The sequence below is a fragment of the Neofelis nebulosa genome, chromosome 1, assembly GCF_028018385.1.
Source record: "Neofelis nebulosa isolate mNeoNeb1 chromosome 1, mNeoNeb1.pri, whole genome shotgun sequence".
Taxonomy (NCBI): Eukaryota; Metazoa; Chordata; class Mammalia; order Carnivora; family Felidae; genus Neofelis; species Neofelis nebulosa.
The window spans coordinates 243,777,517-243,918,743 of record NC_080782.1 but is presented as its reverse complement, the minus strand read 5'-3'; the positions used below and the strand labels follow the sequence as shown (position 1 = coordinate 243,918,743).

The 141,227-nt window shown below is 47.9% G+C and overlaps 4 protein-coding genes, 2 long non-coding RNA genes and 2 pseudogenes across 18 annotated transcripts in view; 5 read left to right on the top strand and 3 right to left on the bottom strand.

Annotated features, from left to right (window-relative positions):
* The window catches only part of IMP4 (IMP U3 small nucleolar ribonucleoprotein 4), a 4,712-nt gene extending 2,507 nt beyond the window's left edge, over positions 1-2,205 (top strand). The window contains exons 3-9 of the mRNA XM_058690756.1: positions 193-276; positions 981-1,090; positions 1,169-1,301; positions 1,400-1,554; positions 1,637-1,731; positions 1,852-1,925; positions 2,016-2,205. Of these exons, the coding sequence (XP_058546739.1) occupies positions 193-276; positions 981-1,090; positions 1,169-1,301; positions 1,400-1,554; positions 1,637-1,731; positions 1,852-1,925; positions 2,016-2,128 (764 nt within the window). The 3' untranslated portion in view covers positions 2,129-2,205. The remainder of the gene's footprint in view (positions 1-192; positions 277-980; positions 1,091-1,168; positions 1,302-1,399; positions 1,555-1,636; positions 1,732-1,851; positions 1,926-2,015) is intronic.
* Positions 2,206-9,367: 7,162 nt separating this feature from the next.
* Positions 9,368-24,114, top strand: PTPN18 (protein tyrosine phosphatase non-receptor type 18). The gene is given in 14 exon segments (XM_058699702.1): positions 9,368-9,759; positions 11,437-11,600; positions 12,100-12,176; positions 12,256-12,343; positions 12,448-12,494; positions 19,556-19,624; positions 20,211-20,280; positions 20,497-20,632; positions 21,537-21,570; positions 21,651-21,761; positions 21,846-22,004; positions 22,628-23,201; positions 23,634-23,708; positions 23,917-24,114. Coding segments are annotated over 14 exon segments (2,064 nt in total). The 3' UTR covers positions 23,985-24,114.
* Positions 24,115-24,180: 66 nt separating this feature from the next.
* Positions 24,181-32,452, top strand: LOC131494868 (eukaryotic translation initiation factor 3 subunit F-like; annotated as a pseudogene).
* Positions 32,453-44,238: 11,786 nt separating this feature from the next.
* Positions 44,239-45,266, bottom strand: LOC131489006 (pleckstrin homology domain-containing family B member 2-like; annotated as a pseudogene).
* Positions 45,267-59,926: 14,660 nt separating this feature from the next.
* LOC131488957 (neurogenic locus notch homolog protein 3-like) lies at positions 59,927-76,947 on the top strand. 2 transcript variants are annotated; one of them, XM_058690754.1, is made up of 12 exons: positions 59,927-60,697; positions 61,256-61,343; positions 62,126-62,234; positions 65,874-65,939; positions 66,871-66,972; positions 69,724-69,916; positions 70,288-70,424; positions 70,773-70,997; positions 71,336-71,477; positions 73,888-74,011; positions 74,379-74,513; positions 75,272-76,947. In XM_058690754.1, exons 1-12 carry the CDS (start codon positions 60,534-60,536, stop codon positions 75,608-75,610), a joined length of 1,824 nt encoding a protein of 607 aa, XP_058546737.1. In that variant the 5' UTR covers positions 59,927-60,533; the 3' UTR covers positions 75,611-76,947. The 2 variants fall into 2 exon arrangements, with proteins under 2 accessions (XP_058546737.1, XP_058546738.1); XM_058690755.1 differs by lacking the exon at positions 75,272-76,947 and having other exon boundaries at positions 59,929-60,697; positions 74,379-75,219.
* Positions 76,948-77,242: 295 nt separating this feature from the next.
* LOC131488856 (multiple epidermal growth factor-like domains protein 6) lies at positions 77,243-139,151 on the top strand. 12 transcript variants are annotated; one of them, XM_058690713.1, is made up of 50 exons: positions 77,243-77,544; positions 77,647-77,793; positions 79,586-79,712; positions 80,418-80,557; positions 82,081-82,284; positions 82,895-83,044; positions 83,253-83,432; positions 84,143-84,259; positions 84,791-84,940; positions 85,133-85,348; positions 86,360-86,464; positions 87,024-87,165; positions 87,481-87,695; positions 87,949-88,167; positions 89,584-89,690; positions 90,857-91,010; positions 91,177-91,276; positions 91,724-91,890; positions 92,105-92,278; positions 95,780-96,004; positions 96,953-97,102; positions 97,686-97,789; positions 98,600-98,811; positions 99,554-99,774; positions 100,793-100,939; positions 101,577-101,741; positions 104,929-105,037; positions 106,598-106,734; positions 107,258-107,383; positions 107,487-107,657; positions 107,757-107,981; positions 108,235-108,361; positions 109,226-109,392; positions 110,056-110,268; positions 112,587-112,732; positions 113,246-113,373; positions 114,103-114,247; positions 115,387-115,519; positions 115,835-115,996; positions 118,173-118,299; positions 118,607-118,818; positions 119,361-119,523; positions 119,988-120,070; positions 122,824-122,984; positions 123,103-123,268; positions 125,637-125,752; positions 126,554-126,672; positions 130,057-130,186; positions 137,139-137,276; positions 138,641-139,151. In XM_058690713.1, the coding sequence occupies exons 1-50, from the start codon at positions 77,385-77,387 to the stop codon at positions 138,887-138,889; spliced, it is 7,851 nt and encodes a 2,616-aa protein (XP_058546696.1). In that variant the 5' UTR covers positions 77,243-77,384; the 3' UTR covers positions 138,890-139,151. The 12 variants fall into 12 exon arrangements, 11 of the variants coding, with proteins under 11 accessions (XP_058546696.1, XP_058546688.1, XP_058546703.1 ...); XM_058690705.1 differs by having other exon boundaries at positions 109,193-109,392; XM_058690720.1 differs by lacking the exon at positions 82,895-83,044 and having other exon boundaries at positions 109,193-109,392.
* LOC131488983 (uncharacterized) lies at positions 94,898-96,221 on the bottom strand. Its single transcript, XR_009250363.1, has 2 exons — positions 96,141-96,221; positions 94,898-95,105 (listed from the first exon to the last, which is right to left on the bottom strand). It is a non-coding gene; the product is annotated as an uncharacterized LOC131488983 (long non-coding RNA).
* On the bottom strand, positions 114,690-115,929 carry LOC131488994 (uncharacterized). The gene is made up of 2 exons (XR_009250369.1): positions 115,841-115,929; positions 114,690-115,734 (listed from the first exon to the last, which is right to left on the bottom strand). It is a non-coding gene; the product is annotated as an uncharacterized LOC131488994 (long non-coding RNA).
* Positions 139,152-141,227: the final 2,076 nt, after the last annotated feature.

Sequence of the window (141,227 nt, the reverse complement as noted above, 5' to 3'; positions counted from 1 at the left end):
GTTGGCATGTAAGACAAATTGTTTTGTCTTTCCCTTCCTCCTGCCAAAAAATCATGAATCTTCTTTCTGCACAGAAGGGAGTAAAAAAGGTACTTTTTCATCAAGTCTGTACAGTTTTTGTAAGCCACAGTGTTGTTCAAATAAAGGATCCATGCTTGTGTCTTACTCAGCCCCTCTGTCTTCCCCCTGCAGAGAACCGCCTGATTCCTACGGAGTTACGCAGGGAGGCTCTGGCCTTACAGGGATCCCTGGAGTTTGATGATGCCGGTGGTGAAGGTAAACTTTCCTGACACTGGGCCAGCTTTTCTCCCTGCACTTGAGCCTGCTGGCTTCCATGTCATTCCTCAGACACCTTGAAGGAAAGGCTCTGCAGCTCCTGCTCCCAAAACTCTCCCAAGTGCCCTCATGGCTCTGCACAGATGGCACCTCAGAACAGCTCTTCTTTACTGCTCCCAATTCCATTTATGTAACACATACAATATTATCCCACTTTCTGTTTTGTCTGTTGTTTCCCTTACTAGAATAAGAACTCTGCCAGGGCAAGACAGTGTCCATTTTGTTCACTGCCATGTCCCCGGCTCCTGGTACTTCCTTGGCATCCACATGTTTCATTCGTTGCGTTACTCAACAGATATTAAAGGTATCAAAGACATAAATTTTTGTTACGAAGGAAAGGAGTCTGTTACCTTTGGCCTAACAATCTGGACTTGTGCTAGTATGGTAGCAACTAACCCTGTGTGATAAATATAATTAAAATGAACTAAAATTAAATCATATTTAAAAACTTAGTGCCTCAGTCACACTTGTGTTTGTGATCAGTGTGGCTAGGGAGCCACCTTCCTGCCCAGTGCAGGTGTGGAGCATTTTCATTGTCGAAGGTGTTACCAGACAGTGTTGCTCTAGACAGATTCACGCTTCCTCAAGTTAGCATTTTACTTCCCAAGGCGATGTACTGTTCTTGCCCCTCATGCTCCTGACAGGTGTGACCAACCACATGGATGATGAATATCGATGGGCAGGGGTTGAGGATCCTAAGGTCATGATCACTACCTCTCGAGATCCCAGTTCTCGCCTGAAGATGTTTGCAAAGGTACCAGTAGTGGGGAGCAAGTGGGAGATGCTAAGGCACTAGTGGTCCCAGTCCTAATTCTAGTGTGTTCGTGTGCAGGAGCTGAAGTTGGTGTTCCCGGGTGCCCAGCGCATGAACCGTGGCCGGCATGAGGTGGGGGCACTGGTGCGAGCCTGCAAAGCCAACGGGGTCACTGACCTGCTGGTTGTCCATGAGCATCGAGGCACACCTGGTAAGTCTGGTGGGCAGGCACCAAGGTGTCTGCTGGGGTTGCTGGGGTGACCGTCTGAGAGCAGAGTGGGTCTCTGACGGCCTGCCTGGCCCCGCCAGTGGGGTTCATTGTCAGCCACCTGCCCTTCGGCCCCACTGCTTACTTCACACTGTGCAATGTGGTCATGCGGCATGACATCCCTGACCTGGGAACCGTGTCAGAGGCCAAGCCTCACCTCATCATGCATGGCTTCTCCTCCCGCCTAGGCAAGCGGGTGAGTCTGGGTCCAAAGGGTGAGGGCTGGGGGCAGGGAGTTCCAGGCTGGGCATTTGCCGCTCTCCTTCCCTCTGACCCAGGTCTCTGACATACTCCGTTACCTGTTCCCTGTGCCCAAAGATGACAGCCACCGGGTCATCACCTTTGCGAACCAAGATGATTATATCTCCTTCCGGTGGGTCCATGGGCTGGCCTTAGAATGGTGTCCTGATTTTTGTGTCCCTCTGCTGTTTATTGTCGACCCACATCTGCCTCCTGTCTCCCCTCATCCCTGCCCTGCCTCCCCTCGCCCCAGGCACCACGTATATAGGAAGACCAACCACCGCAGTGTGGAGCTGACTGAGGTTGGGCCTCGCTTTGAACTGAAGTGTGAGTTTGGGGCTTTACTCTACTTCTGGTCAGGGATGGGGAGGAAGTCTGGCAGTATAGATGACAATGTTCCAATCTCCATCCCCCCAGTGTATATGATTCGCCTGGGCACGCTGGAGCAGGAGGCCACCGCAGATGTGGAGTGGCGCTGGCACCCGTATACCAACACCGCACGCAAGAGGGTCTTTCTGAGTGCTGAGTGAGCCCACTCACTGAAAAGGACATAGACCTGGATCCAGGAGGAAGGGAGGGGTCAGAATAAAGTCTGTGTGCCACACTACCACATTTGTCTCTGTGTGGTCAGGACAAGCCCACTGTCAGGCTGAATGTGAGGGACAGTGTTCCTGGGGTCCCCTCGGGGGGAACCTGACAGCTCGGGGACATTTTGAGGCCTGGTATTGATACTGTGTGTAGGACGAGGCAGGCCCATCCTGCTGGCTTGTACCTTAGCCATAGGGAAGGTTTGGGAGATTTGATGCTGCTGTGACTGGAAAGTCAGAGGCCCTCTGAGAACTCATCTCAGGCTGGGGATGGACAGTGGTACGGGTTTTACACAGAATGTTCGTGAAGACAGCATGCACCCAAGCAACAACCTTCGGAGAGAAATCCATCAAACCACAATGGGGCGGCCTGAGAACAAGTCAGGCAGGGGCATGGAGAGTGGAGAGCTACAGGGTAGCGTGAAGCAGCAGGGGCCATCTGGATGATCTGTGTAAAGACCCTGAGCTGGACGTACTCATGAGGGTCCCAGGAGCAGGAGTGGCCTAGTGGGGGGGGGGGGGCTTGAGGGGGGCTGGTGATAGGACCTCACGTGATGTCTGTGGCTTTTGGCTCCACTCGTGAATCCAGAGGCTTCTGGAGCCTCTCTCACCTTGCCATCGCCTCGGTTCATGAAGAATATGCCACTAAAATTTTTGTGTAAGTTACAGAAATTCCAAAATATATACAAAGCAGAGTAGTATAATATTTTATGTTAGTTTCCAGGGGCTACTGTCACAAATTGTCATAAACTGGGTGGCTTAAAACAACAAATTCATTTAAATTCTGGAGACCAGAAGTCAGATTAAGGTGTTGGTTGTATTCTCAACCCCTCCTCCATTACTTGCCTTTTCCAGCTTCTGGTGGCTGCCAACAATCCTTAGTGTTCTTTGGCATGTGATTGCAGCATTGTGGTTTCTGCCTTTGTCTTCACATGATCTCTACTGTCTGTGTCCTTTGTGTCTTTTATAAGGACACTTGTCATTGGATGTATAGCCCATCAGAAAATCAAGGGTTTTTTTTAACATTTATTTTTGAGAAAGAGAAAGAACGTGAGTTGGGGAAGGACAGAGAGAGGGAGACACATCCGGAGCAGCTCCAGGCTCAGCTGTCAGCACAGAGCCCGACATGGGGCTCAAACCCACAAGCCATGAGCTCATGACCTGAAGTCCGATGCTTAACGGACTGAGCCACCCAGGTGCTCCTTATTTTTTAATAGCATAGAAGTCTCACTTAGAACAGCTGCCTTTGTGCTGAGGGCCAATTTTCAGCCAGGGACAGGCAGAAAATAAGATGCGAAGTATTTAGTATTCCCTTCATTGTGAGTTTGTGCTAAAATTAGCCTTCAAGTGTAATTTTTTCAAGTTCCTAAGAAAATCCACACAGGCTCACTGGTAGTGGAGGGCTTTAGACCATTGGGTGTGTGTTTTGCTTATCAGCTGCATTCAGCCATTGGGATGAGTGGTATAAATGTTAGCTTTTGTAATGTTAAGTATCCAAGTTAATGGAGGATACTCAGTAAGCAGGGAGGCATCCTCCTCCGGCCTGCCATGTCTGCAAGAGGTACAGGGAGATACAGAAAACAGGAAGGGCAGGATCCCCACACCTACTGAAGGTGAGGCATGAGGACACGCAGTCGTTTGAATGGCACCCCCTCCCTCTCCCCTCCCCCCCCTCCCCCGTATGGCCACAGCCTAATTCTTAGCGCCTGTGAATATGACCTTATTTGGGGAAAAAAAAGGTCTTTGCAGATGGGGGGATAATCCAAGTTAATGTTAAGTCCTGTTTTCCCTGGAAAAACATACTGTGCTGGTGGAAGAACCTGTGAGTAAAGTCTTTTCAGATGGCAGTTTGGTAGGTTTCTTAGCATTTAAAATGTGGTTCTACTTCTTGAGTCACCATGCTAGGGTCAAAAATGGTCCCTGTGATGCTGCTGAGGACAGTTTAGGCCTGAATGTTAGGCCTGGACAGCTTTACCTGGATGTTTGACCGGGGGAGCTTGTAAAGTTTGTCAATAAAATAACAGTAGTTAAAATAAAGCAAGAGACAAGTTAGGGGAAACGTCCACTGTAGCACTTGTGTATTGCACAGATAATATCTGAGGACTCAGGGATCCTTCAATTTGAGGCATGGTACAGCAATTAAAGGGATATTTGTGCATCTTTTGTTTGACTTTTCTAGAAAATCAGTTAATAAATTATACAGTTTTGAAATGTGAAGGACAAGAGAGGAGGCAGAAGTGGGTGTGGGCTTTTGGTGCCTACCATTTGGAGCATCTCTCCTGGCCAGGGAGCAGTGGCCCAGGGAGAGCAGAGGGCTGTTGGGCTCAGGAAACGCCGTTTCATGTCTGCAACTGATCTTCATGTTCTAGTATTCTTCTCAATATTCAGAAATAATAACGTGGCAAATCCAAGTCAAGGGCATGAGAGATCCGTGCTCTGTTTTTGTAACTTTTATATATAAACGTGACATTTCAAAAGTAGAAGTTTTAAAGGAATTACTGCTAATCTTATTGAATGACAATATTGGAGTTCCTTTAGAAAATGTTTCGTTAGTTTTTACAGACATGGTGAAGTATTTGGAGGTGAAATATCAGCTCGATAACTTGCTTGAAAATGCTTCAGGAGAGGGGGGAAAAGTAGCTAAACAAAATACTAATTGTCATATTTAGCAGAGGGTTTGTTACATTCTTTCTACTTTGTTGTATGTTTCAAATTTTTCACAGTAAAGCCTTAATAATTAAAAATGCCTTCTGTTGCTATTTAAAGCATATTTTTAAGTTATTGAAAATCTTCAAGCAAAAAAATTGGGGTGTGAAAATAAAAGGTAACTTCAGATACAATGAGGTTAATAGGCCAGCAGGGGGTGTTCTCACCCCCAACCATTCCTTGTTAACTGCAGACCCAACTGGAAGAAAAACCTTTTAAGTCCCTTGCTACTTTAGCTGCTGGTTTGCTATTCCCCACCATCCTCTTGCAGGACAAAGGTTTTCTACTACCCTGCCAACAGCCCAGCCAATGAGAGACAGTCACAACTCAGCCAATGAAAAGCCACTATACTTTGAACTCCCAGTTTATTCGCATGGACTTTTTGTTTAGAACACCCCTCCCAACTTCCCATTTTCCTCTGTAAAAGAGCATTCCATTCCTCTCCTTTGTTCTCTGGACTTTCCTATGGTTTTGCCCGATCGTGCTTGTCTTGGATTACAGTTCCCTACTATTCCCAGATAAACCCATTTTTGTTGGTAAATAACTGGCAGTTTTAAATTTTTTTTTTTTTAATGTTTTTTATTTATTTTTGGGACAGACAGAGACAGAGCTTGAACGGGGGAGGGGCAGAGAGAGAGGGAGACACAGAATTGGAAACAGGCTCCAGGATCCGAGCCATCAGCCCATAGCCTGACGCGGGGCTCGAACTCACGGACCGCGAGATCGTGACCTGGCTGAAGTCGGACGCTTAACCGACTGCGCCACCCAGGCGCCCCAAGGATGTCATTTTTAAAGATGAGGAAGAGGGCTTCCCCCCTCCCTCTCTAAAGCAGAACAGCAGGGCAGTTCCGAGGACAAAAACAAGCCCTCCACAGAGAGATCATGTGGGTTGGCAGCAGGACTGAAAAGGATAAGGTGGCTTTCTCCCTGAGCTGTGTTTCCTCAGCTCTGAGCTGCTGCTCTTTGCCCCATAAAGGGACCAGGAGAGATCCTCAATTCAGAACAATGAAATCCAAAACCGCTGAGGAAAGTTCAAGGAGACTAACAAAAGCCCTTCCAAAGGTACTTAGCTACAGTCACTGGTGGGCACAAGCTGCCCCTCCCATTGGAGACAGTGTCATTTTTCCTGTTTGCTAAATGCCACACTGTGGCTAGACCAACAGGTCAGCCCACCCAGCCTGCAGGTTTTTTGTTTTTTGTTTTTTTAACGTTTATTTATTTTTGAGACAGAGAGAGACAAAGCATGAACGGGGGAGGGTCAGAGAGAGGGAGACACAGAATCTGAAACAGGCTCCAGGCTCTGAGCTGTCAGCACAGAGCCCGACGCGGGGCTCGAACTCATGGACTGCGAGATCATGACCTGAGCCAAAGTTGGCTGCTTAACTGACTGAGCCACCCAGGCGCCCCTGCAGGTTTTTAACAGGAGCAGTGGGAGAATTTTTTCAACGTTTTCTGCCCTTTTTTTGCCTATCAAAAGGGAGCCAGAGAAGAACTGTAAAGTAGTATTATCAATAGTCTCAGTGCATCTGCCACCAAACTGCCAGGGTTAAGGCGATATCCACTATGTTTCTCCATTGTGAAGTTACCATTGTCCCCTTTGCAACATCAGCTCAGCCTGGGTTCCTCACAGCATTAGGAAGACTTCTGCAGGCACCCTCCAGCAACCAGTCCACTTAGCTCTGTTGACTGGCCAGTCAGTGAGCACTCTGAGCTGGCAAACAGGCAGACCCGCATGTGGCATGTGGGCGTCGCAACACTCGGGACCTTCAGAGGCACTGCCATCTGCTCCCACTGCATGGGACTGTGACCAGTAGCATGAACAAAAGGGCCACTAGCAGCAGTAAATCCCACTGTAAGAACAGCATGTGCAATTCTCTGGGGGAAGAGAGAGGTGAGGCAGGGCTAGCAGAGGAGCTCTCGGGTCCTCCCACCCTCCACACCCAGCCTGAGCTGAGCAGCTGGCAAGCCAGGAGCATTTGGATGTTTGGAGAGACAGGAAGAGACAGTCGGGAGGCCAGGCAAGTTCAACAGTGACAGGGGGGCATGGAGTGGGGGTGAAAGTGCAGCCAAAAAGACCGACAGCCAACCCAGCTGGAAGCACGTCAGGTGGGCCACAGTCTCAGCCACTTCTATTCAGAAGCCATAAGATTTCAAGCCACATAGAAAGATCCCCAAACGGACAAACATACAGACCCTTGGATAGACAGACTTCTAGATAGACAAAATCCCAGGTAGACAAACAGACTCCAGAGGGACAGACAGCCAGACAAATGGACATATTCTTGAACAAACGGGAAGACACCCAGCCAGACATCCAGAAAGACCTGTGGTCAGACACATGGACACCCCCAGCTCCAGCCATTTGGAAGATGACCACAGCCAACCGAAAGAAAATATCCCTCAAGGACAGACACCTTCCCCACAAACGGACGAACAGACACTACCCCGGCAGAGAGATACCCACCTACCCAATCAACTAGCCAGCCAAACCTCAGCTTTACCTTCTACAGTCTTAAGTTCTGCCGGTAAAGACAGACTCCAGCCTATGAAAAAGCCAGGCCCTCAGCAGGATAAAAGATACATCCCCACCAAGCCAGCTGGATGGACAGACAACTGTCAAGTCAGGTAGACAGACAGATACACCCCCGCACACACGCTGGACAAACAGACCCTCAGTCACTAGTCAGACGGAAGATCTCCAGCTAGCCAGACCCCAGCTTCTGGGTCAGCCTCCCTGCCTCCCAGTCACCATCATAGATGATATGGATGGCCCAATGACCCCTCAGTGTTGTACCTACTCCTCAGGTACCACCAGTTTCCAGTGACCTTTGACCTCCAATGATATCCACTAACACCACGGTCCACAAAAGACCCTTCATGATCCCACAGTGACTCTTCCTCGTTTACTCTGGTATACACTAGTGCCTAATAACTACCATTAGCATCCATGAGTACTCGGGGATTCAAGAGTGTCCATGAGCCCTCCATTGAACATCCATATATTCTCAAAGTTCCTGATACTTCTGTGTCCCACTTCCCTGAGTCTCTAAAAACCAATAACTGTCCAGGAAATCTCAGTGATTTCGTTGGCATTCACTGTTGTGCCCTGAGTAGGAGCCCTCAGTGACCTTCCCTCTTTTGACCTCTCAGTTACTTAAACTACCACTCCCAATCCCAACAGCCCCTCAGCTACTTTCACTGTGTCTCACTGACCTCCAACGACTGCTAGTAACATCCACTGACAATGCCCCATGAACACCCAAGGAACTCTCAACTGACTTCCAATTAATTCACTATCAATGCCCATCCTCAGTGATCACTACTGACCATCTTTGAAGTCTTAGAGATGAAACTGATAAATACTGAGTCCACAGTAATCCCTCAATAAATGAAACATCCCCACTGATCATCCACTTTGACTTCTGTCACTTAAACCTGGGTTAGCAAACCACAGCCTGAGGCTACACACACACACACACACACACAAGAATGTTTTGTGACATATGAAAACTACATGAAATTAAAAGTTCAGTGTCCGCAAATAGTTTTATTGACACATAGACACACTCATTCCTTTACATGTTGCCTATGGCTTTCACACTGCCATGGTGGAGTTGGTAGCTAGAACAAGACCAGAGCCAGCAAAACCAAAGACCAAAAAGACTTTTAAAAAAGTATGCCCATCCCTAACATAAACAACACTCTAATAATCCCCTAATGAATTAAATCCACAACTTGAACCAATGACCCTGTTAACCCCTCAATGACTTAAAGACCTCACCCTATCCGTTACCCTTTGAGAGCTTGATGACCTCAAACTGGACTCCTGAGATACCCCCTCGAGTGACACCCCCAGAAATTCCTCCCATGACCTTGGTGAAGGGTGGGCTAACCCATCTACCCAGGTGGGACCCCTAGGCCCCTCTCTGCTTTCTCCAGCCTCCCCTTGGTGACCCGGGGAACTGGGTCACCAAGTTGTCCTTTGGCCTTTTCCTGCCTATTTTCTGAAGGTGAGGCAAAACGGAGAAGCTCTTTGAAAGCGTTGAGAACATCTCCCCTCCCTCCCCCCCCGCAACCCACTTCTATGTGGTCAGTTCTGTTTCCCGGCAGGTTTATGCGGGTTGAGAGCCTTGAATTAAGACTGGTTGTTTGCTTCCCCAGCTCCTCTTAGCCTGACCCAGAAAACGGAACCTCAGGAAATACGGAGATACAGAAGCATCCACTTCCATTAGGTCTTTCTCACAGCACGGGTGCACAGGTGTCACCCATCCCCCCCACCCCCACCCCAGCAACCTCCTGCGACCTCGGGCCCCGCCAGAGCGCACGGGCGAAGAACACCCCCAACCCAGGGTCCTCGAGGCATGAGTGGCAGCTCGATCTCGGCGACCGTGTCCACTCACAACTGCAGCACCACTCCGGCTCGGAGCCCAGTCTATGTCTCAGGGAGACCCGACGGGGGAGGCCAGGCGAGAACGAATGGCCATCTACCGAACGCGGGCACTCGGAAGGTTGGCCCCGGGCTTCCAAGCAAGAGGAAGCGTCCGCGGGATTGTGCGGTGTCACCCGACGTGCCCCGCGCGCAGACCAAGCGAGGCGCGGGCGCCGGACTCAGTCCCGCCGCACAGCCGCAGGCGACCCGCCGCGCTGGCTGCTACGGGTCCCGGGGCCTGCGGGCGCTACCAGGGCGAGCTCCCGGCGCCTTGGCCGAGGGGCGCGCCCTGCTGGCTGTCGCGCGATTCCATTGGGTCGCAAGGTCGGAGGCGGGGCCTCCGCCGCCAGCCGCGCCTCCAGCATGCTGGATACTGGCTACTGGCTCGGAGCTCAGTCCTCCGACACGACGTAGCTAGCCCGCGGCGTCTGAGCCGCAGGTGGGACGTGGCGCGGAGCAAAGCGTCCGGGAGCAGCTGGAGGCGGGCTGCCGGGAGGGGGTGGCCCTTGCCGGCGAGTTCAGCGTGAGCGGGCGAGAGCGGACCGCCAGACGGTGCGCTTCGGCTCCTAGTCCTGGACTGTCTGGAGGTCTGCCCTCCTTCCGTCTCTCCCTCTGTCGGCGTCCGGGGCTGTCTCCCGGGCCTCGAGGTAAGTTGTTCTCTCCCCAGCACGGCTCTGTCACTCTCTCCCCTGTCTCTGTCTTCGCCCTCCGCCTGCAGGGCCCCAGAAAGCGAATCCACTAACTGCCTGGCTGGACCGCGCCCATCCCAGCCCTGGCTCTCCTGACCGCGTCTCGCTCCGGAACCGCGCACAGCCGTGGCTTCCGTGACCTCGTCCCGCTCCAGAACCGCGTACGGCCCTGGCTCTCATGACCAGGTCCCGCTCCGGAACCGCGCACACCCCTTCCTCCCGTGACGGCGTCCGACTCTGGAACCGCGCACACCCCTGGCTCTCATGACCTCGTCCGGCTCCGGAACCGCGCACACCGCTGGCTCCCGAGACCTCGTCCCACTCCGGAACCGCGCACACCCCTGCCTCCCACGACCGCATCCCGCTCCGGAACCGCCCACACTCCTGGCTCTCGTCACAGCGTCCCGCTTCTGAACCGCGCACGCCCCTGGCTCTCGTGACAGCGTCCCGCTCCGGAACCGCGCACACTCCGGGCTCCCGTGACCTCGTCCCACTGCCGGGCTGGGCAGCAGCAGAAGACGGCGCAGCAAGGGCAGGCAGGCGCAGGCTCAAGCTGGAAGCTGATCACCAGGGCCTCTCTGGGAAGGAAACGGCTGGGGGAAGAGCGCAGAGGCCCCGCTGAGGCGGGTGTGGTCGCTGCGCTCTGATAGACGCTGTGGCCTCGGGTGCTTCACGTGGCCCCTCTGGCGTTGGTTTCTCCTCGGGTGAAATGCGGCCCTTGCCGACTAAAGGGGCGTGAGGAACTGGTGTAGGTTAAAAGAGCGCCTAGCACATCTTGAGCGCTCACTTTGTAGGCGTCTTTGTCACTAGTTATAAACACTCTCAACGTTACAGGGGGGAGGTGCAAGCCGTGCGTAGGGAACGGTAATGCAGCATCGTAGGCATTTGGTAGGTGTTACTTATCATCTTCTGATTATGAGTAGCTGAGGAGGATAGTAATACAGTCGCCACTAATAACAATCTAACAGTAACAAGGTATCTGTAATATTTTGTTACATAAGTAATGTTATACGTTATAATTCGTATACAGTGTATATTGTTATATGTATCATATATCATGCTTGTTAAATACATGCTACGTTACAGTTATTGTTTGCAATACAATACAATTGGATGTATAGGGTAGATGCAGAGAGGTCTGAATGCCGCCCTCACTGTGCCGCTTCCTGGGGTGGGGGGGGGGGGAGGGGACTTTTGCCAAGTCACTCAACCATGTGGTGGTGCCTCAGCTTTCTTACCTACGCGGTGGGTACCTACGTATCCACTTGGGGAAGACCTGGCGATGACTCAATGCCGTTGGCACAGAGAAGGCGCGTGGCCACTACCATTAGCCCTGCACCATGCTTTCCGGAAAAGTCTGCATTCGCCTCTCACAGGCCACATGCTTTGTGTCCCTACAAGCCACTCTGTGCCCTAGGACTTTGATCTGGTTCCTCTTTTCCTTCTCCCTCCCCTGGTCTGCTTGGTGTGCCTCCCAACCAGGACATCCAGGCCTGCTTAGCCACATGGAAGACTGAGCCTGTGCACTCCACCCAGGCTGGCAGTCGGCCAGGGAATGTGAGGAAAAACCACCACAAAGATGTGCTTCCATGTAAGTCGGGGGCTTTCAGGAGTAGATGGGGCTCTGCACCCACCCCTCACCGCAGCACAGTCCAGTCCACCCCAGTTTGCTCCCAGAGCACTCCCTCCCAGGTCCTTGCTAATCCTTGCAGTGGCTGCCTTTCTTTCTTTTGTTCTTTTAAGTTTATTTTTATTTATTTTGAGAGAGACAGTGTGAGCAGGGGAGAGGCAGAGAGAGAGAGAGAGAGGGAGAGAGAGAAAATCCCAAGCAGGCTCCATGCTGCCACCTGTGGGAGCCCCACTCCAGCCTCCACTGGAATTCACCAACTCTGAGACCATGACCTGAGCTGAAACCAAGAGCGGGAGGCATAATGAACTGAATCACCCAGGCACTCCCGTGGCTGCCTTTCTCCTGAGCAGCTCATGAGTGTACCTAGGTGGACCCCTGCTACGTGTGCAACATCCCTGCTGGCTTTCGTCCAGGAGGCTGTCAGGGGCTTGGTGCCTTTTCTCATCTCTCCCACTGGCAGATGATCAGGCACCAGTGGTCCTGTCCCTGCTCCAGGAGGAGGGACACGGCCACTACATCAATGGCAACTTCATCCAAGTCAGGCTGGGAGTCAGGGACAGGGTGGACATGGTGGGGGTGACAACAGGATCTGGGTGGTGAGCTTAGCCTTTATCAGGGAGCAGACGGAAGCCGGGCCTATATTACCACACAGGGACCCCTGCCTCACCCCTTGCTAGACTTCTGGCGCCTGGTCTGGGAGTTTGGGTTCAAGGTTAGCTTTGGGGGGGCGGGGGGAGCTAACATTCTGAGTCCTCCCTTGGCCTTGTTTTTCCTGTCCCCAAATCATTCCTCTCTCCCCTTATCTTTCGTGTCTCCGTGATCCTAAAGGCATGTCGAGAAATGGAGAATGGGCAGGTAGGTGTTCTCAGCTCTCTAGGATGCATTTCCTTGTGCAGGGAGAAGGTGAGAGAAATCTTGCTAGCACCTCCCTAATGCTAGTACTGAAAGGCCCAGTTCTTGGAGTGACTCCACTATTGCTCTTTAATTTTTTTGTTGCTGTCTTTCGTCTTATTCATGGTGCTTATCCCTGCAGTGTTCACAACCCCTCTACTGCTGGGCTTCCCACCCCAAATCTGCACCATAGACCATCAGGTCCTATACTCTGGCTTCCCTGGTACAGCTCTGATGTCTTTTTGCCTCTCCTTCCTTCACTCTGCTCTAGCCAGTTTGGCCTTTGCTGTTCCTCAGATGTGTCAGGGATGGCTCTGCCTCAGAGCCTGTGCCTTGGCTGTTCCCTCTGCCTGGAACATTCAAGGCTACTTCCTCCATGAGACCTTCCTGGATCTTACATCATTTAAAACTCCCAGAACTCCCACTCTCCTTCCCTGTCCTATTTTCCTTTTTGCCTCACAGTTCTTCCCACTTCTAGCATACAAGGTAATCTACACAATGTTTATTCTCCATCTTCCTGATAAGAAGGAAAGTCCAGGAGGGCAGGGATCTTTATTTTGCCTGTTAGCATAAATTAGTTCCTCAGTAAACATATATCAGCATCGAAGGCACATGATTCTGCATTCTGGCCTGCATGGACAGGGTTGTGGGGTGGGTAAGTACTGCCGCGGGCGAATGGCTGATCATGGAGTATGCACAATCTGTAGTGACGTCCATTTTTCATTCCTGACTTTGGTAATTTGTGGTCGGTGTCTGCCACTCCTTAAGTCAGTCTGGCTAGAGTGAAGATGAGCAAACTTTAGCTGTTGTAGTAGGTCTGTCTTGCAGCCTTTTTCTTTTTTTTCTTGTAAATAAAATGTGTTAGAATATAGCCACACTCATATGTTTATATATCATGTGTACCTGCTTTCATACTACAATGGCAGATTTCAGTAGTTTCGAGATGGGTAGATTGAATGGCTCACAAAGTGTAAAGTAGTTATGTATTATCTGGGCCTTTATAGGAAATGTTAGCCATCTCTGGGCCAGAGGTTTATCAGCTGTATTAATTTTTTTTCAAAGAAGCAGCTTTGGGTTTTACTCATTTTCTTTATTTTTTTCATTTCCTATTTCATTAATATCTTCTCGTCTTCATTTTTCCTTCCTAAAGGTTATTTAGGTTTAACTTGCTCTTATTTTCCTAATTTCTTAAATTTACATCATTGATTTGAAATTTTTCTTTTTTTTATGTATAAGCATTTAGTGTTATTCACTTTTCTTTAAGCTTTAGCTACATCTCCCAAACGTGATAAGTTGTGTCTTCTCCAATTAGTTCAAAATATTTTCTAATTTCCCTTGTGATTTCTTCTTTGACTCGTGGTATTTTACCACAGTTGTTCTTAGTTTCCAAATATTTGAGGATTTTCCCATATATCTTCCTGTTATTTTTAGTTAATTCCACTGTGGTCAAGGAACAGCTTTATATGATTTCAATCTTTCTAAATGTACTGAAACTTGTTTTATGGCTATGAATATGGTCTATATTGGTAAATACTCTGGCACTCAGAAAGAAGGTGTGTTCTGCTTTTGTTGGGCGGAATGATCTATAAATATCAAGTCAGTCAAATTTACTGTGTCTTTGTTGAAAGACATTTTAATATTTGTGTATCTTTATTGTATTTTATAAATCTTAACTGATTACTTTTCTCTAAATGTTCTATCAATCGCTGAGAGAGGAGCGACGTCTCCAGCTGTTCTATAATTGACAATTAGTATAATGTTATTTAAGTCTTATGTTTTGTATGGCCTTTTCGGAGGGGGTCTACTTGCCTTATTATTTGCTGAAATAATATTGAAATTTTCTAATTTTAAAATTATCTGGTTTGTCTTTTCAGTTCTGTCAGTTTCTGCTTCAGTTATTTTAAAAATCTGTAATTGAGTACATATACAGTTAGGATTATGTCTTCCTGATGAATCAATCCCTTTTCCAATATGTAAGGTCTCTTTTTATCTCTGGTAATATTCCTTTTTCTGAAGTGTACTTTGATATTAATACAGCCATTTAAGTTACTCAGGTGTGCATATCTTTTTCCATTCTTTTACTTTTTAAAAAAATCTATGTTCATCCTCATTTTTATTTTTTTGAGTTTATTTATTTATTTTGAGAGAGAGAGAGAGAGAGTGTGTGCGCGCGCGCGTGCATGGGGGAGGGGCAGAAAGAGAGAGAAAGAGAATCCCAAGCAGGCCCTGAGTTCTCAGCGCAGAGCCCCACTGTGGACTTGATCTCACTAAACGTGAGATCATGACCTGAGCCAATATCAAGAGTCAGATGCTTAATAGACTGAGCCACCCAGGCACCCCCATCATTATTTTTAAAGTGTCATGTAGGTGGCATATTGTAGGCACTTACTTTAGTATTCAGTCTGACAATTTCTGCCTTTAATTGGAATATTTAGTTGTTAATATAATTATCAGTAATGTTGAATTTAAACCTACCATCTTTCTGTTTTCTATTTGTTCCATCTGTTCTTTGTCCCTTCATTCTTCTTCTCTGTCTTCTTTCAGACTGAGAATTTTTATGAATTCATTTCATAGTCATTATTGACTTATTAGCTATACCTCTTTGTATTATGTACTCAGTGGTGGCTTTGGAGTTTACAAGTTAGGTCTAATTTATCACAGCAAATAATATTATACCATTTCATTTAAAATATAGAACTTTAGCATATTTCAATTTTCCCGTTCCATGCTGCACGTTATTGTTGCCGTAGGTTTTAATTCTCAATACGAAATGCTCTACCATACACTGCTATTATTTTTGCTTTAGATTATCTTTCACTTAATTTTTTAATTTTTTATTTTAACTCCAGTGTAGTTAGCATACAGTGTTAGTTACAGTGTACAACATAGTGATGCAAAAATTCTATACGTTACTCAGTGGTCATCAAGATAAGCATACTCTTAATCCCTTTTACCCATTTTACCCATTCCCCCTTCCCCACCTCCCCTCTGGTAATCATCAGTTTGTTCTCTATATTTGAGTCTGTTTTATGGTTTCTTTTTTTTCTTTGTTCATTTGTTTTGTTTCTTAAGTTCCACGTGTGACTGAAATCATGTGGTATTTGTCTTTCTCTGACTGACTTACTTCGCTTAGCACTGTACCCTCTAGATCCATCCATGTTGTTGCAAATAGCAAAATTTCATTCTTTTCTGTGGCTGAATATCTTCCTTATCTATTCATCTATTGATGGACACTTGGGCTGCTTCCATAACTTGGCTATTGTAAATAATGCTGTAATAAACACAGGGGTGCATATATCATTTTGAATTAATGTTTTCATATTCTTTCATATTCTCAAATACCAAGTACTGCGATTACTGGATCATAGGGTATCATGTCATCTGCTAATAGTGAAAGTTCGACTTCTTTCTTACCAACTTGGGTGCCTTTTATTTCCTTTTCTTTCTGATTGCTGTGGCAAAATTAAAACCTTCTGTACAGCAAAGGAAACAACAACAAAACTAAAGGGCAACCTACACTGAATGGGAGAAGATATTTGCAAATGGCATATCCAATAAAGAGTTAGTATCCAAAATATATAGAGAACTGATGCAAGTCAACAGCCAAAAAACAAATAATCCAATTAAAAAATTGACAGAAGGCATAAACAGACATTTCTTTTTCTTTTCTTTAAATTTTAATTTAAATTCTAGTTAGTTAACATATAGTGTAATATTGGTTTCAGGAGTTAATTTAGTGATTCGTCACTTACATATAACACACAGTGCTCATCATAACAAGTACCCTCCTTAATACCCATCACCCGTTTAGCCCATCTCCCCACCCACCTCCCTCCATCAATCCTGAGTTTGTTCTCTATAGTTAAGAATCTCTTATGGTTTTCTTCCCTCTCTCTTTTCCCCCCTTCCCCTATGTTCATCTGTTTTGTTTCTTAAATTCCACACATGAGTGAAATCATATGATATTTGTCTTTGTCTGACTTATTTCACTTAGCATAATACACTGTAGCTCCATCCATATCATTGCAAATGACAAGATTTCATTCTTTTTGATGGCCAAATAATATTCCATTTTATGCATATACCCCATCTTCTTTATCCATTCATCAGTCGATGGACATTTGGGCTCTCTCCATAGTTTGGTTACTGTTGACAATGCTGCTATAAATATCGGGGTGCATGTACCCCCTTGAATATGTATTTTTGTATCCTTTGGGTAAATACCTACTGGTGTAATTGCTGGGTCATAGGGTAGTTCTATTTTTAACTTTTTGAGGAACCTCCATCCTGTTCTCCAGAGTGGCTGCACCAGTTTGTGTCCCTACCAACAGTACAAGAGGGTTCCTCTTTCTCCACATCCTCACCAACATCTGTTGTTTCCCATGCTGTTAGCTTTAGCCATTCTGACAGGTGTGAGGTGGCATCTCATCGTGGTTTTGATTTGTATTTCCCTGATGATGAGTGATGTTGAGCATCTTTTCATGTGTCTGTTAGCCATCTGGATGTCTTCTTTGGAAAAATGTCTATTCATTCCTTCTGCCCATTTTTTAGCTGGATTATTTGTTTTTTGGGTGCTGAGTTTGATAAGTTCTTTGTAGATTTTGGATACTAACCCTTTATCAGATATGTCATTTGCAAATAACTTCTCCCGTTCCGTAGGCTGCCTTTTAGTTTTGTTGAGTGTTTCCTTTGCTGTGCAGAAGCTTTTTATCTTGATGAAACACTAATACTCCGTTTTTGCTTTAGTTTCCCTTACTTCCAGTGATTTGTCTGGTAAGAAGTTGCTCCCACTGAGGTCAAAGAAATTGCTGCCTGTATTCTCCTCTATGGTTTTGATGGTTTCATGTCTCACATTTAGGTCTTTCGTCCACTTTGAATTTATTTTTGTGGATCCAGTTTCATTCTTCTGCATGTTGCCGTCCCATTTTCCCAACACCATTTGTTGAAGAGACTGTCATTTTTCCATTGGATATTCTTTCCTGCTTTGTTGAAGATTAGTTGACCATATAGTTATGGGCCCATTTTTGGGTTTTCTATTCTGTTCCATTGATCTCTGTGTCTGTTTTGTGCCAGTACCATACTGCCTTGATTACTATAGTTTTGTAATTTAGCTTGAAGTCCAGAATCATGGTGCCTCCAGCTTTGCATTTCTGTTTCAGTATTGTTTTGGCTATTTGGGATCTTGTGTGGCTCCATACAAATTTTAGGATTGTTTGTTCTAGCTCTGTGAAAAAATGCTGTTGGTATTTTGATAGGGATTGCGTTAAATATGTAGATTTCCTTGGGTATAGACATTTTAACAATGTTTGTTGTTCCAATCTGTGAGCATGGAGTGTTTTTCCAGTTTTTTGTGTCCTCTTTCATTTCTTTCATAAGCCTTGTATAGTTTTCAGAGTACAGATCTTTTACCTCTTTGGTTAGGCTTATTTCTAGGTATCTTATGGGTCTTGGCACAATTATAAATGGAATCAATTCTTTGATTTCTTTTTCTGCTGCTTCATTATTGGTGTATAGAAATGCAATAGTTTTCTGTACATTGATTTTATATCCTGTGATTTTGCTGAAATAAGTTCTGGCAATATTTTTGGTGGAGGCTTTCAGGCTTTCTACATGGAGTATCATGTCATCTGCAAATAGTGAAGGTTTGACTTCTTCCTTGCCAGTTTGGCTGACTTTTGTTTCTTTTTGTTAGCTGATGTTCCTTTTATCCCCAGTCATTTTTTTTTTCTTTTTTCCACTTTAAATAGTTTCTATTGCTATGTCGTCATGGTCTTTTTTTAACCGTTTCTTCTATGTCTAATCTACTATTAGACAGTGAATTTTTTTATTTTATGTATTTTATTTTTCCTCTCTAGAAGTTCCATTTAGGTCTTCTTTATACCTTTTGTTTCACTTTCATCATGTTCACGTTTGCCTTTTCATCTTCAAGTATAATTAAAATGTTTTTAAAAACTGTTTAAAGGTCTATTCTTTCCTCATCCCTACCGGATCTTGTCTTCACTGACTTTTCTCCTGGTTAAGGATTTTGTCGTTTGTTAGTGTGTCTAGTAAACTTTTATCGGACGCTTGACATTTTTAATTTTACACAGGTCACTGTTGGATTTTATTGTCTTCCTTTAAAGAGTGTTGGACTTTTTCTGGAGGGTAGTTACTTTTTGATGTTTGATCATTTTAAGGTTTGTTTTTAAGCTTTTGTAGGGCAGGTCTAGAGTGGCCTTTATTCTGGAACTAATTTCACTCTACTCCTAAAGTGTGGTCTTTTTTTGGTTCCCTACTGAATGCCCTTATGGTCAGTCAGGTCTCTCCACTCAGGCTGGAAGGAATGTAAATTATTTCTGTCCCATTATGAACATTGCAGGGAATGTTCATCGTATAGGTCCCCAGTTATTCTCCTTTCTTGGGAAGTTATTCTTGCCTAGTTTCATGACATATTTGCTCAGATTATTACTCAGCTAAAAATAGTCAAGGGGACCATATGCAGACTTCTGGAGGTTTGTTTGTTTACTTTTGTTTGCATATCTCTGTTCTTTCCAGGACTCTGCCCTTCAAATTCTAGCTGCCTTCTCCTCCCTTAGCCATAATCTCTGGCTCCTCAACTCGGTGGGATCTCTGGACTCCCCATGTCCTGCAGCCTGGTGACTGCCTCTAGGGAGTAAGCTGGAGTAGTCATAAGATTTAACCCATGTGTTTCCCTTTGTTCAGTGATCACAATCCTGCAATGCCTGTGGTCCAATGTCTGAAAATAGCGGCTCATAAAAAACATATCCAGTTTTTTAGTTGCTTACAGTATGAGAATATTCTGGCCTGTCTTCCTCCTGCATAGTCAGAAGCTCAAGTCACCACTATGTCTGTGTGTGTTTAATCTGACAAGGCTCTGCCAGCTGGCCTGCACTATAGCTGCAGCTGTCTGTGCTTCCAGCAGCAATGCCTGAGGTGTCCTGTGGGAGTGTGGACGTAATGAGCTAGAACTCTAAAGCAAACTGCCCCTCTTCATTCCTTGCCCTTTCTCCCTTACCTTTTTGAAGAAAAAGTGTGAGCGTTACTGGGACCAAGAACAGGAACCACTACAGATTGGACTATTCTGCATCGTGCTGGTAAGCTGGAGCAGAGGTGGGAACAGTGTTTTGTGGAGTCTTGAATGTTAGGGAGGTTTCACAGAAGATTCTCAGGATGGAAGGCTTTTGGGCTGAGCCTGAAAGGATGAACAGTTTTCCCACAGCCCCCTCACACTTATTAGTATGCAAATAGTCAGAACTCAATACATGCATTCATTTTGCATTTTAACTATGAGCATGATCATCTCTGTTATACAAATGTGCCTTGTTAAGTTCTTAAAATCCTTATTTCCCTTAACATTTCAAAAGTCAGGAAAATCTGTCACCTCAAGTCATACATACAGTTGGTACATGAGAAGTGCAATAAAACTCTTGTAGAACAAAAGAAATCTCTTTTTTTCACTATAAATGAGCTTTCTGGGTTGTTTAATCATATTTCTTCTTTCCCTCCTCCATCAAATGTTTCCTTCAGGAAAGCCATGGGGGATGTTTGAGCTGAATGCCTTTTAAAAATAATGTTGTTTGACTTTGATTTTTAATCAGAAATGTTTTGTTTTCTGTAAATGTCTTTTGGCACCTGTAGTCTTTGTTCTCCCTTCTCTTCCCACCTGCCCCACATCCTCAGACAAGGGAGAGATGGCTGAACACAGACATCATACTCAGGGCACTTTAGGTCACCTTTCAGAAGGTACTGAAAAGGGAGGAGGAGGCTCCCATATGGGGAGAGCTGTTTTCTTGTCTCCATTTTCTCATCTGTCAAATGGGCATTAGCAATAGTACTTATCTTCTCAGTTATTATCTGTTGGATTTAAATGAAAGATGTTTAGAATTGAGCCTGACGTGTAGTAGGTACTCATAAATGTTTTTTTTTTTAATTATTTGTCCCTCTTTTCCTGTGTTTCAAGAATGCTGATCTGTGTACCAGCTGCAATATATGTCCTGGCCAGACAGAGGAGTCACTAGCAATCCTGAACATGTGCTCACCATGGCGAAGGAAGCCCATCACCTCCAGGGATACGGCCCCAGGCCCCTCTGTGTCCACTGCAGGTTCAAGAAATGGGTTTTATGGGAGTCTGGTGAGACAGAGGTGATTGGGAGTGGGGGAGGGAGGCAGGGAGGCCAGTGCAGAACTTGGAGCCAGTCTTGCAGTTTGAGTGCCTCTTTTTTTTTTTTTTTAATACAACATTTATTGTCAAATTGGTTTCCATACAATACCCAGTGCTCATCCCAACAGGTGCCCCCCCAATGCCCATCACCCACTTTCCCCTCCCTCCCACCAGCCATCAACCCTCAGTTTATTCTCAGTTTTTAAGAGTCTCTTATGGTTTGGCTCCCTCCCTCTCTAACTCCCCCCCCTTCCCCTCCCCCATGGTCTTCTGTTAAGTTTCTCAGGATCCACATAACAGTGAAAACATATGGTATCTGTCTTTCTCTGTATGACTTATTTCACAGAGAGCATAACACTCTCCAGTTCCATCCATGTTGCTACCAAAGGCCATATTTCATTCTTTCTCATTACCAAGTTGGATCCCATTGTATATATAAACCACAACTTCTTTATCCATTCGTCAGGTGATGGACATTTAAGTTCTTTCCATAATTTGGTTATTGTTGAAAGTGCTGCTATAAACATTGGGGTACAAGTGCCCCTATGCATCAGCACTGAGTGCCTCTTGAGAAACCTGAGGCTACACTGCTCACACCACATCAACTGAAATTTAGCATTTATTGGGCACCGACTGCCTGCTGGGGAGTAAGCACACAGTTGATGCTCAACAAATGTAAACAATTAAAAAGCGTTTTCTTTTAAATTGTAATTGGGGGATTCTGAGAATCAAAATGTGCTGCAGGGGATCCCCAGTTAGGACCCTCACTGAAAACCCCAAATGCCTTATACAAGAGGGGTTGTGGGCAGGTCCTGACCCAGCTTACTCTTATTCTTGCTTGTCAGTGCAGGTTGTGGGTGAACAGGTGTCCCGTGCACTGTGGATTAAACAGGTGCTCTTGACCCAGGTATGAATAGGGCATGTGTGCTTGGGTGCAGTGCAGGCCCCATGGCCACCAGGTCCTGCTCATGTGTCCTCTTTCTCCGCCCCACATGATCCCACCTAACTGCAGCCTCTTTGGCATGGTCTTGGAGATGAGAAAGCAGCGGCCTGTAGCTGTGCAGACAAAGGTGAGAGCCTTAGTCTCCTCAATTCAAGGACACATGCCTCTTCCTCTTGTCTTCCCTTTTTGATGATTCTTCTTCCCCCACGAGGAGGAGTACAGGAATAGGAACCTGGTGGTTCAGAAGTTCTTCTCAGCACTCCAAACCTCCAGCCCCCTTTACCAGAACTTCAGGGAGGTACCAAGGCCTCCTGCCTACTGTCTTCCTGTCCACCATCAAACACCCTCAGAGACTAGGACCAGAGCAGAGGTCTGTGGACACCATCACTCAGCATCTAGCCCCTGGACTCCCTCTGGGAGCAGGGACTGACTATGATAACTACCTTTGTTCTCCTCCTTGTGACCTTATCAGACTCCGCCTCAGCTTACCCCCCAGAGTCCATGGTGACTTGCATCAGGGGTCTGGCAACTTTCCTCCACGCCTCACAGCCTTCCCCTCCTGTCCTTCCCCAGAATTGTACCCCACTCTATGCCGACGCCCTTTCCTTCCGGATCCTTCCCACCACACGCCATTAGCCTGGTGAGGTCCTCAGGCACCCAGCCCTATCTCCTCATTCTTCCCTTTCCAATTTCTCATGCCCAAGGTAACCCTTTCCTCACCCTTTCAACACCGGCCCCTTCCTTGCTGTTCAATTTACCAAACATTCACTGGCTCGCTCTTTGCCTGCACTCTGGGAACCTGCCCCAAGACGACACTTTGATCCCAGAGATCTCATTGCCTCTGCTTCTAAGGCCGTTTCCTTGCTTCCCCGGTCATTAACTTAGCAAATATTTCTTGATGCAGCCCACTTGTCAGGCGTCGTGTCGGGTGCTGGGGGCACAGACCCAACCTTCCTTTGCAGCAGAGATGTCACCCCTCCTCTTTAAGACTAGCTCTTCATCTTGAGGCCGTCCCTCCCTCCCCTTTACAAGCCACTTCCTCATTCCTTTATTCAAACATCTGCACGACAGGACCACCCCGCAATATCAATACGCTGCGCCCTCCACCCGCCAGGCTGGCCCCTTCCCTCCATCCACCTAACTAGCCGGGCCCTCCGGACGCACAGCGAGACGCCCCTCACCCAGAGGCCCCTCCCTCTCGCCTCGGAAACCCGCCCGCTCCCCCTCTCCCGACCCGCCAGCAGCCTCGGGCGGGAAGGAAGCGGGCGGTTTGCGCGCCGCGAGCGCTCCCCACCCCCTCCTTCCTCGAGCTCGGCGTCTTCACTTCCTCCCCGCCCGCCTGCCCGCCCCGCCCGCAGGAGCATCTCGGCGCCCGGGTCCCCGGCTCCCGCTATGGCCGACACGGACACGTACGCGGTGGTGCAGAAGCGCAGGGCGCCCCCGGGGCCCGAGGCGGGGGCGCGGGGGCGCGGCGCGGAGGAGGCGCCGCTCTACAGCCAGGTGCTGCCGCGCGCCCGGCGGCCGCAGGCGCGCGCAGAGGAGGCGCAGGGAGCGCCGCCCGGGCGCGGTGAGTCCGGGCCGCCGGGGTGTGGGCTGGGAGGGCCGGCGCCCGCCTGCTCCTGCGCCGGACGGCGTGTGGCCGGTGTGGAGGGCCCCGCGGCCTCGAGGACCCCCGCCCCTAAGGCCGGCCTGGTCACGGCCAAGGCTGACGTCGGTGCCTCTCCGGCCCCGCCTCTGGGACTGTTGCCCGCCCCGGCTCGGCCGGAAGTGCCCCAGGCCTAGCCGTGGCCCTAAGTCTGGGTCCGTTTCTCTGGCGACACCAGCTCGTCCGGACGGAGGTGGCCTTTGGCCCCGCCCCTACCGCGCCGGCCCCCAGGCCCCCCCCCCCCCCCCAACCCCTGGGAGCTTGGAGGATGAGGCTCTGGGTGGGTGGGTTCCAGAGCTCCATGGGGCTGCCTGAATCGATCCGTGGGGGTGGGGGGTGGTTTTCTGCCCACAGTTCTGGCTGACCAAAGCCCCGCTGGGCCTGACGCCTACGAGGACGTGGTGGATGGAGCTCAGACCGGTGGGCTAGGTAAGTCAAAGCCTGGGTTGCTGGGATACCGCAGCTTGGACTGAAAACCAGGTGTTGGGGGTTTAGCGATAGTGGCATGGGGCTCCCACTCTCCGAGTCCTGTGGATGTGGCTGCAGTAAATCACAAGGGCCTGAAGGCTTGAGGATGACCTTCCACACATGTCCACACCTCAGCTTCTCCACGAAACCCACGGTGCCCTTCTTCCAGGCTTCAACCTGCGCATTGGAAGGCCTAAAGGGCCCCGGGACCCCCCTGCTGAGTGGACCCAGGTGTGAGTGCTGCACCCCTGCCTGCCTGTTGCCCCACATGGGCACCTGGACTGCTGACGGCCATTCTCTGCTGTGCGAAGTGTTGGGAATGGGAATGATGGTCCTGGATCAAAATAAAAGTTTCTCAGGGTGGAAATATGGGGCTTTGCCCCAGTGATTATAGCATTCAGGGCCTGAGGCTGGGGGAGGTAGCTGGGAGATAATGGCTAGTGAGACCACACTGAACAGATTCAATAATAAACATCAGGATGGGCCCAACCCCAGGGTACTAGGCAAGTTCCCCCAGGTATGAAAGAGAAGATGGACAGATGGGCTTCTGGAAACTGCCCCCATCACCACATAATGGACTAGTTCATCTCAGTATCTGAGTCTCCCTCGCTCAGACATTCAGCTGGACACAGAGAAATGGGTGGGCCCTAAAAAGGACTGCTGGCTGCTCCTCCCTGCCCCCCACCATTTGGACAGATCCACGCCAGGCATAATAACCAAGCAGACTGATTTCAGACAGGTAAAAATCCCCAGATGGGTTACACAGTCAGATGGGCCCCCAATCAGGACAAATACATAACCATACACCTAGACAGCCAGATTTCAGAGGACAGTCCACAGCCGGATGGATGGACCTCCAGTCAGATTAATCAACCAACACCTTGACAGATCACGCCCAGCAAGAGAAACCATCAAAAAGACCCCTCTCCCAGATAGGCAGCTAGCCAGATACCAGTCAGATGGACCCCTAGGTGGACAGACTCCCAGACAGACATAAGCAAATCCTTAGCTGAACAGACACACAGACATCCTCTTAGCTAGACAGACCCACCCCCAAGTGGGCAGACTGACAGACCTAGTCAAACAGACTCCCAAGTAGCCAGATGGACTCCTAGCCAGCCAGATAGACCCTTGATTGCACAGACACCCCAACCAGCCAGACAGCCTTCCAACCAGGCAGATAGGTGGACTTCTAGACAAGTGGTTAGTCCCCACCAACTCATCAATTCCACAAAGCCCACAATTTAGCGGACAGATTGATGCACCACCATCTGGGAAGACTTCCAGGTAGATCCCCAAGCAGTCAGCAGGCCAGAAAAGTAGATGGACCCTCAGGTAGATAAGCATCCTAAGCTAGACAGATGGCCCACTGTCCAGACCATCTACCAGCCGGGTGTACGTTGCAAATCAGCAGGTCCTTTGAATAGGCTAGATCCCTGCTAGCCGATAGGGCCCCATTGGATGGATGAACTTCTAATCAGACACATGACAGATGACCCCAGCCAGACAGTGAGACACTATGCCCAGTCAGAGATAAACGGACCCCCAAGCCAAGCTGGACAGATAGAACCCAAACCAGAGGAACAGGTGGACCCCCATCTGGAGAGATAAATGCACCCCCAACAAGTCAGACCCTATTTAGACAGACCCTAGTCAGACAGAAAGACCCCAAACCAGGCTGATTCTGAGCTGCTCACAGAGACCCCTAGCCAGACAGACCCCCAGCCATTGAACTGGATGCCAGATGCACCAGTTTGGCACAAATCTATGGCTAGTGAGACAGACATCTAGCCTCACAGACAGATGGACTGACCCCAGACTGACAGATCAGTCTGTAGCCAGATCGGCTGATAAACCTCCAAGTAGATAGCTGGATAAATGAACTCCAGACAGACTGAATCTCAACTTCACAAGATCCTCAGGAAGACCCCTGGCTAGACACAACCACAGACCCTCGGCCAGAAGGATTGCAGCCAGACAGATCTCCAACTAGGCAGGTAGACACTCTGTGAGCCAGAGAGATCTCCAGCTGGACAGACAAAAATGAGCCACCCAGACAAAACAAACAGTCCTTCATCAAGATAGATTTTAAACCAGACAACCCCAGGTGGACAGAAAGACAAGAGTAAATTTATACTTGATGCTCCTAAACCCTGATCTTGCTCTGTGAACCTCTCTCCATCTTATCTTCCTAACAATGTCTAGTTCATTCAGGTGGATTCCCAGCCACTCTTCCCCAGCACAGTGCCCTTCCAAGGCTATTGGAAAGTATCCTGTGTCTGTGATGAGCATGGGCCACTGAGGCCTTCACCTGCCGCCTGCCACCTGCCCAGCCACACCCACCACCACTCACAGTTACTGTGAGAATTCAGTAAAAGAATATAAAGATTTAGTTCAGGAGCTTATGCTTGATAAATGTTAGACCATAATCATGTCTGGGCCCCTGTATTCAATATTGGTTCTGAGACAAGTCATTTGCCCTTTGAGTGTTGGTAAAAGGAAGTGAAACTTGCCTTGGTGCTTGCTGGCATTGGACTTAATTTGTCAAGTGCTGTAAGGTCTGTGCACAAGATGCAGTGAACCAGCAGAAGCCAGGAATTTGCAGAGAAACCTAGGGATTCCCCAGTTTAATGGGGAACGGGAGGCCAGCATCACCTGGAGTCCAAACTGTCAGGCAGAAATTGGAGCTGACCTTTATGGAAAGAGGCAGGAAGGGAGACCCAAGGCTGCTGGTAAAAGAGGAAAGTTGAGGTGTCATTTAGAGTATAAACTGGCCTCACCAGCCAGTTCATTTGGCTCCAGAGACCAGAAGGGGAAAAACAGCAGTATCTTGGAAGAGAAGCAGCCCATGGCAGAAGGAAGAGGCATATTTCCCTCCTCAGGGGAGGGGAATCCATGCCAATTAGAGTATTGGTCTCTGGGGTCTGTTTTGAGGCCAGTACCCACTCAGCCCAGTTTCCTGCCAGACACTATGACTATGGGGTACAGTAGACATTTGTAGGTAAGATTTTCTTATTGACTAAGTCTAAGGTTGAACTGTTTTTAATTCTTAGCTGCCCATTCAAGACTGAATGAAGGGTTTTCCTGCTTGGATTATCTGAGGAAGGTGATCAGCAACATAGAAAGTCTGTAGGCTTGCAAGGCAGAACATGCAGGAGAGTGTTGGGTGGGGCCATTTCCATATTTTATCTCATTTAATCTGTAAAATAATATTTATAAGTATTGCCACCAAGCCCATTTTGCAGATGCAGAGGAGACTCAGAGAAGATGGCTGTTAGTTTGAGATTCACACCTAGATTTAGGTCTCACTGTTTGGTGGTATAGAAATATATGGCTCTTAGCTACAGAAGCCCTAAATCATTAAATGAATATAAATAGCTAGCACTGAGTGCTTGGTATGAACATGGCCTGAATGATTAATCTCCAGAGCAATTCATGCACACAGGTAAGTTTGTTATCCCCACTTTACAGAAGCCATGAATAACTGCAATGAACACAACATCATTTGATATGTCTTTAAGTTGGCCTGTATCATAGTGATTAATAGCTTGGATTCAGTCACTTACTAGTGCTATGATTTTGAGCAAGTTTTCAGTTTCTCTCTGGTTCAGTGAGTTTCCTACTCTGTAAATGGAGGAAAATGTTACTTTTATCACAGGGCTACCACACGAATGCTTAATCAGAGCAAGAGTGAATCTAGATTTTTTGTAACACACATAGAAAAGGAGATTTCTTATTTTTTCATGTATTATTCCCAAAATAAAACAATTCTAGATAGTCCTAGTCTTGGTTAGGAGTTGTATTTTAAGTCAGTGGGCAGAAAAATGGTTTACTCATCATAGGTTATTGAGATAAGTAGTCGTTTAGGAAAAAAGTTTGAGCCATACATCATACCTTAGAGCAGTACAGATCCTAAATGTATCAGATTTATTTTTTTTTTAAATTTTTTTTTTTTTCAACGTTTTTTATTTATTTTTGGGACAGAGAGAGACAGAGCATGAACGGGGGAGGGGCAGAGAGAGAGGGAGACACAGAATCGGAAACAGGCTCCAGGCTCCGAGCCATCAGCCCAGAGCCTGACGCGGGGCTCGAACTCACGGACCGCGAGATCGTGACCTGGCTGAAGTCGGACGCTTAACCGACTGCGCCACCCAGGCGCCCCAAAATGTATCAGATTTAAATATAAAATATTAGGGACGCTTGGGTGACTCAGCCAGTTAAGTGTCCAACTCTTGATTTCAGCTCACAGTTCATGAGATCAAGCCCCAGATTGATTAGCGCAGAGCCTACTTGGGATTCTCTCTCTTCCTCTCTCTCTGCCCCTCCCCGAATCATGCTTTCTCTCTCTCAAAATAAATAAACATTAAAGTATATATATAATATATTTATATATATACATAAAATATTAAACCATAAGTATTAGAAGAAATTATGGGAAATTTTCCTTATAATCTTGGACTGCAGCAGTCCTTGCTAAGTATGGAAAGACAAATCAGAAGCCCAAAAGAAATGTAAATAAATTTTAATACTTAAAAATATTTCAACCTCACAAAAATTACCGTCAGCACAGTCAGAAAATGAATGACAAATGTGAAAAAAATTTACAACTGAGATCAAACAAAAGGCTAATTTTCTGACATATAAAAAGCTCCTAAGAACTAAGGCCCAAAGCTCAAAACAAACATAAGGTCAATATATGAATTATCTAGTAAGTGATAATTGTTTTATTTATTTTATGGCACATTTCTCTTATAATATACAACTTGGTCCAGGGGACATAAATACTTAGGAAAATATGAGAAAGATAAGTGTTTGTTAAGCCATACCAGCATTCAAATCAATTTCAGATGTTTTAATAACTGCAGACTGTCCAAACATAAACACAAAGTGCATTTGAAAAGTGATTTCAGTGGGATGCCATAGATTTCAAACATACCTACAGCCGTGTAACCTTGCTTTAAGGAAGACTTCTCCAAGAGATCTGTCCTGGGTCGCCTGGGTGGCTCAGTTGGTTAAGTGTCTGACTTTGGATCAGGTCATGATTTCATGGCTCAAGAGTTCAAGCCCTGTGTTGGGCTCTGTGCTGACAGCCTGGATCCTGCTTCAGATTCTGTGTCTTCCTCTCTCTCAGCCCCTCCCCTGCTTCTGCATGTTCTCTCTCTGTCTCTCTCTCTTTCTCAAAAATAAACATTAAGAAGAAAAAAGAGAGCTCTGTCTGTCTTTCTGTTCTGGGATTGACAACTGACAAGGTTAACAGGCTGACTGCCATGACCTCTTCAGCCCCAAGTGCTACTTCAAATACCAGAAATAAGAATTTGCATATTATTTCGCTTAACTTACACTAGAGAACAAGACCCCAGTTTTAAAGATTTCTGTGTTCCCCCATGGGTTTAGCAGAGTTTTGGGTCAGTGAATATTGAAATTAATAAGAAAGGAAGACTGTTGGTAAGAAAGAGTTCTAAAGTATAACTGTGCCTGCATTTGAACAGAGCCTCAATTGGGGTTAGGGCAAATGCTCTTATATTGAATACTTAAACAGAAAGAACTCAAAATGCTTTCCGTGGGGCTTTGGCAAAGACCAAGGCTCTTGCTGTATATTTTCCATTATTCTGAATTGGAATGCATTACAATGTAAGTATTTTCTCCTCTGAGTTCATAAATGCAGTTAGTAACTCCTGCAAAAGGGAGCAGCCACTTTTAAAGATGTCACTGAATGTAATGAAATTTAGTCAGAAGCAAATTAACTGGATGCCTTCCAAAAGTACATAAAAAGATATCAAGACTTTTACCTGCAAAAAGTAACTGGGGGCGGGGGCCTGGGTGGCTCAGTCGGTTGAGCATCTGACTTCGGCTCAGGTCATGATCTCCCGGTCAGTGAGTTGAAGCCCCACCTCAGGCTCTGTGCTGACAGCCTCTAAGTAACTAAGTTTGGAAGCTGGTTGCCAGGGAAACCAACCATATGATTAAAGGGTTGGAACATTCAGCCCCACCCCTGACCTGCTGTGAGGTGAGGTGAGGTGGTACCTGGAGATTATTAAATCCAGTCACCAATGGCCAGTAATTTAATCAGCCATGCCTACGCAATGAACCTTCAAAAACATCCCTGAACTGCCAGTTTGGATAGCTTACAGGCTCGTAGACCAGCATGCATCCACATTCGGGGATGGTGACACGCCCTAAATGCCATAGGGACAGAAAGTCCTACATTTGGGACTATTCTGGACCTCACTGTATGTATCTCTTCATTTGGTTGCTCATTCATATACTTTGTAATAAATCCTTAAACTAGTAAGTAAATTGTTATTCCTGAGTTATGTGAGCTACTCTACCAAATTAATGAAACCTAAGGAGGGGGTTGTGGGAACCTCCAATTTATAGCCAGTCAGCACAGGTAACAATGTAGACTTGAAATTGGCATCTCAAGGGGGCTCTCGAGAAGATGGTGGCATAGGAGGACGCTGGGTTCACCCTGTCCTGCTGATCACTTAGATCCCACCCACCTCTGCCTAAATAACCCAGAAAACCACCAGAAGACTAGCAGAACGGACTCTCTGGAGCCAAGCGTAGAGGCCCACGGAAGAGGGTAGGAAGGGTGGAGAGGCAGTGTGAGCTACACGGACTGGTGGGAGGGAGCTGGGGTGGTGGAGGGGCAGCCCGCCTGGCAAGGCAGAGCCCCTGAGTCTGACTTGCAAAAGCGGAGGGGCCGGACTGCGTGAGTTCTGACAGCCAGCGGGACTTAACATCTGGAATGTTAAAAGTCAACAGCTCTGCTCGGAGAGCGGGAGGGCGAGAGGACACTGGGAGGGAGAGGTGTTGAGCCCTGGAGGAGCTCAGCTCGGTGGGGGAACAAAGGCTCTGGCCAGCGCCATCTCCCTCTCCCATCCCCCAGCCGAAATCGCAAAGGGAACCAGTTCCCCTCACGAACTTGCTTGCACCACGCAAACACCCAACGCTGTGCTTCTGTGGATCCATCCCTCCAACAGGTCGACCTGCCTCCCTCCCAGTGCTGCAGGGCACCTCCCGCTGGGGACCACCAAGGGCAAAGCAAGCTAAGCCTGCCCCTCCCACCTCTGTGCACTTTGCGGATCCACCCTGGCTGATATGCCAGATCCCATCAAAGCAGCACCACAAGCCTGGCAGTGTGCAAGTAGCCCAGACAGGGGCCACACCACTCCACAGTGAATCCTGCCCCTGGGACAGGGGAAGATAAGGTACACACCAGTCTGACTGTGGCCCCAGCGGTGGGCTGGAGACAGACATTGGGTCTGACTGCGGCCCCGCCTGCAAACACAAGTTACTCCAGACAGCACAGGGGAAGAGCCCTGCAGTTCTGCACCATTCCAGGGACTATCCAAAATGACGAAACAGAAGAATTCTCCTCAAAAGAAACTCCAGGAAGTAGCGACAGCTAATGAATTGATCAAAAAACGATTTAAGCAATATAACGGAACAAGAATTTAGAATAATAGTCGTAAAATTAATCGCTGGGCTTCAAAAAAGTATAGAGGACTTTTGGAATTCACTAAGAACATGTATGAATCATATAAGAAAGCCCAAATGAGCTCATCCTAGCCTGGGATGCTTCAGGCCATGACATTACAGAGGACTCTCTGCTGATCCATGAGTACTACACGGGGAAGCCCCCAACCCCATTCACCTCATTGTGGACATGAGCCTTGAGATTGGCCATGTGAGCATCAAGGCCTATTTCAGCACTTTAATGGTGTCCCTGGGAAGACCAAGGGGGTGATGTTTATACCTCTATTAGTGAAATATGCACATTATGACTAAACACATTGAGTTGAGCTGATCATGGAGTCCTGTTTTAGCCCCAACCAGGTGATCAGACTCTCAAGCGACTTTCAGCAAGTATGAGGGACATCGGCTTGCATATAGGATGCCCTGAGCACAGTGTTGCAGTATGCAGAGGATGTGCTGTCTGGAAAGGTATCAGGTGACAATACTGTGGGCCACTTCTTGATGAGTCTGGTTAACTAAAGTGCCCAGGATAATTCCCGATAACTTTGAGACCATGCTCAATAGCAACATCAATGACCTGTTGATGGTGATCTACCTGACCACTCTCACACGGTCACAGATTGTCCTCAGTGAGAAACTTGTAAGCCTTCAAATGGGCCCTAAGCAGTACTCCTGCCAGGCTTGGCCACCCTAGGACCAGAATGGAGTGAAACAGGATGGTTTCCTCGTGGTTTGAGTCAGACTGAGTCAACTACTTGTGACTCTAAATAAACATAGCCTACCTTTGTAGATGAAGAGAGAGAGAGAAAGAGAGAGAGAGAGAGAAACTAGAATATAAAGGATTCAGCCCTAGAACTCTGCCAAATGGCAGGGGAGCAGCTGAAACTCACTCTGGATCAGAGGGACTAAGGAGTTCCATGATTACCATTTTCCCTCCACCATGACAGCATGGACAGGAGTAGGGTTTGGGCATCCTAGCTGGTCTACTGCCTCAGTGGGCCCCAGGCTCCTAGCCCATACCAACCACAGCCATCCTACCAAGGCAGTCCCCAGCATGGCACATACTAGAAAAATCCCTGGCATGGTGCATACTGGAACGCATACTGAAACAGCTCCAGCCATCTTGCCTAGGTAACACAGGTGCAAACCTCAGTATACCTTCAGCACAGAGAGCTTAGGACTGTCCCAGCCATGTCCACATCAGCTTCAGCTGTTCTACCAAGATGCCCTCTGAAGAGGGCAAAGGTTTTATTTATTATTTTTTTTTACGTTTATTTATTTTTGAGACAGAGAGAGACAGAGCATGAACGGCAGAGGGGCAGAGAGAGAGGGAGACACAGAATTGGAAGCGGGCTCCAGGCTCCGAGCCATCAGCCCAGAGCCCGACGCGGGGCTCAAACTCACGGACCGTGAGATCGTGGCCTGAGCTGAAGTCGGACGCTCAACCGACTCAGCCACCCAGGCGCCCCTGGCAAGGGTTTTAAAAAACAAGGATAGGTTAAGGGATCTCTTGGATAATATCACACAAATATTCACATTATAGGGATTCCAGAAAAAAGAAGAGAGAAAGGAGCAAAAAAATATTTGAAGAAATAATACTTGAAAACTTCCTTAGCCCGGAGAAGTAAACAGACATCAAGGTTCAGGAAGCACAGAGAGTTTCAAGTAAGATGAACCCAAGGATTTCCACACCATGACACATAACAATGAAAATGTTAAAGATTAAAGATAAGGAGAGAATTTTAGAAGAAACAAGAGAGAAGCAACTACTTATTTATGAGGGAAACCTTATAAGGCTAAAGCTGATTTTTCAGCTGAAATTTTGCAGGCATTATATATTCAAAGTGCTGAAAGAAAAAAACCTACAACCAAGAAGACTCTACCTTGCAAGGTAGAATTAAGAATCAAAAGAGAGAAGAAGAGTTTCCCAGACAAACAAAAGTTAAGGGAATTACCACTAAACCACCCTTACAAGAAATGTTAAATGGAATTCTCTAAGTGGAAAGAACAGGCCATAATTAGAAGAAAATTATGAAAGGAAATAATTTCATGAGTAAAAGCTAACATACAGAAAAGGTAGTAAAGCAATCACTTATGAAGCTAGTATTAAGGTTACAAGATGAAAGTAGTAAAATCATTTATATCTAAAAAATTAGTTAAGGGGACCCAGAAAATAAAATGATGTAAAATATGATAACATATACATAAGATGTGGAGGAGAGCAAAAAAGACTTCTTTTAGAATGAGTTTGGGGGTGTGTCTGGGTGGCTCATTCGATTGGGTGTTTGACTCTTTATCTCAGTTCAGGTCTTGATCTCAGGTTTGTGAGTTCAAGCCCCTCATAGGGCTCCATGGTGTGAAGCCCATTTTTATTTATTTATTTATTTATTTATTTATTATTTTTTTATTTTATCTTTGAAGCCTACTTAAAAAAAAAAAAGGTAGAATGAGTTTGAACTTAAGTGACCATCAACTTAATATAGACTGCTATATACTAAGGACATTACATATAGACCATATGGTCACCACAAAACAAAATCATATAATAGATAGCAAAAAATAAATAGAAAGAAAGCCAAGCATTACATTTAAAAAGTCATCAATCACAAGGAAAGAGAGCAAGAGAAGAAGGAAAAAACAAATAAGAACTACAAAAACAACCAGAAAACAATTCAATAAATAGCAATAAGTACATACTATCAATAATTAATTTAAATTTACATGGTCTAAATGCTCTAATCAAAAGACATAAGGTAATAGACTAGATTAAAATAAAAACACAAAACCCATCCATATGCTGCCTACAAGAGACTCATTTCAGACATAAAGACAAGTATAGACAGAAAATGAAAGGATGGAAAAAGATATTCCTTGCAAATGGAAGTGAAAAAAAAAAAGAAAGAAAACATTGGTAGCAATATTTGATCAGACAAAATCGACTTTAAAACAAAGACTGTAACAAGAGAAAGGGCACTACATAATGACAAAGAGGTGAAACTAGCAAAAGGATATAACAATTGTAAATACCTATGCAATCAAAATGGGAGCACCCCTAAATAATATAAAGCAAATATTAACAGATATAAAAGGAGAAATTGACAGTTATACAATAATACCAGTGAAATTTAACACCCCACTTAAATCAATGGATAGATCATCCAGACAGAAAATGAATAAGGAAACAGTTCCTCTCAACAAAACATTAGACCAGATGGACCTAATAAGTAATACAGAACATTCCATCCCAAAACAGCAAAATATAATTTTTTCAAGTGCACATGGAACATTTTGCAGAATAGATTACATGTTAGGCCACAAAACAAGTCTCAATAAATTTAAGAAAGTTGAAATTATATTAAGCATTTTTTCCAACCACAATGCTTTTTTGTGTGACTCTATATCCTTGTTTATTATTTTAATTTTTAAATATAATTTATTGTCAAATTAGCTAACATAAGTGTATACAGTGTGCTCTTGGCTTCAGGAGTAGATTCATGTGATACATCACTTACACGCAACACCCAGGACTCATCCCAACCAACCACAATGTTTTGAAACTAGAAATCAATTACAAGATAAACACTGGAAAAAAACACAAACATGTGGAGGCTAAACAACATGCTATGAAACAACCAATGAGTAAACAAAGAAATTAAAGAAGAAATTTTAAAAAATACATGGAGACAAATGAAAATGAAAACATAACAGTCCAAAATCTTTGGGACACAGTGAAAGTAGTGTTAAGAGTGAAATTTATAATGACAAAATCCTACCTGAAGAAACAAGAAAATCTCAAGTAAATAATCTAACCATATACCTAACAAAACTAGAAAAGAAGAACAAAACAAAGCTCAAAGTTAGTAAAGGAAGGAAATAATTAAATAACGAAGACCAGAACAGAAATAAATGGAAAAAAAAAATTTAAAAGAAAAAAAAAAAAAAGGAAAGAAAGGGAAAGAAAAAAAAAAGAATGAAACAAAGAGCTGGCTCTGTGAAAAGATAAACAAAATGATGAACCTTTAGCCGTACTCATAAAGAAAAAAGAAAAGACCCAAATAAATGAAATCAGAAATGAAAGAGGAGAGGGAGAGGAGTTAAGGTGGTGGAGAAGTATGAAGACCCTGGGCTTTTCTTGTCCCTCAAGCAAAGTAGTATTGAGGTCAGATCACCTAGAATACCCAGGAAATCCATCTACAGACTGGCAGAAGGATCTCCACAGTTGGAGGGAGACAGCATGGCAGGTAGAGGTACACGGATGTGAATTGGGAGAGAGAAAAACAGCTGTACTGTGGAGGGGAAAGAACCCATTCCATAGAGAGGCAAAAGGAAGAGAAAGAGACAGGGGTTGAGAGAGTGCAGCGTTGGGTTCACCCAAGAGGAAAACCTCTCCAGACCACGGACTAGGGAGCAAGAGGTACTGAGTGTCACGTTGCAAACAACGTTTGGAGTTCAAATTCTGAGCTTTTGGAAGTGTGAGACTTTGGAGTGAAGCTGTGGCATGCACTCCAGGGGAGAAGGAGGACACTGGCCCCAGAGTGCATAGCACTCCCTTCCTGGAGTACCTTTGGAAGTGGGTATACTGCCTCTCCAAGGCCAAAAGACCCTGCAGGCACCAGCCAAAGGCCTTTCATCAGCAGGGGACAGAGGGGCATGCAGAGGGCAGATAACCTGGTTGCTGCTTTTTGCTGTGCTACACCATAGATTCTGTGCACTGCACAGGCATGGGATCATTTTTCTTGGACAAAGGACATCAGACGCATTGTGAGGAGGCTCTACTCTGGAGGAGGGGGGTGGGCCCAAGTGGTGCCAGGTAAAGATTTCAAGTTTTGAATCCCAGCCCCATGCCGAATATGTGGATCAGGACACACTGACTGCCCTTGCTATTCTGTGAGGGCTTACTGAACAGAATGGGTGTGAGATCCTCTGTCCAAGGAGGAGAGAGTAGGTGGAGCCATTTTCCCCCTTACTACCAACATGATGGGACTTTAGAGAGCAACAGAGCAGCCCTCAGTGGAGGTGGGACCTGCTGACACCAAATCCCGAACCCCTGTGCCTGGCAACTGCATATTTACTGGGGCAGGTCTGACTCTTAGCCAGTGCAGCAGGCTTCTCCAGAAGATCAGCACAGGCAGCACCCTGCGTGCACCAAGTCTACTACCACAGAGTGCTTCAAAGCATCACCTGCAGTTCTGGTGGAAATAGGACAAGGCTTAATTTGTTTTCTTTTCTTCTACTTCTTTTTTTTCCCCTTTGAAACCAGGCTTACAGTTTTTTGTTTGTTCATTTCCTTTTCTCTTTTTTTTCCTTTTTTCTCTTTTTTTTCCCTTTTCTCTTTTTTCTTTCTGTTCTGTTTTCTTTTCTTTTTCTTTCCCTTACTTTTTCTTATGAATCAGGTTTATACTTGTTTTTTTTTTAATTGTCTGTTTAGGTTTTTTTTCATTCCTTTCCTTATTTTTTTTCTTTTTTTTTAGTGGGGAAATCAGGCCTTTTTTTCTAGGCTTATTTTAACAAACAAATTAAAACATACCTAATTAAAGTTCCAAATACTCCCCACTGCAAGCTAGGAGGAGCTCTGCAGAGGACTGACCAGTGGGAAAGAGCAGCCAAAACACAACAGTGAAGTGCACACAACATACACCAGAAACACTTTCCTGAAGTACCAGGCCCTGGGCAGTGTATGGCCCCTTTTAATATAGCAGTACTCTCAGATTCAGGAAACATAACAAGCTTTTAAAACACACAAAAGACAGAAACTTAGCCAAAATGATAAGATAGAAGAATTCTCCCCAAAAGAAAGGTCAAGAAGAAATCACAGCCAAGGATTTGCTCAAGACATATATAAGCAATATATCTGAACAAAAATTTACAAAAGCAGTCATAAGAATACTAGCTGGGCTTGAGAAAGGCATAGAAGACACTAGAGAAACCTTTGCTGTAGAGATAAAAGACCTAAAAACTAGTCAGGCCGAAATAAAAAAAAAAAAGCTATCACTGAAATGCAAAGCTTACTGGATATATAGTCACAACAAGGATTGAAGAAGCAGAGAAGAGAATGGGTGATAGAACATAAAATTATGGAAAATAATGAAGCTGAAAAGAAGGCGGAACAAAAACTATTAGATCATGAAGGTAGAACCCAGCTATTACATAAAGCACAATAATATCTACAGCATAAGAGTCCCAGAGGAAGAGCTGGGAAAAGAAGCAGGTTTATTTGAACCTCCTTAATCTGTGGAAGGAAAAAAAGCATTGAAGTCCAAGAATTACAGGGAAATCCCCTCAAAAGCAACAAAAGCAGGTCAACACCAAAACATATCACAGGAAACCTTACAAAATACAAAGATAAAGGGAATTCTGAAAGCAGCTAGGGACAAAATGTCCTTAACCAACAAGAGTAGACTAGACATATGGTCAGCAGTAGACCTGTCCACTGAAACTTGGCAGGCCAGAAGGGATTGCCAGGAAATATTCAATATTCTGAAAAGGAAAAATATGCAGACAAGAATTCTTTATCCAACAAGGCTGCCATTCAGAATAGAAGGAGAGGTAAAGAGTTTCCCAGACAAACAAAAACTAAGGGAATTTGTGAACACTAAACCAGGCCTGAAAGAAATTTTCAGGGGGACTCTTTGAGTGAAGAAAAGAAAAAAAGACCAAAGCAACAAAGACTATAAAGGGCCAGAGAGCATCACCAGAAACACCAACTCTATAGGTTAACACAATGGCACCAAATTCATATCTTTCACTAATCACTCTGAATGTAAATGGAATAAAAGCTCTAATTAAAAGACATCGGGTATCACAATGGATAAAAAAAAGCAATACCCATCTATATTATACCTAAAAAAGACTCACTTTAGACCTAAAGAGACCTGCAGATATAAAGTGAAGGGATTGAGAACCATCTATCATGCTGATAGACATCAAAAGAAAGCCAGAGTAGCCATACTTACTTTAGAAAATTAGATTTTGAAACAAAGATTGTAACAAGAAGGGCATTACATCATAATTGAGGGGTCTATCCATCAAGAAGATCTGACAATTGTAAATATTTATGCCCCCAACTTGGCACAACTAAATATATAAATCAATTAGTAACAAACATAAAGAACCTCATTCATCATAATACCAGAGTATTAGGGGACTTTTAACACCCACTTACAACAAGGAATGGATCATCTGAGCAGAAAATCAAGGAAACGATGACTTTGAATCACACACCGGAATAGATGGACTTAGTAGATATATTCAAAACATTTCATCCTAAAGCAGCAAAATACACATTCTTCTCAAGAGCACATGGAACATTCTCCTGAATAGATCACATATTGGGTTACAAATCAGCCCTTATCAAATACAAAAAGACCAAGATCATACCATTCATATTTTCAGATCATAACACCATGAAACATGAAGTCCACAAGAAAACATTTGGGAAGTCCACAAATACATGGAGGTTAAAGAACATCCTACTAAATAATGAATTGGTTAACCAGGAAATTAAAGACATTTTTAAAAATACATGGAAGCAAATGAAAATGAAAACACGACAGTCTAAACCCTTTGGGATGCAGCAAAGGCAATCCTAAGACAAATATATTGTATAAATTTTTTTAATGTTTATTTATTTTTCAGAGAGAGAGAGAGAGCCAGAGCATGAGTGGGGTAGGGGCAGAGAGAGAGGGAGACACAAAATCTGAAGCAGACTATCAGCACAGAACCCAGCACAGGGCTCGAATTCATGAACAACGAGATCATGACCTGAGCTGAAGTCAGATGCTTAACAGACTGAGCCACCTGGGCATCCCAAGGGAATATATTGTAATTCAGGCCTATCTCAAGAAGCAAGAAAGATCCCAAATACACAACCTAACCTTACACATAAAGGAGCTAGATAAGGAACAGCAAACAAAGCATAAAGCCAGCAGAAGAAGGGAAATAATAAAGATTAGAGCAGGAAAAAAAATGATATATAAACAAAAAAAAAGTAGAAGATATCAGTTAAACTAAGAGCTGGTTCTTTGAAAGACCCCCCTAGCCAGACTTACCAAAAAGTGAAGAGAAAGGACCCAAAGAGATAAAATCATGAATGAAAGAGGAGAGATCATAATCAACACGACAGATATACAAACAATTATAAGAGAATACTATGAAAAATTATATGCCAACAAACTAGGCAATATGGAAGAAATGGACAAATTCCTAGAAACTCACAATCTACCAAAATTGAAACTGGAAGAAATAGAAAATTTGAACAAACTCCATAACTGGCAAAGAAATTGAATCAGTAGTCAAAAATCGCCCAAGAAACCAGAGTCCTGGGCCAGATGACTTCCCAGGGGAATTCTACCAGACATTTAAAGAAGAGTTAATACCTATTCTCAAACTGTTCCAAAAAACAGAAATAGAAGGAAAACTTCCAAACTCATTCTACAAAGCCAGATTTGCCTTGGTTCCAAAACCAGGCAAAGACCCCACTTTAAAATGAATTACAGGCCAATATCCCTGATGAACATGGGTGCAGAATTTCTCAACAAGATCTCAAGATCTCAAGCAAATCAAATTCAACGGTACATTAAAAGAATTATTTTAATGTACTGTTTGCCTCCCTCTCTGTTTTTATATTATTGTTCCTTCACTTACTCTATGTTCACCTGTTGAATTTCTCAAATTCCACATACGAGTTAAATCATATGATATTTGTCTTTCTCTGACTGACTTATTTCACTTAGCATACCTCCAGTTCCACCCACGTTGTTGCAAATGGCAAGATTTCATTTTTTTCATCACTGAGTAGTATTCCACTGTGTGTGTGTGTGTGTGTGTGTGTGTGTGTGTGTGCATGTGCACATGCGCGCGTGTGTGTATACCACATCTTCTTTATACATTCATCAGACAATTAACATTTCGGGTCTTTCCATAATTTGGCTATTGTTTTTTTTTTTTTTTTTTTTTTTTTTTTTTTTTTTTTTTTCAACATTTTTTATTTTTATTTTTGGGACAGAGAGAGACAGAGCATGAACGGGGGAGGGGCAGAGAGAGAGGGAGACACAGAATCGGAAACAGGCTCCAGGCTCCGAGCCATCGGCCCAGAGCCTGACGCGGGGCTCAAACTCACGGACCGCGAGATCGTGACCTGGCTGAAGTCGGACACTTAACCGACTGCGCCACCCAGGCGCCCCTGGCTATTGTTGACAGCACTGCTATAAACATTGGGGTGCATGTGCCCCTTTGAAACAGAATTTTTGTATCCTTTGGATAAATTCCTAGTAGTGCAATTGATGGGTCATAAGGTAGTTCTATTTTTAATTTTTTAAGGAACTTCCATACTGTTTTCCATAATGGCTGCACCAGTTTGCATTCCTACCAACAGTGCAATAGGGTTCCCCTTTCTCCACATCCTTGTCAATATCTGTTGTTTGCCAAGTGGTTAATTTTAGCCTTTGTGACCAGTGAGAGGTGGTATTTCATTGTGGTTTTGATTTCTATTTCTCTGATGATGAGTGATGTTGAGCATCTTCTCCTATGTCTCTTAGCCATCTGGATGCTTCTTTGTAAAAATGTCTGTTCATGTCTTCTGCCCATTTCTTAACTGGGTTGTTTTTTTGGGGGGTGTTGAATTTTATAAGTTCTTTATAAATTTTGGATACTAACCCTTTATCATATATGTCATTTGCAAAAATCTTCTCCCATTCCATAGGCTGCCTTTTAGTTTTGCTGATTGTTTCTTTCACTGTGTAGAAGCTTTTTATCTTGATGAAGTCCCAATAGTTCATGTTTGCTTTTGTTTCCCTTGCCTTTGGTGACATGCCTAGTAAGAAGTTGCCCCTGCTGAGGTCAAGGAATTTGCTGCCTGTGTTTGACCTATTAGCTTTTTGAACTTCGATGTTTCACTCTTTCCCCAGGGAAGTTTTCAGCTATTATTTCTTTAAATAAATGTTCTGCTCTCTTCTCCCTCTCTTCTCCTTCTGGAATCCCAATTATTCAAATGTTTGCCTTTTTGATTGAGTCTCATTGATCGCACAGGTTTTGTGGGGGAAGGCATTTGCTCATTCTTATCCTTCTTTTAAATTTACTTACTTACTTATAGAAAGAGAGGGAAAGAGAGCATGATCGGGGAGGAGCAGAGAAGGAGGGGGAGAGAGAGAATCCCAATCAGTTCCTGCACCATCAGGGTAGAGCCTGATGAGGGGCTCAATCTTATGAACCATGAGAATATGACCTGAGTCAAAATCAAGAATCAGACACTTAATCGACTGAGTCACCCAGGCACCCCTCATTCTTATTCTTTTCTCTTCTTTTTCTTGATATTGTTATTTCAAAATTTCTCCTTCCAAGTCACTTATTCTATCTTCCATCTGCTCTACTCTACCTCAGAGGCTCTCTACTGCATTCTTCATCTCATTCATTGAATTCTTCAGCCTCAGGATTTCTGTCTGGTTTTTTAATGGTTATTTAATCTCTTTTGTAAAGAGTTCATTTAGTTCTTGTATCTTTTTCCTAATCTCATTGCGCTGTATTTCTTTTTTTTAGGTTAATCATTTAATGTATTAACATTTTCACTTCTAAACATACAATTTGCATATACAGGAAAAAATAGGTTCTGTGGGCACTAGAGAACATGAGAGGAAAGCAATCAGAAAATCAATTCTAGGGGAGGTGGGAAATAGAACTGCATTCCGTGCCTGTGTCTACATAAACTTGGGAAGGAGAAAGAAAAATGAAACAGGATCATAACTGATGTAGAAAATAAACTTGGGCCGTTCATTTCAACTGTAGGAACTCCTTCTTATGATCCAGGTCTTGGGTCCAGGTCTGGCCTGTTTCAGGATGATCATCTGAAACACAGCCACTGGTCTTTCCCTTCTCTTTACAATCTAGGATCCTGAAGTTCACTCCAGTAACTAAAAAAACCAATCAGCTTGGCATGTGTGCAATGTCAGTGGCCAACTTCTTCCAGGCACATTATATTGAAGTACACATGAAAGTGAAACGCTTACTCACACCTGAACAAGTTTCTTCCACCTCAACTAACTTCTTGATTTAGGATTACCTAAATTGAGGTGATTACAAAGCTGGCATCTACAGAAATTGGACCAAGGAAATGAAATCTCTCAGCCCATCTTTATACCTACTATGCATTTCCTATCAGCATCAAGTCACTGGCAACACTGAATTTCCAGGTTCGACTATGTCTGCCCAATAGGGCTAGCCAACAGAGTGCACACACGTGTGCCCAAGACTCAGTTCATACCTCTCCCTTCTGTCAGAGGGGGACTCTGCTTCCCAGGCATTTCAGTGACATAACTAAGTACTCTGTGGCTCCAATAACTCCAAGTTCAAAATTAATACCCTAATGCTACATTAAACACTGTTTAATATTTTGTTAGTAAAGTATACAGCTCTAATAATGACTATCATATAAATAAAGCCATTCTTACTCTACAGGATGTAAAATCATTAAAGCAACATTTTTTTTTTTTTTTTTTTTTTTTGGGACAGAGAGAGACAGAGCATGAACGGGGGAGGGGCAGAGAGAGAGGGAGACACAGAATCGGAAACAGGCCCCAGGCTCCGAGCCATCAGCCCAGAGCCTGACGCGGGGCTCGAACTCACGGACCGCGAGATCGTGACCTGGCTGAAGTCGGACGCTTAACCGACTGCGCCACCCAGGCGCCCCTAAAGCAACATTTTTTATCATCAAAACCAATATTGTCACACAGCACATCTGGCAATTTTCCAACATCTCAAATATCCCAAAGGATGATAGTCAAGTGCACCTCCTTTCAACTAAAAACAGACTCTACAGTGTCAGTAAGTTCAGCAGAACTGCCCAGGAAAACAGACCTGACTGTGGTCACCATCAGGGTCATTTGGCATATGGCTTCATATGGAGATCTCTTTAAGTCTGCTCAGAGATGGAGTCAGTTGACCTATAAAACTGGCCACAGAAAATAAAAACAGAATTTGTGCTAGTAGGGAATGTATTTTGGAATGTTGGGGCAGGAACTATTACTGTGCTAAACTGCCTTGGTAGAAGTACATTGTTTAAAGCCTGCGGGACAGAAGACCGAATTAATTATGGGCTTTACAAATTCGCATAAAGAAATAACAGAAGTGCAGGATTATGGGTTTTCTAGAGTTTCACACATAGCTGGGGCTCAAAATTACATGGTTTAAGCTTCTGTGTCAGGAATAAAAACAAAGCCCGTGTCCTGGTCAAGTTTAGTAATATCTTGACAGAAGGCCATTCATGTCCTTAGGCATCATTTCCCATCTATAACCTGAGTCTCCCCCACAACCATGGTTCCAAGGGCCCCCACTATGCCACCACCAGGGCTCCATGAACCCCAGTGCTTGGGGGAGAGTCACAGTGCCCCAGTCCTGCACAAAGCGGGACACCTGCTCTTCAGAAGGACAGAAGAAAGGAAAAGAGCACCCTCTGCACAGTGCAATCTCTAGAGGCCTGACACAGTAACACTATAACTATGGCTCTCATTCCACTTCCTCACCACTCTTTTAATATCACTTTATCAACAAGTAGGAAAAAAAGCTATAAGTAGGCTGATGTGGCAACAAAAATACTCAAAGCAGACACTAAAAACATAGGGTCATCTCTGAATAAAGCACATCTACCTCCACATACTTGAAACTGTTTTGCCTTCTTCAAGTTTTAAAGGATAAAACTTTGAGGCTCAAGCCAATTCCTAATGTGGGATATTTTCCAAGGATCACTACCAAAAAAACAAAGAATGAAATGAAGAAGCATCATTCTAAGAGGAGGCAGGGCGGGGGGTGCGGGGAGGGGAGCTGACCCTCCCCCATCATCCTGAGCAGTCAGCCTTGCTGGCCCCAGAGGTCCTGGGGATACCACCCCACTGCCTCAGGGAAGTTCCTGGTTGCTTACCAGCCCACAACTCCTGAAGTTACATGCAGCCAGCTCTGATCCGAGATTTCAAAGTTCAATGTTCAACAGAAAGAAGCTGTAGTCCTCCTTGCCATACCACTCACTCATGTGCCACCATATATTAACAGAACACTAAATTATCCCTTAAGCACTATACCTAACTCTGAAAAGAAAATGCCATTCTAAGCAGGTGTAGCCAAAATAAGGTATTCCAAGAGTTCTAGAAAGAAACTCCTGGAACGAGCCAGTGCCCCAGAGAGTCCATGTTTTAGCTAAACACAAGTCAGAAGCCTTCTCTACAGTACGTGTATGGATTAGTTAGAACTATGATGTCATCATTTTCAAAAGAACAATTAAACTATTATTAAAAACATTTATCACCAACAGAAATGCCCTGCAAATTATATTATTGCACACACAGTATCAGAAGCTATGCACATCCAGATCTGAAGGACTCTAGAAGACCCAGACCAGAGAGCCTAAGGCCATGCTAGTGGCAGCTCTGGCCACCATGTCCAGTGCCAGATCACTGTCGCTGTCTCGATACCACTCCCAAATGATGACTTGGTTGGCAGGCTGTTGTCCATAAACTCCTTCATGTGGGTACTGGCAGGATAAAGAACAATAGCTTGAGTTCCTGGAGGCTATGCACCACTGTATGGATCGTAGCCATATGCCTCAGAGGTTAGTGTCCCATAGGCTGTGTGAGGAGGAGGGGAAGAAGTCACGGCTGTCTTATCATACAGGACTTCTGAGCCAACATAAGCTGTGTTTGTCCTGGAATCCTGGAGTGTAAATTTCCAGGCCAAACAATACTCTGTGCTTTCTGCACAAAGCCGCATGGTTTTCCCATCTCAGCAAACAATCTTCAGCGTACAGTCTTTTGGTTTCCCATCTGGAGGCTGAGTATCCTGACACTCATGCCCCATGCAGATGTTGATAAAGTCCACTGGCATGTGGACCTTGTCTTCAACACTTTGCCAAGTTTAGTTATCATAATAGATCAGGTAACCATCTGACCACAGGTCAAACCAATTCTTCTCCCAATGCTTCAAAATAGTACTCTGTCGCAGCAACCATCCGCTCTTTACAAACACCATCTTTCTACCTGCCAACTATCCGGCTGCAGCCGCGGAGCATTGAAGCAGGGCTGGGCCATTGAGCTGTATTTCTAAGTTTTCTTATAGCCTGTTGAGTTTCTTCAATACACTATTTTGAATTCTTTATTAGCTAGATCTTTATTAAAGTGTCTTTGGGCTCGATTGTTAGAGAATTATTGGTATCTTTTGGCAATGGCTTGCTTTCTAGATTTTTAAAGTTCCTTGTATTTCTGCATTGCTGCTTTCACATTTGAAGTATCTTTACTGGTTATATTCACATGGGGTACTGTTCCTTGGTGTTGCTTTTCTGGGGTTTCCTAGGCTTATTATGGATAAACGTGTTCCACTTCTTTTGATCTCTTTTGTGGCCAAATCCTTAAACTTTGTGTTTTTTTTTCTTCTTCCTATAATTCATCAGGCTGGCTGCAGGAAACCTCTCTCTCTTGTTTTCCAAGAGGTGGCACTATAACTCTAGTTTGTGGTTTTTACTTTGCCCACAGGTAGTGGTCCATTTTTCCTAAGAACAATCCAATTACCCAACGTGTTTTCACTGCCACACTCAGGAGTGCATACAGAGAGAGCTGGCCAAACAATGGGGGGAGACGTGGATTTAGCACTCAGGGCATTGGGTGTGCCTGTGGACTTGATGGAGAGATCCTTAAGTGCAGTTTTCCTGTGGAGGACTTCCTGCTGAAGTTCTGAAGCAGACAGCAGGAACCAACTTCCTTTAACACCTTTTGGTATTTAAGATGTTTCCTTCCTTTTCTCCCTCTCCCAATCATAAGGGCCCTACCTCAGAAATCAGGGTACTTCTGAAGATAAAAATGGGTTTTCTCCAGCTGCAACCCCCACAACTGGGATACCCAGGCATTCATTCCCTGCTTTCCACCTCCTCCACAGAAGGACAGCTTAGCCCTGTGCAGTGTCATCCTGGGGAGGAGAGTGGCTCTGGAGTTCTTGCCTCTCCTCGGCATCCGAACTCATCTCTATCTTGCTTGAATCTCCCCCTCAGACAGGCTGTACCTCCACAAATTCTGTCTCACCAGTGAGTATCTGCCCAGGTCAGCACCTTCCAGTTTCTCCACGCCCCACCCCTGCCCCACTTTGGTGAGTGAGGGTGGGGAAGTTTCCCTGACTCCCTTGGATCTGCAACCCTTACTGAGGTCTTCTTTGTTTATTTTTCAATGCATAGGTGGGCAGGAGTCCTCCCAGGTCCTTTGGCATAGATGTTGAGGGTTTTGAGTTCATAATGATTATCTACTTAGTTGCTTAAAAGGGGGAAAGAAAAGAAAAATGACTTACACTGCCATAATGCTGACATCATTCCAGATGTCCCTCTTTCTATAGATGACTTTCATGACCAGGGTTCAAAGCAGCAAGGTCAGAACTTACTCTTACACAGCACTCTGTCTGGGTAAGATTGCTGTGCATTGTCCTTCTTGATTCCAGCCCTATGCCCCTACTCTGCCCTGGAGTTTCAGCACCTCCGCACATGCCTACAGTTGCGCGTATTAGGCAGTGTGCAACTGTAGGACATGTGTTGCCATTGGGTGTATGAGAATGGCACCCCCTAGGTTGGGCACCAAAAACCTGCACTCAAGAGTACACGAACCCTGGAGCTCTACCGTCACCTCACAGGCTTGGTTTGGGAATGCCACACAATGTCAGCTTTCAAGAATGTGAGCATATGTGTGTAACACAAACTCTCAGGAAAATGTTTCCTTTTTATATAGGAAAAAATTCTCCTTAAAAAGTAATTTCAAGTCTTACCTAGTTATTCTGTGGAAAGTGGTATACAAAACCTGAGGAACAATAAAAATTTTTCTTACAATCTTGAACTGTTAACAATGAGTCCTTTTTGCATGGTAAAAAAAGTATGCATTCACCTGCAATGTTGTCTTGGTCATGCAAACCTCCTGGGAGTGCATATAGAACCCCAGAGAAGAGTAAGGTGAAGCTCCTGACAGCTTTAATGAGGAGTCTTAATTACAACTTCCCCAAGACCTTTTTGAAGAGACTTTTAACTTAAAGTTTGTCAGAGATGAAACTCCAGCATCTTTTTCTGTTCTTCCCATTAGACTTCTCAGCTTTCTTCATTCCTTTCATTTCCTTTGGTTGTCATCTACATAAGTGGAAACTGGCTTCTACCCAGTGAATTTCAAGCCAAAAGACACAGATATCTTCACCACCCAGCCCTAACCCCCACATGTGCCCCAGGCTGGAACACAGAGGGAGTGAAATGACTTCTTCATAACAGCCCTTTACAGTCAGAAGGGTTTTCTTCCTCCAAATACAAGATCTTCCCTTATCCATCAGTTATATAGAATCACCATGAAACTAGATGGGTTTTTTGATAAAATTAAAAAAAAAATTTTTAACATTTATTCATTTTTGAGAGCCAGAGAGAGACAGAGCATGAATGGGGAAGGGGCAGAGAGAGGGAGACACAGAATCCAAAGCAGGCTCCAGAGTCTGAGCTGTCTGCATAGAGCCCGGCATGGGACTTGAACTCAAGAGCTGTGAGATCATGATCTGAGCCAAAGTCAGACACCCAACCGACTGAGCCACCCAGGTGCCCCTGATAAAATTTATAGAATCAAGTTTAGAATCAAGTCTTGCTTTGAAAGAGTGCATGCCTTTCCCCCCAAAACAGTATTTAAAGTCAGTTCAAAAATGCAGTACACAATTCTAAAACAACTGAGTTCAAGGGTTACAATGTTGGCATTGCAGAATGAAGGATTTGAAAGGCATTTGTGGTCCTCAACTTGAGCCATGTTTCAGGGTGACCCGTGGAGCTTTAGGAATATATTGATACTTGAGCCCAGATTCTAGAAGATTCTGACTCAAGAGGTCTGGGGATGCCATGCAAATATCTATTTATCCACCTATTGATCTATTGTCTATCTATCTATCATCTATTTGCTTAAGTGATTCTGTTGCATCACCAAGACTGAAAATCACTGGACTAGAACTTTGGAATAATTTATTGACCAGATGTGAATGTATCTGGTGAATCAATGAAACTGGGTGACCATAAGTTTCCTTGGAAAAGAAAGCAAAGTAAATTTGAATACAATGAGTTAAAATAAGCCTTGCAAACAACTAAATCATTTGTTTCTCATTAAGCATCTTCCTCTGCTTCAGGAATCCTTGGCTGAAATGTGGCCAGTGGGTAGTCATTTATCTTTTTCTACTTCCAAGGAAATTGCTTTCTCCCTTTTACAGACACACAAGAAAAGCTCCACAAGCTCCTGGATCAGCTCTCTTATGGTTCACACCTTTATTGACAATGCTGTATTATAATTGTTTATCCCACATACTCCCTCCTGTAATTTTAATCTGTTTCCTCCAGTTCTATCCTCAGTGGAGTCTAAAAGCAGGCATTGAGCATCTTCCTACATACAAGACCCCATGTGTCAACTGAAATGTGCTGAAACTTGCCCAGCCACTGTCAGCCTCTTCCTGCCAGATTCAGTATGCCAGTTTCAGGAAAGTTTTCTTTTGTTCAGGCAGTCCAAAAGAGGCTTTAAAATGTTGGGTTTCAGGAGCCTGGGACTTGAAAAGTAGTGACAATATTTTAGAATACTTTAGCCCTTTAAAGTATCTAAGCACATATACATTAATTCTATTTGATCCTGTCAAGAAACCTGTTGAAGAAGGCTGGTATTACTATTTTAATTTTATTGTTGGGAAATCTAGGACTCAGAGAGGCTAAGCAATTTGCCTGGTGTTACACAGCCGGTGCCCAACAATGCCAAGGTATCAACCCAGGCATTCTAACTCTAAAGTCAGTCTGCTTTCTCCACCCTTTAAAATCTGTTCCAGGCCATGGATTTATGACTCTGAGCTTGTCATCAGCTGTCACAACTCTGGAACTCTGAAGACCTTGGCCATTTATTCACGCCCTTTAGTCTCACACACTGTGGAACCCAAAGGGGATGCCTGTTCTCTGCTTCCAGAACTGAAGCCCTAGATGGAAGGCATGAAGGAAATCAAAAAGAAATTCCCTTGTAATTCTATGGCCAAATAAGCTAATCTCAGGTCTCAACTTCAAGGGACTGCAAGGCTGTATACCGTCTGGCCTGGGTTGCCCCTCTGACGTCAGTCTATTTCTGCTCCTCCTTCCCTCTCTCTATGCTGGGTAAATTTAAATGAAATGTATTTACTTTGGAGAGCTTTATTTATTTATTTATTTATTTTGTCCTTAAGCAGACCTAGGATGGAGGATATGGCCCCAGGAAATCTTCTGTTAAGAATGTTGGGGCATTCTGCTGTCCTAAACCTGAATGTCCTTCCATTGCTCAATGTGCACCATGCTCAGAGCACAGGGCCCTCCAAAAAGGCAGTGAGGTGTAGTGTGTATCAAACCCCATCCTCTACCTGTTCTGGGACAGGCAGCTCCATAGTGAAGAGGACAGCTCCAACCTCTAACAGACATTGCTGATCCTGAGGGAGATATCTCAGTGATGCAAATCCAGAATGAGCCTGGGTGGCTTAGTTGGTTAAGCAACCAACTTCGGCCCAGGTCACAATCTCGCAGCTTGTGAGTTCAAGCCCCGCGTCGGACTCTGTGCTGACAGCTCAGAGCCTGGAGCCTACTTTGGATTCTATGTTTCCCCCTCTCTCTACCCCTCCCCTGCTCACAATCTGTGTCTCTCTATCAATAATAAATAAACGTTAAAAAAAATTTTTTAAAAGAATGCACATAAGACATAAATGACAGTAGCCTGCAAGAGATCCAAGATGATGTCAACAGTTGAAACATCAGCAATCTCTTCTCATCTGTCACCAATGCCTGTTAAGTTCTTGCATGAAGAACTTGGAGGTCAAAGATCGCCTTCATCTTGTCACCAGGTCCCAACATTCATCCCACCTGGCTGATGTCCTGGGGATAGAGCAGTGGAGGGCTGCCACTTCACACCCCACAACTCCTCCTCTGACTCTAGACGGAGTGGGTGGCTGATTGGTGTTCATCTTATAGGAAATAGCCTTGCCAACTGTAACATAAGCTCCTTTCCCAGGCAGGTGGGCTGTGAATCTGGGTCACTGAGGAGTAAGGTTTTTCCATGAGAGGCCTGCTTTTACTAGACAAGTTTTCACATGATAAGTGGCAGTTCTGAGAAGCTCTGGTGGCTCTAGACTCTAGAGCAATTCATAAATTTTAATAACCTTGCCTTACTTCAGCTGAAAATTAGATATAAAGAAAGTGGTCTGGGATCAAGCTGTAAGCCCCAGCATGGACACAGAACTCATATATAGGTCAGGCATCCTCTTCTCTTTCCCTAGAGCTGCCCTAGCCAGGAAGCCCTTTGGCAGTCTCTGTGGGAACACCAAGGCTTAAAGGACTATACCACAGAAAAGAGCTTCATGTATTCACAGTTGTTGGATAGTGCTGTGTTTCTTTCATTATGCAAAGTGCTGAAATGCAAAATGCTGGTCCTCCAGGTGCTCAGCATCCAGCACAGGATGTGTCTCATCCCATACATCTCCTCTCTCCCCAATTCCTGAAGTACCCACATCAGGTTTTGAAGCCTCTATCCCTCCTAATCCCCACAGAGTCCAAGGTAAGGATGAACTTTAAGCCATGGGGTGGCCTGTGTTCTGAGAAATGCAAGAAACGTGGCTTCCAACATCAAACTGATGCTGGGTCAACTTGGCAGAGCCAGCAACTCTGGCAGCCATTGTGTTTAATATAAAACAAGACCCTGTTTCCAGAAGCCTTCTCTGTCTCAGAAGCAAAACAACAGGAAACCTGCTCCTATAAGCTGAAATGAAATAAATATGCTTATAGGAGGGCAGAGTATTTTAATAAAATCATGTCTACCTGGTAACATTCTATAACCCAGAAGTTAGAAGCACTGCAAGGCAGCTTTCAGCCAACAGTATACAGACGTCCTAGTGTCCTCACTCACTTCCAGGAAGGCAGGATGTAAGGAGGGGAGGCAAAACACAGGGATGTGGCCTGTGACTGCCTGCCCCAAATCCTCTGCCAATGGCCTTCCTTTCCTAGATCCTACCTAGCATTGTCAGGATAGGGAAAACCCCCAAGGGATATGGCCCATCCTCAACAGGGCACTTCAAAGGGGTGCCCCAATCAGAGCATGGTGCCCCTCTGCATGAGAAGCATTCTCCAAATTGTGTCCAATCAATACACCTATCTGCATGAGCCCCACCCCCAGCTGTCTGGTTGTGGCTTTTGTAGGCAGATTTGCCTCTTGGCACATCCAAGACAAGTTTGTGCTTATGGGGTGGGTGAACACATTTGATTTTGCCTCTTTGATGCTGGAAGTAACAAGATGGATGGGAACTGTGAGCATGCCTATGATCAGGAATGTAAACTGGAGATGTGACTGCTGCCTACATTGTCCCCCAAATTGGATTATACAGTGTTGGCTTCATGTGTATGTTTTTTTTTTATTATTGTTGCTGCTGTTTTCAGGAAAAATGGGTCCACGTTTCATTAAAGCTTAAACATAGCAAGTAACTCCAAAATGATTTCAAGCCACTGCATGAAAACAATGGAAAGAGACCCTGGACACACACTCTTGCACAGTCCACCTCCCAGGTGGTTTCTGAGACAAAGACAAGGCAGAGATGTGGGATAGATCAAATTACATAGAAAGAAGTGGAAGAAGCACAGAGAAATGGAAAAACATTCCATGCTTATGGATCAGAAGAACAAATATTGTTAAAATGTCGATACTACTTAAAGCAATCTACACATTCAATGCAATCCTTAAAATATAATACCACCATTCTTCACCAAGCAATAACAAACAATTCTAAAATTTGTATGGAACTGCAAAACACCTGAATAGCCAAAGCAATCCTGAAAAAGAAAACCAAAGCTGGACGCATCACAGTTCCAGACTCCAATCTGTATTATAAAACCGTAATCAGGGGTGTCTGGGTGGCTCAGTAGGTTAAATGTCTGACTTCAGCTCGGGTCATGATCTCATTGTTCATGAGTTTGAGCCCCGCATAGGGGTCTGTGCTGACAGCTTGGAGCATGGAGCCTGCTTTGGATTCTGTGGTCTGCCCTTCCCCCCCCCCTCAAAAACAAATAAACATTAAACAAATTTTAAGCTGTAATCATCAAGACACTATGGTACTGGCACAAAAACATACACATAGATCAATGGAACAGATAGAGAACCCAGAAATGGACCCACAAACGTATGGCCAACTAATCTTCAACAAAGCAGGAAAGAATATCCAATGGAAAAAAGACAGTCTCTTTAGCAAATGGTGTTGAAAAAACTGGACAGCAACATGCAGAAGAATGAACCTACACCACTTTCTTACACCACACACAAAAATAAACTCAAAATTAATGAAAGACCTAAATGTAAGACAGGAAGCCATCAAAATCCTATGAGAGAGAACAGGCATCAATCTTTTTGACCTAGGCTGCGGCACCTTCTTACCAGACATGTCTCTGGAGAAAAGGGAAACAAAAGCAAAAATGAACTGTTGGGACCTCATCAAGACAAAAAGCATCTACACAGCAAATGAAACAATCAACAAAACTAAAAGGAAACCAATGGAATGGGAGAAGATTTTTGCTAATTACATATCTGATAAAGGTTTAGTATTCAAAATCTATTAAGAATTTATCAAACTCAACACCCCAAAAAACAAATAATCCGGTGAAGAAATGGGCAAAAGACATGGACACTTTTATTTTTTTAATTTATATATATAATTTATTGTCAAATTGGTTTCCATACAACACCCAGTGTTTATCCCAACAGGTGTCCTCCTCCATGCCCATCAACCACTTTCCCCTCTCCCCCACCCCCCATCAACCCTCAGTTTGTTCTCAGTGTTTAAGAGTCTCTTATGGTTTGCCTCCTTCCCTCTCTGTAACTTTTCCCCCCTTCCTCCCCCACCCCACCCCAGTCTTCTGTTAAGTTTCTCAGGATCCACATATAAGTGAAAACATATGATATCTGTCTTTCTCTGTATGGCTTATTTCACTTAGCATAATACTCTCCAGTTCCATCCACATTGCTGCAAATGGCAAGATTTCATTCTTTCTCATTGCCAAGTAGTATTCCATAGTATATATAAACCACATCTTCTTTATCCATTTGTCAGTTGATGGACATTTAGGTTCTTTCCATAATTTGGCTATTGTTGAAAGTGCTGCTATAAACATTGGGGTACAAGTGCCCCTATGCATCAGCACTTCTGTATTCCTTGGGTAAATTCCTAGCAGAGCTATTGCTGGGTCATAAGGTAGATCTATTTTTAATTTTTTGAGGAACCTCCACACTGTTTTCCAGAGTGGCTGCACCAGTTTGCATTCCCACCAAGAGTGCAAGAGGATTCCCATTTCTCCACATCCTCTTCAGCATCTATAGTCTCCTGATTTGTTCATTTTAGCCTCTCTGACTGGCATGACGTGGTATCTCAATGTGGTTTTGATTTGTATTTCCCTGATGAGGAGTGACATTGAGTATCTTTTCATGTGCCTGTTGGCCATCTGGATGTCTTCTTTAGAAAAGTGTCTATTCATGTCTTCTGCCCATTTCTTCACTGGATTATTTGTTTTTTGGGTGTGGAGTTTGGTGAGTTCTTTATAGATTTTGGATACTAGCCCTTTATCCAATATGTCATTTGCAAATATCTTTTCCCATCCCATCAGCTGCCTTTTAGTTTTGTTGATTGTTTCCTTTTCTGTGCAGAAGTTTTTTATCTTCATGAGGTCCCAATAGTTCATTTTTGCTTTTAATTCCCTTGCTTTTGGAGATGTGTCAAGTAAGAAATTGCTGCAGCTGAGGTCAGAGAAGTTTTTTTCTTGTTTCTCCTCTAGGGTTTTGATGGTTTCCTGTCTCCCATTCTGGTTCTTCATCCATTTTGAGTTTATTTTTGTGTGTGGTGTCAGAAAGTGGTGTAGGTTCATCCTTCTGCATGTTGCTGTCCAGTTGTCCCAGCATCATTTGTTAAAGAGACTGTCTTTTTTCCATTGAATATTCCATTCTGCTTTGTCAAAGATTAGCTTGCCATACTTTTGTGGGTCCAATTCTGGAGTCTCTATTCTATTGCATTGGTCTATGTGTCTGTTTTTGTGCTGATACCATACTGTCTTGATGATTACAGCTTTGTAGTAGAGACTGAAGACTGGAATTGTGATGCCTCCATCTTTGGTCTTCTTCAATATTCCTTTGGTTATTCGGGGTCTTTTGTGGTTCCATACAAATTTTAGGATTGCTTGTTCTAGCCTGAAGAAGAATGCTGTGCAATTTTGATTGGGATTGCATTGAATGTGTATATAGCTTTGGATAGTATTGACATTTTAACAATATTTATTCTTCCAATCAATGAGCACAGAATGTTTTTCCATTTCTTTAAATCTTCTTCAATTTCCTTCATAAGCTTTCTATAGTTTTCAGCATACAGATCCTTTATATCTTTGGTTAGGTTTATTCCTAGGTATTTTATGCTTCTTGATGCAATTGTGAATGGGATCAGTTTCTTTATTTGCCTTTCTGTTGCTTCATTATTGGTGTATAAAAATTCAACTGATTTCTGTACATTAATTTTGTATCCTGTGAAGACATGGACACTTTTAAAAAGAAGACATCCAGATGACTAACAGACACATGAAAAGATGCTCAACATCACTTATCATCAGGGAAATACAGATCAAAACCATAATGAGGTACCACTTCACACCTTTCAGAATGGCTAAAAGGAACAACTCAGGAAACAACAGATATTGGCAAGGAGGCAGAGGAAGGGAAATACTTTTGCCCTGTTGGTGGGAATGCAAATAGGTACAGCCACTATGGAAAACAGTATGGATGTTCTTCTAAAAATTAAAAATAGAGCTACTCTATGACCTAGCACTTGCACTACTAGGAATTTATCCAAAGGATACAAAAATGCTGATTCGAAGGGGCACATGCACCCCAGTTTATAGTAGCACTATCAATAATAGCCAAATTATGGAAAGAGCCCAAATGTCCATTGACTGCTGAATGGATAAAGAAGATGTGGCATATACATTCAATGGAATATTACTTGGTGATCAAAAAGAATGAATTTTTGCCATTTGCAACAAAGTGGATGGAACTAGAATCTATTATGCCAAGCAAAATAAGTCAGTCAGAGAAAGACAAATATCATATGATTTCACTCAAATGTGGAATTTTAGAAACAAAACAGATGAACATAAGGGAAGAGAAGGAAAAATAAGATAAAAACAGGGAGAGAGGTATATCATTAGAGACTTCTAAATACAGGGAACACAGTGAGGGTTGCTGGAGGGGTCTTGGTTGGGGGGATGGGCTAAATGGGGGATGGGCATTAAGGAGGGTGCTCGTTGGGATGAGTGCTGAGTGTTATATGTAAATGATGAATTACTACATTCTACTCCTGAAACCATTATTACACTATATGTTAACTAACTTGGATTTAAAGAAAATTTAAGAAAAAGAAAGAAAGAAAGAAAGAAAGAAAGAAAGAAAGAAAGAAAGAAAGAAAAGAAAGAAAAGAAAGAAAAAGGAAGAAAGGAAGGAAGGAAGTCACAGCCTTTAGATGGGCCTGAATTTAAATCACATCTCGGTCTCTTAATAGAAGAATAACTTTGGGAAATTAGGTCTGTTATAGCTTCAATCTCCCTATCTATTGAGTTAATAATAACAGATACTTCACAGAATTATTGATGGGTCAGATGAAATAATGTTCATACAATGTCTAGAAAAAATCAAGTCCCCAAGAAATGGTCAGCAGCAGCATCACCACTATCATCATCACTATCATAATCACCATTACCGTTACCACCATCATTATCATCATTACCATCATGATCACCATGACCATCACTACCATCACCACCATGATAATCACTTTCATTATCATCACCATCACCATCATTACTATCATATAATTATCACCATCGTCATCATGGTACTGTGACTTGAAATGATCAAGGTCCTTCTCTTATTTTCACTGTCACTCTCTGGCATCAGGGCCCAGCCATCAGGAACACCGAAAGAAGCTGGACTGACGCTTACTAGGTCCACCAAGTTCAGAGGCTCATGATTCAATAGATCAGTTATCATAACAAAAAGTCATCCATCCTAGAACCTCTGCCAAAAGTTCACCACTTCTCTCCCTGTGTGTGGAGTGGGAGCCAGATCTCATTGCTGCTAACAATGAAGCCAGCAACTGAGAGAGACTAAAAGGGAAATTGAAGATGCACTTAGCTGGCTGCCTACAGCCTCAGCTGCTCTCCTCTGGAATCTGGGAGAGGACTGAGTGATAGACCAGGTCTGAGTTTCAGAAATAAAAGCCTGAAAATCTCCCTAGCTTTGAGGTTCTTATGGGAAAGCTGGTTGGTTTTTTTTGTTTTTGTTTTTGTTGTTTTTGTTTTTGTTTTGTTTTGTTTTGTTTTTTCTATCTTGAGGCCTTGCTCTTTGGTGAAACCCCATAACCTTCATGTGTTCACACCTTGGTAGATGTGACTGACAAACTTGGTGTTAAGCCCCCTTTGCACTAATGCTGATTGAATTTAAATTGGCAATTGTTACCTGTAATAAGAGATTACACAAGTTCCTGGAAATTTTTTGTGAAGTAGAAGGAAATGGATGCACTGAGGTTCTTTTGGGAACAGTCAGCTTGGCTCAGTATAGTAGACAGGACCACACTGATCATCTGGGCAGAAATAAAGCCTTCTGTGGGGCTCACAGTGCAGACAGTATTTCTCCTGAATTATTATTCTTCACCAAGAATGCGTTTTGGAGCATATTTCCAGAGAAGGCTGGGTTGGGGCTTATCTCAGGCTTCTGTCTGAGAACTGGAGACTGGGACAGGTGTGGGTATAGCTGACACAAAGGTGGCCCCAGACCAGATGGCTTGTCTAAGATGAAGGTGGGCAACATCAATCTGGGTTTGTGATTGAGGAGAACAGAAAGTGTCTCCGGTCAAGGTCAGGGAACTCAGCTTTCTTACAGGCCTGCATCTCACTGTGTGGACTTGGGCACATCTCCTCACCTCTCTGTGCCTTTATCCTCCAGGAAATAAGGAAGTTGGACCAGATTAGTAGTTCTTAAACTGCTCTTTGAGGTAAGCAGTTTGTACAGGGAGCCTCAGGGGCTGCCTATGGGACAAGCTGGAGAGAAAAGGGGCCTCTGGATTCCCCGTGCCTCACCATCACCTCCCTTTAAACCAACCAGAGCTTTTATCTGCTCTGTTTGCTGGGCACCTGTATAAGGTTGGAAAATAAACTTCTGCAGTTAACAGAGACACTGTTGGGGCACCTCTCACTTCTTTACCCTTTCTCAAGGACTTACGAGGTACCCACTACATGCCAGGTACTATGCTAAGCACCAGGGCCACAGAGGAGGAGAGCTCAACCAGGTCATTGCTCTCATGGCCTTAGAGTACACTGAAGACAGACCAACAATCTGTGAACAAACAAGATAAACATCAATGGTACTTAGTGTAAGCAAGAGAATTAAAACAAGGCAGTGTGGGGAATCAGACAATAAAGAGGAAACACTTAAGCAGAAATTTGAAACAGTCCTTAAGTGTGTGAGGAACAGAAAGATGGCCTTGTGACTGGGCACAGGGATGAGGGAAAGTCATACAACTGAGGCGGGATGGGTGGGCATGTCCAGTGCATGGATGGCTCTGAGTCCCTGTAAAATACGATAGCTTTTACAAATCAGCAATTATAGGCAACATCACATCCACCAAGATTACTGACCTCACAACACTTTAAACCTGAGGTGCATCCTCCAAGGCCAAACCCGAGCTTCAGACACCTAGTCACTAGTGTCCCTGTCCCTTGGAGGAGCCAGCTCTGGGTAAATAAAGGTGTATCATCATCCATGTCTGGATGGTTCCCCAGGGCCATGAGAACCACAGACATTACCATGGGAAGAGAGCTGAGTCAGCATGGACTCTGGCTAACACAGACTGGCTTCTATCACTTATATAGTGGGCCACCTCAAGCAAGTCACTCTTCCTACTGCACCCATAAAATTCCACCTCTTACAGAGCTCCTGAAAAAGTAAATGAAAGCTGGCCCCACAGTAAGGCCACATAGTTCTAACTGGTTTATGATGATGGTGTTTGGAATTGCTACCTGAGGGCTAGTCTCATAACCTTTAAGCTAAGCTCTAAGGACATGTGCCAGGACTTTTACTCTTCTGCCCATTGTATGCTGCCACACAAACTGTGAGTGCTCAATAAATTAAAACACAAATTAGTAATGCTGCTAAGCATGTGTGTGCAGACACTGCTCTGAAGATGCCTGAAACTCCGTTAGCTCTCCCACAATCCCAGGAAATATGTAGTCTTGTCGCCTCAGTTTTAAAGATGAGGAAATTGAGACAGAAAAATAGTAAGTTATATGCAGGATCCTGCAGCTAGTAAGTCTCATGAGTGCATCAGAACCTGGCAATTTGGATCTTCTCAGAGGCCATCTGGAAGGACAGGAGAACTGGACAAAGAACACATCCCTCCTGTCTTCCTCTGATGCACTCAGGGATGGCACGTTTCCCAGGGAACCTTGGTGGGGGTGTACTGGGTCTGGTCCTAGGCAGCTACAGAGGCCAGGTTACAGCATTGTAGGTCACATGTTCCAGCCTAGAGAGGCTAGGATCTGGCACATTATCTGCACTCAGCCTTTCCTTGTCACTGCTCCAGCATGCTGCAGCCTGGACTCTGGATGGCCCTGGCCCCTCTGCTAGGTGCCCTCAGTGCAGGTGAGCCAATAGCAAGGTCAGTGAAATAACAGCCATGACATCTGGGTTCATGCTGTGTGTTGGGACCTGGGCCTCTACCTGCATTCTCTGTTAGACCTCTTGTCAACTCTGCATACGTACAACTAACCTCGCTTTTCAAATGAGGACACTGGGGTTCAGAGAGTAAATCACTTGGCCAAGGGCATGCTGTCTGTATCAGGTCCAGGTATGAACCCAGTGCCTGGCCTTCATCACTGCTGGGTCACTGCCCTAAAGGAAGCATCTGGGGCACACACCGCTGGCCTTCCTCTTCTGGGGTTCTCTAACCTACACTCCTCTGTGTGTGTGTGTGTGTCCCCTCCCTCCACCTGCATGTTTTCACTCTCTCCCTTACCCAAGTGAGGCTGCCTTTTGTACACAGCCTTTCCCCCCCAAGTTCTCAGTGATCACTCCCTTTCTTGTCCCCTCATCCTTATACTCTGCCCCTTGTCTTGGCCCTGGAATCACATGCAGTCTGAGTGGTTTTGTATGTCCTAGTGGGTATTGTTTCTCTCTGAATTGTCTGCCTCTCTGGGCCTCATGTAAAGCAAGTACTTATAGTTGGCTTTATCAAATGAAAATTATATAAATCTTATATAATCTTATAGCATACCTATAGCATACATAAATATATGCATTTATATATTTGTTTAATATATATTTAATATATAAATTCATTTATTGTTCACAACTTTTCATTTATTGTTTCATTTATTGTTTTCATTATTGTTTTTCATTTATTGTTCACAATTCTCCAAGGTAGGTTTCATGCCCCAATAAAACATGATCAAACTGAGGTGGACAGAAGTTACCAACTGGTAGTGGGTGGAAGACCTGGGATCTGACCCAGGTCTGTCTGTCCCCAAGCCTGTGGATTTCCCTTGAGAACCCGGAGTCTCTTGGGGTCACCCACAAGGATTTGCTGAGCAGTTCTGAGGTAAAGCTCATGCAGCTCTTCCTTGGGTCTACAGTGCATCAGTTTTCAGGGACAGAGGGTTGGCGTCCCAGCACTAAGGAGGGGCTGCATATCAGGCCTCATGAACTGCAAGGGGACCCCAGACAGGAGCCCTGCCATACCTTGACCCCTGCCTGTGCCAGCCCTTTCACCAGGGCATCAGGGTGACTCTGGCCAGTCCTGTGATCTCTCTGAATCCCCACTTCCCCACATGTAAATTGAGAGGGTTGACCAGATGAAATGTCAGCTCTATTATCTTATGATAATAGAGCCTCAGGGCACTTCAAGTGCCTGAAATTCTAGAAGGTAAGGGTGACAAAAAAGTCACCAGGTTTCATCAAAGCATCAGATTTCTGAGGCCTTGGGTGGGGGGCTCTCAGCCAACCTGGTGTCCCTGTTACATCTGTGCTTTTCTCTCCCTATGTCTCAGGTTGGCCATGTGTCCAAAAGAACTATCATCCTCAGCACCAGCCATGGCACCCCATGTCCTCAGGGAAGACCCATTTGTTATGACAGTTTCTCAGTAATTGCAGACTTTTGTTCAAGTAACATCATCACAGGAGAAGGCCCAGAGCAGAAGGACTCTCTAGAGGCAAAAGGGGAGCAATGCCCTCACACCAAGCCTGTCGCTCCTCTCTTTTGCTTTTCACAGGGACAGCTGCCCTCTGTTACCGCAGTGGGGCCCTCTGCTACCTTCTGTGCCTCATTGCCTGCCTGCCAGGCCAGGACTCCATGGCTGGGAGCAGCCTGCAGTGCTCCAAGGACTTTCAGTAAGGAGTGGACACCCTCGTGCCCCAGGAAGAGAGGGAAAGGGCAGGAAGGACAAAGCAGCAGGGCGAGTGGTTGGGAGAGACCAGGGCTTCCTGCTCCCTGGAAGAAAGTGGTCCTGTACAGGTCCCTTCTATGGTGGCCCTGAGTGTGATGAGCTCCCAGGGGCATGAGTCCAGTAGCCTGGTGGTTGATCCCCTGGAGCCTACCCAGCACACAGTCCCTGGATTTCTAACCTCAATCACAGCCAAGGTGCAGGATAGGTACCAGAAGACGTGGGCTCTAGACAGGCACTGTTTCTCTCCTGCCCTATGACCTGGTGAATCCTCACTTGGGAAGTGGGGCTGGCCATCACATGATCTACCTTCCCACATTCACTGTTAGCAGCTCTGGCTGCTTGCAGCTTCTCCTCAGACCAGATGGCAGCAGACCCAAATGTACCCAGGCCAGGTGTGAAGGGCCTCGATGCCATCTGCACTGCCATTGAGGCCCAACTGCTCCCCGGCTTCCAAACCTGCAGGGCCTCTCCTCAGTTGCTCAGATTCCTTTGGCTTTTGCAGCTACCTTGGTGGCAGGACAGCTCAGCGGCCGTGCCTCACCAGAATCTGCAGCCGGCTCCCAAGACTCAGAGAAAGCAAAGACTACCAGGTGACCCCGGGGGAAGGGCAGCTCCTTGTCTCAACCATTCCTGTGGGAGGGGGCATGGTGGTTATCAAGAAGTCCCCAGAAGAGGCTAAATTTCTCAGGATCAAAACAAACGTGTTAAAAGTAAGATGGTGATGCTCTCCTTGGGGAGACACCCAACACTCCTTTCTCACTTCTGACCCAGTGCCCGGGGACTTGCCCAGCCAGTTCAATACAAAAACAAATATAACACACCTCTACTGTGGGGATTAAATGAGATGATACCTGTGAAGTGCTGGGAGGTTCAGAGTCACTGCTTCCATGTGACATGCAGTTAACATAGAAACTTTGGAGCTGTGGCACAAATGCCCACAGCAGCCACATTGCACCTCACTCACTTAGTGGGTGTCAACCAGGCACCTACTGTGTGCACCACTGGGTAGAGGACAAGAGTCAAGGCAGACTTCTGTCCCCTGAGAACTGAATCATAGCAACAGCTACAGCTCAAGAAGTTTAGCTCTGGAGCTGCAGCATCCACCAAAAGTTAGACAAGGAGTACTTGAAAACCTCCCTTCAACCATGGATCACAATAATTAATTCCGCCTCACCATGACATATGGAGGTAATGTTGGTGGTAATTTTCTTTTACAGAGAAAATTGGAGGGGCAGAAAAGTTAGGGGATCTGTAAAGACCCTTGGCAAAGTAAGCACCTGAACTGAGATCCCAACTCTCAACAGCCTCTAGGTACAGGTGTTAGTCATGACCTACCTGCCTTCTCAGCTTGTGTTTCCTTGTGTTCCCTCAGTGTTACCTGCCCAGGCAAGAGCCAAAAGCAAAGCATACTGCCCATGTCTTCTGCCCTCTGGGCTACTTCTTCATAGACAGAGTCCTTAGCTGCCAGCCTCGCCCCACAGGTAGGTGAGAATGGGCTGGGGCCCCGATGCCACTGGGGAAGGACTGGCACAGGATGGGATCAGAGGGTTTTCTGCTTGAACTACATCCCCTGGAAGCCCAGGTAGTCTCTGAGGGACAAAGTCTGGCTACTCCTGGGCACCGAACATGCACTCATATGGCTTGGGGAGAGTGAAATGAGGCAACACAGAAGGAAGGAAGTTTGCAGAGTGGTGAGGAGCATGGACTTTGGAAGACAGTTCAAGTACTAACTCTGTTCCTTACTAGATGTATGATCTTGGCAGAGTTTTACAGTTCTTAGTGTACAGCACCTGCACAGTTAAACTTATCCCTAAGTATTTCATGTTTTGGGATGCTATTATAAAAGGAATCGTATCTTTTATTTCAATTTCCAAGTGTTGGTAGCTAGTTTTTTTTTTTCAATTTGCTTTTTATTTGTGACAAAATACATGTAACATAAAATTTAGCATCTTAACTGGTTTTTAGTGTTCAGCTTAGTGGTATTAAATACATTCATAATGTTGTCCAACTATCACCACCATCCATCTACATAGCTCTTTTCATTTTGTAAAATTGAAGCTCTATACTGATTAAACAATAATCCCCATTCCCCTGTTCCCCTAGCCCTTGGCAACCACCATTCTACTTTCTGTCTCTATGATTTTGACTACTGTAAGTATCTCATGTAAGTGGAATCATACAGTATTTGCTTTTTGTGTGACTGGCTTATTTTACTTAGCATAGCATTTCCAGGGTTCATCCATGGTATACCATTAGGTCAGAATTTCCTTCTTTTAAAAGACTATATATATATATATATATACCACATTTTGATTTTTCATTCTATTGATGGACACTTGAGTTGCTCTAGCATTTTCGCTACTGTGAATAATGCTATGAACATGGGTGTACAGATATGTCTTTGGGACCCCAGCTAGTATTGACTTTTTTTTTTTTTAATTTTTTTTTCAACGTTTTTTATTTATTTTTGGGACAGAGAGAGACAGAGCATGAACGGGGGAGGGGCAGAGAGAGAGGGAGACACAGAATCGGAAACAGGCTCCAGGCTCCGAGCCGTCAGCCCAGAGCCTGACGCGGGGCTCGAACTCACGGACCGCGAGATCGTGACCTGGCTGAAGTCGGACGCTTAACCGACTGCGCCACCCAGGCGCCCCCAGTATTGACTTTTTTTATATTGACCTTGCATCCTTCAATCTTACCTGCTTCATTTATTTGTTAGAGTAACTATTTTGTGTGTAGATTTCATAACATTTTCTCTTCATGCAATATTTTATCTTTGAATAAAGACTTTTTAACTTCTATCTTTTCAAGCCACATGCCTTTTTATTACCTTTCCTTGTCTTATCATGCGGTCTATGAATTCTAGTACTAGTTTGAATAGAATTGGACATCTTTGCTCTGTGCTAAATCTTAATTGGGTTGAGGAAATCCTCTTCTATTTCTAGTTTGCTGAGAGTTGTTATCATGGATGGGTATTTAATCTTGTCCTGTCTTTTTCTGCACTGATTGGGATGAGCATATGGTTTTTCTCCTTTGTTCTGATAAGATGATGAGTATCATTGTTTTTTGAACGTTAAATTAACCCTGCATTCCCGAGATAAACTCCACATAGTTCTGATATTTTATCCTTTCTACCTATGATTGAATTTGATTTGCTGATATTTTGTAAGAATTTTTGCATCTATGTTCATGACAGATATTAGTATTTTTCTTTTCTGATTTTTGTCTGGATTTGATATCAAAGTAATACTAGCCTTATAAAATTAACTTCCAATTAGTACCTACTCCTCTATTTTATGAACCAGTTTATGTAGATTTGGTATGAGTTATTTCTTAAGTGTTGTATAGAACTCAGTAAAGCCACAGGGCCTAGAGTTTTCTTAATGGAAAGGTCTTTAATTACAAATTCAAAATTTTAATAAATTTAAGGCTATTCAGATTTTCTGTTTCTCATTGTGACAATTTGGTAATTTAAATCTTTCATGGAATTTATCTGTTTATGTTGTAGACTTATTGTCATAGAGTTTTTCATACTATCCCCTTACTAACCTTTTAACATATCATCTGCAGTGATTCTGTTTCATTCCTAATATTGGTACTTTGTGTTCTTTCTTTTTCTTTTTTTATTGATTGGTCTAGTTAGAGCTTTATCAATTTTATTTATCTTTTCAAATAACTAGGTTTTGGTTTTATTGATTTTCTTTATTTTTCTATTTCATTGATTATCATATCCTTCCTTTTACTTGCTTTGATTTTAATGATATCCTTTTTCCAGCTTCCTAAGGTAAAAACAGATAATTGATTTTCCACCTTTATTGTTTTCTAATATAAGCATTTAGTTTACAGGCATTTAAACCTAAAATTTGTATCTATGCACTGCTTTAGCTATATCTCACGAATTTTATGATGTGGGGTTTTTATTATCATTAAAGTTAAAAAGTTTTCTAATTTCCTTCTGATATTTTCTGACCAGAAGATTATTTAGAAGTGTGTTGTTCAATTTACAAATATTTGGGGCTTTTTTAGATGTCTTACAAATTTCTATTTTAATTCCATAGTAGTCAGAAAACATACTCTCTGATATTTCAATCTTTTGAAATCTATTGAGACCTTTCTTATGGTCATATGTATGAGTCTGGGAAGGTTATTTAAGTTTTCCTTAAACCTCTATTTCCTTATTTCTAAAAATGGAGTTGATAATAATGCTGACTAAATACACCTGCTAAGTAAAGTCATATGTAGAAAGTTCTAAGTAAAGGCTCAGTAAATGGTAGCCACCATACTCAGAAACAAGTTGTTCCTCACATGAGCGGTGGGCACTCTGGCACCTCATCTCAGAGACAAGAGCTCTGTCACTGCCCAACTGGCTCTGCTGCCCATCAGTAAGGAGGCTCCTCTGGTTGGCCACATACACATGCAGTCCCCTGTTCTCCCTCCCTGTCCAGCTTCTGAATGTTCTACAAGCCCCATAATTGCCTGAGTTCTTAGTGGGAGCAAGAAAGGCAGACAGAGCAAGCAGGGGAGAGGCCTGTGTGGGGCCATACTTCATTCCAGAACCCATAAATGTCAAGTGGAAAGAGATAGAGAGGTCTTCTTGCCCAGCTACCTACCCATCCCACCGCTAACTCCTGCAATCCTTTTGTCTCCCATCCACAAAGACATTTAGGATTGAAATGAGCATGAGAGAGAGAGAGAGAGAGAGAGAGAGAGATGCTCAGAGGACCCTATCTCACTCAGCTGTGCACAGATGATGCTATCACTGTGCAAGGGTGGTTTGGAGTGACAAAGAACATGAGACATAGAGGGGGCCTGAGGGAAAAGAAGATAGGGAGAAATAGCGTACACAAGAGAGTGCCAAGGCCCTAACAACCAGGCCTCCCAGAATGGGGAGGCCAGAACAAGGGAACCAGGAGCTGGATCCAAGGTGGATCCCTACTCCCATCAGCAGCATGCACAGGGCCACAAGACAAGTGGGGTTCTAAAGGTCAAGAAGGGAGTATCTCAAAGCATACATCATTTTTACTTTTGTTAACTTTAAGACTGTATATGGTTTTGTTTTCAGCAGTATTTCCCTCCTTAATTTTCTTCAGGTTGAAAATGAAGTGTATTTGTATTTCCAGGGCACTGGCCAAAGGACAGCAGTGGAAGAGGAATGGAGGGAGAGCCCCTGCACCTGCGGGCAGAAGGTAAACAAGGCTGACACTGAGGGTGCTGACACCTGCGTGAGCAGGAGTGGTTTCTCATCTTTATCCCTTCCCCTCTGTAAGGATACTGCCCCTACCTTGAGGTCACCCAGCCTCTTATCCACCTGCTCTTTGATGTATATTGTGGGGCAGGGCCAGGGCTGTGGGGGAGCCCACTGAATGCATGGGACACTTAGGAGACAGAGCCACTCCCAGGGGAACTAAGAGGGCTTGCCCATCCATCAGTGTGAAGCAGCCTAGGGAAACACATGGCTGGACTAGAGGCAGGCAAGGACCTCAGTGAAGTGTCTGGCTGCCTGGAGAGGGACCATAGATTGCACTGCAGTGACAGGAGGACTAGAAAGGCACAGTGGGAAAAGGAACACAGCTGACATGGACCTCTTGCCAGCCCTCCGCCCACCCATGTTCTGCCTCACACACTCTTCTTGAGCACCTGCACGTACCAGCCACTGGGCCAGTGTTAGGGTCCCTGGAGCTCACTGTTAGAAGACAGACAGACACAGGAACCCCCTAAACTACAGTGTGGAGAGTATTGAATCAAAGTAAGGACAAAGCCATCGAAGCTCAGACAAAGGTACTGGCAGTCTTCTTGGCAAGGGACCCAGGAGGCTTCTTGGAGGAATAGACATGGGAGTCAGGCCCAGAAAGTGCACAGGCTCAGTCAGTCAGTCACGGAGGGCAGGGAGAACCCTTCGAGCAGAGGAAGTAGCTTTTTGGAGAAGCAGAGAGCAGAGACTTTGCTGCTCTGGTCTTCTCCCTGGCAGTGATGCTACCCCAGGACTCTGGGCTATAGATTGCGACAGAGGCCAGCCTGGTCTTGGGCCCCCAACTCACCACCCTAGGGCCTGCAGACTCCTCCCATGATGAGGCCCTGAGTCCTGGTGGGACCCACCCATATGGCTTCCCTTCACAGGCCACTTCTGCCCAGATGGTGCCATCACCATGCCATGCCTGGCCAGGACCTTTGAAAGCAGGAGGGAGACACCCCACCCCAACACCAGCTTCTGCTCAGCAGGTCAGTTCTGAATTTTGTCTGCTGTTTGTACAATGGGAAGAGTGAGTTGCTGACTTTGCTGATTAGGTGCTCATCCAAAGTCTACCATACATACTTCATGACGCTGACTATAGCCAGCAGCATCTCCAGGCCCTGGTAGAGGTGAACACCAGGAAAGCCCCACTCAGGATGCAGCAGGCGCCATCAGGCTACCAGGTCTGGGAGCCCCATGTTGTCTTTGCTCAGCTGGGAAAATCAGGACATGTGCAGGAAGTTCAAGGCAGCCCAAATTGTTCTACATAGAGTTTAAAGACAGAGGGGTCATGTGGCTGGGAACCACTAGCACTGAGCCCATGGAGAAAAGAAACGAACAGTTTAAAAGTGAAGAATGAAAGTGCTGGTAGGCACAAGGGAGGAGTGGTCAGGAGCCCAGACAGAGAACACCATGTGGGAATTGGGACACGTCCAGATCTGCTGTTGATGGGCTATCAGTAGGTTCCTTGACCTCTCTAAGCCTCAGTAGTAATATTTGCCTTATAAGGCTTCTGTGGGCATCAGACAAGACATCTATATAAAGGACCTTGCACTGAACCTAGCACATATTGAGTGCTCGGGAAAGAGTTGCTTCTGACCTCATAATCACCGCCATCAACAACGTCCCCTATTACCTTGGAAGAATGAGTCTGGGGCAGAAAAGGGGTATTTGTCAGGTCAGACCACTCAGTGTCCTGAGGGAATATTCCCCCCCTCCCGCCCCAGCACTACCAGACGCACCACCACAGATCACAACGCACTGTCATGTAAGCGCTTGTGACAGCCAGTGGTGGTTGAGGAGAGCTTGTGACCACCCTGAGGATGTAACGATTTGGGGGCTCAGGAAGCTCACTCGCTCCCCAGGATCATCTAATTTTGGCAGCGAAACCAGGACCAGAACCCAGGTGTCAAGACAACACAGGGCTGATGCCCTCCCCTGCAAGCCCGGGCAGAGTTGAGGCTCCTGAACTTCAGCCCCACACACAGTGCTGTATGGGATAGGAGGGCACCCGCCAATCCAGCTGCTGGCCTTCGGACAGGGCCACTGCCATCAGCGATAATGGTGTGTGGTGTTGGGGGGCCCTGAATACCCAAGAGACCCACCACATCATGGGCCCTAGGCCACTGCTCCCTGCACACAATAGGTCTCACTGCCCGCTTGCCTGTCCCTTAGCCCAAACAGTTCTCTCCCCTTGCCTGCAAGCTCTCCACTGCTTATTCTTTTAGTGCTATCTCCAAAAGCCAATACAGGATTTCTCCAGAAAAATATAAACGGCCACAAACATCTTCCTGCTTCCCATTTGTCACAACTCTGCAACAGTTCTGAGCACAAGTTTACTTGCCATGGGCTGGGTGACACTTGAGGCCCCTCCAAGCTCTGACATCCTGAGTCTGTGACTCATGGAACACAGTACAGGTTTGACCTGGCAGGTGAGGAAAGGCCCAAGCATAGTGGGGTGGGGCTGGAGCACCTCTTGGGTGTCAGACTCTGCACTAAGTGTTCTCACATGTGTTAGCTCACATAACACCATCGAACACCACCGATTATGATCTGGGGCTCATAATCCCCTCTGAACTTCAGAGGTCAATTAAGTGGCTTGGGTCACATAGAGTGAGGTCACAGTGCAAACCCACATCTGTCTCATTACTTTGTAACACCCCAAGAATGCCCTGAAGTCCACATGGATGGATGTTGGATGGTTTTGAAAGGAAGAGAAAGAGGCAGGGACAAATTCCTCACAGCCTCCATTTTGCCCAATTCTGAGGCTGTTAACTGGAGACAGGGCTGGATCCCTGGTAAGTGGTTCAAGGAAACAGATTTCTGTGACGGAGCCTCTCAGCTACTTTTCTGTGAAGTTCTGAAGCCACCAACTCCCTGGGCCATTCCTCGGAGCCATGGAGGAAAGTGTGATGCTTCCTCTGCAGCCCAGGGCCAAGACCAGCCCCCACCAGAACCAGCCCCTGGAGGATAGGGCCAAAGTGGGCACTCAGGTGAGATAGCTGAGTAGGAAGGAGTCATTTCCTCTGCAGGTCCCAGGAGTTGGAGAACGAGGAGCAAGGGTCCAGCAGCATCACCCGTGGTCACACATTAACTCCCCTACTAGGAGCCCCAGTTCCCATGTGAGGACAGAGCGAGGGCAGAGGCTGTCCCACACTGAGACAGAGCAACAGAAACAGCAGAACTAGGGAAGTGACCCAGCCTCCAAGAAAGTGAAGATAGGTCTGGTGTGAGCCACAGCAGCCGGAAAGCTTCCTTTCTCCCCAGGGTGTTGGAACTGTGATGCTGTGATGTTGAAACTAGGACTCACGAAGACTTGCCGGGTGCCCAGTACTGCACAGGGGCTCTGTCACATTGCACAGTGTTGTCACAGCAAGCCTGGGAAGCTGTGTTGTTGTAATCCCATTTTATAGAAAGGAAGATGGGAGTTTGAGAAGCTAGGAGACTCCCTGTCATAGTCGTCTGTGGGCGGTGCTGCTGAGGCAGTGGGAGCCCCCTGAAACCTGCAGCACTGAGAGAGCAAGGAAGCCACTGGTCTCTGCATGGAGAGGAAAGGGCTCCCCCCCCACCCAACTCTGCACCTTGGTAAATGCCGATGGCAACCCTCCTCCCTGCACTCCCAGGCCCACAGGAGGATCAGACCCACCAGGGCCTGGGAAGCATTCATTGTTTTCCTTTTGAGGCCAGCAAAGCAGGTGCTTCGGAGAGAACTGCAGTGATGTGGGCTGTTCTCTCCCCAGTTCTCAGCCAGTGTCTGCAGTGCCCAGCGGGTTACTTCTGCCCCAACCAAGCCACCCAACCCATCCCATGCCAGCCAGGCACATTTAGCCCGAATCCAGGCCAGGATGAAACCACAGACTGCGTTCCATGCCCAGCAGGCAAGGCCTGTACCCAGGCTGGGCTGACTCAGCCAGATGCAGAGTGCACACCGGGGTAAGGAACTTTGATTTCTCAATGATATAGAGGTGACTGGATGGGGGCTCAGAGTCCTCCCCTTACCATCGTTCAGGAGTCAGACCCTCAGATTCAGGTGGGGATTCAGCAAACATCCACCCACCTCTGTGTCCTGGGAGGGCCCCTGCCTCCCCATCAGGGCTCAGTGTCACTCCAGCCCCAGGCTCCAGGACCCTCCCCAGGAGCACCGGGGCCTGAGCATGAGCTGGAGGCAGCTAGGTAACTCCTGTCTTTCCCACGGGGAGAAAGGGGCACAGGGAGGTTACTGCAACAAAGCCACAGAGGCCAGCAGGCACAATGGGATTTCCCTGTGATTACCCAGGCTGATGGGTGCTCCTTGGTTGTCATAGGTATGTGTGCCCTGTGGGCTCTTCCAGCCCCAATGCTCCCACCCATGCCTGCCCACCCGGGACATTCAGCAGCCGCAACAACCTCTCTGACCTGTCACAGTGTGAGGTCTGCCCCTCGGGAGTAGCCTGTCCTAGGGGTGAGTGAAAAGGGGGAAAGGCAGCCTTGCTGCCTATTGGACCCTGCCTTTTTGGGTGAAGAACCATCTCCACTCCTAGGCAAGGAAGGCCAGGAAAATAGACCCTGACCCATAACCCTTTGTTTTCGCACAAAGATCATGGTTCACCTCACTTAGGGTGTCCGAGGATGGGACCATGAAGATCATTGCGTTCCCACCATGCTGCCTCAGGTAGCCTTGGGCCGCTGCTGACCTAGATGCCCCTTTCACCCAATGCCAGGCCCCAGCCCATGTCCCTGCCACTTACCAGAGGGATGTAGCTGGAGGGGGTGCTGCTCCTCCGGGTCTAATTCAAGATTGTGTTTTCAGGAACTGGAAGTCCAAACTGGCCCCCTATCCCCTGTCCAGCTGGCCATTATTGCCCTCTGGGCACCAAACGGCCGACCCAGTTCCAGTGTCCCCCAGGCACCTGGAGTAACCAGACTGGACTAACAGCAGTCGAGGAGTGTGTACCTTGTCCCAGGGGCTGGTTCTGTGTCACTGGAGCCCAGCTTCCCTCAGGGACATGCAAAGCTGGGCATTACTGCCCACAAGGTGAGTGGGGCCAGGGTCTGCTCTGCAAGGTCACAGGTGAGTGCCAGAAGAGAAAGCCATGAGCCAGCCTGCCATACTAAGGTTAGATTTCAAGAGAACCTTCCTGAGAGTAGGGCCAAGACTGCTCAGCTGCTGAGCATCCTGACTGGGGATTCTCAGGGTATGAGTCCAGACAAGGCTGATCCCAGGTGAGTGGCACCCCCTGCTCCCTGCCCCTTCCCCAGTGGCCTCTGTTGAGGAACTGTCCCCAGGCAGTAGGGTGAGAAGCTACTGTGCCTGCATAATGCAGCCCTGGCCCCCCTCTTCCCTCCTGAGACCCCTCCTTCTTTCTGAAACAGGTACAATGTGGAGCACCCAGTTCCCTTGCCCAGCAGGCACCTACAGCTCTCAAGCAGGCAACAGCCAGATGGAAGACTGTCTGCCATGTCCCCCAGGAGCCTTCTGCCCCCGTGGTGCCCCCAAGCCCGTGCTCTGCCCACGGTAAGGGAGGCTGAAGGGTATGGCCATCCTCAAAGTTACCACATGTTTATTAAGTACAGGCCGAAGCCTAGCACTATGCCAGGCATCGAGGGATTTATAAAGAGAGATGAGGGTCTGGGCTGCCTTAGGATCTGATAGCTTTGTTAAGATAAGACATAGGAACTGAAAAGGCAAGGGCCAGGGCTGAGATGCAGGGTGGCAAATTGGAGTGGGACCCACCCCCACCCTCATGGCCTTAGATGTTGAAAGGGAGAGAACTCACTCTGGGCTGGAGTCAATGGGTAAGGTGCCCACACCCCAGTAGAGAAGCTGCTTCAAGAACAACACACCCCAAGGCCAAGCACTCTGGAAGCTAATTCTGGCTGACGTCTTAGCAACGATCATTTGGCGCTCTGGAATTCTCTCTGTTGATTTGACTGGTTTATGAAGATGTGCCCCTTATTCCTCTGGTCACGGAGTAAACTTTAAGAATTTTTCTTATTTTGAAAAAGTGATACGTATTCTTCACGTAAAAAGTGAAAACAGTAACCAAAATAAATTTCAGACCAAATATAGATTTCCATGTAAAAAACAAAACTGTAGGGGAGCCTGGGTGGCTTAGTTTGTAAAGCATCCAACTTCAGCCCAGTCATGATCTCGCAGTTCCTGAGTTTGAGCCCCACATCGGGCTCTGTGCTGACAGCTCAGAACCATGTAGTCTGCCTCAGATACTGTCTCTCTCTCTCTCTCTCTCTCTCTCTGACCCTCCCCTGTTCATGCTCTTTCTCTCTCTCTTAGAAATAAATATTTTTAAAACTTTTTTAAATAAATATTTACAACCAGAGAGAACGTGGAAAAGAAGCATGACATGAAAGGCAGAAATAATTGAGGAAAGACCACAGGATCTGAAGGTAGTTATTTCAAGCTTCTGTTCAACAGCATCATGAGCAAAGTTAAAAGGCAAACAACCAAGCAGGGAGATGTTTTCAATATGAACGTCAGGCCAAGCATCCATCTACTTACTGCCTTATTATATGAGGGCCATTACAAATCACTTACAATAAGACAGAGACAGACAGACAGACAGACCAACGATAGACCACACCAACATAAAAACATAAACAAAGTAGAGGAACAGACAACTTTTTGTTTGGTTGTGTTTTAATTTATTTAAATTCCAAGTAGTTAACATTCGGTGTAATATTAGTTTCAGGTGCACCATACAGTGATTCAGCAATTCCATACATCCCTCAGTGCTCATCATGACAAATGCTCTCCTTAATTCCCAGCACCTGTTACCCCATTCCCCCCCACCCCAACCCACCTCCTCTCTGGTAACCATTAGTTTGTTCCCTATAGTTAAGAGTCTGTTTCTTGGTTTGCCTCTCTTTTTTCTCCTTTGCTCATTTGTTTTGTTTCTTAAATTCCATATATGAGTAAAATAATATGTTATTTGTCTTTCTCTGACTGACTTATTTTGCTTAACATAATACTCTCTAGCTCCATCCATGTTGTAGCAAATGGCAAGATTTCATTATATTTTATGAAGTAAATATTGAGTAATATTTTTGTGAGGTAAATATTGAATAAATATGGAGTAATATTCATATATATATATACACATATTTACAAGTGTTAATGGACACTTGGGCTATTTCTATAATTTGGCTATGTAGATAATATTTATAACATCAGAGTATATGTATTCCTTCAAAGTAGTATTTTTGTATTCTTTGGATAAATACCTAGTAGTGCAATTGCTAGATCATAGGGTAGTTCTACTTTTAACTTTTCGAAGAACCTCCATGCTGTTTTCCAGAGTAGTTGCCCCAATTTGCATTCCCACTAACAGTGCAAGGGGGTTCCTTTTTCTCCACATCCTCACCAACAACTGTCATTTTTTGTGTTGTTGATTTTAGCCATTCTAACAGCTGTGAGGTGGTATCTCATTACGGTTTTGATTTGTATTTCCCTGATGATCAGTGATGTTGAGCATCTTTTCATGTATCTGTTGGCCATCTGTATGTCTTCTTTGGAAAAGAGTCTATTCATGTCTTCTGCCCATTTCTTAGTTGGATTATTTGTTGTTTCAGGTGTTGAGTTTTATAAGTTCTTTATTTATTTTGGATACCAACACTTTATCAGATATGTCATGTGCAAACTTTTAATAGAAGGATGATCAGCCTGGTTTTAAAACCTCTCTTGATACACTGTCCCATCTAGGCCACATTTAGGGCCACACCTACCACATCCTCAGCATAACCCAGGGGTTTACAGCCAGGGTGGGACTTGGCCTTTAAATCAGGAGGGTGAGGCTGGAGACAGTGGTGGTCTCCTGCCCTCCATAAATGGTGACCCCATGTGGCTGTCACAGCTCCTCCCCAAGAAGGCTGTGGGCACCCACACTCCTTGCTCTCTGCTTCTTTTCCAGGGGAACCTCCCACCAGAGTCTGGGTGCAAGGCTGGCTGTGGCCTGTGTGCTTTGCCCTGCAGGTCACCACTGCCCTGAGCCAGGCACTGCTACTCCACAGCCCTGTGGTGCTGGAAGCTTCTCTGTAAGTGTTCCCAGAACAGACTCCATCCCTTAGAGGGCTCAGAAGGGGGAGGATCCTAAAGTCAGGCAAGTGGGGAGGTGGCTAGGTGCAGCCTCCATCCTGGGTCCCTTTCCTCCAGGCATTGGAAACCTGCGGACCAGGGCAGGTGCTCAGAGAGTACCTCAGTTTTACTGGCATCTGCCCTGCTCTGAGCCCCTCCCATGCCCTGCCCTCCTCAGAAGGAGATGTACACAATAGCCTGGGGTCCCAGCCAGCAGCATTCTCAGTTCAATTTCACATGTATTCTGAATGCCTACAATGTGCCAGCCTTGGCCCAAATGTTAGAGGAGTGGAAAGAAACCAACCTTATTGCCAATCCTCCTTCCAGGGTCCAGGCCATCTCTGGTGCCAAAAGTGCTCAGGAGGAAAGCTCTGCAATCAGACAAAATTGGCCCGCCCCATAGCATGTCCACCTGGGCACTACTGCCCAGCCCCAGGCCTGCTGACCATCCCTTGTCCCATGGTGAGAAGATCCCCTCAGCCCTCCTGGCATCTCTTCACCTGTGCCTGCAAAGGCTCTGGAGCCATCGGCCCTGTACCGGTGGTTGGGGTGGAGGACACTCCTTCACTGTGACAAGGCCACACGCCAGCCTTCTGCCTCCTGCCCCACTCTGATGAGGAGCACTGGACCACTCCCTTTCTCAAAGCTGATTTCTGATAGTGGTGTTAGACCAGAGGTCACAAGGGGCACAGCAACCCAGGCTTGTGGAAGGGGGAGGGATGCAGGGAGAGGGAGGGAGAGGCTCGGGAGCTGAGAGATAGAGACTCAGGTGGAGCTGCCAGCGGGGGGGGGGGGGGGTGCTGGGGGGGCAGCCTTTGTTCTCCAGGCTCCAGAACCCTCCAGCCTCCCCCACCCCCCACTGTAGCCATGGCTCTTCTCCCCAAGATATACGCACCTCTTCAAATGACCTGATGTCCTCTATTCTCTCTTCCTGCCTGCTTTTGAAACTGCTGTGAATTGATCACATTCCTCACTGGGTGGGTGTTTTGCCATCAAACACTGTTGGTCTATCAAAAAGTAAGTCCCTCTCATTCGTGTGTGTGTTCTGGAGGCTCATTCTTCAAGCAGGCCATTTTCTCCTCCCCAGCACTGTGGTGTCCAGGGTGAGGGTGGAGGGGCCCCGCTCTGCTACCTTCCTAGCAGAGCAGCCAGGCTACCCAGGCCTGGAGCCCCATTCTGGCCTCCAGGTCCTTGACATCAGTTCAACGTTCTCTGTTCAGGGCACTTTCCGAGAGGCCCCTGGGGCAGCACGTGTGGAAGACTGCCAGCTGTGCCGCCCTGGGGCCTTCTGTGGCAGAACAGGCCTGACTGAGCCCCAGGGGCTATGCAGTCCTGGGCACCACTGTGGGCCTGGTTCCAACACCTCCTCTCCGGTGAGTGCAGGCCCTCCTGGGCCTAAGGGAGGCAAGGCTGGCCTGAGCTCAGAGGCCTGGGCTGGAGTCAGGGGACACCAGTACCTACCTTTAGGGCTCATGGCCTCTGGGGGTAACAGAGCAAAAATGGTGGGATGTTGCAGAGACAGAGCCAGTAAAACTGCAACCATTAAACATGGCCAATAAAAATGTGGAAGGGCCAAAGTATTTAATATCAGTTTCCAGCTTTTACCTAAAAAGCCACCAAATACAAATAAGTCATCAGTTAGGTAAAAGCACAACAGAGCTGACAATTAAGACACATGAACCAAAGCTATTTCTATACAATATGCATCTACTAATCATCAAAAGTAAACACAGTTGCTGAGGCCCTAAGAAGACACTGCTGAGGGATAGAGTCCATTTCCAGTGGGCTGCACCTGGGCCCAGGCTGCTGGACAACAATCGTGAAACATGTTGACAAGAGCCTCAAGGCAGTTTGTACCCTTTGATGCAATACTCATGTGGGAAAGAACATAAAAGGGGAAAAAATGTCATTCATTTAAATACGTTTAAAGATGTTCAAAACACCACACATTTTAACAGCAAAAACACAACACAAAACAACACAAAGGCCCAGTAATAGGAAAATATCTAAGCACAGATATGGAATACCATCCAGCTGGATAATAGGTGACAGTTAATAATAATGACAGATAGATATACTGTCAATACATAGATGACTGAAAGATGATACATAGGTAAGAGTGAGAGAGATAAGACCGACAGACAGATGTGCCTTACCACAAGTGTAGCAGCACTTTCAGCAAATAGGCAGAGAAGTGGGATTGTTTAGGCTACTCAACATTAAAATTTATTTCATTTTTCTGAAAAGTTAGACTCCCAGAGCATTTCCCAGAAGTGAGTGTAAGTCAGGTTGATGCGTGTAAATGAGCAGGAGTGCACTACTGGCTGACTGAGGCAGGCCTCCTCACAGAGGGGTTCAGAAGGACTATGAGGGAGCCCAGTGGAGAGAACCCCCTTGTTCTCAACTTTTAAAATTCAACTGGACCCTCTTCCTCTAGGAGGGACTCCCCTTTGGTGACCTCTGCCCTGCTGGCCATTTCTGCCCTGCTGGCACCAAGGATGCCAGGCAGAGGCCCTGCCCAGTTGGCACCTGGAATGCAGAGAGAGGGGCACAGGATGTGAGCTGGTGCCTGCCCTGCCCACCTGGGTTTTTCTGTGCTGCAGCAGGCCAGGCTGCCCCCAGGGGCCCGTGTGCACCAGGTGAGGGCATCCATATCTCCCCCGATGGCCTGGCAGGAAAAGCACCAAGCAGAGGATGGTCAGGTCTGCCACCTGGGCTCTGGCCCTAGGACCCTCAGCTCCTGAGGTAGAGACATGTTAGCGAGAGCTTAGGGGAAGTGTGCCCAGGTCAGTGAGGCTCGGCTTGGCCTTGGAAGGCAGGCTGGAGACTACTAGGTGCCCCTTCTAAATGGATTGTTCCAAGTCCTGAGGCCTAGATGAGGGGGAAGGAGAAGGAAAAGAAGGGCCAGGGATGAGGAAGGACAGTGGTGTTCCAAAGGCTAAGGAAGAGTCTTCTGCCTGCTTGGCCCGGGAAGGCCCATCACCTTGTCTGTGATTGGGACAACACTTTGACCTTCCCCCAAGGGCCTCTGGATTGGGGGAGGGGGGTTCCATGTACAACAGAATATCCATGGGTTCACTGGGGAGTGAAATTTAGGTCCAGATGGATGAGACGCAGGCACTCTGCTCCACCATCCTGCCACCCACCTCAGCCTCCCTTTGACTAAATGGTGAACACGTATTTGAAGATGTACATTCAAAAGGACCTAGTTAATAGCTCATCTGGGATATCCACAGAGCATGTTGCCATCAAAGCTGTTATTAGTGTGGCAGGACCCTTATGGATGGGAAGGCAAGTAGCATAGCCCCAGCACCAAAAATTAGACCAGCCTGAATGCCTTCTCTGCTTCTAGGATATTACTGCCCAGGAGGGGCGTGGACCCCGACACCTCTCAGTGGCCCATGGGGAGATGGTGGCTCTGTGGGCCACATCTGCCCTGAAAGCTCACAGGTGGCCACATCCCAGACAGATGGGCATCACAGCAATGGCTCAGGTACTTGGGCTGGCTCAGAAGGCAGACCAGAGTTGCTATGGAAACCATCTACAACACAGGGTGGGCAAGGCCACAAACTGACACAGATGCTTTACTTTCCAGGCCAAGAGAGCCACCAGGAGAGGACCTGCCCTCCCAGTCATTACTGTCCCCAGGGCACTGGCCACATCCCCTTTCCTTGCCCTCAGGACATGTCCAGTCCATGGAAGGGCCAAAGCCCAGCCCAGAGCTGCTGGCTATGTTTTGCAGGTGAGGAGACAGAAGGGAGCAGTTGGGGTTTCTCCTGGAGAGTCAGGTCAAAACTGTGTTTTGGGGCCTGGGGAGCAGCAGGTCACTGGAAACCTCTCTCTGATGGCCTAGGGTACAGGAGGCCCTGGGAATGGTGGTCAAGGACAGGGCCTTTGGACTGGGCAGAAGTCCAATGGCTCTATTCCTTGCTGTGGGAAATCACTTAACTCAGTTTCTCACGTGCCCAATAAGAATACAGAATATGGGAATTTGTATTATTGAGGTAAAAATTAGATACTACAGTAAATAAATGCTTACCTTGACTGAGGCAAAGAAGTGGCCATAATACAGAAGAACAGGGCCATGGAGGAGACAAAGGGCTTGGCATGGTCCTGGGTAAGTGAGAATGTGTACTCAGTGACACTTATGTCATTGGCCCAGAAGTGACAGCATGGGACTGGGCTTCTTGCAGGGCAGGCTGAGCAGTGGCTCCATCCAACACCCTGCTTCAAAGGGTGGGAGTGTTGGGAGCATTGCAGGCCCGACCTTGGCTGTACTTCACTCCCCAGGGCAGCATCAAGAGACCTTCTGACAGAGTGAGTTAAGTGTGGGGCTAGATAAGGGCAGCTATGAGATCACAAATCATGGAACCTCTGGGCTGGGGGAGCCTCAGGGAACAGGACTTCCTTCCCTGTCCTTCCTCCAGTGACAAGATTGGGCCTGGCTGGTGACCCCACTGAGGTCTTGTGTCTCCCAAGACCCTGCCATCGTGACCTCACTGCCACCCGTGCAGGTTCTCTGTGGCCAGGGCCAGCACGGAGCTCATGGGCAGCACTCTAGGACTGTGCTGTGGGATGAGCGCCAGCCCAGCAGCCCCTGCCAGACAGCACCTCTACCCCCCACCCCACCGGTTCAGGGGGGGTGCCCCAGGGGTGAGATTATGGACCACCTCCCAACCCCAGACCTCCCTTGTCCAAGGACAGCCCACAAAGAGTGGCCACTGTTTATCCTCCCCCTTGTGACATCAGTGTCCTTAGGGGTGTGGAAACAACTCTCATGCAAACTGTAAGACCACAGATGTTTAAAACTCTGTTACTCTGTCTTCCTCCTTCAACTGCCTGTTGCTGGTACAACATGCACTGCACGTGTTTCCTATGCTCACACATGCACGCAGATGTGTACACATCATGCTTCCACAGGCAAACCTGCCAGCTTGGGGGCAGTGACAAAACCAGGATCACACACTACTTCTTTTTCTCTTCTCCTAACTTCTCCTATCCTTCTTCTTAGAGTTTATTACCCATAGATTATGTGCTCCATGAGCTAATAAAGTGTCATAATGGTGCAAATAGAAATAACAAACTTGGCCAAGATGGGAACAGGCTTCCAAAACAAGTGTCCCAGAGGCCTTCATTCAGTGGCTCAGACTCTGCTTCTCAAGCTGGGTGTGGAGCCCCCAGTCCTCCTGGTCTGTCCTGTGCCCACCTTTCTCCAGAATAGGCCAAATGCTGCCACCCCTGTACTTTCTCCTCACCTTTGCAGTCTGCCCAGATAATTTCTGATTACATCTCTGTGCCCCACCCCCACACCTGGGGTCCCACCCACTGTCCCTGTGATGAGCCAGGACTGGACAGGACCCTGGACTGGAGCTTCCTGGGCAGTCAAGGGTGATGTCACTCCAGTTTTTAATCTCTGCTACTGTATTTCAGGAAATGTCCTCTGCAGAGGGTGGGCAAGACTGGGACTACTGAGTGATTGGTTTGGGTGTGGGATGGGCTATTTTGTGATCCCACCTACTTCTGACTTTGGGCAGGAGCTGAAGTCACCCACCCTGACAGAGGCATCCATGCCATGGCAGGGGGCCCCTGCCCTCCAGGCCACTTCTGTCCAGTGGGCACAGCAGTGCCCCTGCCTTGCCCTGTGGGTACCTTCTCAGATCGGTGAGTGCCACTGTCCCCAGGCCTATGGGGGTAAGCCCAGAGCTGTCTTCCTCCTGGTCTTCTGTCCACTTGGACCATCTCACTGGCAGCATCCCTCCACCACAGAAGGACATCAGCCTCAGAGCAGGGCTTCCACTTGACCTGTGACCAGCATTATAGGTAAAGGGAGTTTTCTTATCAGAATAAGGGCAGGCGATATGGGCTGCTGGGAGCTTGAGAACATTCATACCCGAGAAAGAAAGGCCATCAGGTATTCTGTGCATCTGCCTGAGTCTAATTTGAGAGTAGAGTCCCATCTTCCCACGTTTAGGAGCATCCCAGCCCCCAAGAGAAGGTACTCAGGGCAAGGGGACAGCTGTGGAGCCAATGGTTGAAGGGCTGGTGGATGTTCTGCCTATTGCTGCCAGACGAAAAGGTCTGTGGCCCTAGACAACTGAGTTTGAATTAAGATTAAGATGGAAAAGGACAACTATACCCAGACAGCTATCTTGGGGAGCAGCAGGGGGAGAAAGAGAAAGAGAGCCCTGTTGAGCTCTCCTCCAGGCATCTTCCAGAAGAAACCACCTGCCTTGTAAGCAGGAAGAATCCCAGGGAACCTAAAAGCGGAGAAATGAAAAGGCAGCTCCAGAAATGCATGGTCCCTTGCCAGGACGTGGCTACTCCACCTGGTCCCACTGATGCCCAGGTTTCTCTCTGCCTCTCCAGAATGTTTCTCACCATGGCATCGGAGTGCCTGTCCTGCCCCTTTGGCCATTTCTGTGGTGCATCTGGCCTCACTGCCCCCTCTGGACCCTGTTCACCTGGCTACTTCTGTATGGAAGGAGTCTCCTCCCCAACCCCAGCAGGTAAGGGGTCTCTTAGGACTGGTGTGGGCCCTGCACTGGCCCAACGCCCAGAGGTAGATGGGCACTCTGATTATGGGAGGTGACTGGGTACGGGGCAGTTTGAGGACAAAGGGGAAGGGTGTGAACAAGCGGGCCTGGAGAAGATCCTTGGCCGGAGTGTTTAGAGGTCTGACTGCTATTCCTGGACCCACTGGCCTCCTGTCCTGTGCCTGTAGCAGTATTTCTCATGGTTGGCTCACTGCCCTCTGGACTGTGGTCATTGGGCTCTTGTCACATCTGTGGTTCTGAGCCCACCTCAGTCCCACCCAACCTCCTAAATCAGAGCCCCACTGACCCAAAGATGGAAACGCCATATATTTTCAAGAATGTGGGCAGGGAGAACCTGGGGGCTTCCAGAGACCAGCCAGCAGGTTCCAGAATGGTACCCTTTGAGGAACCCAGAGGTGAGCTGAGTGTGGACCTCATCTCCCATGAGGGCCAGAGACAGCACCCGTGGGGAGGTGGAGCACAAGGTAAGCTCACAGGGAAGACCCTCTGCACCCATGTTCTCAGAGGATACCCTTTATTCCTTGGGAACTTCTGAAGGGGAAGGGGGATGGTACACACAGCACTGAGCTACAACTTTGGTGAGGGCCATTGAACCTAGGCCAGGGCCTTAAAGTCCCTCTTCTCAAGAACTTCCATTTGTCCAAAAAACATTTGAGGCAAAAACCCAGTTCCAGGATGGAAAGTGAAGTTCTGGGGAGTCGGGTGGGCAGCAAGAGAGCAGGAGTCATGACCCCAGTGTAGGGACTTGGGGGGGGTGGCGGTTATAGGAGGCACAGGGTTCTGCTCACAACCACACATGAAAGCAATGCTTTCTAAATCCATTTTTTAAAAAATAAACACTCACGTTGTGTGTCCTCAGAAGAACACAAGGGGGAATATAAAAAAAAACAGGCTTTGAGTCTGGGCGAAGCACGGAGAGACGCTGGTCACAAAAATCAGTTACCATTCCAGGATGCCATCCCCACTAAAAATGGGTCATTATTCCTGCCCACCTACGAAAGGGGGATTTTCTTTTTCTTTTTACTTTTTCTTTCTTTCTTTCTTTCTTTCTTTCTTTCTTTCTTTCTTTCTTTCTTTCTTCCTTTCCTTCTTCTCTTTCTTTCTTTCTTTCTTTTTCTTTCTTTTCTTTCCTTCTTTCCTTCTTTCTTCCCCTGACCCTGGGATCATGACCTGAGCCAAAGTCAAAAGTCAGACACTCAATGAACTGAGCTACCCAGGCAACGCGAAAGGGGGATTTTCTGAGGCTCAAATACACATGCATAAATATATAACATATATATAAATCATATATTCTTTGATCTGGAAGATGCTATATAAATGTTAATTATCAGCATTATTTATTTCTAAAATCCTTGAACCTCTGCCCCAAACCCAAGTCCACATTTGGTCTTGGTGGCACAAGTCACCCCAGGCTCCGTTGTGCTCAACAAGTGACTGGGCCTGCACTCCTCACTTAGCTTCCTTCCTTTCTTCAGGCCACGCAGAGCACGGGGGGCCCTGTCCCCAAGGCCACTTCTGCCCCAGTGGGACCAGCCTTCCCCATCCTTGCCCTGCTGGCTCCTACAGCAACCTGACTGGCCAAGCATCCTGCTTCCCCTGCCCTGCTGGCTATTACTGCCCTGAGAACATCACCACTTACAGCGGGCACCCCTGCCCCACTGGCTTCTACTGCCCCAGAGGTGAGTGCCTGGGCCACAACTCCCAGAGGCAAGGCTGAGCAGCAGGGGCTAGTATAGGTGGCAAGGGTAGGGGTGGGGCTTGGTGCTTGCTGCTCTGTAAACTGCAGCAGCAACCAAGGATCACACAGATGTTCACTGCTGAGACTGTCCCACCACCTGTCCCAAAGGCCCAGGGAAGGACTGGACCTTTCACAGAGGCTGAGCCCAAAGCAAGAGGCCTTGAGCAGCAAATTTCATACAAGTGTTTTGCTTTACCTTTAAAATTCATGAGAGTTTTACTTTCTACTCCATAACATAATCCCATTGGCTAAAAACTAAAGATTTAAGATTACTTTACCAGTATGTTACAAATTTGGGGCCACATGCTTTTCAGCAAAGTTCACCACCAGGAAAATGATTCCTGCAAACTCTATGGCTTTGTGGACCCTGGGCCCGGGACCACACAGCCTGGAAAGCCAAACATAAGCTATTGGTGAGGCAGTGGCTCCTGTGGCTCAGGCCAGGAATTTGCCAGGACAGGTCCTACGAGATGGCACCAGGAGCAGTGAGTGGCATCGTCTCCGTAGCCTTGAGCCCAGCTGGACTCCCTCCTCTGAACTTTGCTTTTCAGGCACCAAATATGCCACCCAGTTCCCCTGCCCTCGGGGCTACTACAACCCAGACCCAATGACCCAGAGCCTGGACAGCTGCCTGCCTTGTCCCCCAGGCCACTACTGTGGGCAGGAGAATCTGACCCAGGCCTCTGGACCATGTGATGCAGGTGCGCTTCCCAAAGCACCCTAAGAAACTCCACCTATCCCCGTGCTTCCTACTGCTGTCCCTGGACCTGGGGTGACCTGAACTATCTCCTGGAACAGCTACTGGGAGGAGTAGGCTTGCAGCCTGGGTGAGCTCAGCCTTTGACCCCTGGGGTCCCCAACAGTCCTCTTGCCCCACTGCCTGCCTTTCTGTGCTGATCTCCACCCCAGGCTGGTTCTGCGTCTCAGCAGCCTGGACCGCCCGCCCCTTTGACCTGGACAACTACACCAGTACCAATTGCCTGTGTCCAGCCACGGCCACAGGGGGGAAGTGTCCAGCTGGATCCTTCTGCCCTGAGGGCAGCTCAGAACCCATGCCCTGCCCACCAGGCTCTTTCTGCGCCACCTCTGGTAAGGACCCAGGAGCCCTCTCTGGCCACTGTGCTATGACCCAGGCTTAGAGATGATTGGGAGAAATGGTAGGAACCCACCTTGCTCTTACCAGCTGTGTGGCTGCAGGCATGAACCAATATTTCCCTCTATAAACTGAGAACTGATGTCTGTATCTGCCTGGCCAGGTGGTGTGCTTGGCAAGCCTACAGGAAGGTCTGTGCTAACATAAACTTGCTGCCATCATGGTTGAGTGAACACAGGTGGGTCATTGCAGAATACCAAGGGAGGGCAAGTCTCTCTGCAGAGGAAGGAGCTCGGTGGCCCCTCACTTATGCCCTCTCATGAATCCCCGTGACTGAGTGACATCCTGAGCACCTGCTGTGACCAAACACTCCCAGTCACTGAGGACCCAGATATGAACTAGACTCTTCCTGCCCCAGCCTCTGGCCACCCTCAGATGGTAGAGCATAGTGAGGCCAAGACCCCAGCCTCTGCTCAGATCTCAGCTCTGTCTGCTACTACTGACAATGCCTCAGGCCCTCTGTGAGATGAAAGTGGTATCCCTGTCACAGGGTTGGGTAGAGGAGAGAAAGAGACAAAGCGCTGGGCATAGGCTCAGCCACTCATGCAACTCCCAGTCCTCCGGGGCCAGACACTGCACAAGGACCCCTGTCTGTCTGCATAAGGAGGCTACTCAGCCCCAGCTTGGCACCCCCTCTCGCCCCCAGGCCTGTCCACACCCAGTGGGCCCTGCCAGGCTGGCTACTTCTGTGCCAAAGGAGCAGTGTCCCCAGCTCCAGAGGATGGGCTGACAGGGGCCCCCTGTCCCCCAGGAACCTTCTGCCGTGAGTGTCTCCATGGGCCCCACTCTCAGCCCTACTCGGCCTCCTGCCCAGAAGGCTGCTGACAGATCTTACTTCTCAGTTTGTGTCTGGACCCTGGGGCAATTGGGAAGAAGCCAGAGGGAAAAGGGATGCCGTAGATGGTCCATCCCAAGGCCAAGGAATGTTGCAGTGGGGAGTAGTTAAAGTCACTTGGGATGTTTGCTGTGATTTGAGTTGTTTGCTGTGGACAGCTGAGAACCGACAGCAGTGGCCTTGTCGCATCAGGAGTCTCATTAACTGTCAGTGTATGAGCCCACATGATGATCCTCCAGCAGCAGGTGAAGGGCTTGAGTCTCTCCATGTGATATGGAGGGGCCATGGAGCTGGGCTTCAGGGAAGTTGGCAGAGATGGGTCCTACAGGCAAGGTCACCATGGGTCCTGCCCCATCTCTGAGGCTGGGCCCACACCTGTTGCCCTTAAGGAGCCTACCCCCTGGACCTGAGGCCTCCCCTCAGCCAGGCCATGGCTTTGCTGCCTCCCTGTGTCCTCAGCTGCAGCATCACACAGGCCAACACCATGTCCCGCTGGCACCTTCTCCGGCCTCCCAGAGCAGACCATGCCCTCTGCATGCCAGAGCTGCCCACGAAGCTTCTACTGCAAGGAGGCTGGTCTACAGGCCCCCAGTGGGCCTTGCCCAGCAGGTGAGAGGCAGCAAAGATCTTCAGGTGCAGGGAAGGGGGACAAGGTCTGGGGGGGAGAGTGACCCAAGGGCAGCTGTCTGGGTCCTGGGCTCCACAGCACAGCTCTCAAGGCCCTTGTGGCAAGAGACCCTGTTATGTCTAAATGTCTCAGGGAGAGGATAGTCCTCCTAAGTGTCCCTCCCTCCTGGCCAGGTTATTACTGCGACTCTAGTGCTGGGCCCATCAAGGACTTCAGCCTATATCCTTGTCCTCAAGGCTATTACTGCCCCCTGGGCACAGCCATGGCCACACACCACAGGTGCCCAGTAGGTACATACGGCCCTCGGAGAGGGCTAAGGAGCATCGCTGAATGCCAGCTGTGCCCTGCTGGGAAATTCTGTGCACTGGCAGGGCTCGCGGCACCAACAGGTATGTCCTGGAGGGCAGAAAAGGACTTCAGCACAGGGTGGGCTTGATTGGTGGGTCCCAGAGCAGGCTGAGGAGGAGATGCTTCAGGGGAAAACTATATGGACCTGGATCACTGGTAAAGATGGGGGGCAGAGCAGCAGGGTGTTGGGCAAATATTCCACTGCCTTCCCAAGACCCCTTACATCAGAAACACTGTGTCCCCACATCCCACCCCAGAAAGTCAGGAGGTATGGGGTCAGACCTCAGTGTCTAGTTTTAAAAAGCTTTCCAGGTGATAGGGCACCTGGCTGGCTCAGTGATTGTGTCCGACTTTGGCTTAGGTCATGTCTCACGGTTCCTGAGTTCAAGCCCCATATCGGGCTCTGTGCTGACAGGTCAGAGCCTGGAGCCTGTTTTGGATTCTCTGTCTCCCTCTCTCTCTGCCCCTCCTCCACTTGCTCTCTCTCTCTCTCTCTCTCTCTCTCTCAAAAATAAATAAACGTTTAAAAAAATTAAAAATAAAAATAAAAACATTAAAACTTTCCAGTGATCTACCACCCAGAATTGGGAGTCCCTTCGTCACAGTATACCTGCCTCAAAGTAGAACCACCCCCGGCTGTCTGCTGTCAACACAGGGTTCAGGGGTTCTTCTAGAGGGCCTTTAACATCTCAGCCCCTGCCCCCCACACCCCATTAGCTTGGGTGGCTAATGAAATGGCTGGAAATGTTTTGATCAATAAGGAAAATCTAGTCCTGGCAGTTGACAGTCTCTAAGGAGGGCAAATCTCAAACTGGCCCAGACCCCACAACCACTTTGACCTGGGAACTTGCACTGACTGAACCTGGAAGAGATTCAGGACCCTGCTCATCTGAGGAACAGGGTGGTTTGGGCTGGCTTTGGGTCAGGACACGTATAGTCTATGGCCATAGTGGGGGAGGGTCTGGGGACAGCATGAGCAGCCCTGTGCCTTGTGGTGTGTTCTCCAGCAAGGGGTACTGTGGGAACAGCTGACAAGATGTCCTTTCTTCCAGGAGACTGTGCTGCAGGGCACTGGTGCAAGGGAGGAGCCACTAGCAAGGACCCCACGGATGGGGCACGGGGACTCCTCTGCCCTGCTGGGCACTACTGCCTTGAGGGTACCTCACCACCTCTAGGTCTACTTCAATGGTGGCAGGGTGGGAGGAGGTCAAGGCCCTTCCAGCCTCCTGCTGTTGAAGGCAGGTCTCTACAGGTTTTGAGCCTTTCTCCCAGCACATGAGCCATGGCCCTCAGTGGAGGGCAGTGCTAAGCTGTGCAGGGCTGAGTACAGGTCCCTTCTCCCCAACATGCCCTCCTGATTCTGCTCAACAGTCCTCACCTTTCCCCTCCCTGGGAACCCTCCTCTAACCTGGCCCTCAGGAAACCTCACTTGAGCAACTGACCTTCCTCCTTTGCCCTGAGGATGCTTTCAGGGGCCTGGTTATTCCTCCCCCATTCTTTCAGAATGGCAAGAATCTTCCTTTCATTCAGTAAAGTTGACTCAAGGACTCCAAAGCTGAACTGGTCCCTGCCCTCCCCCTAGAAGCTGAGAAGGGGAAGCATTTCCATCCTGGTCTGCCCAGAGGGAGAAATCCAAGGGATAGAAGCCTAACTCAGTCCAATGTTTCCCTCTGGGCCACCGGGGGCCTCTTCCCTCTGTCACTCTGACTTTTGCAGGAGCTCCTGTCCCCACTCAATGCCCACCTGGTACCTGGTCTGAGGAAGGGAACAAAACCCCAGAAGGATGTCAAGATTGCTCTGGAGGGAGACTCTGCTCTAGCGGCCACCTGACAATCTGGCCAGCACCTTGCCACCTAGGGTAGGCAAACACACCCACATCGATTTGAGGGAACAGTGTCCACAAAGTAAGGAGGTAGTTCCATTCCAGGATTGATTCAGCCAGAGAGCAAGGGGGAGGAAATCCCTACAGTCAGGAAGGAGCCACCCCCACTGGCCTGTGAAGCCTGTGGGCCACTTGCAGACATGCAGAGGTTAAGTCATGCCAGAATTCAAGAAGGAACAGCCTAGGAAGGGTCCCAGGCCCATGCTAAATGTCCATGCACTGCCTGTGGCTGCATGCTCCTCAGCAATTGTCCTTGGCTGAGGCCCTTTTGCTTGGCTCACATTTTTCCAGTGTTTCCTGCACTGGAGGAACTGCCCCTGCCACCCCCATGGAGGGCCTCTCTGGGAGATCCTGCCCCCCTGGGCACGTCTGTCCTCTGGGAATGGTTGACCCCACTTCGTGTCCTCCTGGCTCCTACACCCCTGGCACCCACACAACAAAATGTTACATCTGTCCCAGTGGCCACTACTGTGTTCCAGGGCTGAGGCCTCAGCTGTGTCCAAGAGGTAAGTGTCCTGCCAATAGCCCAGCTGACAACCTTTCTCCACTTCCCTCAAAGGCCTGGCCTATACATTCTAATAACAAGATGGTAACTCCGGGATTTACAGAGCATTTCTATTTCCTGGGCAGGAGCCCTGCAGCAGAGATGCCGGGCCTCTATGCTGGACGCCAGCCCAGCGCACAGAGCCTGCCCTCTGTCAGCTTCCTCCCCATCCCCTGCCTCCTCAGTCCCTAATCTTGGCCCATCTCCCTTCCCAGGTTTCTACTGCCCTGAAGGGACAGGGCTTAACTGGCAGCCCTGCCCTCCAGGCACCTATGGCCCTGTGCAGGGACTGAGCAGCCTGCCAGAATGTCAAGCCTGTGATAGGGGCAGGTTCTGCCCAAGTGCCAATGCTACGGAGGCTGGTGGACAGTGCTGGGAAGGCTTCTTCTGCTCCAGAGGGTCCACCCGGCCCAACCCAGAGGCCGACACTGAAGGTACCAGGCCCTCCCTGTTGGACACTGATCCCCTACCCCATTTTCTAACCCCCCCGACTGGGAGGTAGGGAACATATTCAGAGCCCTTCATCCATTCCATCAACCCAAAGAGACTGATGAGCCTGTTCTCTCCAAGAGACCTTGGGTGCCTATCATGGGCTACCTGGGCTCTCACTCGTGGTGGAGGGTGGGGGGCAGGGCAGGCAGGACATGGGTGCCCAGCATAAACAGTGAGTTGGTATTTGTCTCCACTACCTACTGTCCCTCCTGAGCAGGACAGCCCAAGAACTCCTGTATCCCACACAGACCAGGCTGAGGGCAAACACCAGGGCAGACCTGAGGAAGCTTACCTTATAGGTCATGGAGAAGTACTCTTCAGCTGAGCCCATGCATTTGAGTCAGCTGGTACATAATGATACTGAGGTTGGGGGAGAGCCAGGTCATCAAATCTGAATATTGGGGGTGGGGCCCATCCCAGGCATGGTCAATATGTTAATCCTCCCAAGTGGTTCTCATTGTATAGCGGAGGGATTGTTCCAGTGGTTTTGATCTTTTGGGGCTCAAGTCCTCTTTGGAATCCAGGGACCATAGGGCAAAATCCCATGATCCAGTCCAATCCCTATCTCTGGCAGAAGGGAAAGTGAGGCTCAGAAAAACGGTCTGCTTTGCCTAAGGGCACACAGTCAGTAGCCAACTTGAGTGCTTAGGCCCACTGACCCCGGTCTAGCTTTCTATCACTCTGCAGCTGCCCTCGGGCCTAAAAGTCACACATTCTTATGGAGGCCTAGACTCTGGTGAGGACATTGATGCACAGCTCATCCCACCAGCTCCTGATCCTCCAGCTACAACACCCCTGTCTGCTCAGCAACAGCCCAGAACTAGCTGGTTTCCATCTTCAGTCAGCAGGCAGCCCTGGTGGCAGGCCTCTTGGAGCAGGGCCCATGTGGGTTGAGGGAGAGGAGAGAAGACACAGCTAAGCACCTCCAGAAACTAGGAAAAAATGTTAAAATACCAATCAGCATGAGGAGGTCTGCAAAGGCCTCTACAGTAAGAGCTGGAATGGGTGATGGAAACCCTGCCTCAGTCTCAAATGCTGTCTGTGCACCCCTAGACCCCAGGGCTTGAACCTTCCAGAGAGGCCCTGCCTGCCTCAGATGCCCTGCTTCCTTCAAGAGCCCCTTCCAGATGCCACCATCCCATGTCAGGACAAGTTTCCCCTGATCTCTTCCCTTCTGTAACAGCAGCATGGGGCTATGGTGGAATGACCAGGTGCAGAGGGTGTGACCAGTGGGGGTGGGGCACCCACAGCCCAATTCCAGGGCCCAGAGCCTATACCAGCAATGCAGAAGGAGTTGTTTGGAGTACCTGCTCCTCACCACTTCCCGGGGGTCAGGCTGACTTGTTTCTTGGTTCCAGAGGAGGCTGGTCCATGTCCTCAGGGACACTACTGCCCCAGGGGTTCAGCCATACCCCAGCCCTGCCCACCTGGCACCTTCAGCACACGCATCAAGCTCAGCTCAGAGGTAGGGAAACTCCAGCCTGGGAGGAGGCTCGGTATGGGAAGAGCACTGTTTGGGTCTAGCCAAACCTTGAGGTCAAGGTTGTCATGGGGACTGGAGAACAGGGCACCTGGCCATCTCCTCCATCCTTCAGGTCTGTACGCGAAAGTCGTTTTCCCAGGGAGATCTTCCCTGGCCCTCCTTACCACATATCTTACTCTACCATAGCATTTTACTTACTGGCCTTGTTTATTTTCTATATTCCCCACCAAAATATAAGCACCACAAAGCTAGGGAGTTTTGTCTTTTGCTCACTACTCTATAGTTGGAATAGTGCCTGGCCCATAGCTGGCTCCCAGCACGTACTTGTTGGCTGCATGAATGACTGTACAAGCTGACTTAGGAACCTCAGAGGCAGCAGCAACCCCCTTGTGGCAGGTGCATGTTGGGGGTTGCAGGGAGCACAAGGAGGGAGGTCGGAGAGGGAGTGAGGAGCCAGCTATACAGCACCTGGTGCTCACCTTGAGGACTGCTACCTGAGGGAGATAGAGGCCAAAGTAGGGTTTGAGCAGAGGAGTGACATGAGACATTACTTTATAATACATATTAATATATAACTTATAAAACACCACCATGGGATGCACAAAATTCTATTTTAATTGCTAGGTTCCAAAAGTAATTTTAATATCTGACTCTCTTCACAAGCCACTCCAAATTGTGGTTTGTAGTTCACCATTCAAAGACCCTCCTGTTGTTAGAGAAATATTCCTGGCTTGTCAAAAGGTCCAGGAATGCCAGCTCTCTAGGGTGCTTGGTCCTCCTTACTCAAATGAGCAGAGAGGTCTTCCCTGAAGGTAGATCAGAAGAACAGGCTTCTCCTGTTGTTATTGGTCAAACTACAAAAGAACATGGAAGTAAAGAGGAAAAAAGGAAAGCAAGCAGAACAACATGCTGATAGAGTAGTTTTGGAGTGTTAAGCCTTGACTATCATAGGGAGTTTGTGCCCCACCTGGAGAATGTGCAAGCAGAATGGAGCAAGGTCCTATCAGGGGTGCTGTAGATGAAGGAAGGTGAACCAAGACAAGATGTTCTCTGACCTGAGGCCCCTTTAAGGCCTTCTGGTGTGGTCTCTGCCTCCCTGCCTTGGCCGGAGCTGGGAGTTGGCATCTTAGTGGGGACATCTCCCACAGGCTGCCTGCTCCCCGTGCCCGCCTGGCCACTACTGCGGCTCTGCAGGCCTCACCAGCCCTTCTGGGCCCTGCAGCACAGGCTTCTTCTGCCGCCATGGAGCCATCGTACCCAATGGCTCCCTGGAAGACGGGACCAGTGGCCCTTGCCCTGCAGGTACCCCCTGGGGACTGGTTTGAAGAGGAGCCTAGGGAGATGGGAAGGGAGCAAGCTCCAAGGCTGCCACTCAGACAGGGGCCAACAGCCCCCTGGGCTCTGCAGGAACTGGGCCTAGGATGGGGTTTCCTGTGGCCCTGACCTGTTGGATCTGTTTCCCTTTCAGGGCACTTTTGCCCCCCAGGCACTGTTACCCCGAGGCCATGCCCAGCAGGCACCTACAACAGCCTGGCCTCGCAGGGCCACTGTGAGTCTTGTCCTGAGGGGTGAGTGCTAAAAGGCCATCCTAGGGGCTCACGTGTCCAGTTGGGCAGAGTTTGCATTCCTGCTACAGAAGGTGGCTGGACAAGATGCTAGCTAAGATCTCTTTCAACCTGAGTTTTCTGTGACTTCAAGAAGTCACCGAAGAACTTCCACACCTTCTAGTCACCTTTCTTTATAACTCTTGATCTCTTTATTGGGTATCACTGAGTCATTCCTAATTTCAAACCTAGGTCTTTTTTGCTGCAATTTAAGCCATTTAAGTCCCACCCTGACCTCCCGCCCAGCCCCCTGTGCCTTAGCTGTAATAGAGCTATGATATCACCAGGTGGGCAATAACTCCTGAGGCCAGTGATGGAAGGTGAGCCCAGGCAGCCATCTCTGCCCCACGTCACGAAGCTGGGGCTTCCCAGCCCTGTGAGCCCCCTCCTCCCCACTTGTCTTTTCTGTAGTTTCTTCTGCCCGGCAAACACCTCCTCGGTGGTGGGAAACAAGTGTCCAGCTGGCCATTACTGCCCTGCTTCCACATCCTTTGCTTCTCAATTCCCCTGCCCCAGGGGCACCTACAAGCCACAGAGAGGGGGTGCCCAGCAGTCAGACTGCACACCCTGTGAACCAGGTAAGGGGACAGGTACATATCCCCAATCCTACCATGTTAGGCCACATCCTCCCTGACCAGTGAGGGCAGGACTCAGGCCTGTCTCAGATGGGGATGTTTTGGCCATAGCCCATGGTGCACACTAGGTCAGCCCACATTCGCCGGCTGGGGTGGAGGTACCCCAATCCCTCTGCTCCCCATGCCTGAGCATCCTGTCTTTCCCTCTCTCCTACAGGTTCCTACTGCCTCCTACCTGGGCTAGTGGTCGTGTCTGGGCCTTGTAGTGCAGGGTTCCACTGTACTCAGGCAGCGGTTGTCCCAAATCCCACTGATGGGATCACAGGAGACCTCTGTCCACCAGGCCACTTTTGTCCCAAGGGTAGCCCCAAGCCCACTCCATGCCCCCCAGGTGAGTTACCGATGGGGTGGGGTTGGTAACCAGCAATGCACAGGTCTGCTCTGGACCCTTGAGAGGGGGAAGGAATGAGGCTCCAGCCTTGGGGAGACATCTTGGGAAGGGCACAGAAGAAACCCCTAAACTATACTCAAAGAGCAATGTCCATCCTGAATGCACATAGCATGGGACTTGGGGGTAGAATGATGAATCAGGTGGTTAAGAGCTTGGACCTTGGCTTGCTGGGGGAGGCTTGAACATGGAAGGGTGTATGGCAGAGGTACAACAAGAAGTGAGTGATGCCTTGCAGCACAGATGGGGGGATGAGATGAACCTCAGCTGTCAGGGCTCAGACCTCCAGGAGATGAGGCAGCCCAGGAGGCTGGGGAGCCCTTCAGCCACTGGTCTGTGAGGCCTAGCAGGCAGAGCAGGATCACCACTCGGTTTGAGAGGCGCCACCTTGAGTCTCCATGTGGGAGAGAGGCCCCCTGTGGTAGCCATGGAGTATATACCTGCAGGCTCTCTCCTGCCCATCCCTGGGGCCATGTCACGGGAGGACTGCCAGCCATGCCCAGCTGGCTGGTTCTGCTCCAGAGCCGGCCTGAGCTTCCCAGAGGCCCCATGCGAAGGAGGCTGGTTCTGCCCCAGGGCCTCTGTCTCTGGGCATAGTCCAGGTAAGGGTGCAGCCTCCTCACCATTTGGGTAAGGGGGGAGGATGTTATGGGACCGTCAGTGGGCTGGCTTAGAAGGAGACATGCCTGTGGTCTCAGGCTCCTGTGGCCCAAATGCAGTGAGACAGGCCCTTGTGACCTGGAACCTGCCATGGAAGGAGCTGATGACACCAGGTGTTAGCAAGGCTCCTCATGCACCCAGAGCACATAAAGGGAGAAGGGAGACACTTGGGATGAGTGATAAGAAAAGGAAGAAACAAGACTTTTTAAAAAATTAATCAAAGATGGATAATCCTGTGCTTTGGGGGAGGGAATAAAAATACTCTAGAGCTATATAAGGCACTCTAGTGAGAGCAAAGGAAGGGTCTTCACCCCTCATGTACTACCTGGGGTCCAGCAGAGAAGAGGGAGAAGGTCAGACCCCTAGGACAAGGATGCATTAGAGCTCTCCTTAGCAGAGCCTGCACAGTTCTGTCTTCTAGGGCCTCTGTTCTCTGGAGGACACTGCATTTGACACAGCATTTCCCAAACTCACATGTCCAAAGAGCCCATGTTTTAAGAAACATCTGACAGGACAAGGACCCCTGGAAACAACTTTAGTGAGAGATGCTCTGACCTGGAAGCCTGGGGCTGCCTCAGGTACCTTGTGAGGTTCCCAGTTCTAACTCCCATCCTGTGGAGAGCACTGTCTTTCCACCCCTCTCAGTCCCGTCACTGTAGACCTGGTTCCTTCCCACCAAGGGACCACCAGGAGGTTCCTACAGGCCTTCCACACAGGGCTGGTTTTCAGCTGGAGCCTCCCCTTTAGGCATATATAGGACCAAGGTATAAGAATCCAGGCCTGGGAGTGTACATGATAAGTACCATGAATCACATGCCCCATCCACTCAGCCACACTCACATGGAGGGAGTAAGAATCATTCTGGGCTCTGGCTGGAAGGAGATGCAGAGTCTCCCAAGAGGGAATGATTGTCTCCCATGGCTTTTCTAGGCACTCTCTGCCCCACTGGGCACTCATGCCCCCCAGGCAGCCTGGAGCCCCAGCTCTGCCCCCCAGGGCAGTATCAGGATGAACCTGGACAGAGTCTCTGCAAGACATGCCCTGCTGGAAAGTGAGGAGCTGTTGCCGGGACTAGAGTTCCTCCTTTATCTGGGTGACACCTGACCTTTCCTGCCCTCTCTGAGAGTAGAGGGGCTCATACATGTTTCAGGGACCGGTGACCATGGGCACTGCATGCACCCTTACCTTGCAGAACCCAATGTAAATAAAGCCCTAACGCCAATGCAGGGGCTTTGGAGGGCTGCAGACTTTGTGTACAAGACTCATAGGACAGGAGGCCATTGTCCTCCTTGATGCTCATTTCTTCTGACCTCAGATGGTCCTGGGGGGGTTCGCTTCTGCCCAAATCCATCATGCTCCAGGAGCTTTCTTCCTCTGGAGGATCCTCAATGCCTAGAAAACCTAGGGATGTAGAAAGCCCTGACTCCTTCATTCTTGACCACCTACTGGCTGTTTCCGCAGGTTCTGTTCCTTTGGGATTCAGAGGCCAGGCGCCAGGCCTATTTGGCCAATGGACTGTCCTGCTGGCTACTATTGCCCTTTGGGTACCTGGACCCCCACCCAGCACCCATGTCCAAGGGGAACCTTCCGAGAGTGGCCTGGTGCACGCAGTGCTACGGATTGTAGACCTTGTCCTGCAGGACAATTCTGTTCAGATTCAGGTGACAAGAGCCATCTCTCTGGGATTCTGAGGGGTCGTTTTGTGATCCATTTGTCCCAGAGGCACTTAACCTGTCTGAAGGTGACATCCTAGGTCCCCCTCCCATCACATATGACCTGTGGCCCTGTATAGGGGATGCTACCTGAGGCCTGAACATGGGTATGGGATGGGAAGGCAAAGGCGACCTGGTTCTGACCCCTAAGAATTCACAGTGGGGAAGGGGATGGAAAGAGACAAGAACATGAATGTTACAGCCCAAGCATGCTGATTTCTGGCAGACAAGATGTTCTGGATGTCCTGGGCAGGAGAGGGACATCGATCCCACAGGGGTGGAGGCTTCATGGAGTGCTTGCTATGGGCTTTGAAGGTAATGGCCCTGTTCAGGAGTCAGAGGTTTCTGTCCAGAGCAGCAGGGGGCAGGACTTCAGGGAGACCCTGCCAGGACTGAGCCTGAGGATGAGAAAGTAGACATAGCAGTAACCATGTTGCAAAGAGGAGGAAGACAGTATGGTGTGCATTTGTCAGTTTTAGCTGACTACTCCATTTATGTATAGATCATCTAGAACTAGATACAGTAGGGCAGTAAACAGAATAGTGCACGGTACTAGGAAGCAGAAGAAGGGAGGTGTGGATTCCCACAGATGGTCCCCTGGGGATCCCCATAGGAGCATGGGTGTGTCACACCAGAGTAAGCCTAGGGGTGTGAGGCATTGGCCCATCACCTGCAGCCAGGGTGGCAAAGCCCTGCACATCTCCAACTACCACAGCAGGGCCTGTATTTCTAGGTTCCTAAGTGAGCACTCATTCATTTTGGCTCTATATGATCCTATGGCATGTGACCAGACAGGCCTTTTAAGCTCATTTATCGTCACAATAGAGCTGCCATTTTACAGATGACAAACCTGAGTTGAAAGTGGCCTCCTGCACAGGGAGTGAGCAGCAGAGCTGGGAGGGGATGCAGAGTCTGGCTGCAAAGCCTGGTGCCTTGAGCTTCAGGACACACCACACTTCCCAGCTTAGGCACAGTTCCAGGCACTCTTCCAGGTCCCTTTTTTCCCTTTCCTTCTCATTTGAAGCCAGGTTCACTGTCATAGACTCAGCCTACCTCCACCCCCTCTCCATAGGATCCGGGAAACCCTTCCCAGATGGGCCATGCTCAGCAGGTTATTACTGTCCTCCTGGCCAGACCTCAGCCACCCCTACATCTTTCCGGTGTCCCCGTGGCTTCTACTGTCCAGAGGGATCTCCCCAGCCAAGGGCCTGTGAGAATGGAACATTCCAGCCCCAGGAGGCCAAGGGGTCTTGTGAGCCCTGCCCTGCAGGATTCTACTGTGAAGCATCAGGCACAGGTGAGCTGATGAACACAAGGTCCCCATATGGTGCTGCGTCCCAGGGCAAGTTTCCAGTAGTTTGAGCCCCTGTAGGAGTGATGCCTGATGAGCAGGAGGTCCCCTCCCTTGTTCAAGAGAGAGGGGAGGGACTAACCTGAGGTGGCACAGTAAATCGGCTCAGTACAAGAGACCCCTGGTATCCTCCCTTATGCATGCATTTAGGTTTGGCTTTAGAATGTATCTCAGGAGTTCTTATGCCAGAATCTTGGTTGTCATAGTCATAGTGTTATGATCCACATGCAGCCTATGACAACTGGCAGCAAAGTGGAGGGAAGGGGACCTGAAACAGTCCAGGTACGAGGTAAAGACAAGTTAGGGACTTAAGCTGGGAGGAGGGATTGCATGGTGACTCACCAGGATGTCCAGTGCCCAGCTCAGGATGGTAGGCACTACATGCAGGACAGAAAAATCTGAGGTCTAGGACCCTAGGATCTGGTTGGCTGTGGCCCGACTCGGTGTCCACACTCAAGATCTTGATATGGTCTTGTTCCTATTTAGAGATACACAGGTGGCTACTGACCCAGCAGAGCCCAGGAGCAAAGAAGTGGAGTCTTCAGACCACTGCATGGGTGGTGGACCTAGTGTGCCCAGCATGGGCAAGTTCCACCTTATAGAGAAACGGAGTTTTATGCTCAAGAGTCAGCCTCAAGGCTAGAGATCTCATAAGGCTACAGAGGTTTCTTGGGCAATACACCTTCTGCCACGATGACAGATGGACAGCCATTGAGGGTCCCTCTCCCACCCAATATGCCTGGGAATTAGACAAAGAATGAAGCACCTTGACTGAGGGGCTGGGCCAGGGCAGCCTCGGAGCTGGGGGTAGGGGGGTCCCAAGTCTCTGACCAGGATGCTCAGAAGGTAGGGCTCTTACTGCAAGCTCAGGCTGACCCTGCCATTGCACCCTAGGTCTCACAGCCGGTGGCCCCAGCCTGTGCCTCCAGGGCTACTTCTGTCCCCCTGGCTCCCACTCAGCCACTGCCCACCCATGCCCTCAGGGGACATTCGGGCCCAGGCGAGGGGCCAGTGCAGAACTGGACTGTGAGCTGTGCCCAGCAGGTTTGTGGACGCTGGACAATGAGCCATTAGAAAGCCTAGACTAAAGGGCTGAGGAGAGAATAAGGAAAAGTAGAAGGAGGGCAGGCAAACAAATCCATTAGGGAATGTGCCTTGGCCCCCTGTGCCCATATTGCCATGGCAGCCCCTCATATGCCTAACAGCTGGGTCAAGGTAAGCAAAGTCAAGTCCAAGCATGGGTCAGAGCCCCATTGATCTCCTGTAGGCCCACAGTCCCCACCATCCTTTGGATTCTCCAGGCCTCTTCATAGCCTGTGCTCCAGCCTACCCCCACATGTACCTCTAGGGCTCAGGGTGAGACCAACCCCCATGTTTTCTTCAGAGACCAGGTATGGCTGGAAAAAAGCACTGCCCTGGGCAAGGCAGCTCCATGAGTCTCTAGCTCATTCTGCCCCTCACTCGTGACTCTGCCTGGCCATCATGCCAACACCCTGTGCTAGTCTGAGAGCCTGGGGAGGGGAGGAGCATGTGGGGCATAGCCTAAGAGAGGCAGGGCTGGTGCCAGAGCCAGAGGGAGGTGGGAGGGGTCCTTCTGTCACCTGCCCCTTGGGTCTGCTTCTTATAGGGATGTTCTGTTCATCAGAAGGGCTGTCCCAGCCATCAGGGCTCTGCCAGTCAGCGCACTACTGCACAGGAGGTGCGGTGTCTCCCACCCCCCTCAAACACAAGGTATGTAACACGAGGCACGTGCCCCCAGACATGTGTCTTGAGTCCACCCTGAACAGTGACTTTTTTTCTTTTAAAGCATTTGCCTTCTTGTATGACATCTTGGGTTTGATGGCATGTGACAATAATAGCAGTAACATAAATAGAGCCTTTAGTTGGTACTGGGCAATGTTCATGTGTCATATACACATTGACTCAGCAGTCCTCGCAGTGGCCCTGTGGGAGGCCCCAGGTTTACCCCACTTTAGACATGAAGAAACGGAGAAGCATGTGGAGTAATGGATGTTCTCAAAGCCACATGGTGAGAAGGTGACCATCAGTATATTAGATCATTATACTGTAGAGCAGGGTAGTGGAGAATCAGTTGTGTGGATGGACTCATGGACTCATGTTGGACAGACAGATGGACAGATGTGTATTGGTGTGTTAGTTGATTGTCTCTGATTCTCATTTTGTTACTGACTTGTGTTGTGACCTTGGACATACCTGCCCCTTGCACTAACTTCCATTTTAGAACATAGACTGCCCCAATCCTACATTGATGCCACAGAGAAGAGACAAGGTCAGGGAATGAGGAAGAGAGGGGGAGGAGGTCAAAACTATATTTAGGAAGTAAGAGACCCTTCCCAGACCTTCTAGTTCATCCTCCATAGGCCTTTGACTGAAACAGTTGGAAGCACGTAGTAATGGGATGATTTTGCATGTAATGCTCTTATTTGAGGTTTCCCCACCCCCAGGTGCCAGCAGAGGTGTTTGCAACCTGAGACCACAACTCTAATGTAAAGGCCTTTCTTCCTTCTCTCTGACTGACAGGTGGAGGCCCCAGGACTTTCTGGGAATGATATCTGCCCTCCCGGCTTCTTCTGCCCCAGGGGAACAGGCTCCCCAATGCCATGCCTGCCTGGGTCTTACTCCTCTGCCCCAGGCCTGGCCAGCGAGGACCAGTGCCAGCCGTGTCCTCCAGGGCACTACTGCAGCAACCCTGGGCTCTCCCATGTCCCAGAGGCAGAACTCTGCGATGCAGGGTGAGGGGGCCCTGACCCTGAACTCCTCAGGTGCAAAGAAGGAGGAGGGTCCCTAGGTCAGGCCTGATAGGGCCCCAAGTTACAGATCCCATGGTCTCTCCCCAGTCCCTGTAAGGAGCCTGAGCCAGGGTAACTGTCCCCTAGGATGTAGGCCTCTGATGTGTTGTCCCTTTGATATAGGACTGAACTGATCCCACCCTCCCAGCACTGACCTTCCAAGATCCAAGGAATGCCAGTGTGCCAGGACAGCCCTATGGTCCCACTAAGTCTCAGGGCAGCCTCCACACCCTCCACTACCAGGCCTTGGTCTTTTCCTCGTTGGCCAATGGCCAACCTGTGTCTGAGATTCCTGACAAGTACATTTTCTCCTCACTGTTGAAAGGGACTGGAGACTGGCCACCAGTAAGAAGGAAGTCCTGTTCCATCTGTTCACAGGACAGAAAAATCTTGGAGAGGGAAGCCATGCTTATCCTGGAAAATGTCTGACCCTTCCCAGAACTGGGCCTGAGCCCCTACTGTATAGTTTCCTATCACAGGGGCAGAGACATGTTTTAGAGTTGAGGACCAGAGGACCTCCTTCCATCCCAGGGATGACCCTTGGCTGTGGCCATACTGAGCTTGTCCTCAGCACAACTCTGATAGCCTGGGGCTCCAAAGGCTACCCCTTTCTCTCACCTTTTGCTTGGCCAGGACCCCATCATCATGCTAGAAGTGGTTCAGCCACAATTCTTCATTTCCTCAGGTATATCTGCCTGGGAGGCAGTGCTGTGCCCTCACCTTCTGATGGAACCCACGGATACAGATGTCCTCCTGGCTTCCACTGTCCCTCAGGGGCTCACAGCGAGCAGCCCTGTGAACCTGGCACCTTCAGCCCATTGCCTGGGGCTGACACCTGCCTGCCTTGCCCAGGAGGCACCTACTGCCAAAATTTTGCTACCGTGGAGCCCACCACCTGCCCCAAAGGTAACGAATGCCCTCAGATCAGCCTCTTCCATCACTCTCAGGGGTAGAGGGACATTGGACATGGCCGCAATGGACAGCGCACCTCAGGGTTCACTGTAGTTGGTGCCCCCGGCTCCCAAAGCTCGACTCTGTCCTGGCACTGAGTGCTCGATGGCAAAACCTCAGCCCTCCCTGGCAGTCAGAGACCCACTTATAAAATGGGGCTAATTATGCTGCAGAAGGAGGACACAGGGTGAAGGTTGCTGAGGACTGCCAGGGCCTCCCTCACACAGTCTGTGACCAGCCTCATATATTCATACCTCCCTATCACCGCAGGTTTCCAGGGTGCCCAGATGGTAAGTGTGCATATTCTATGGAGGGAGGAACACAGATCTGAGAGGCTGGAAATTCTGGTCAGTCCCATCCTGATCCTAAGTTGCTGCTGTCCTTGGACAGCCACCACCTGTCTGCAGAGTGAAACCAGAGGATTTGAGAACCCCACCCTGAGAGAGTTGAGTAAATGCCCCCAGAGAAGACTACAGCATGTCTCTTGTGAGACTCTTAACCAGGTTGCCTGTTGGAATGCTTCTAGGGCAGCTATTTCTTGAGTGGGAATACTGGGGGGTTGTTTGAGGTGCACATGACCCCACTTTCTCTAGCACAAGAAACTCTCTCTCCCAGGCCTATCAAGCCAGACCAGACCTATTACTCATTCTTACTATGTAATGACTCCAGAAACCTCAGTGCTGACGTCCCCACGCACGCATGCACATGCATGTCCACACACAAGCACACAGGCACACCTCTGCTGCCTGCACAGACCCCTTAAAGCCCCCACCCTCCTAGCCTGGATTCTAACCCTCCCCGCCTTCTCCCACCACCTAGGCCAGCGTCCTCTTCCCTGTCCTTCAGCTGTGCTCTCTGCATCCCTCTCAGGGCTTCCCTCACTTCTCTGCCATAAATGATGAGGTTGTAAGGCCCAGGGAGTAGCTATGGGGTTGGGACACTTGGTGTCCACTTACTCATATCTTCCCCACAGGTCACTATTGCCCAGGAGGGACACCCTCTGCTCTTCCCTGCCCGGAGGGAACCCTGAACCTACGGGAAGGTGCTCTCTCCCCCAGGGCCTGTCAGCCCTGTCCTGCAGGGAGATACTGCCCTGGTGAGGGCAACGGGCAGACTGAGGGTAAGTACCAGTGACCCAGAAGAGCTATGTCCCAGCCCCACTGCAGAGCTGCCCGCAGTGCACTTCTTGGCAGGGCCACAGCATACGTCTGGGTCTGGCTGCCTACCTCGCTGTGACCTCCTGACACTTCCTCCCTTGGGCCCTGCTCCTCCCTCTCTCCCCCAAAGGTCCTCAGCCTTGTGGCCAAGAGCAGGTTCTCATTCTAGCTCTGAACTTAGTGCAGGTGTGACCTTGGACAAGTCACTTAACCCCTCTGACCTCTGTCTCCTCCCCTGTAAAATGGGGTGATAACAGTACCCACCTTCCACAGTTGCTATGGGGAGTGTGGTCCCTACAAACAGGAGCTCAGAACAGTGCCTGGCACACAATAAGTGCCCACAGCTGTCATCTCTTATAGCTACACCTCACCCTAGATTCCAAGTGGAAGCCACCAGCTCAGGGCCATGGACACCATAGGTGCTCAGTAATCCCTTCTTTCCCTGACTTTTCCTTCCTCTTGCTTTAATTTCCATGATTCTCTGGGGTTTGGGATAGCAGGCAGGGACCAGGGAGGAGGCAAGAAAAGGGCCTTCCACAGCACAGGCAGCTGGTAAGGCTTCTGATGCTGCCCTAAAATTCTAGTCTTTCTGTATCCAAGGACCCTGCTCAGCTGGTTACTACTGTGAGGGGGGAGCTTCCAGCCCCACTCCCCAGAGAAACTCTGCCTTCCCCCTCAATGGACCCTGTCCCCGAGGCCACTACTGCCCCCAGGGGACTCTGTACCCTGTGCCCTGCCCGATGGGGACAACAAGGAGCAGCCCAGGTGAGCATCTGACTTGTACTTTCCCACCCCCTCCCAGCTGTGGGCCCCTCCTTCTTCAAAATCCCAGTGTTAGCACCGTAGACACAAACAGCACAACAGAAGCATCTGTTTGTCAGGGTTTCTGGGGCTCCCACTAGGGTGGACATGAGGCTGGGAGACAGGCCTGTGCCTAAGTGTGGATGTTAGGGCTTCCCACCCAGGACAAGGTCCACTCCTCCACCCTTTAGACCATGCCCAATGCAGGGCTTTGTCTGCAAAATGCAGGGCTGTTCTTTTGGCCAACCAAGGCAGAGATGCCCTAAGCGAGGCTTTGATCAGTGGCTACTTCATCCAACACATATTGTGCTAGGCACTGGGATGTGGCAGCAAGCCAAGCAGGGAAAATGTCCTGTCTTCAGGACTTGATATTCCAGCATGGGGACAGAGCCCATGAAGTTCAACCTCCTTATCCAGGTGGCACCTCCGAGGGGAGCTGCGGGCCCTGCCCAGCTGGCTCCTTCTGCCCTGGCCTGGGCCTTAGCTCTCCTATCAGCTCCTGTGTGGCTGGCTCTGAATGCCCCTGGGACCTCAGGACCTCCAGCCCCATGGCCGTCCTCTGTCCTCAGGTACTTCCCCGGGAGCTGCAGAAGGGAGCCCAGTCCCCAAGGCTTGGGAAACCAGGGGTCCCCACCCAGGATTCAGGCTGGAGCCCTCCAACTGTGGGCCTTAGGCCAGCTCTTGGTGCCTTGTAGGAGGGACCTCAACACTCCCATCTCCCAGGCCCCAGTTCTTTCTCCAACTGGCCCACCCAGCCTCCCGGCTTCCTGCACTCCAGTCACCATGACCTGAACCACCTAGAATGAAGGATAACTCCATGACCTTCCTGAGCCCCTGAGCACTCAGCCATACCCAGCCTGGCTCTCAGAGGTGCCATTTTGTGTCCAATGCCCAGGGTCACTTCTGCCAACCAGGGTCTGCTTGGCCTGTCCTGTGCCACCAAGGGGAGTACCAGCCATCCCTAGGTTCAGACTCCTGCCTCCTGTGCCCACCTGGCTTTCACTGCCCGCATCCCGGCACCAGAATGCCCAGGCTCTGCCCAGCACATGCCTACTGCCCAGCCGGTATGCCCAGGAACCCTCAAGTCCCCATGCATCCCAGGCCTTTATCTTTCTCCCCGAAATGCTCATCTTCCTTCCTTCTTTCCTTCCTTCCTTCCTTCCTTCCTTCCATTCATTCAAACTCCGTGGAGTGCCTACTGCATGCCATTGCACTAGGAGTGCCAATGGGGAAGAGCACCTGCACAACTTCCATCCTCCCCTCACTCCTACCCCATGCCCATCCTGACCGCCCCCCCCATTTCTTTTCTTCTCTTCAGCATGACGTACCCATGCTCAATGTCCTGCCTCTTTCTTACACTCAGCCTGGGGGCCCAGGGTGAGCACCTGGATCAGGATGATGGCAAACAGATGTCATAACCTGTGCCAGGTCTGGGCCAACAATCTGGGAGTAGCTTCCTGAGCACCACATGGAGAAGGGCTCTGTGGTGGTGTTGGGGTGCAGGAAGTGGAATCTGAAGATCAGAAGGCAATGTCCCAGTGACCATGAGTTCACTCTCCTCAAGTCTGAGTCCAGTCACCCTGAACACACTGTGAATTAGCCCATGCTCACCCAAACGTTTGCATGCACATGTGAATACATACACCCATGCACAAGTGTACATACACAGGCTCATAGTGCACACATACAAACTCACATGTGTGCACACATGTACAGATGCACACACAGTGTATGCAGACACATGGAAATTCACACGCACAAATGCATACAAACATACATGTGTTGTCCCCAGGCAGCCTGGCAGTCAAGCACGTATCCACAAAAGTTCATAATCTTTGCCATGTCTTACATAAATTTGGGGAAAATATTCCTGAAAATTTTAGGAGTTGTATGTTACCTTTGCAAGTATTTGATCCACAGGTAATGCATACATTTGTTCTTCCTTTCATATATATATTTAATGTTTATTTATTTTGAGAGAGAGAAAGAGAATGAGCACAAGCAGGGGCGGGGCATAGAGAATGGGAGAGAGGATCCCAAGCAGGCTCCACACTGTCAGCACAGAGCCCAATGCAGGGCTCAGTCTCATGAACCATGAGATCATGACCTGAGCTGAAATCAAGAGTCAGATGCTTAACCAACTGAGCCACCCAGACACCCCTACCTTTGTTCTTCTTGTGACTATGTTGTGAAAGGTATATGTACCCCTTTCAGATGAGTGACCTCTTACCCCAGAATATTTACAACATTTCAAGTTCAAAGAACTTGGCCTGTTGTCCCCACAATTACAGGTTGTATTAGTCACACACACACACAGAGGAAGTACAGGTGCCCTCTGGGAAGCACTGTTCACCTGGCTACCCAGACCCTCAGCCCACTCTTGCTGAAGTCCTGACTCTCTTTAACCTTCCCTAAGTAAACTCACACCTTTCAGCTTCTTACTTCTGTTGGTCAGGAATTTTTTTTCAGTATATCCAGCTGCTCTCTTCAAACTTTTTCCCTGCTGGGGGACTTCTCTTATTTCCCATCCCAGGTATATACTGGGGTGCGCCTGACACAAAGCACCACAGCCCACATACACAAGAAAATGCTGAGGTCAGCAAAGCCAGAGGATGGCCTCCAGGCCACTACAAGGGCCACTGATGTAGTGGGGTTGGGGGGTGACCCAGGTTAGAGAGAAGAGAACCACAACCAAGCAGGCCAGGCAGTAAGGCACTGTGGAGGTGGTGACTAGGAGGGAAAGGCAGCTCCCAAGAGAGATATACTTAGTATGGACTGACTGGTTCCAGCTCAGTCCCAGAGAGCCCAGTGTCTGATACAGAGAAGGCAACTTCCTGAGCCCATTGGCTAGATTAATAGCCCCTCACCCTCAAATAAGCTTCACTGCTATCTGGAAATTCTTCCCTAGGGAGTTACTCTTTTTAAGAGGACAATAATCCTAGGGGGAGAGACTAAAGTCACAGCCATTTCAGCACTTTGAAGACTCTGAGAAAGCAGGGAGAAAAACTCAACACCATGGGGACTGTGGGATACTGACAGGTGGGGGACCCAGTCACTAATTACTCCAGGTGTGGAGGAGGTGGGTCCACAGGCCCTCATGTAACCTGAGCCCTCAGCTGCCCATCTTCACCAGCTACCCTACCCTCTCCAGGAACGTGGTCCCCTCTTCCATGTCCTCCAGGGACCTTCACTCCCCAAGATGCATCAGGCCTCCGGGAAGAGGGTGACTGCTCCGTCTGTCCCCCCGGTAACTACTGCAGGTCAGTGATAGTCCACGGTTATTCACCTCCTGTGCTGCCATCAAATTCTATCCTCTGGGTGAAAAGACCCACCGGGCCCCCTGGCCTTCCTCAAGGCCCCCACGCTATTTGTGGGGCAGTTAAAGTGTGAGGGGCCAGGGCCAGCTGTTAGACTATAGCCCCACCTGGCCACACAGGTCCGAACAGGGAGTCAAACCCAACAATTAGGTGAAGAGAGCCAGGACAATGGGCACAGACCTAGATTTTCTTTAAAAAATAATAAATACATTCAAATTGAGCGAGGGTCAGTATGAAATGAACATAGATCTGCTCAGTCCTGCCTAAAAACATGGGGAATTTCCTTATAGGCAAAATTCTATGTGCCTGTAGGTAATACACATACACTGAGGGAAAAGATGAACAATCCTTCCTTTTACCTCTATCTCTGAATTTTCCACAATGCGAATAGCTTTTATAATCATTAGGGCTAGAAAGACAATAAATGGTACCCATAAACAGAATAATCAGAAAGCAGGCCTCAGGATGCCCAAATTCTGCCTGAATGTCTTATACTTACTTGTTATGTATGTAATTTGTGCAATGGGGACATTCTCCCTGTAGCAGGAGAAGCCACTGGAAGAACTCTGTACTTGGGATTCAGAGACTCACAACCTGTAGGGCTGGATAGGGGGTTCCCAGTCTCCCCTGAGGCCTTGGAGACAGGCCTAGCCTCTCAAAGTGGCCCTCAGCCCAACTCTCCCAGAGTAGCCAGACAAAAGGAAAGCACACTGGGGATATCTGATCCAGAGGAAGCTCCCAACTTTCGCTGAAAACATGTAACTCCCAATTTCCTGAGACTGGAAAGAGGGGTTTTCAAAAGAAGAGCTGCTCCATTTCATGCAGAGGTGAACCTGCTTCAGAGCAGATTGTTTTCTCCTGAAAAGTGAAAGTGGAGAGTTCCTCAGATGCTCTTTCTGGAGGATCATCTCCCTATACTCAGGAAGTTCGTACTTTGATCTAGCCTGCACTCTGCTGAAGAGTTGGAGATCAGACTGGTGGCTGTCAAAGCTCAGGCCTCGGGACCTGGCAGGCCCCAGGCACTCACTGGGGGCAATGCAGGAAGCAGCTAGAACACCTGCCAGTCTTCTCCCTCCTCACTCCACAGTGAGTGTGACAAGGCCACAAAGATCCTCCAGGGGGAACTTGTCCTGCTGTCGCAGCCCTGGGTCCTCGTCTTTATCCACTGGGCTCCACAAACTCAGTGGAGAAGAGACACCCAGGAATCCATCTTTTCCTGAAGGACGTGCAGAGGTTCTTCGAACCCTGCACTGGGCCCAGCACCCCTGGGTCTGACCCTCGTGCCCTGTTTTGTTGCTGAATGAAGTATCACATCCTGTTTCTATCATGTACGTGGGTATAGCCATGTGTTGTCCTGGGGCAGAGGTCAGAAGCATTTCACACGCTGGGTCAGCATGAAACTGTCTGAAACAAGGGTCTGGGTCTCCTCTGGTTCTGGGGCACCGGGCTCGGATCACCCCTTCTACCCTGATCTCACTCTTCTCCCCCTCTCTGTACTGTTAGAGGTGGACAGGTGTGGGGGAAATGTCCTGCTGGTTATTACTGCCCCCCTGGGGCCTCCGAACTGATAACACAAGGTCCCAGGGAGTCTCAGACCTCGTGTCCCCAAGGACAGCTGTGTGCCAAGCAGTGCCCACCAGGTAACAACCCATTTCTTTTCCTTGGGGTGTGAAAGAGGCAGAGAGCAAGGTTGCTTAGCTGTCACCACCAGACCCACTCAGGGAAAGGATTTTTTTTTTTAGTCAAAAACAAATTCTAAACATAGTTGACACCCACACCTGCCTATCTCAGTCAGCAAAGCATGCATGCAACTCTTGATTTCAGGGTCATGAGTTCAAGCCCCATGTTGGTCATAGAGGTTACTTTAAAAAATCATAAAAAGTAGTGGACCCCAGTGTTATACATCTAATATGTATCTGCATATGCATATGTATGTAATTACATACATCATATGTATGTCATATGATAGGCACCTAATGTAATTCAGATGGTTAGTGATTTGACAAACATCTTATGTGGAGCCAGGACTGGCATCCAGGCCTCTCAACTCCTGGGCCAGTAGAATCCCCCATGCCACCCCTGGATACATGCTGTTGCCAACCTGCCATGGTGGAGCAGCCTCCCTGCCTTCCACAAGATCTGGTGTGACCCCATGTGCTCCAGGTTTTTACTGCCCAGAGGGCAGTGGAGAACCCACCTTGTGTCCACCTCACACCATGGCGGCTGCCCCCGGAGCCAAGCAGCAAGAGGAATGTGGGCCTTGCCCTGCTGGGCGCTGGTGCAAAGCTGGTGAGATACCTGTACCAGGAGTGCACTGGTCCTGAGAAGGGCAGAGGGAGGCCAGCTGGGCAGGAAGAGAGGACAGAAAGTGATCACAACCTTTGCTCTCCAGGGGACCCGGCCACCCACCCCTGCCCTGCCGGCCACTACTGCCCTGGAGGGAGTGAGACCAGCCCAGGAACCCCTCAGGCCTGCCCTGAGCACACCTATCTGCCTGCAGAAGGAGCCCAGAGTCTGGCAGAGTGCCTCCCCTGCCCTCCTGGATACCTCTGTGTGTCCCCAGGTGAGAGGCTACCTCTAGGCCAGAGGCTGAGACCTCTGTGGAGGAGAGATAAGAGGCCATCAGGGGTCCCATGGCCATGCCTGCTGTTTTTGCCCCCAGGTCTCTCCTCCCTTGAAAGCCACCTTTGTCCTCCAGGCTACTGGTGTCCAGGTGATCAGGGTGCCTTTCTCTGCCCACCTGGCACCTTCCGGACAAAACCAGGGGCATCATCAAAAGAAGACTGTGAGCTCTGTCCCCCTGGCCACTACTGCCCCCAGGCCGAGCTGAGGGATCATGCAAATGTGTTTGTGATCCCCTGCAGAGCTGGATTTGAATGCCCTGCAGGTGAGACTGCTGTCCTATCCCTCTCTCCCCAGCCACTGCTCCCATCCCTTGTACTCTCACCCCCAAGGCTTAGGCCAGGTGCTCAGGCAAGTCTTATCAGCACTGGGCGCATCATGCAGGCAAGGCATGGCCACCTGCTTGTCTTAGCAAGCCGTTTGCCCAGCCCCCCATGGCCCACTCAGTCTTGGTTGGATCTGTGCCACCTGGATACCCTCAAGACCAAGATGCACTGGTCTGTTCCTGTCTCCCTCAGGTGCTGTGGCTGAGGTCACTTGTAGGGCTGGCTCCTACTGCGAGACCCAGACAGGGATCCCCCCACTTTGTCCTGGGGGCTATGCCTGCCCTGCTGGCTCCTCCACCTACACTGGCCCAGGGCAGCTGTGAGTACCCTCTCCTGCCTGTGTGTCTCAGCCTCAGGGATCTCCAGAGAGGAGTCAAACCCCTGAGTCCCAAAGGATTCAGGACCCTGAGACAAGTACTGGGTAACCCTTTGCTTGGACTTCCCAGCTACAGTGTTTACATGCCTCAGTCCCTGCCTCTGTCCTTAAAAAGGAAGGGAGGATGAGGAAGCAAATCCCACTGAGATGCCCTTCATTAGTTTCCAGGGCCATTTTGTGTGGGGTGGCCAGATTTAGCAACTAAAAATACAGGTAAACCCAGTTAAGTATGAATTTTAAGTAAACAACAAATTTCTAGTATAAGTATGGCCCATGCAATATGTGAGAGTACTTATACTCATTGTTTATTCCTTGTTAATTACCACTGTTTATCTGAAATTCAAATATGACTGGATGCACTGTATTTCATTTGGCAACCCCAATCCTGTGTCCAGGACTGACACTCCCAGCACTCCCACTGTGTCCCCCCATCCAGAGCCAGTCAGATTTGTTACACTCATTCCTTTGCCCAGGGTGAAGTGGGCAGGGAGCACAGGTCTGGCCACTGCCCAATGACCTGGCCAATGGACGTGGCTCCCTCCTCCAGGATGACACCTGGACCTACTTAGTCCTCACTGGACACAAAGCCCAGCCCATGACCCCCTGTCTGGGATAATATCAGAGCTGCCCCTCACCCAGGCAGCTTAAGGGTCAAGCATGGGGAATGTTGATGGGGGAGTTGAGGGGAACCCTGCTAGTGAGATGAGAGCCAATAGCACACACAGCCCCTTATCAACATGAAACTAGAGTCTTGGGCTCTGTGTCTCTGTGCAGCTGTTTGTTTCCTTATTACTGTCCCCTGGGCAGTGCCCATCCACATGAGTGCCCTGGGGGCTCCGAGGCACTGAACAGGAGTGGCCTCAGGGTCTCAGAGGAGACTTGCTGCCACCTCTGTGAAGCAGGCACCTACCGCAGCCTGGCTCTGGATTCCCAAGCCTGCCAGCCCTGCCCCCCTGGATTCAGCTGCCACCAGGGTGAGTTTGGGAAGCCTGGATGTGAGCAAGAGAGGAGGGCTGTGGCCTCAAGTCAGAATTGGGCAGAGCCCGGTGAGGAAGATGCAGGTGGCAGGTAGGGAGGACCCACAGAACCCCTGGGAGCAGGCAGAGGAACAGGGGCTAGTTTTTCTCAGCTAGACCAGCCACCTGATGAGAAAGACCCAAGAACATGGGGAGGACACAGGTGAAGGAAGATTCAGAGAAAGTAGGTACCACACCTGTCTTGATGTTAGTTTTTAAAAGACCTAAAAATTACAGACTGTACATCACATCGTACAAATTAGCATACTGGACCAAGTGGTCCAAGTGCTCTGAAAAACAGGACAACCACTGCCCAGTGTGTCAGCAATGCTGGGTATTCTGCTCTGTTTGCTAGAGGGATGGAAGTGCGTTCTGTGGTGCCCCAAAAGTCAAGGAGGACTGTTTTGGGCGGGGGGGGGGGGTAGATACAATAAAGCACAGAGCCTCCACTGTCCTCCCTACAATCTAGATCTGCCCCCAACAGTATTTGCTTTGCTATCTCCCTCCCACTTTCCACCCCACCCATACCCCAAGTTCCTTCTTCCCCTGGACTCTGCCATTTCTTAGTCCCCACCTGAGCTGGAGTCCATGGCTCAGAATTTCCCCTCCATTTCCCTCCAGGAACAGAGAGTTACCACAGCCAGCCCTGCCCAGTGGGGCATTACTGTCCAGCCAAGACTCACAGCCCCAGGCCCTGCCCCTCAGGAACCTTTGGAAACAGCAGCCAGGCAGGGGCAGTTGGAGAGTGCCTGCCATGCCCCGCAGGCACCTTCAGTGCCCATCCTGGCCAGGCTGGCTGCCTCCCCTGTGGGAGCTCTTCTTTCTCTCCACCTGGTAAGTCTCCACCCATGCCCACTCTCTAACTGGCTAATTGCCCTGGTCTCAAATACACCATTTGTCCCCTTAGCCTTATGAGACATCCTAAAGCTATGCTCATCTCAGCCTCTTAATGGTACCTTTGAAGTGGTAAATGCCTTTCAGGAAAACGGGGTGCCAAATGTGGGGCTCACCCCTCTGGATTTTCATTCTCTCCAAAATTGTTTTCCCCTTAAGTTCCCAGTTAAGTTCTTCATTCCTTCAAACAGATGTTTTCCATATTTTTTCTGACCTTTCTAGTTATATGTCATAGGAAGATACTCTGCCATTGTCAAAGGTAGAAAAAATCTTGTAAGTATATGCACTTTTGTAAACTGCCATTTTCCCTTTGGGGATGAGGTAGGGGCTTTTTAGTTAACTTATTTTAGAGGTTAGCTCACAAATGCCAAGTTCCAATTATTGTTGTTAGTGCCACAAAGACACTATGGAAGATATGAAGACAAATAAAATAGGAAGAAAGAAAATATATAAGAAATTGGCAGAAGCATCAAGTGCCACAAGAAAGAAAAAAACAAGGAAGGCTGGATAGTTCAAAATGGGAAGAACTGAAGGATCAGGGAAACTTATGGGAAAGATTGTATTTAAACAGGAACTTGAGAATGAGTAAAATCTTGTTGAGTTGAGATTGTTGGGGAAAGATATTAAACAATGATTCTTTTAATATAGATCCATGATTATTTCTATAGTCATAGATGCCAGGCCAAGAGTTTTTCAAAATAATGTTTATTTAGGAAATTAATGTGAAGCAATGCAAAAGTAGAGTAGCCCATATTCAACAAAGGACAAGCTCTCACAGCTGCTCCCATGGAGTCACTCCTTCACCCAAGAAGTCCCCAAGGCTCTCCTGTGGAACTACAGGTCCCACAAAACCAAGTGGAAGCCCAGTTGGACAATGAGACGCGAAAGACTCCTGGATCCGATCTGAGAGTGCCCAGGGTGTCAGCAGGGACCTGGTCCAAATGAGCCAAAGAACATACTGAAGTTCAGGATATTAGAGAGGGCTTGACCATCTATAACCTCACTGGTGAGAGTTCTCTGTGTCACTTCAGAATTAATTCCCTTCCTTCTCTACAGTATAAATAATTATTTCTCTTGTCAGTGGTCCCTAAATTAATTTGGGGAAAGAATATGACAAAGTCCACACACACAAAAAAAAGTCAACTTTCAATCCATTCAACAAGTTCTGCTGAGGGCCTTTGGGCTACTATGCACAGTATATGAGTGATTATCTTCAGGAAGTTGACATGTGCGAAACTTTAAATGAGTTTTTAATTCTTCCTGAGCAGATGACAGTCCCAACAGGGGCAAACAAGCTGGAATTGCAAAGAACCCTAGTCAGCTACAAGGTCCCAATCTCTACCTCTCTCCCAAATTGTTCTCCCAGAACATTCACCTAGACTCCTTTGGTCTCCCATATAAAATATGAACTTCCCCACTCATCACTTTATCCTCTGCTGAGAATCCCTGTTCTCTTGGCTCTGTCTATCCAATCTAGACCATCCTTCAAATTCCTTCAGAGACCTTCAGTCTCTCCAGCTCCCTCTCTTTCTATTGTCTAGAGACAGAGGCCCGTGCTAGTCCTTCAGAACAGGCCTACAAGGCTTTGTGTAGTGGAGAATAGGAACAACACTTTCCATGAGGTGTCAAGTGCTTTCAATTATATCAGTAATTTGCAGCCCCAGCTACACATTAAAGCACTCAAGGGCCTTTTTAAAAAGTAGATGTTCTGGGGGCGCCTGGGTGGCGCAGTCGGTTAGGCGTCCGACTTCAGCCAGGTCACGATCTCGCGGTCCGTGAGTTCGAGCCCCGCGTCAGGCTCTGGGCTGATGGCTCGGAGCCTGGAGCCTGTTTCTGATTCTGTGTCTCCCTCTCTCTCTGCCCCTCCCCCGTTCATGCTCTGTCTCTCTCTGTCCCAAAAATAAAATAAAAAATGTTGAAAAAAATTAAAAAAGTAGATGTTCTGGCTTCACTTCAGAGGTTTTTATTAAATTTGCCTAAAGGGAACTTGGACATCCATGTTTTTTAAAGCTTCTCAGATGAATCTAATTAAAAATCAGGGCTGAGAATCATTGACTCAGAAGATTTCATTCAATCCCCACAAAGACTCCTAAGGTCAGACTCTGGCAAATGTGGGTATCTGATCTCCCTAACCCTAACCCTAACCCTAACTCTAACCCTAATAAGGTACCTGACTGTGGACAGGGAAAGAGAGCTTTCTCATATCATGGTTCACTGTTAGGCACCTGTGATGGGCCATAGGGCTTCTCTATCTCCAGGTGCCTCCCACTGCACGTGTCGGGGCCTTAACAGGGTCTTCCAGAAGTCAGATGGTTCCTGCATCTGCCAGGCAGGACATGAGTCCTACAGCAGGAGGGACCTGGAAAGTGAGGAGAGCGACAGTGATGAGGACTGTCAGCCCCAGGTAACACCTCACTCAGCCTTAGGAAAGGAAGACTTAAGGAGAGTGAGGAGAGGTAGCATTTATGGGTCCCTCTGCATGCCAGCCGCTTTTCATTGTCTGTTGGGTTAATGTGTAGTCCTTTGTGCTGGATGGATTACCTCCTATACAAATGAGAACACTTTAGAAAGCTCACATGATAAGACATATTTCTCCTTATCATAGACCCACAAATTTCAGCATTCATTATAAAGGATCTTAGGAGAGTAATTTGATCACTCCACCCAGTCTCCCTAGAGTTGGACCTCCCAGTTACCTCTTCCAAGCAGCAAACTTGTCTTCTATTACTATTGTAGGTTCCCTCTACCCTCAAGCCTAACCTTAGTCTTAGGGTGCTGACTAAATGACCTCTCAGGGAGCCTGGTTCCCCAGAGGCCCCACCATGTCCCTGGAATGTTCTCTGATGCTGAGAATGCCCTCATCCTGGGCCTGCAGGGGGTTCCAGAGCCAGGACTCTTCTCCCACATCCTCCTTCAGGTCGCTGAGCGCTGCTCAGCTGGAGAAGTACGTCTGGCTGCCACCCGCAAGTGTGTGTCCCCCCAGCTGCACAACTGCTCCTCTTTCTGCCACCCAGTGGATGGGAAGCTCAGCGCTGAACTGGGCATGTGAGTGACAAAAACCTGCTGAGAACAGAATGAATTCATCGTCTCCAGACAGGTCCTGACTGTCCCCAGAGAGTCCCTCCGGAAAGGTTGGGCAGGACCCAACTCTGATGGGAGACTGAGCCAAATACAACCTCCTTCCAGAAGCTGCCATGTCAGCATTTCCCAAGAAGGGGAATCAGGCCAACACCAGCCAAGGCAAGCAGCCCAGAGCTGAGGAGGTACTGGCAGCAAGGCAGAGCGAGCGCCATACCCCAGGTCCCTGAGCCAACTGTTAGGAGTGACCCTGGCTAGATGCCAAGCCGAGAAGGGCTCTGATTTTGTCTGGCTCTCCAGTCCTCCCCCTGGCCTGTGGACTGAATGGTATCCCCCAGCAGGCAGGGCCAGGGAACCATTGTGCTAGAAGGTCTGCTGAATAGAGTATTCCAGGCTGAACAACTCTCTCTCCTCACTCTTGCCTCAGCAGGATGCCCAAAACAAAAATGCTGAGCTTGTCAACTAGGATTTGTCCCAGGCACTGCTCCTGTTCTGGAAGCTAGTGCAGAAGCAGGGGCCAGAGAGAGCACATTTTAATGAGTCATCATGGACCTCCATTGAAAGTGCAGTCACTGCTTTGGAAGAATAGACAGTTCAGATCCTTCTGGAGGTGCCTGTACTAGCGGAGGGGTGTCAGGAATGGGCAGCTGTGCCATACCCACCAGAACAGACCTCCCAACCTGTCCTCTCCTGCAGCTGCCAGTGCCAGGAATATGTTTCAGCAGAAGAGCTCTGTGATGCCCAGTGTCTGGCTAAGGCCCCCCAACTTTCCCTGGCTTGGGGTTCCAGCAGGGAGCTGATCCTCAGTGTGAAGGGCGAGGCTGGAGACCATGACCAGAGGGTGAGCCCACCTCGGGGAAGGGCTGGGATAGAAGGGCAGCCTCTGCCTGCTGGGGACAAGGGGGAAAAAATCTCCCAGGCACCCTCGCTGCAGAAACCAGGCAGCAGAAGAGGGAGCACCACCTCGGTGGCTCAGTCAGTTAAGCATCTGACTGTTGATTTCAGCTCAGGTCATGATCTCATAGCTCATGAGATTGACCCCCACATCAGGCTCTGCATTGACAGTGCAGAGCCTGCTGGGGAGTCTCTCTCTTCCTCTCTCTCTCTCTCTCTTTCTCAAAATAAATAAACTTTAAAAAAAGGGAAAATCCATTTGATAACCAGTCTTTCCTAGTCTGTTGCTATCTGCATGAATTTCTGTTCCATAGGCTGGAGGGAAAGGCAGAAAGGAAGTAAGTGGTATTTCTTATGTTGATAATGTCAACCATCCAAATTGAAAGCCATTAAGAGAGCCGAGAAAGCAACAGCTTGACTTTATAGAGTGTTAAGTGAAGCCCAGGGGCATGAAACCACTCACTGTGGTCACAGAAATGGTGTCAGCCCTGCTGGAACTGAGCCTGAGCCTCTTATCAAAGGCTGGACCTCTGGCCACAGGCGGGGCCTTCTCTTGGCTACAATGGTGTTGGCTGAGGCTTTCTTCAGGGTCTCGATGCTTCATCAGGGTGGGAGGGGCAGAAGACCAGGGCCCAGATGCAGTGCAGGTCCCGCTCACCCTTATGTTGGCCTACCAGAAGGTTCTAGATGGCTGTGTCTACTTGCCACTGAAAGGGTGGGGAGATCATTGGTGTGACACTGGACAGCAGATTTGGGGTGATAGTAAGATGATTGTTCTGAAGAAGTTGTTCTGTTCATAGGACTTTGCAAATAGAAAAGGAGCAATTGATGACCCAAGACAGGGACAAGAGTCAGGGGTGTTTGCTGAAGATAAAGAGGAGCCCTGGGCATAGGAATCCCGCTGGGCAAGTTTCAGTAAGGAAGGAGACAAATCCTGAGGGATGTGGACAGTGGATATCCCTGAACTCAGCATCACCAGGGGCTGTGCCAAAGGGCTCAGTCTGGGTTTCTGGCCATCCATCTCTGCAAACCTCACTTCCCCTCTGGCCCTCCCCAGGTATATAATGCTGTGCTGTATGTTCTCAGGAAGTATCAAGCACTCTGGGCCCAGACCAGTTCTTCCAAGAGAATGCCAGGGTCCATCTGGTCCAATGTGGTCCCCGTGGCATCTTTGGCTTTGTCATCTCCAGAGTGGACATGCTTGACTCTTTCCTCCTTGGTAAGCAGAGGAGGAATACCAAGCCCAGGCTTTCCCAGAGCGAGTGCAAGGGGGTAAAGGATATGGCTGCGTTCTTTCAGCAAGGGATGGCCCCTCAGAAACTTCTCAGCCCTGTCTTGGTGTTCAAAAGGTGAGAGTCAGGCAGGGACCACAGAAGGCCATGTAGGAAGACAGTCTTTGGGGAGGTGAGGGCTCCAGAAGTGCTGAAACTGCTCCTAAAAGGGAATCGAGACAGGACAGGGCTAGTAGGTGGGTGTGTGTACCCCCCCCAGACAAGCCCAGATCCTTCAGCTTTCCTTCCCCAAACTCTCCCAGAACCACCTGTATCCAGCCCCTGGCTACAAAGGTATCATCGGACTACAGGCCTGGAGTACTCTGTCCCTCAGGACCCTGGCATTCATCTCCATATTCCAAACCCAGTGGTCTGCCTGAAAGAAGGGGATGTGATTCTTTTCCAGCTTCACATTCTTCCTCACAGTGAGTTCCCTAATTCAGTACCTGAGACCCTCCCTCGGGCTCTGGCTCTCTCATCCCTCCTCTGCCTGGCTGTTCTGTGACATCACATATAGACCACAACTTTGAAGTAGCAAGTAACAAGCCTGTGCTGTCCCCCTGCTCTCAACCTGATTGGTCACTTACTGTGGGCCTCCCTTCACTTGTTGGAGCAGATGCTCTAGCTCCAACATTCTGCAACTGCTCCCTGCAGCCCATGGGTGTCAGATTTTGTGCTTTGGGTGGAGGCAGGGACTCACCAAAGTGACCTCTGCTCTCAGCCAGCCCTCCCGCATGTCTGCTCTGTGCCACACAGTCATCCTTTCAGGGCCTGAAGCCCCCAGAGGCAGACTTCTCAACACCTCCTGGTAGCCCCCTCCATCTTGAGACACCTTGGTTTACAATGATTGTCATCCTTGTAATGAGCAGAAGCCTGCCTCCCTGTGACTCCCGCCCCTGGGAACCTTACAGAACAAGACTTTTTCCTCCATGAGACAGCCTTCCCTTAGAGAAGAAGTCTCATCCCTCCAGGTTCAGCATCCACCTTGCATGCATTATGCACAGTCCGGGCCCTCAGTAGACCTTAATTCCCTCCCTTTCTCCTGCCTGGCACTTCCCCGGGGTGCTGCTGTGGAGGGGATGGGCATTCCCTGCACACCCAGCCCACCTGCTCACATGCAGATGGCAGATGTCACAGTGCTGCCCCACTCACATGTCCCAGGACACCAGCTGGCTTGGCAGAAACAGGCACAGGTCTGCAGCTCTAAAGACATGAGAGAAGATGGGCGCCTGGGTGGCTCAGTCGGTTAAGCGTCCGACTTCAGCTCAGGTCACGATCTCACAGTCCGTGAGTTCGAGCCCCGCGTCGGGCTCTGGGCTGACGGCTCAGAGCCTGAAGCCTGCTTCCGATTCTGTGTCTCCCTCTCTCTCTGCCCCTCCCCCATTCATGCTCTGTCTCTCTCTGTCTCAAAAATAAACCTTAAAAAAAAAAAAGAAAAAAGACATCAGAGAAGCAAGAGAGCAGGCAGCTCCAGGCCAGTGTGGGTTGGTCTTTTTTCCCCCTCCAACAGATATATTTTTTAAGGAATAGATTTTGAGGAGAAAAACATGGAGCAGAGAGGTATGGAATAGAAAATAAATGCAAAAGCAGCCTGATTTGCTAATTGTTTTAGAACCACAATAAACTAGTACAGAGAATGCCCTGTACAAACAGCACAATAATGGTTCAAAGATTAAGGTGCTCCCTCAGGCAAAGCTGAAGATATCAGTATCTGGTATTGGAATTTATGCTGCAGTCTTTGTTCTTAGATGGATCACTGGGTATGTGGCACAAGCCACACTTTTAGCCTGATTTAAACAGGAGGATGGCCACTTGGCCCAAGAAGTAGATGAAGTGTTTTGTTTCATGTGTCACATAACTACTGAAGTTCCTCCCCACAAAGCAGTGCCAAGGCGAAACAAAAGGGGAAACAAATCCCAGAAGGTGAACTCCAAACATTCGTGCCCCAGTTTCCAGGCCAGGTCTCCCATAAAGCCCCCAGGACCTGGGGCAACCTGCATCCTCTCTCAGCCTTGCTATTTACATCTGTGAAGTGAATGCAGTTGTGTTCCCCCTTCTCCATGTGCTGGGGGAGGTGAGTTCAGAACCCCATCTTTCAGGGGGGTTAGGGGTGCTTGGGAAGAAGAAGTGATACCTGTCATAGGAAAAGACCCCCTGTGCAGAGGGAATTGCCTGGCTGGGCCCACCTGTATTTCTGCCAGGTGCCCCATCCACCCCCTTAGCTGCTCATTCTCCCAGCCACCCCACAGCATGTACTGAGTGCCTGCTGCATGCACACTGCCTGTCAGGGGTACAAAGCTGAACATGTCCCACCTCTGAGAGTACCAGGGCATCTGGCTGTGCTCACCCACAAAGGGCATCAGGGACTGGGGGCCTCTGCAGTGGGCTGGTGTGCTCACTTTGCAGGCTGCCTTGGCACCAAGAGTGTTAAGTGTGTTATCATATACATGAAAGGATGAAACATGTCATTTCATTGAAAACATGTCTTCTCAGTTTCCTCACGGTCTTGAGGACAGACCCTGAGCTGCCTGGATGTGGGCTGCCCAGAGCTGGTGCTGAGGAGCCCCCTAGAACCCAGCACCACCTGACTTCCTTCCCCAGATCGCTCAGCCAGTCACTACCCTGTGTACCAGATGCAGCATTTGTTCAACAGCAACCCCAACTGGGACTTTGGGGCCTTCAGGAGACTCAGCCACCTCGTGCGAGAGACTCACCTCAACTTTTCAAGGTAATCTCTGCTGAGCTGCCTGGGAACTTGGAGGAACCATGCTTCCTCACATGTAGGTCACAGCTAAGGAGGCACTAGGAAGACACAGAGGAGGATGTGAGGCTGTCAACCATGTGGGAGGTGAGGCCAGAAAAGACCAAGGACAGGTGAGGCCTCCTGAATGCATGGAGGGCAGCGATTTGGGAGTCATGGGCAGCTTCCCTAGACCACATTATTCCTGTGCATGGGGAGGAGCTCACACACTCGGTCTGGTATAAGCAGCCCAGCAAAGCTAACTTTCCCTATATTCTGGCCCTTCGTTCCCCAGGTTTGCCCACCAGTTCCTAGATCCAGGCACATATGTGTTTCGAGACAACACACTGCCTGAGAGCATCATCGTGGTGCTGGTGAAGAAGAAAGGAGTGGCCTGCGATCCTGGCCTATCCCCTGTGCAGCCCTCCTCCCCATATCAGCTTGCCAGGCATGGGGTCCTCAGGCACGGGCTGCTAAACCTGGGCCCAGACTGGACAGTGATCACAGGTACTGACCCCAGGCCAGAGTAGCCATGACCTGGAGGGGGCATGGGAGAAACCTTGCACAGCAGGACCCTTCAGTGAATGTCCAGCCCTACCTGTAACTCTAGGCATGGCCCCAAAGACTTCAGATGGGCACTAGGACAACCTTGTCCCTGAACTAGGACTTCATTTGCCAGGTAGAGAGTATTTAATTTCCTTCTTGGGGTCCTTCCCTTTCTTCCTACCTCCCAAGCCCCTCAGTTTTGGGACCTGTTCTTGTGAACAGAGTCTCGTGGTCAACAGCGCCCCTGAGTGGAGTCATACGCTCACCAAGATGTTCATTCTAACCTCTTCTGTGTGTGTTTCCATCCATTTTCTTTCCTTCCTGTCTTCATGAGTCAGCAATCTCACTGAGCTTTCCAGGCTGAGCCTCAGACGGTGGGTCTGTCATGGCCCCTTGCCCAGATGGGCAGGAAGAAAGCAGCCCTGCAGTGGCTGAGGCATAAAGCCTGCAGAGTCTCTGAGTGGTCATCATGTGGCCTCTGCCTCTCTGTCCTAACCTTGCAGGAGTGCTGCTGGCTGTTGGCTTGGCAACTGTGCTGCTGACAGGCCTCGGCCTTGTGTTGAGGCCCTCCCTGGCTCAGGCCTGCCCTGTAAGGGCTTGGAGGCCCCAGTGGAGGGGCCTTGGGGAGTCTCATGTGCCTGCTGAGTATGTGCCCCTCAGGGACAGGTGAGTCCCCTTCCACCCTTCACTCCTTTCCCAGCCTAGGGGCCAAGCATGTGTGGCCACTCCCCACCCTGGCCCTGCTCACATTCATGATCCAGGTGCTGGCTCTGAAGACTCAGGAAAGAACGCCCTCTTTTTTTTTTAATGTTTATTAAAAAAATAAACATTAATGTTTATGCATTGCAGGGGAGGAGCTCATGTTATGCATGAGCAGGGGAGGAGCAGAGAGAAAGGGAAACACAGAATCCGAAGCAGGTTCCAGGCTCTGAGTTGTCGGCACAGAGCCCAAGGCAGGGCTCGAAAGCATAAGCCATGAGATCATAACCTGAGCCAAAGTTGGATGCTTAACCAACTGAACCACACAGGTTCCCCAAGAACACGTTCTTAAGCTGACCTGTGATATTCATCACTGGCACTCCTGGTCCATGTGAGCCCTGTGCCACCTGAGTATGGGTTCTTCTTTCCAGCCTTCTGTCCTATGAAGAACTCAGTCCGTGGGGCTCTAGGGAAGGAGCTGATTCCAAGGAGAAAGTCATTACCTGGAGCACAGGTACCACACCTATACACAGCAACTCCCCTTCTCTTCTTCACCTGCCCTCCACCCTCACCTGCACCCCAGGTACACCCTGGGGAACATCTCACATTTCTATAGCACTGACAGCTTATAAGACACTTCATGCTTTCCATCTGATCCTCACAATGGCATGTGAGTGGATGTTTTCAGGTGTTGTACAATCCCTATTTAATGACAAAGAGATTGAGACTCAAGGAAATCCCCCGAGATCCCCAAGTGACAAGGGCTAGAGAGTAGGTGCTTCTGGGCTTGAATGAAGGGCTCTCTAATCTTTGCTGTGCTGGTCAAGAGTTCTTGGGAACCCAAGGGCAATTCTCCAATCTCACGGCCAGCTTGCTCTAGCTCACCACAGGGGCAAAAATGAAGTTTGTTCTACAGAATCCCTTTACAGGATCACTCATCTGCCCCTGTCAGTTCCTCTTCTCGCCTGAAGAACAGGATATTGCCTTGGTTCTCAGGAGGACCTAGAGGGGCCACACTTTCTTCCCAACCTCACTTGGCCCCCAGTACCTACTGTGAGGAGGAAGTGCGTGCAGAGGGGCATGGAGAGGAGGCTCTGCCAACACCCATTCTGCTTGAGAATAACAACTGGACTGCCTCACTTCAGACATCAAAGGGACAAAGGAAAAGCCCAACCTCACTTGGCCCCCAGTACCTACTGTGAGGAGGAAGTGCGTGCAGAGGGGCATGGAGAGGAGGCTCTGCCAACTACCCATTCTGCTTGAGAATAACAACTGGACTGCCTCACTTCAGACATCAAAGGGACAAAGGAAAAGCCCTGTAAGCTCTCCTTGATGTGGGTTCACACAGCTTAGAATCTACCTCCATTTGTCCCTAACTACAGTGTTGCAGAGACCCCAGGAAGTACATTGAGTGCACAAGGACCTGGAGGAGGCAGTGAAGTGAGTGGTTATAAAACACAGTCATGGGACCAGACCAGCACTGGAGTCTTGCTAACTTTGAACCTGAACACAGGTCCACACCACACACCCCTCCTCACACCACACGTCCACACATCCACAAGCATCCACACATATACACATTGCATACACACACACACACACACACACACACACACACACACACACACTGTCCAAGGCAGGCCTAGCTCTGTGCAGTCCTGACTATGACTCTGCCTAGGGCTCAGAGGCTGGTTATCTCTTTCCTAGTGATAGATCTGGACAGTGAGGACAGTACCTCCCTGATGCAGGCAGAGGGAACTGACTGAGTGCAGGACAAATCTACCCTTCCCACCTCGGATCACCCCTCAGGGGTGATCAGCAGGGTGGGCTGTGAAAAGTGTGTATAATGTGGACACGGGGAAGGGTACACAGAGTCAGGGATAAAAACCAGGATTTTAACCCTCAAAGGAAGTCTCAATTCAGGCTCAGGGCTGAGGGCGGGGGGCTCATTGCTGAGATCTCCCACAGGAGGAGGTGTTGGCACAAGGCTCTTTTGGTAAAAGGACTGGCCTCTAGGGGAGGGTGAAGTGCCCCTACATAGTGGGGGGTGTGATGGGTGCACAGAGAGAAGAAGCTTGATGGTGTAAGAGGTCTGGAAAGCTGCCTTCCCACTGCCTTCCAACCTGAGTGGCTGGTAACTCAAGGGACAGACCTACCCAGGCTGCAGAGAGGAAAGGAAGACAAAGTTGGCCATATAGGGGCCGGGCTTACATTTGTTGCCCAGAACAAGAACTCCCACATCACTTTGCCAGCATGAATGGGGCTACCTTTCTCCCCTCACGCACCCACCAGGCCTGGGAAAGAGCAGTGTATGGCCTGGCAGTGGATACTCACTCAGCTTCACATTCCACTCTTGCAGGCCACTCTCTGAGCAAGCCCCAGACCATCATGGCCACCTCTGTTCCTTCTTCCTTCTTTCTTCTTCTTCCTTCTTCCTTCAAAACCCAACTCTATGGGGGAAAGTCTGTCAGAAAGCGTCCTCTTCACTAACATGTGCCTTAGCAGAGCAGAGTGGGCTTGAGGGAGAAGGAGGTCAAGGGGCTTAAGACCCTTGGCAAGGGGACATTCCTGCAGGGTGTGAGAGAACCATGATGGGGCCCAGCAACCTCAGTGGAGCTGTCTGGTTTACTCCCCTGGGCTCAGCTCGGGTCACACTCCAGCCAGAAGCCTACACCACACTCCACACCTCAGCTAGATGAGTACTTAGTGACCCTCTGCTGTCTGCCGGGTACTGTGGGACACCTGGAGCTAAACAGGAGTCCACAGAGCAGTGGGGACAGGTGGGGTAAGTGCTGTCAAAGGGGAGCACAAGGTTCTTAAGAAGACATGGGGACAGTGAGATGAGTTCAAGTGGAGGGAAGGGACAAAGGTTACTTAGCCAGATGTAGCCTGGGCGACCCAGCAAACAGCCTCCTCAAGGAGCTGCTGGCTTGTCAAGGCCAGTGAGACCCACCGTCAACAAAACAGGGAGGCAGTGCCCAACACCCAACTCTGGTGTGACGCCAAGCCAGACGGACAGAGGCTGCAGGACCCCCTCTCTGTCACACTCACACTGAAGTTCTCTCCACAGCCACTGCCACCTCCTGCATGGGAAGGTCTCCTGCCTCCTTGCTTGCCTTTCCTCCCAGCGCTAACCCTCCCCCCGTGCAGGCTTCCTCTGTTCTCACTTGTCGGTGCTGGAAGGAAGGAGGGAAGCTGTACAGCCACTCTGGACACTCCCACCTCTGGCTCCATCGCACAGCCTCACTCTAAGCCTCCTTCCTGCAGGAGAACCACTCCCCTTGAAGACCCTGGAGGACTTCAGTGTCCGCACTCTCTATGACAAGCTCGAGGACCAGAGCCTACACGTGGCAGCCCAGCTGAGCAAGCACAGGAGCGAGGCACTGGCCTTCTATAGGGGTGCCAGCCAGCAGCTCCAGGGGCTCAAGGTCCGCCACAACTCCCCAACAGCCAAGCTACCCTCATCCCTACCAGCCCAGAGAACAGGGGCCCCACTCACCCACTTCTGGAAATTGCTAAAGACTGACACAGCCCTGGTTCTTCCAGGACTTTCTCCAACACCTCAGCACAACTGAGTGGCAAGCTCTGGACAAGGGTGGAGACCCAGAGATGGAGGCCACAGCTGCCACCAGGACAGACACTGAGCAGAGTGTGGAATCATGGGGCCACCACACTGCAAGTCTACCTAGGGAGCCCTGGCAGCATCCTCTAGGTGAGAGGCAGGTGCCCAGGGATGGGACAATGATGGCAGATGGAAAGTCATAATATTAACTCTGACTTTGTATAGCACCTAAGTGTGCATTTCACATTTGTCATCTCACTTGACGTTCAGCACCCCTGTGTCATAACTGGACAGCATCTTCTGACCACAGAAGATGGTCCTGGGCCCAGGGAGCGGTGTGATTTGCCAGAGGAGAAGGAGACTCATATAACACATGGCAGAGTGATGTCTGCCCAGCTTTCCTGTCGGCCACATCCACCACTGTGTTTTAGGGCTGGCCTTGTGTAGGATATCAGGGTAACAAGGGCCCTAAGGCTTTTGAGAGTCTCCCTAGTTTATACCTTTAGTTCTATTTTTCTAAAGGGCATAAGTAACACATGCTCCCCACAAAAGTTCCATCAGTACAAAAAAGTAAGCAATGGGAAGCTAAAGTCCACTTGAACCCAAATCTCAGCAGCCTCACAGGTCTGTGGGTGAGTATTCATTTGCTCTTCTGTGGACCCCGTGGAAGCCCCTTCCATGACAGCCCATACTCTGAAATACTCCTGCCACTCGCAAGAGTCTAAACTCTTGTAAAGCCTTCTTCCTTTAGGACCTGGGTGTTGAGCTTCACTGCAAAGAAGCATGTGTTCAGTTCCCACCTGGACTCTGAGTCCCCAGGCAGGGCTTGTGACAGGACAGGAACGGGGTGTGGAGGGACATCCATGGGCCTCACTACCTGCTCTGACTTAGAACCACACTCAGAAATCTGAGAGCCCAAAACTGAGCATCATCCTGGGTGGATCTAGCAGATGGCAGCTCTGGGCGTGTGGTCTCTAAGCTACCCCTGAATGGCCCTGATGTCTCTATGTTTGGGCTACTGACTAAAACAGAGCTCTGGCTGCCACAGTGGGTGACCCTGGCTCCATGTTAGAAGTGGTCAGTGCTGTTGCCCCTTTGCTCCTGGCTCCTCTCCCTCCCTGTGAGTGCCCAGTGGATGCCAGTCTAGGTAAGAAGGGGGCTACCAGGCTGCTTTCTGCAAGGCTATATCACTTGTTTACTTTTTCCATGATGGCAGCCCTAGAATAAGAGGGCCATCTGCCCTCAATGGCCCTAGGGGAGAGGAGTTGGGGAGCAGGTCAAACAGACACTAGCACCCCTCCCTGGTGTGCTTGCTGCATGTGTGGTCTATGAGACCCTGGGGATGGAGAATGTTATTAAGAGCTTTCCTTGACCTTCTCTGAAACCATTCCCTCTTCTTAAACTTCTGGGCTGGGATATCTGGCCAACTGATCATGAGAAGGAGAAAGACAAAATCTGAAATTTGCCTGGGACTAAGCTGTAAAAACTCCATGTCCCAAAGATACTCTCCACAGGCACTGATAGGAGCTGAATGCAGGAGTTAGCTATTGCTAACTGGAGGCAGAGGCTTCCATTATTTCTTGATTTCTTGAGGAACACTTTTTTCTAAAAAATTATGTGATGTAAGTTTAGCAAATTAGAAAGAAGAAAGCAATTAAATAACACTTTTGCAAAACTACCCTGTAGCCCATCAGGCTCCCTGTGGGTGGCTATTTCAGCAAGTCAGAGTGAAGTTCTTGGAGACTGCTGGCTGTGAGCTCCAACACAGCATGGGGCTTGGCAGTGGGTGTCCTGAGTGCCCAGGGGATACACAAGCAAAACACAGTACTTAGAAGTGTTCAAGCAGTCAGAAGTAACAGAGTAGATATGGTGATAAAAGATACGTATACCTTTGAACATTTCTGAATATAAAATCAACACATGGTACATCTTAAACTTACACAGTGTTATGTTAATGATATCTCAATAAAGCTAGAAAACCAAAAAAAAAGAAAAAAAGATGTATAAGAAGGGAAGAGATTATGTATAAAAATTTAACTACTCACACATAAAAAACCACAATATGGGGCGCCTGGGTGGCGCAGTCGGTTAAGCGTCCGACTTCAGCCAGGTCACGATCTCGCAGTCCGTGAGTTCGAGCCCCGCGTCAGGCTCTGGGCTGATGGCTCGGAGCCTGGAGCCTGTTTCCGATTCTGTGTCTCCCTCTCTCTCTGCCCCTCCCCCGTTCATGCTATGTGTCTCTCTGTCACAAAAATAAAAAAAAAATAAAAAAAAATAAAAAACCACAATGTGTCTTTCAAGGTTCAATCTGCATATAGTTAGCACATTGGAGAGATTGCCTGAAGGAAGGAGAGAGATGCAGGCAGGCTCTGGGATGAAAGGTAGAAGGAATAAAAAGGCAAGAGGCTCCCATAAAAGGCTTCAGAACTGAGAAAAATCAAGGAAGTGTGAGGTGGGGAGTCTGTGGTTAGACGAGATGATTGTGTCTCAGGCTACTCTCTGTGTTCTCCTTCCCCAGGCCGCACGCCCAGTGTCACACCCCTGGGCTTTCAGCTGGAACTTGACAGAGTGATTGTGGCACTGGCATCAGCACTTTCTCACGCACACGGGCAACCAGCTGGGGCCAACAGAAAGGTGAAAGCTCCCCAGGGCACTAGAGTGCACCTGCATATTCAGACAGCTTCAGTGTCACCCTGACCTCGTGGAGACTCATTTGGCATACACGCGTGCACACAAACACACACACACGTGCACATTCACACACACACAAAACACCGTTCACATACACAAACATGCATGCACACATCACACATGCGCACATTCATACTTACACACTCGCGCACACACACACATGCGCAGACACCACACACACATATGCGCTTAGGCCTCACACTCTTCAGGTGGCTCTGCACTCTGCTAGAAAAGCAAAGTGTGCTGCCTGTGCTCCTAGGTTAACCCCTGTCTTCAGCTATTTATCTCCACCAAGGTATGTGTCAGGGACAATCTCCCCAGTCCCTTGTTGATCTGGCCTCTTACACAGAGCTCAAAAGGGAAGCACGATTCATGCATCCTACACTGAGAGCGGTATGTCAAATGGAAGAAAGACTCAAAGGGCCTCTGTTCAGGAGTCTCTGGCTGGCACACCCCAGTGCAATAGGGCAGAATCCATCACAGCGACATGTGTTCCCAAGGCACCTGTAGGGATGTAGAAAAGAGAGACCATGATACATATCAGGTCTTATTTGCCACTGAGCAGACACTTGGGGCCCCCAAGAGCACTAGGCAGTCAGTGGCCTGGCCACACCAAGAAACAGAATCCCAAGTTCAGATCAGTGCAGGTGCCCATATTGGTTCAGCAATGATGCCCTTGTCCATTACTGTTCTTTACTGAGCCCAGAACTGAAGGAAAGTTACAGGATTATCTGTTTTTCCAAGGCCTCTGTTCAGGTTGGTGAACAGCCTCTTCGCACCTACCAACAAAACCCTCAACTGGCAAGTAACATGTCCCTGCAGCCACAGCCTCCACCACCGGATGAGGAGAACCAAAGTACAAGGTGGGGACAGGCATCAGCACCAAAGCTTACACACAGCAGCTATATTCTTTGGGTGTGGCCCTTAGCTCCTAGTACTGAGAATCTTGTCTTCCATAACCAACACCTGATTTAAAGCTTAACCCACTCAAATCCAGCTGAAGGCTTCAGGATGCTCTGCCCAAGTAATTTCCCCTATTGTCCCAGCTACTTTGGTTTACCAAGAGGTCACTGATTTAACTCATCAGAACTCATGTCATTTACTGGGTTTGTTCCCACCCATGGGGATGAGGTCACATTCACTCTGGCTGACCCTAGACTTTATAACCCCATCCCACCTCCTTCCAATGCTCCTTCTTCTGATATATCGTCTCTTCTGGGGTGTAGCCATGTGGGCTTGTGTTCTTCCTCCAAGTTGACCAAGAGGCTAAGATGGATTTATTTGCTTGTGTAGACTTGATTTCTCTCCGTGCATTTAGATTTATGGTCTGTTCCTCCCTTCATCCCCTTTTAATTATCATAAGTGGTAGTAGTCATATTGAATGCTTTGAATATCCTGGTGCTAAGGTAAGCACTTTATCTGCTAAGTTAATCCTCACAATAACCCTGTGAAGTAGATACTATTGCTAGCTCCATTTTACCTTTATTTTTTTAGGTTTATTTTGAGAGAGAGAGAGAGAGAGAGAGAGAGAGAGAGAAAGGAGAGAGAGAGAGGTGGGGGAGGGGCAGAGAGAGAAGGAGAGAGGATCCCAAGCATGCTCCACACTGCCAGTGCAGAACCCAATACCAGGCTCAAACTCACCAACTATGAAATCAAGACCTGAGCCAAAATCAAGAGTCAGTCACTTAATCCAGGCACCCCTAGCTCCATTTTAAAGATGAGAGAACCAGGTTTCAGAAAGGCTAAGCTTTATGATAGAGCTGGGATATCAGTGCAAGGGATCTGAGTCTCAGAGCCCACCCTGCACTAACCTCCCCGTTAATCCTTCCACCAAAGCTATGACAGTCTTTCCTCCCAGAAACTTCTCTTCCATTGATTTCCTTATTTAGGTTGCCTAGAAAACTTACATAAATGAAGTATCTTGCAGGCAAGGGGAGAGGAATCTTGACTCTCCTGCTAAAGTCATGGGGCCTGGGTTCCTAGAGGATCAGGGACTACAGAAAGAAGGATCACACAAAGGCAAGTTAGTGTAGGGACCAAGGGCTGCCCCTGGCCCAAGATAGGCCACTCTGGCATGAAAATCATTTTGAGTTAGAAGCAATCAAAATCCAGCAGACTCAGGAAAAACTCTTTTTCTCCCCCTCTACTGCCTAAAAGAATTTAGGTAGAGGACCTGCTCCAGGAAAATAGCTGTCACCATAGATAACTACATGTAATATGTACATGTAGTACATAGTATTGTAATATGAATGAGGTATGGTGGACAGGGAAGAACCTAGCAAGGCCTGTTTGATCAAAACCTTCTATGTCTCATTGTTTCTGTGGGCCCAGCAACCATCTGTTTACCAAACATTTATTCTCATTCTCCCTGTGAATTTCTTTCTTTCCCTTTGAAGTCTCAGACCCCTACCCTTTCTCCTTAGTTTAGGATGACACATACACCTCATTTTCCCTGTGTTTGGAATCTCATGTCTGTGTGGATTCTCTGTACATGTGAAACTAAATTTGATTTTCTCCTGTTAATCTGTCTCATGTCAATTTGATTTAGTCCAGCTAGAAGGACCTTGAAGGGCAGAGGAAATTCTTCCTCCCCAACATTTATAATCCAGAGACCTAGATTCTAGACTGGGCTCTTCCCTGAAAGTAGTGTCTATTTATTTATTTATTTGTCTTCACACCCAGGGCAGAACCCAACATGGAGCCTGAACTCACAACCCTGAGATTAAGACCTGAGCTGAGATCAAGAGTTGGATGCTTAACTGACTGAGCCACCCAGGCTTTCCAGCCAGTGTCATGACCTACAACCTGAGGATAATTTCACTCAACAGATATTTATTGCTGTCTTTGATACAGAGCTGAAGGAGTCAGGAAGAACAAGTGATTGTAATAAAAGGCTAAAGAGGTTTAAAGACATCTGCAAGGATCAGGAAAGGTTTTTGTGATGGTAGTATTCTTTGAAATAGGCTTTAAAATAAGGGTAGGGTCCTAACTGGCAGAGGCATTGAGGAAGGGTGTTCCTGGAGGAGAACAGTGTTGACAAAAACATGGAGGTGAGAAAGCTCAGATATGGCTCATGAACTGCAACCAGTCCCAGAGGCCTAAAGGCTCACTGAAGATAGTCCACCCCTCTCATATCAAGGGACAGAAACTGAGATTGAAAATTGAGTTTCCCAAAGGGAGTCTGAAGAGTATAGCAGTGTACTGACCAGGATCCCAACAGGAAACAAGTACCTTCTAGATGAAAAATTTGAGAGAAATGTAATAAAGGAGGACATATAAAGGTGTGGGCAGATACATGTTACCACAAAGGCTAACACAGTTCCCTGGAGCAAGCAGAACTGGGCCAACATCTCCCTGTCCCGGGCCTGAAGGGTGAGGGCACAAAGCAGTTACTGGGCCACAGAAGGAACACCAGTTAGGGAGGCCTTAACAGACACAGCTCTCACAGGGCACAACCAGCCTGATATAGGGAAAGAAAAAAATTCCTTTCTTCTACCCATCTTAGGTTCTTGGCTAGGGCCCAGTAAATTAGACTAACAAAAGATGAGCATTAACATGCACATGGCACATACACATGAAAGCACTCAGTGAAGAGTAAAGGAAGGAAGGGTGTTAAGAACTTGGGCTTACACAGCATCTTAATAAAATAACAGTAAATTTTTAGAGAGGCTACAAGACAAAATAAATGGTCTTTGAGTTTCTTGGGTGTCAAATTGTCAGAAGGTAAATATATGGAAGAACCAGTGGTGGATAAGGGCTAGTTTTAGCAAGGTTTTTGTGTAAATTCCTGTGGTGCCAATTCCAGGCTGATAAACATCTAGAGTTACCTTGGTGATTAACCCCTGCCCTTCCTAGAGAAGGGAGCAGGAGGGCATCTTTAAAATGTATGTCCTGCTTTTAGTAAAATAGGGTAAGGGCAGAGATCTTTCCTTATATCTGTTTCTTCTCAATTGCCTTCAGCTCAAAATAATCAATATGCCAAGTTGGCATATTTCTGGGTGACATATTCTGTACCTGTCACTGAGAAGTCACTCACCTGCTGAGGCAGGGACAGCTGTGTGGGTGCAGCTTCAGGGAATCTATGCATCTGTCAGTTTCTCTGTCACGTCAATAATCTCATTCTTCTCTAATCCCAGACTCCTCAGGGAGGAGTTAAGAGTGGCCAATGTCTTCTTTTTTTCTGGTTGGTAAGATGTACTATTGGGCAGCAGAGGCCTAAAGGGGTGTCTCTCATTCCCTTTTCCCAGCTCTCAGCAGGACCTGGGACCTGGACAGCTTCCCCAGTGTGCTGCCAAAGGAGGAGGCACCGAGAGCCCAGGCTCTAGGTTGTGGATCATCGGGGCTGGACACAGGCATGGAGCCTTTCCTGAGATGCAGGTAGGATCCTGGCTCTGTGACCAAGGTCCTCTTCACCTTGGGGAGTGTTATGGGCCACCATCTCCTCCAACCTCTCATTGTCACCTCCAAGGATTCTGAGCTGTCCAATTGTCCCATCTTTCAACCCTGCTTGTTACCTACACACTGTAGGTGTAGGTGATTCTGGGGCCCAGAAATCAAATACAGGGGTGGAGAAAATATGAGTAGAAGTGATACTTTGTGGAAAAAGAAATTAGGATTAAAGAATACTGGCCAAGAAAATCACTCACTAAGTGTTCACTGATTGTCCATGTAGGGGAGGAAATCATTTTTTTTTTTTAATTTTTTTAACGTTTTATTTATTTTTGAGACAGAGAGAGACAGAGCATGAACGGGGGAGGGGCAGAGAGAGAGGGAGACACAGAATCGGAAGTAGGCTCCAGGCTCTGAGCCATCAGCCCAGAGCCCGACGCGGGGCTCGAACTCATGGACCGCAAGATCGTGACCTGAGCTGAAGTCGGCCGCTTAACCGACTGAGCCACCCAGGCGCCCCAGGAAATCATTTTTATATGTCTTTCAAGACTCTTCTAGCTGGACTAAAAATTAAATTGACATGAGACAGATTAACAGGAAAAAATCAAATTTGATTTCGTATGTATGGGGAATCTACACAGACCTCAGATTCTAAAGTCAGTCAGACAAAATGAGGTATGTCCTGAACTAAGAAGAAGGTAAGAAATTCAATTCACAGGAAGATGAAAAAGAGTAAATGTTCAGTCAATAAATGTTTACTGGGTCATCCAGAAACAATAGGACATAGAGAGGACTTTGATTAAACAGGCCTTGCGCCATTCCTCCTTGTCTACCACACCTGGCTCATATTACAATGTAGTTTTCTATGGTGACATCACTCTTCCTGGAGCAGGTCCTCTATCTAAATTATTTTAGGTGGTTGTGGAAGAAGGTCAAGTCCTTTGAGCCTTGACTATTTTAAACTTGGCATAATCTGCATGCCAACATGGCCTGTCTTGGCAGGGGAGGGGTGCTGTCCCAGGCCCCTGCATCTATAATATTCACAAGGGCAAGAGGTAGGATCCTGTGAAGGTTTAAAAGAATCTTCAAAACAATGGTAAAAAATCCCAAATGAAAGTAATAATAGTTATGATCACATAATAATATAAAACAGGAGTCTAGGTAAAAATTTACCATCAACAGATACTTTTGCTCTATGAGGAAAAAATGTGTAAATGACCCTAAGAGAAAGGAAATACAGACATATAAAATTATATGAAAAATGTTCAAAGAATCAGAGAAATAGCAGTTAAACTAGATGCCCTTTTTTATCTACCTAAAACATTTAACTAAAGTATTAATTGTGAGAATGAAGGAGATAGTCACTCCCACATCCAGCTGGTTGAGGATAAAAAGTTAAAACCTTCCTGGAAAACAATCCATCAATTTGTGTCAAAAGTCTCTAAAATATTCATTCCATTTGACTCAATATCTCCAATCCTAAGAATCTCTCTAAGGGGAAAAATTTTTAGATACAGGCAAACATGAGGAAACAAGGACATTGAAATTTTTTATATGAGGGTTATAGAGCTCTGGTAGAGCTCTGTCATAAAATATTAATGTCGTTATAAAAAATAAGGTTATAGAGAATTTTCAATGTTATTAAGGTAAAAGATGAAGATAGAGAATTGCACATGTAACATGATTTCATATGTGAGTATATATGTTGTTAAAAAGACACATGGGAAACAGAGAGCCATAAAAGCAGGAGTAAAACTATCTTGGGGGGAGAGAGAGAGAGAGAGAGAAACTGAAATGTGAAGGCCTGAAATGTAAGAATGATTACTGAGTATCAGTCAGCTCTTGCTGCAGGACCAACAACACAAATTCCCAGCAGTGGATGTCTGGGGGCTCAGTTGATCTGGTCTGGGCCAACCCTGCAGTTCTGGGTCTTGGCAAGGTGTCTGCATTTCACCTGAGTTCCAGCTCCAGACTGGGCTTGCTTGAGACTCTGGGAGCAACTGTGCATCCAAAGTCTCTCCTCCTCCTCCCAGAGCCAGCAGGCTAGTCTGGACATGTCCTTCTTAAGGTGTTGGCAGAATCACAAAAGGCCTCTTGAGTCCCAGGCTCAAAACTAGCATCAGGTGACTTCTGCCTATCTTAATGGCCAAAGGAAGTCAGATGGTGGAGCTCAGCTTCAAGCTGTGAGAAAAAAGCCCACCCACTGTGGGAGGGCACTGCAGAAGAGCATGGCAATGGGCCCAGGCCCAAAGGGTGCGAAGAAGTAGAGCCTTCGATGCAGTCCACCTCAGTGGGTTATCATGATATTAATGTACTTGTTTATATATTTAAATTCTTTTAATGTTTGTTTATTTCTGAGAGAGAGAGAGAGACAGAACACAAGTTGGGGAGGGGCACAGAGAGAGGGGGAGACACAGAATCCAAAGCAGGCTCCCGGCTCCACGCTGTCAGCACAGAGCCCTACACGGGGCATGAACCCATGAACCATGAGATCATGACCTGAGCCGAAGTTGGACTCTGAACAGAATGAGCCACCCAGGTGCCCCTGTTTATATATTTAAATGTTATATTTACTAATATTCTACACTGAACCAGGGATACCTTTTACAATGAGAAAAACAAAAGTTGGGAGATTTTTTTGTTCTGGCATATTTTTGTCTTTTATTTCCTTTTTTACTATTTAAATTCAAGTTAGTTAACATATAGTGTATTAATATTAGTTTTAGGAGAACTCAGTGATTCATCACTTACATATAACACCCAGTGCTTGTCCCAAGAAATGCCCTCCTTAATGCCCATCACTCATTTAGCCCAACCCCCTACAAAACTCCCCTCCAGCAACCTTTGGTTTGTTCTCTGTATTTAAGAGTCTCTTTTGGTTTGCTTCCCTCTCTGCTTTTATCTTATTTTTCCTTCCCTTCCCCTATGTTCATCTGTTGTGTTTTGTAATTCCACATTTTTTTTTTCAACTTTTTTTTTTTTTTTTTTTTTTTTTATTTTTGGGACAGAGAGAGACAGAGCATGAACGGGGGAGGGGCAGAGAGAGAGGGAGACACAGAATCGGAAACAGGCTCCAGGCTCCGAGCCATCAGCCCAGAGCCTGACGCGGGGCTCGAACTCACGGACCACGAGATCGTGACCTGGCTGAAGTCGGACGCTTAACCGACTGCGCCACCCAAGCGCCCCTGTAATTCCACATTTGAGTGAAATCATATGATATTTGTCTTTCTCTGATGGACTTATTTCACTTGGCATAACATACTCTAGTTCCATCCACATTGTTGTAAATGGCAAGATTTCATTCTTTTTGATTGCTGAGTAATATTCCATTGTATAGATATAGATATAGATGATATAGATAGATATAGATATAGATATAGATATAGATAGATATGCTACATCTTCTTTATCCATTCATCAGTAAATGGACATTCAAGATCTTTCCATAATTTGGCTATTGTTGATAGTGCTACTATAAACACTGGGGTACATGTGCCCCTTCGAATCTGTATTTTTGTATCCTTTGGGCAAATACCTACTAGTGCAATTGCTGGGTTATAGGGTAGGTCTATTTTTAACCTTTTGAGGAAACTCCATACTGTTTTCCAGAGTGGCTTCACCAGTTTTCATTCCTACCAATGGTGCAAAAGTGTTCCCCTTTTTCCACATCCTTGCCAACATCGGTTGTTTCCTGAATTGTTAATTTTAGCCATTCTGGCAGGTGTGAGGTGGTATCTCAGTGTGGTTTTGATTTGTATTTCCCTGATGATGAGTTATGTTGAGCATCTTTTCATGTGTCTGTTTGCCATCTGGATGTCCTCTTTGGAAAAGTGTCTATTCATGTCTTCTGCCCATTTCTTCACTGAATTATTTGTTTTTGGGGTGTTGAGTTTAATAAATTCTTATAGATTTTGGATACTAACACTTTATCCAATATGTCATTTGCAAATATATTTTTCATTTCTTTTTAACCAAAAGGTACTAGGGCTGATCTGGTAGTAATGGGAATGGAAGTGGGAAAGAAGCCTATGAAACATAGTGTTTTGTACATAGAGTATTCTCAGAAACTCCAGTTTCTGCTCAGTCACTTAAAACAAGGGACACCAGTATAGAGGCATAGCAAATCCTCTAAATTTCACTGGAACTCTTTCCTCATACAACCCAGCGTGGGGACAGACTGGGAAATTCTTTCTACTGAAGGACATTTTTTTCCTTTCCTTATTCATAAAGTGAAATAGCAGATATTGTGACAGTCCATGACACAATGGAACTATATGACATGGGAAACCATTGGTATCCAAAATGGATAGTAATGATTTTACCCTTCATCCCCATGCACTAAGCCATGATTAATTTTCTCTCTGCCAAATACACAAGGAGTCACATCAGTGCCCAAGAGGGGCAGACAGAAAGCATGTTATTTGTTGCGGTCTTCCTGTGAGCCAGGCCTGTGCTGGTCACTTTCACACACCAATGTGAACCTCACAGCAGCCTTCTGAGACAGACCTACTGATTCTTCAGCTGTGGAAACTGAACCTCAGAGAGGAAGGTAACTTTGTTCAAGAGAGTTTCAAATCCCATTCTGTCCACATCAGAAACTTGTGCTTTTTCTTCTGTATCATCCTGCCTGACCTGATTCAGAAACATAAATGAGGCAAGGGAAGGAGATCCCCATCTTTTTCAACCAGCATTTATGGGAGACAGGCTGAGTGTGAGGGAGCTGGGGATCCACAGACATGACAAACCCAAACCTCTGCTCAAGGAACTGACAGTTCAGGAAGGCATTTTGGTGTCCAATAAGATGGCAAAATGAACACACAATACAGACACTTGCAAAGATGTATAGGCAAAAAGCACCATCTATTAATGGATTTTGCTAGGCAACATTTGAAATTTCTACCTCTGTATTTCTTCATTTCTCCTTTATGTTTGCTATCTATTTTCCCTATCATTTATGTATCCCAATCTGACTTCCAGGTGATTTCCTCACAAGTTTCTACAAACTCACTACAACTGGGTCTACATGTAAGCTATCAATCACATTGTCATTCTCTTCATATGTTTTCATTTCTAGATTTACTTTTCTCTAAAATGTTCCTGGGCTTGCTTTATGGATTCTATTCTTTATTTTGTCTTCCTTCACATGCTTATATGGCAGTCATGCTCAGATCTCACTGTTATGTCCAGTTTCTTGGGGGTATTTTTATCAGGTCAGCTGTTTCTTGTGCCATTGGATTACCTACCTTTTCACTGACAAGTCATCTTCAGGGGAATTTTCCTCTGTGCAGGCCTCCCTGTGGGGCAACTGTGATTATCTCCACTTACATACTATGGGGTTTGTTTCTTCCAGTTCTCTTGGGAGGTCAGCTTCCTAATATCTCTCTCTCTCTCTCTCTCTCTCTCTCTCTCGCTCTCACTCTTGCTCTCTTTCTCTCTCATCTGGCATCCTAATAGTGTGCTTAGCCTTATGGTTCCAATTTCTTCACATCAAACCTGTTCCAACCTCAACCTTGAGCAACAAGCCTGTTCAGCAATGGGCCATGTGCTCAGGTAAGATGCAGGTTTTTAATTTAAATTCAGAGAATAGAGAGCCACTTCCTGAGTCCAGACTTTACTCAGGCAACCGGAGACCAGTTCCCACCATAAATTGCCTCATGACCTCAACACCTCCCCAAAGTAGTAGTTAAAACCTTAGTATTTAAGGAAAAATACCCACATGCTACATGCAGGAAGGTAAAAGGGGAAGATAACAGGCTGACCAAGTCAGATCTCCTTTTGTTTTTATTATTTTGTTTTTTTAAGTTTATTAATTTATTTATTTGGGGGATGGGGAGGGAGAGCATGAGCAGGGGAGGGGCAGAGACAGAGGGAGAGAGAGAATCCCAAGAAGGCTCTGTGCTGTCAGCACAGAGCCCAATGTGGGCTGATCCCACGAATCATGAGATTATGACAGAGCTGAAATCAAGAGTCTGATGCTTACTGACTGAACCACCAAGGCACCCTAAAGTCAATTCTCCTTTTGAAGACATTTTCCACAATTCATTCTTTCAACAATTTTCTTTAACATCTCATTGGCCAAAATGTGGTCATATGGTAATCTCAATCTACAGGAGAGTCTGAAATAAACTGTTTTTCAGCAGGGCTGACACTTCCAACAAATTGAATTCTATTAATAAGAAAGTCTCTGCCATCATAGCTGAGAATAGCACACAGGGCCCATTGTGTACTACTGTCTCTAGCTCCCACATTACCTCCATTTCTCCAGCATCATCTCCTTCCACTTTTCCAAACAAATTCCATGCTACCACCAAACTTAACTTTTACTACTTCCCATAGCAACCTTCCCACAGCAACCCACAGGTAATACTCATCACTCATAATACTTTTTTTTAGGTCCACCATTCTTGATAGACTGTAAACCCCATGGAAGTTCACTAATGGAATTATAGGACTAATCATTGGCTTGACACATACTGAATGATCAATAAAGTTTTCTTTACTTATGAGTGGATGGTCAGATGGACGGACTGACTGATGGATGAATGTTCCCTGTTCTCTCTCATATCTCTGTTTTCATACATGCTATTCCCTTTGCCTAGCATGCCCTTCTTCCATTGTCTACCCAGCTAATTCCTGTTAATTGATAACAATTAGCTGAAATGTGCCCTCTTTAACAAAGTTCTCCCTGGTCATACCTACCTGGATTAGGCATCCTGCTTTTTGCTCCTGTGCCCCCCCCCCACCATAGCCTTTATTATACTGGATTGTACACCTGAGTTTACTTGCCTTTACCTCTGAGCTCTTTGAGAGCAGACCTGACTTCAACTCTGTATGTCTGGTGCTAATCCCATTGCCTGTCATGGAACAGGAGCTCAATTGATTTGCAATGAAATTAGAATAAAAGTGAAAGTAATGAAGACCATGTGTCTCTTGTTTCTAGAGGAAGATATGCCAGGTGGAAAACACTTTGGATGAGCTGAATGAGGAGTTCTTCCAGCTCACTGCTCAAGCCCTAGAACTTCAGAAGGAAAAGGACAAACCAGGTCATCTTCCCCCAAGTGAAGGCAATACATTTGTGGTAAGCCCAGCAGACTACCACCTCAGCTCCTGAGATGTCCACAGATAGCTGGGTCTCACGTGTGGGGCCTACAGAGTCACAGGACCCCATAGAAGGGGTTGGGACCAGAAAGTCCACCAACCAAAGTTTGGTTTTGCCTGTTTGGTTTGGCACATACTTCCTAGAGACAGGGAGGACCTCTCAATCAGCTTGGGCTTGCAGGTCTCTAAGTAAATTGATGGCCCGGAAAGACTGAGGAAGAGTATGAAAAGGAAGCAATAGAAATAGCTGTTTAGATGTAGCTAACTAGTAGTACATGGTTCTGGAACAAGGACTTTTCCATGATATTCATCTGTCATCTAGATTGTTCCCCCATCCTAATTTGAGTCTCTGGAGGTATCAACATAGGAAAGGTTGGAGGGGACAAAGACAAGAGACAAAAGGGAATAATTCAGTTGTATCTGCACTGAGCTCAATACAACTCTATTCACCAAAGCAGACAGCCAGTTTGTGGGCCCTAGTTTGCTACTTGGAGATTCTTAATACTGTATTAAAATATCATTTCATTTGACCTGAGTTTTTTGGCATACTCTTAACTTTTGCACCAAGCCAATGCCTCCTTCATCTCACCCCAATCCCCGCCTTGCTGAATTGTTAAACACAGGCAGTGCCCTGGGTGGTGGAGGAGCAGGCAGAGATACCTCCTCTCACCAGGTTTCCCAGAGTGGGCATCTGTGCCAGAATACCTGTGTCTCTGGGGAATCCCCTCTTCACAACCAGAAAGGTCTCTGGGAGTGAGGGCCCAAGAGGGCCTTCTCTGAGATTTTCCAAAAAAAAAAGTCACACTAACCTGTGGGGTCTCTAAGCAGCCACCCTCTACTTCAGATAGGAAGCTGTGACATCAGTTCCACTGTGGAAGGACCATGCATAGGGACCTATCACTGACTGCACTGAGGGGCTCAAATGATTCGGTGAGGATAAAGTAACATGGTAACTTCAAGCTTGAAAAGACACTATATAAATATCTCTAGTATTAAGGAAGGAAAAAACAGGATGAGCTGAGGGGCTATAAAATACAGCAATATTTAATTATTCAATAATTATTCCAAATTATTAACCATGATGATTGTGTAATGATATAATTAGTTGTTGTGCCTTAATGTAGCAACATAAACTCAGGGAACACTATGTCTTTGTTAGTTAATTGTGAAGTCAGTCCCTGGAGGTAAGTTGTTGGCATCTTCCCAAGTATTTGGATGGGTGCTAATGCCTAGAGACTGTCAGAGGGACGAGAGTCATGCCAAGATCATGTGGTGGATACAGGAAAGAGTGAACTTAGAACTCTCAGGGGCCACATTTCCTTTTCCTGTTTGTGTCCTTTTCAGGAGTTTCCCAGCATCTTCCCTTATGTGTGGCAAGAAGACAGACCCTACCCACCAGAGGTAGGTGACCCAGATGGAGAGAATCTGGGGACCTGGGCCCTGAAGAGAGAGGAGGCCCTGATGCTGAGAGTGAGAAGAGCCCACCTGGCTCAGAGGATTGAAGACCTGGAGTGGGAGCTGTCCCTGCTCCTCCAGGTGGCAGATGGCAGTGTGTATACAGGAGGGAGCTGGCCCAGCCTGGGGAGATGCTGAGTCACACAGGATGCTGCAGTGGCCATCTGTAGGAGTGCCTTCTCCACGGAGAACACAACTGGGTTAATCCATTCACTCCTGGTAGGAAGGAGTGGGTGTCTCAGGGGCCAACGGGGCCTGGAACATGTGCTCAGTTTTATGACATGCTTCTTTTGGGCAACACCCAAATTTCTTTCAGAGCCTGGACCTTGGCTTGTGCTGATTTCTGTCTGCTATCCTTTGGAGTGAGGGAAAATAAAATCATACAAGTCAAGAAAATTGACATGTGTTCCCATCACTGAGTCTGTCCTCACTCTCTTTTCAGGGCACTGGCCACTGGGTGCTGTGATCCAGGCTGAATGCCCCCAACAGCTTCACTGGGGCACCTGGCTTCAAGGGTGAGAAGCACTTGGGGTGGGGACCATGAGACCCTACGTGCAGCCACAGCACAGACCTTCCACGCTGATCCTCCATCACTGCCAACTCCTCATGGGGATCCCCAGTGGGCCACATTCCCTGCCTGGTTCTGGTGACCTCCTGGAGCACGTAGAGACAGGCGAGGATGTGCTGGCAATTCCCAGCCTCCTGTGCCACATGGAGGGCCTCAGGTCCAGAGAGAACTGTGCTTCCCCAGGACAGCCTATGCTTCCTTCCCTCTGTGCCTTTGCACAAGCAGCTCTCTTTCCAGAAGGTCCCTCCTACTTCCATCTGCTCACTCTAGGTGAAGCTCTCTGCACCCTCCAAGACCTGCCCCAGAGGTCTCTGGCTCAATGCAGCTCTTCCCAAACCCGCTTCCCAATCTTTCTCTCCTTTGAATCCTCATGTTTTCTTGTCTCTACCATTTGTCATATTCCCACTTGAGTCATTTGTGCCATGATTTATCCTCCCTCCTAGATTTTAAGTTCCTTAAAGGCAAAGTATGTCACACACACACACACACACACACACACACACATGTACACGTACAAACACCACTCACACACTGCTTTGCACGTACTGGGTACCAGGTGAGCCAGGAATGCTTCATGAGTGTAACTGACTATACAGACAGAGCCACTGACCCTGAAGTCACATGGTCATGTCAGGGCCACACGAGCATAAGGGAAACTGAACACCACTAGGACAGAGGGAGGCACTCAGAGGCAAAGAAGTGGAGGTCCAGGACTGGAGCCCCTGGGATAAGTTCAAGGAGGGGCTAGGACTTGAACCAAGCGTTCAGTGGTGTTAAACATGGATGGTGGGTAAGGGACCTGGAAAAGGGAGAGCATTTCTGCCTGGCTAGGTGGCTGGTAAAGAGAGACATGAGAGAGAAGAACATGCAAGGTATTGACCAAATGGAATCAGGACAGAATCCATTTAGGAAGAGGAAATCACAGGGGGAAGTAGAAGTGGAAAGAATGTCCTAAGCCCCAGGAATTCCTGACTCCTGGGGTTCCCCTCCCTATCCTCAGCTAGTGCTCTTTGGCCCATAGCCATGCTGTGGCTGAGGCTGCCAGGCCAGACCGTAGAACTGTGTCTAGCCATTTCTGACAGCCAGTGTTGCGTTGAGTTCCTTAGCCCTCACAGCAGCTATGTGGAGACATACCTGGACTCCAATATCTTGTAAACTTGATCAAATGTGTTCAGGGTCTGCCTCTCCATGGACCTGTGTTCCAGGCAGGGAACCCAGGTGTCCCAAGCAGATGTTCACACAGGACCTGGAGAAGCAGACCTTCCTCTACTGTTCACTGGGTCTGTCAAGGTGGCCAGGCACTATTGTGCCTCAAACTCTTCAGAAGGGAGCTTTTTCAGGTGACTATCCCCTCACCAAGAGCTGCCATTGTCATAAAGGATGTAAGTCTCCAAGTCTCTTTTGTCTGTAAGATCCTACTGTTCAGAGCTCCAGGCCACCGGGGAGAGACAAGCTGCCCCAAGAGCCAAAGTCCCCTAATAAGTCCTCACTAGAGCATGGGATGAGAGGAGGTGCTTTGCTGACTGCCAGCTGGTTTCTGCTTTTCTGGCTGGTTCCAAAATATTCATCCCATTCTCTACAGAGGTGAGTGACTGCTGTCCCTTTTAGTAGCAGTAAGTCCCTGGGCTAGAAGGAAGGTCACTCTCCACTTCAGATTAAAAAAGTAAAAACATCAATGATACTGTATTTCCACTGCCTCCTGGGCCTCCAGGCAGCTATCCATGTATTCAAACTGCTTCCCAATGTGGCTTCTGGGATTGACATTGCTGACCCCGAGGCATCTAAAAATCCCTTTTCTGCCACCATCAAACACCAAAACACAGCCCAAATGTATGTCTGTCTGACAGTATTCATTGATGGATACATGGTTCAGGGTGGACCAAGGCTCAAAACTGAGATGTGAGCCAT

Bases quoted from the DNA above. Each gene is read 5' to 3' on its own strand.
- LOC131488957 (XM_058690754.1), top strand. From the start codon at position 60,534: ATGCCCTCACACCAAGCCTGTCGCTCCTCTCTTTTGCTTTTCACAGGG. The intron at 61,344-62,125 runs GTGACCCCGGGG...GTGTTCCCTCAG, and splicing joins GAGAAAGCAAAGACTACCAG to TGTTACCTGCCCAGGCAAGA. The intron at 65,940-66,870 runs GTAAACAAGGCT...TTCCCTTCACAG, and splicing joins CCTGCACCTGCGGGCAGAAG to GCCACTTCTGCCCAGATGGT.
- LOC131488856 (XM_058690705.1), top strand. From the start codon at position 77,385: ATGCCTTCTCTGCTTCTAGGATATTACTGCCCAGGAGGGGCGTGGACC. The intron at 96,005-96,952 runs GTGAGCTGATGA...ATTGCACCCTAG, and splicing joins CTGTGAAGCATCAGGCACAG to GTCTCACAGCCGGTGGCCCC. The intron at 100,940-101,576 runs GTAAGTACCAGT...TCTGTATCCAAG, and splicing joins GGGCAACGGGCAGACTGAGG to GACCCTGCTCAGCTGGTTAC.